General features: G+C 44.3%; 1 protein-coding gene across 1 annotated transcript; it reads right to left on the bottom strand.

The window, feature by feature from the left end:
* Window positions 1–23,264: 23,264 nt before the first annotated feature.
* Window positions 23,265–133,160, bottom strand: WNT10A (Wnt family member 10A). Its single transcript, XM_082260107.1, has 4 exons — window positions 132,750–133,160; window positions 76,434–76,696; window positions 45,805–46,178; window positions 23,265–24,211 (listed from the first exon to the last, which is right to left on the bottom strand). The coding sequence occupies exons 1-4, from the start codon at window positions 132,812–132,814 to the stop codon at window positions 23,735–23,737; spliced, it is 1,179 nt and encodes a 392-aa protein (XP_082116233.1). The 5' UTR covers window positions 132,815–133,160; the 3' UTR covers window positions 23,265–23,734.
* Between the last annotated feature and the right edge of the window lie 11,019 nt (window positions 133,161–144,179).

Genomic DNA, 144,179 nt, shown 5'->3' with positions numbered 1-144,179 from the left:
TTTGACACTTTAGAATTGCAGGGAATTGTGATGAGAATTTTAAACTTTAGGCAGAAGTAGTGCAGCTGAAGGGGAGAATTATTCCAACTCTGCTACTTCGGCCTCAAGTTTAAAATTCCCTTTTCAATGTCCTGCAATTCTCTCTTTATTGAGTAGACCCTATAATCTGATGATAAGTAGGTGGAGATTAATTATGTGGAGTGGGCGGAGCTTCAGGGATAGCTGTGCTGCAAAGTGTCCCTCGAAACTTTTTTCAAATGTTGGCAACTTAGTGAGGCAGTGACACCAGTGGATGGGAGTACCCCAGTGGTGTAAGGTCAAAAAAGTAACTATGTGTGACAAAAAAGCCAGAAACACACCTCCTGTATTAGAGTGCCCCCCACTCTGGATGAAGAAGCACAGGAGGCCCAAATGGCCTACATGTAAAAACCATAAAATTATTATTTTACAAAGCTGCACAGATTTTTTAATATCTACTGGGGACTCTTGGCCACATAGGCTAAAACACTTGCCAGCCCACCATGGCACGTAAATCTCTTTTTTATCGGTTAATTAGCAGCGTCCTGGCATCCAGAGACAGGTGTGCGGAACGTGGCCGATCCGAGAGACCTGCCGGACCAGCGGGAGCACCTTGTGAGCGGGACGCCAGGTGCTGGGCTGTAAATAGCGGCTGATTATCCCCTAGAAGAAAAGAAGAAGAGTCGGGAGGGGGTTAATCACCGGGTTCTTTGAAGGAGCTAATTACTGTTTGATGTTGGAGTTTTCTGTGAAATCACACCCATCCCGAATACAAGCCGCATACCTGGACACAGAACACACCAAACAACTATGGTAAGTACATCAAACTCTGTGAAGTCGCATGCCTGGGGCAGAAGACTGTGAGGATCATTCACTTCATACGGTCAGGAGATAAGGGCGACGCGCTGTGACCAATCAGAATACTACTGGAGCGAGAGCTGTACAGGCTGGATTCTGATTGGTTGTTATAAGAGGCTTAACCACTTGTCAACTGGAGCATTAGTTTAAAAAATTTTGCCCATGGTAAAATCTGCATTTTTCTTTTTGCCAGAAATAAGAGCAAGCCTTCTCAGGCACTTTTTGTTTACAAGTTTAAATCAGTATTTTTTGCTAGAAAATAACTTATAACCCTCAAACATTATATATATATATATATATATATATATATATATATATATATATATATATATATATATATATATATATATATATATATATATATATATATATATATATATATATATATATATATATATATATTTTTTTAAGCAGTGACCCTAGGGAAAAACATGGCAACCATTGCAATTTTTTATGTCACACTGTGTTTGCGCAGCAGTTTTCAAACACATTTTAAAAAAAAATACACTTTAACCGCATCCATACCAGGCAAATTCCAGTATTCCTCTCCTACATGCAAAAAGCATAATTTTTTTTTTTTTTTGCTAGAAAACTACTCAGAACCCCAAAACATTATATATATATATATATATATATATATATATATATATTTAGCAGAGACCTAGGGAATAAAATGGTGGTCATTGCAATTTTTTTTGTCACACATTATTTGCGCAGAAAATTTTCAAACGCGTTTTTTTTTTTTTTTAAACACTTTCATGAATTAAAAATGAAATTAAATTATTTTAATGAATTAAAAAAAAAAAAGAAAAAACAGTAAAGTTATCCCAGTTTTTTTGTATAATGTGAAAGATGATGTTACGCTGAGTAAATAGATACCTAACTTTAAAATTGTGCACGCTCGTGGAATGGCACCAGACTTCAGTACCTAAAAATCTTCTGTAGGCGACACTTTAAAAATTTTTAAAGGTTACCAGTTTGGAGCTACAGAGGAGGTCCTCTGCTAGAGTTATTGCTCTCACTCTAATGATCGCGTCAATACCCCACGTGTGGTTTGAACATCCTTTACATATGTGGGCGCAACTTGCGTATGCGTTCACTTATGTGCGCGAGCTCGGAGGGACAGGGCGCTTTAATTAATTTTTTTCTTATTTATTATACTTTTCATTTTTTATTTTTACACTGTCCCTTTTAACTTTTTTTTTTATCACTTCTATTCCTATTACAAGGAATGTAAACATCCCTTGTAATAGAAATAAGCATGACAGGCCCTCTTTATTGTGAGATCTGGGGTCAAAAAGACCTCAGATCTCAGATTTACATTTAAAATAAAAAAAAATAAAAAATGTAACTTTACATTTGCCTTTATAAAAAAAATGGGCCCTTTTAAGGCCATTAGACAGAAGTGATGTCTGACATCGCTCCGGTCCTCCAAGGGCATGGAGTCGAGAGGGAGCCATCTTGCCCTCACTCACCTGCTGCCCATAAAAGTGACAATTTGTCACCGGGATCACTTTTATCAAATTTCGGATTGCCTGCTGTATAAAAAAAATTTCAGCAGCTAACAAAAAAGTACCGACAAATATACACGGTGGGCGGCCTGGAAGTGTATTTTTTGCTAGAAAATGCCTTATAAACCCTAAAGATTATTTATATTTTGTTTTAACAGAGACCTTAGGGGAAAAAAAAGGCAATTTATGTCACATGGTATTTGCGCAGTGGTTTTTCAAACACTTTTTTTCAGGAACAAATAAACTTTAACCCCTCCCGGACCGCCCACGCTGATATACTGAGGCAGGGCGGCTCTCCTGCATGAAATTATGAATCTGAGGTGCGTGCGCGCGCCCAGCGACCTGCTCCCGCTGTGATTGGACATGGCAGGAGCCAATCAGTGGGTCCGGCAGGTCCGATGTTCGCTGAGACATGGCGACCGTTCTCAGGAGCGGCAGAAGGTTGGTCTGCCTATGTAAACAAAGGGAATGTCAATTGGAGGATATCACTGTAGTAGCATTGTCTACTATAGGAGATCACTGTGATAGCGCTATCTACTGTAAGAGGTCACTGTAGTAGTGGTGTCTACTGTAGGAGATCACTGTAGTAGCAGTGCCTATCATAGGAGATCACTGTAGTAGCAGTGCCTATCATAGGAGATCACTGTAGTAGCAGTGCCTATCATAGGAGATCACTGTAGTAGTGGTGCCTACTGTAAGAGATCACTGTAGTAGCGGTGCCTACTGTAAGAGATCACTGTAGTAGCGGTGCCAATCGTAGGAGATCACTGTAGTAGTGGTGCCTACTGTAAGAGATCACTGTAGTAGCGGTGCCAATCTTAGGAGATCACTGTAGTAGTGGTGCCTACTGTAGGAGATCACTGTAGTAGTGGTGCCTACTGTAGGAGATCACTGTAGTAGTGGTGCCTATTGTAGGAGATCACTGTAGTAGTGGTGCCCAATGTAGGAGATCACTGTAGTAGTGGTGCCTACTGTAGGAGATCACTGTATTAGCTGTGCCTATCCTAGGAGATCACTGTAGTAGTAGTGCCTATCGTAGGAGATCACTGTAGTAGCAGTGCCTATCGTAGGAGATCACTGTAGTACTGGTGCCTACTGTAGGAGATCACTGTATTAGCAGTGCCCATCGTAGGAGATCACTGTATTAACAATGCCTATTGTAGGAGATCACTGTAGTAGTGGTGCCTACTGTAGGAGATTACTGTAGTAGGAATGATCCAGCTTCCATGAGGATCCCACAGGTATTGCATTTGTATAATAAGGTTGGGACAAAGTAACTATATAAAAATATCCATACCTGCCATTCAGCTTTTATGTACTGGGGATAAGGAAATGCATGAGAAATGTTACTGTAACATTAATTTAGTCATTTCATGTTCTGTTCATGTATCATAGGTAAACAGAGAAAGAATGAGACCAAATGCAGAAAAATAGAAACAATCACAACTTTATTACAATATTATTTGAATAACTATTCACAACAAGAAAATAACATAATATACATATATGTAGCACCCTCCTAGGTAGGTGCTATGTAAAAGCATCATATGCTCCTTATGCTTATCAGGGGAGCCTGATCTGTTAGGTTGCCTGTTGCATGTTTCCAGGTGTGATTCACTTGGTCTGAGGGAGTGTCCCCACTGTATCCAATAAGGGAGCTTGTTGGACAGTGGAGGAAACCCAGCCAGTGACACGTTGGCTTTTGTGGGAGTCTCAGTTGGTGGGCACTCTTGCAGTGCATCCTGGGATTGCTCATGAAAGCCAGGGGGACATGTGACAGGGCTTCTTTGGCGGGAAGCAAAGTCCAAGGAGGAGGCTGACACCTGGTCTCTCCTCCTGCTGTATCAGGAAAGTGGTCTTAGGCAGTCGGCCTAGTGAACCAGGTGTGGAGCTGAGCTGCAGAGGATCCAGTGGAGCTGATAGTGGAGCTGCTGGCAGAGTCTTCCAGGAAAAACAGTGTCCATGAGTACCAGGGGACTTGGCAAAGGGTCCTCCCAGGAAGGGGGACCACTCCAGTGAAGTCAGAGGATCAAGGGGTCAGCTCACGCAGAGTGTTAGATTAAAGGGGGGTGCCGTATAGAACCCTGAAGAGTAGGGACAAAGGGGGTACCGAGTAGGACCCTGAAGGGTGATTCACAGTACAGTACAGTTCATCTAATTCTTCTTCACTTAGTGGCAAGGTGAAGCAGCGGCCTTGCCACACTCAGCTTTATTCAGAAGTCCCAGCAATTGTGCATAGTTTATTCAGTTGGAGTATCCCACTCATCCCTTCTCCCATCCCAGTTCTCCAATAAAACAACAAAAACCAAAACCCCTGGACTGTTTTCTGACTGAGCCAAGCAATTAGAATGTGCTATATTGTCAAGTTGTTGCTATGGGTAACCCAGGGGAATCCGTAACCAGCAGCTCCCATGGGAGTAGTGCTACATATAATATCTACATATGCAACTAAAATGATTGTAATGGTCGGTTTGATTTATTTTACAATGCATCAGGCCAAATCCATCCAGAGCATAAAACTGTCATTATCAGGTATGGGAGACTGTTTAGTGATATGTGTGCTAGTTCCCTGACCTCTGGCATTACAAGATTTTGCTGTTTGACTTTGGAATTCACCCCAGGCATGCATGTTTTTGGGGAAGTGATGTCTGCATGTGGAAGACAGCCCTAGAGCCTATACCTTTTAAATCAAGTAATCAATGCCTCCTCACTCTTTCACTTTTAAGATACCTTATAAGATAAGATAAAAAGGTCTCACCACCGGTCTTCTCTCTTCTAAAGACCTTCGGTGGCCAAAGAATTCTCTTCATCTGACACTTCCGGGCATATCAGATTCCTGACCCCCCCTGCGACATTGCTGTGGTTCCTTCCACCAGTCTCTATCTCACTGCAGGACACAGTAATGATGCAGGAACACCGAGGAAGGAACTACTGCTCTGGGCAAGGGGGATCAGGAATCCAACATATCCAGAAGTGTGTCAGATGATGAGGGAACCAGAAATCCAGTATGTCTAAAGCAATCCTCACTTTTAAAGCTGATTGGTTACAGCCCCCGTTCATCCGACAGCTGTCAGCCTGGCTCCTTTTCAATCAAAGAATTATAAGCAGGAGGGTGGTGACAGGATTACCCATGGAGCCCATTTCTTCAGGTCATAAGCAGGGCCGTCTTTAACACAGGGCAAAAGGGGCAGCTGCCCCGGGCCTAGCCATTGTAGTGGGGCCCAAAGCAGCAGCCCCTTGTGCCCGCACTGCCCACAAATAGTTGATAAGTGCATTTGGTAGGGCCCAAGAAAATATTTGCCCAGGGTCCAATCAATACTAACGACGGCCCTGGTCATAAGGAACTGCCCACAGGAGGTCTAGCACTAGAATTTTTGCTCTCACTCACTGCGTCGATACCTCACATTTGTGGGGCGAACACGGTTTACATATGCGTGGCGCAACTTACATATGCGTTTTGCGTAAGAACCAAGGGATGGGGGCATTTTACTTTTTTTTTTTTTATTTCTTATTTATTTATTTTTTACACTGTCCCTTTCATTTTTTTTTCTTAATCACTTTTAATTACAAGGAATGTAAACATCCCTTATAGTAAAATAAAAGGATGACAGGTCCTCTTTATGGAGAGAGTCAAAAAGACCCCATATCTGTCTTTTACCAAAAGATCAAAAAAAAATTTTTACTTCCAGGACCGGAAGTGACGTCATGATGTTGCTCTGGTTCTCCAAGGCCATAGACGCGATCAAAGGTGATCTGGTCTTTTATCGCCTCTGTGACCAGCCGGCCACATCGTTGAATTGTTTCTCGGGTGCACATGTACAAACGGCGAGGCCGAGAAACACTGGTAAACGCCGGGAGGGGACTTGGACCGCATTCATGAGAAAGCTAGCCACTGGCTGAAAAGAAATAAATAAAAAATACCAGGTTATGGCTGATATCTTCAGCCATAACCCCGGTAAACCAACCAGATAGAACAACTTTGGGATGAATTAGAGTTTGTCCAACATCAGTGCCTGACCTCACAAATGTGCTTCTAGAAAAATGGTCAAACATTCCCATAGACACACTCCTAAACCTTGTGGACAGCCTTCCCAGAAGAGTTGAAGCTGTTATAGCTGCAAAGGGTGGGCCAACTCAGTATTGAACCCTACGGACTAAGACTGGAATGCCATCAAAGTTCATGTGCGTGTAAAGCCAGGTGTCCCAATACTTTTGACAATATAGTTCATATGAATGGTTATCATTGGAATAATATAGTATATGTAAAAATTGTCATACCCAGAATTCATATTTATTAAAACACTGCTTATGGTTTTGAAAAAGTTACTTCTTTTCGAAGTCTCTCCCAAGCTGTCTAAAAAACTCCTAGGTAAGCGACAGCCCCTCGTTCCTAGATGGAAGGATGCTCAGTTATGCCCCCAGTTTCGCAGGAATGAGCACTCGGCCTCATTGAAGACCCATGTGTTCAATGCGCTTGCTCCCTATATTACAGCAGCGGCTGAGCTCAGCGATGTGTTACGGAAGGAGAGAGCACAATGTGGATTCCCAATGAGCAAGAGTGCTCGTTCCTGCAAAGTTGGGAATGCATGCCCAAGGTCCGACACCTCCTTCCATCTAGGCAGCACAAGTGGAGGGGGGGGGGGGGGAGTCGCCTACATAAGAGTTTTTTTTTTGACAGCTTTGGAGAGACTTCTCATGGTGAACAGGTATGACATTCAAATGAAGCTTAATAAAACATGAGTGGTGTTTTTTAATGTACTGGGGGCACTGGAATGCATGGGAAATGTTATTATAAAGGCAAAGTAAACCTTTATAGCCCAACCCTGGCCCATCATTGTTTGTTTTTCAATATTACATAGAATAGAGGACATTTATAATCTCCTCGGTGTGATGGTGATGTTCCCCGAATGGCGCCCATGCTGAGCAAGTGACCTCCTGTGTGCAATAAGCAGCCGGAAGCTAGTGCAGATCACCGTAGTAGCAGTGCCCACTGTAGATTACTGTAGTAGCAGTGCCCACTGTAGGAGATCACTGCAGTAGGACTGTCTGCTGTAGGAGATCACTGTAGTAGTGGTGTCTACTGTAGGCGATCACTGTAGTAGTGGTGCCACTGCCTACTGTAGGAGATCACTGTGGTAGCACTGCCTATTGGAGGATACCACTGTAGTAGGGGTGGCTACTATAGGAGATCACTGTGATAGTGCTATCTACTGTAGGAGGTCACTGTAGTACTAGTGGTGCCTACTGTAGGAGTTCACTGAAGTAGCAGTGTCTACTGTAGGACATCACTATAGTAGCATTGTCTATTGGAGGATATCACTGTAGTAGTGGTGTTTACTATAGGAGATCACTGTGGTAGCGTTATCTACTGTAGGAGGTCACTGTAGTACTGGTGCCTACTGTAGGAGATCACTGTAGTAGCAGTGCCTACTCTAGAAGATCACTGTAGTAGCTGTGTCTACTGTAGGAGATTACTATAGTGGAGGTGCACACTGTAGGAGACACTGGCGGCTGGTGCTCAAAATTTTTTTTTGGGGGGGGGCGCAAACAGAAAAATTTAATAGGCATTGCTTTGCGGCAAAAAACGCTTTAAAAAATTGCGTGACTTTGAGGTCACATATGTATGAAAGGGGCCTTCAGTAATCAAGGTATAGTGTGCCCCCTTTCAATGCACAGTGACCAGCGTGCCCCCCTTTCAATGCACAGTGACCAGCGTTGTCCAGGAGGAGAATCCGTGTGACAATAGCGAATTTTCATTCGCTATTGTCACACAATGGGTGGGCTCGGGCGCACTGCTCTGCGCCCCGGGTCCACCCTTTGCTGATGCTTATTAGAGCCTCTGGCTGTAATCAGGTGATAAAAAAAAAAGCCCCATTGAACTCCAGTGCCCCGCATGTAGTTTAGGGGGGCAGACGCATGGATATGGGGGGCGGCGCCCCTGCTCCCCCAACGCACCGGCAGCCACTGCTAGGAGATCACTGTAGTAGCAATGCCTATTGTAGGTGATCACTGTAGTAGTGGTGTCTATTGTAGGAGACCACTGTAGTAGCAGGGCCTACTGTAGGAGATAACTGTAGTAGTGGTGCCTATTGTAGGTGATCACTGTAGTGGTGCCTACCCTAGGAGATTACTGTAGTAGGAATGATCCAGCTTCCATGGGGACACCACAGGTAATGTATTTGTATAATAAGGTTGGGACAAAGTAATTATATAAAAATATCCATACCTGCCATTCAGCTTTTATGTATCAGGGATGATGAAATGCATGAGAAATGTTATTGTAACATTAATTTAGTCATTTTGTGTTCTGTGCATATATCATAGGTAATCGGAGAAAGAAGGAGACCAAACGCAGAAAAATGGAAACAATTACAACTTTATTACAATATTATTTAAATGACTATTCACAACAAGAAAATAACTTATATAATATACATATAATATCTACATATACAAATAACATGATTGTAATGATCGGTTTGATTTATTTTAAAATGCATCAACCCAAATTTTGCTGTTCGACTTCGGAATTCACCCCAGGCATGCATGTTTTTGGGGAAGTGAAGTTTGCATGTGGAAGACAGCCCTGGGGCCTTTACCTTTTAAATCAAGTAATGAATGCCTCCTCACTGTTTCACTTTTAAGATACCTTATAAAATAGAATAAAAAGGTCTCACAACCGGTCTTCACTCTTTAAAAGACCTTCGGTGGCCAAAGAATTCTCTTCATCTGACACTTCCGGGCATATCAGATTCCTGATTCCCCCCCCCCCCCCAAATGTTGTGGTTCCTTCCACCAGTCTCTATCTCACTGCAGAACACAATAATGCTGCAGGAAGACAAAGGAAGGAACTACAGCTCTGGGTGGGGGGATCAGGAATCCAACATGTCTAGAAGTGTGTCAGATGATGGGAGAACCAGGAATCCAATATGTCTAAAGCAATCCTCACTTTCACTTTTAAGTGACCTTGTCCAATTAAAACGGTCACCGCCAGTCTTCACTCTTTTAATGACCTTTGGTTGCCAAAGAATTCTCTTGAACTGACACTTCTGGGAGTCTAGGAGTCCTGATCCCCCGCCGAATGTTGTGGTTCCTTCCAACGGTCTCTATCTCACTGCAGGACACAGTAATGTAGCAGGAATGGTGGAAGGAACTACAATTCTTGGCGGGGGGGGGGGACCCAGTAATCCAACATGTCCAGAAGTGTATCAGATGATGGGGGGGGGGGGGGGACCAGGAATCCAACACATACAAATCAATGCCTCCTCACTCTTTCACTTTTAAGTGACCTTGTCATAAAACAAAACCACCGGTCTTCACTCCTTTAAAGGCCTTCAGTGGCCAAAGAATTCTCTTCAACTGATACTTCTGGGAGTGTCGGATTTTTAAAGTTGTAAAGTCCCAAGGTTTTTGACCTTAATGCATTCTATGCATTAAGGTGGAAAACCTTGGTTGCAGCTGTCCCCCAGACCCCCTGTTATTCTTTCCTGAACCCGAACGTTCCAGCGACGAGCACAAGCCCATCGGCTCCAGCCGCTGTCTCAGATCCAAATTGGATAGATTGATAGCAACAGGTGCCATTGGCTCCCGCTGCTGTCAATCAAATCCAGTGATATGGGAGCGGGGGGTCAAGTCCTGCTGACTGTGTCATTAAAAGTGAGAATGTTAGATCCATGTTTATTTATGGCTACCGCAAAGTGTAGCAATGCACAAAACATGATGATGAATGGCTCCCCTACACACCTTGGCAAGGGACGTGTGTTGTAGTACAGCATACTGCCAGAAATGGTACATATACCGTTTTTGGTGCTTTGGCAGCCCATTAATTTTAGGTGGGCTTCCATAATACAATGCACAGTGTAAATTAATGTATATGGGTCCTAAGACCATTTCTGCTAATGGAAGGTGACAGAGATGGCAGCAGGTGCCTCTGACAGTAAGAGCCCTCTCACTCGGTTGTGGTTACCGTATTGCGTGGCAACACATGTTACATGTGTTGGCGCAATGTGGCCCAATTCATTCTGAATGGCACCCCAAGGCACCTAGGCAACAGAGGTGTGTTGTAAAACGCAGCCAGGAACGGCACATACACTTTTGGTGTGGTTTGGTGACTTAGCAGCCCGTTCATTTTTATTTGGCTGCTTATATGTTACACGCATGCAACATAATGTGCATTAACTCACTGCAAAGACGTAAATGAGCCCTATAAGACGATTTCAGCTAATAGAAGGTGAAGAATGCAAGGGGCGGTGTTTTATAATAAAGCCGTATTAAACCCAAAACCAAAAATGTCATATATTGCAGTCTACCAGTTATTAGATGTGGCGGTTGCATTCATTTTCTTTTTTTTTAGGTGTTTTCTCCTTTTTTTTTTTTTACCTTATGATCTGGCCAGTAACACACCTCCTGTATTAGAGCGTCCCCACCAGGGGAGGACAGGGCAGGGGGCAGGTGGGCAATTTCCCCCTGGGCTGCTCTGATGTTCTGTAAAAAGGCTGCACTGCTTCTGCCACAGACATGCCTAAAGAATTCCTGGTGGAGAGAAGAAAAAAGTCCCCACTGCTGACCAACTGAGTGCTGGTTGAAGACAAGGACATAGCGCAGGCCTCCCTCCCCAGCATGGATGGTGTAAACTGTGTCTGAGCAGAGGCCAGTTCCATGCCCCACTGGAGACTCTCCTCCCCTGGCCAGCCCTAACTGAGCTGTCCCAGCTCCCCCCAACTGCCCCCTGCTGGCCAGGTTGGGAACTCAGATTCAGCAGGTGAGTAGAGAGTACCTGGAGCAGGGCTTCAGCCTGGAATGGGGGTCAGGAGGAGGACGGGAACATAGAGAGTGGGAGGGGGGGCGAGTCGCTGCACCATGGGCCTCTGGTTTATACTTGCCCCCTGGGCCGAAAGTTGCCAGTCTGCCCCTGGTCCCCACGCTGGTTGATGGAGCACTGGGGGGGGGGGGGGCACCTTTTGACAGCAGCATTGTCAGTCTGGGGGGAGGGGAGTGTTAGATGGACTAGCAGATTTAGATTCACTAACATACTGAAGCCAAACTACAGCATTTACACAAATTGTTTTTTTCTTTTGGGATAAAGGTTTTACATGAATAAATAAAGGCTTGACATTGCAAACACCCCTGCTAGTGTTAAACGGTTTGTCTCATCTTTGTAACTAATACATTCTGATGGAGAGCTTTTTCTTTTAGAAAAACAACAAACTTACTGGCTGGATCTACAGATAAAAAATAGATGAAAGAAAGCCTAAAAAAAGAAAAGGAATGCAGCCATCAGATCTAAGAATTGGTAAGCTGCAATTTAATCAATGTTTGCTTTTGGGTTTAATACTGCTTTGAGGTAAACCTAGGGTGTCCACCATTTTCCACTAGAGGCCCTAGACAGGCAGTATACCTATCTGTATGCTGTATTAAAGTGGTTGTGAACCCCCCCCCCTCTGTAAGTTGTACCTTTAGGTAAGCCTATAATATAAACCTGCACCGCTTAGGAGATATTTACTGTATAGTGCGCCGATGACGTGATTGGCGCATGCACTCTGAAGGAACAGTCGCTACCACGCGCATGCGCAGGAGTGACGTCATGTGGCTCCCAGCCAGTAGCATAGCCAGAGTCTGCAGACCAGGAAGGAAGATGGCTGAAAATGGATGCAGCCTCCAGCGGGGACAATGAGGGCTTCATTTGGAGGTAAGTGTCACATAATGAGCTAGTATGCAATGCATACTAGCACAGTATGTTTTTACTTTTTAGGGAAAAAAACACACACACTGGGTTTACTTCCTCTTTAACCTCCCTGGCGGTATTCCCGAGTGTGGCTCGGGTTTATTTTCAGTACCAAAAGCGGTAACCTCGAGCCACACTCGGGAGTACCCCAGAATCACACTCACCTTCCTTGCGATCCCCCGCCGTCCTCTCCGCCATCCTCCCTGCTGTCCTCACACTCTCTCCCCGCTCTGTGCTCGGCCAATGCCGACACTTGCCTTCCGGTTCCCTTTCCTGCGAGCGTTGCGACGCAGGGGGGTGGAACCGGCGGCAATTTCAAAAATGTAAATACACCAATTGAGATGATACAAAGCTGTGATCCTAACGGATTACACTGTATCATCCCATTTCACCACAGGATTTCACCTGGTGACTTTTCCAGTTCTTTGTGCCTGGAAAATAGAGAACGCCCATGGTGTCCAAAAAGCGTTCTTTTTGCGCAAAAGCGCTTTTAGACGAACTGGAAAATAGCGACAGCGCAACGGAGTTACTTGAAGAACTGAGCGATAGCGATTAGTTGGAAGATTTGTCATCAGGTACGGAAAGTGACGACAGCGACAATTCTGATGTCTCTTTCTGGCACATCGCTCCGTTGGAAATTCTGAGGAATCATTTGATATACTTCCCAAATTCCACAAGCGATGTCCCAGAAAGAGACATCAGAATCGTCGCTGCCGTCACTTTACCTGATGACGAATTTTCCCATGAATCGCTATCGCTCAGTTCTTCAATTAACTCCGTTGCGCTGTCGCTGTTTTCCAGTTAGTCTAAAAGCGCTTTTGCGCAAAAAGAGCGCTTTTCGGACGCCATGGTCGTTCTCTATTGTCCAGGCACAAAGCACTGGAAAAGCACAGGCAGGGCACTGGAAAAGTCACCAGGTGAAATCCTGTGGTGAAATGGCATGATACAGTGTAATCCGTTGAGATCACAGCTTTGTATCATGTCATTAAGTGCCGGCTCACACTAGTACGACTTGTCAGGCGACTTGGTCAGCCTGACAAGTCGCGCACCGTCACGGTCCATTGTGTGGTACAGGAACGGTTCTAATAGGAGCGACACAAGTCGCTCCGACTTAGAAAAAGGTTCCTGTACTACTTCGGGGCGACCTGGAGCGACTTGCATAGACATTCATTTTATGAAGTCCGTGCAAGTCGCGCCAAAGTCACGGTGCACGCGACTTCACAGGTCGCCCCCGAAGTCGTGCCGCTTCAGTGTGAACCGGCATTTAGTGTATTTACATTTTTGAAATTGCCGCCGGTTCCACCCCCCTGCGTCGCAACGCTCGCAGGGAAGGGAACCGGAAGACAGGTGCCGGCATTGGCCGAGCATAAAGCGGGAGGACGGCGTGGGATTGCAGGGGAAGGTGCGTTTTTTTAAAATAAAACAACAGATTTTCATGCAAAACCATAGGCGTGCGCACAGGGTGTGCCGGATGTGCCTGGGCACACCCTAATCACCTAGGGCACATTAGCATTATCGCTCTGTTTGCCATTGAGGAGATGAGAAAGATCTCCCTCGGACCTGCTCTGCCATAAGAGAAGTGCCACACACTTCTATTTGACTTTGCCAGCAGGGAGAGTAATGTACCGGGGCCATATACATGTAGGCAAACACATGCATGTGTATTTAAACTTTGGGGTGCACACCCTAATGCAATAGGCTGCGCACACCTATGTGCAAAACAATGTACAATGTATCAATCCTGACATAATCAGACTGCCAGGGAGGGGACAGTTATCCTTTAAAAATGTCACACAACATGCAGAAAAGGAAAAACACCTTAATGCACAATTATCAAAAAAAAATAAGATGAGAGATTCCAGAGAACCTGAGGGTGTCCTCGGACAACTCAGCCCGTTGGCAACCATCCACAATCGGAGTACTGGTTGAATAGCAATCCAACATCCACACTTTTCAGCTTCAATCTGGCACTTTACAGCTATGCCTTGTATTTCTATCAGGAGTTCAACGTGGTGCTGCCTGTCACATGACCTCCCTATCTGCACCGATCAGCGCCATAGGGCAGGCATGCCCGGACTATCCTCCTTGAACTACAGGTCCCAGCATGCCCTGTTAGCCTCTAGTTCAACAACAGCTGTGAAATCACATGTTATCCTGTAAGATAAATACAAGCAGCTCTCATACACGCATATCATCCCGCGGAACATCCTGGAAGTATTTCTGGTATGTAGCGCAGACGATGTGTCATTCAGCTTTTCAGGTACATGCAGAAATATGCATGGCCAACCTCAGGGCATTTCAGCAGGTGTGAACACCTTCATTTCCCCCCCACCCTTTCCTAACCCGAGGTTTACATGTAATGAGCTCAGAGGGCCTGAACTTCTTCTTTATCTCTATCATAATTCAACTGGATTTCACAATTCTATCCTAGAGAAAGGAACTCCGAACAACTAAATACAGAACTGAATTACATAGACTTTGTGGCCTTATGTTTGTAGACACCTGACCATCACACCTATATGAGCTTGTTGGACACCCCATTCCAAAACCATGGCCATGGAGCTAGCCTGTCCTTTGTGGCTATAACAGCCTCCACCTTTTAGGGCATACTTTCCACAAGATTTTGGAATGTGTCTGTGGGAATTCGGGTCCATTCAGCCAAAAGACCCATTTGTGATGTCATATGCAGTTGTTGGATAAGAAGACCTGGTTTAAAATAGTTGTTCCAATTCATCCCAAAGGTGTTCATTAGGGTTGAGGTCGGGGCTCCATGCAGGCCACTCCAGTTCCTGCACACCAAGCTCATCATATCATGTCTTTATGGTGGTGATGTTGAATAAGCAGGCCTGGCTTGTTCCAAATCTTCCCAAAGGTGTTCAGTACTGTTAAAGTCACCATATTCTTCACTGGACACATCTAAACTTGTGATATGAGCTTGTTGGCCATCCCATTCAAACCAGGGCCATGAAGCTGGCCCATCCTTTGTGGCTACAACAGCCTCCAACTTTTAGGGAATGCTTTCCACAAGATTTCGGAGTGCGTCTGTGGGAATTCAGGCCCATTCAACCAAAAGACCATTTGTGAGGTCAGGTGCTGATTTTGAATGAGAAGACCTGGTTTCAAATAGGTGTTCCAGTTCATCCCAAAGTTGTTCAGTAGGGTTGAGGTCAGGGCTCTGTGCAGACCAATCAAGTTCCTCCACACCAAATGCATCAAGCCATGTCTTTATTGAGACCTGATTTGATACTGGATCAGGGTGTAAAATTTTATCTACTCCCTGACCCAGGTAAACCTACAAAAAACCCCAAAACAAGCGTTGTTGGAAGATGCGGTGGAGGGTGGATAATGATCAATGAACGCCTCTCGGGCCATACTCAATGACAAAGTGAAGCTTTTTGAAAAGTTTTGGAGCCTGTGGATTGCATATCTGGAGGCAGACCCTCGAGCTGGAACATTGTAGGCAACATAGGTAGGCCTACTTTGAGCATGCTGGAACCGTCAGGTAACTAGCAGTATATACTCTACTTACATTTGACCTGAATTAATTTTACTCACTCTACAATCTGAAATTTCCTCACAATATTCCTTATCTTATCATTTCTTCTTGTTTCCTCTCTTTCTTACCTTCTTTAGGTTGGTCTTTCCCAACACAATTTCTTTGATGTTCCCTTTATGGCTTCAATTCGGTTTAAAAATTTAAAATGAAACAATGCCTTATAGTTGATGGGTTGGAGACAATAGGGGACTTGTTTGCATCGTCTACTAATGCTTATCTCAGACGAAGTCCACCCAACCCATGTATGTTCCTTCAGAGCTACTGACAATGTCTATTTATATGATTGGTTTTGTTTATTTGCCACATTGTCTGTATAATATTGCTCATCTGTTTTTCTATGTTGAAAATTCAATAAAAATATTGAAAGAGAAGAAGACCTGGTTTATTCCAATTCATCCCAAAGGTGTTTAGTAGGGCTGAAGTCAAGGCTCTATGCAGGACACTCGCATTCTTCCACACCAAACTCTTCAAATCATCTTTTCATGGCGGTGATGTTTGTTGAGAAGACCTGGCTTGTTCCAATTCATCCCAAAGGTGTTCAGTAGCATTGAGGTCAGAGCTCCATGCAGACCATTCGATTCCTCCACACCAAACTCTTGTCTTTATGTCTTTATGAAGATGTTGGTTAAGAAGACTTGATTCATTCCAATTCATCCCAAAGGTGTTCAATAGGGTTGAGGTCAGGGCTCTGTGCAGGAAACTCGAATTACTCCACACCAAACTCATCAAACCATGTCTTTATGGAGATGTTGGTTGAGAAGATCTTGTTTGTTCCAGTTCATCCCAAAGGTGTTCTGGAGGGTTGAGTTCAGGGCTCTGTGCGGACCACTTGAGTTCCTCCACACCAAACTCTTTAAATCATGTCTTTATGGTGGTGATGTTGGTTGAGAGGACCTGGCTTGTTCCAATTCATCCCAAAGGTGTTTAGTAGGGTTGAGGTCAGCAATAACAGTATTTTTCATTTTAAACATCTGAACCTTAACATTTGGAGAGGGGCCCACATACTTTTTGCCTTACAGAAGGTATAATAATTAGGTGCCCACATGATTTTGGCCATTTAGATAGTTTGACGGTCAAATATCTATATGCTTTTGGCCATATAGAAGGTATGATGGTTAGGTGTCCACATATGTTATGCCCATATAGGACATATGAAAAGTGTTCTACCTGGTGCAGCATCAGGGGCACTTGTTCAAAATATCTTATTAGTACTGCCTGGAGGAAGGGGAATGGAACGGATTGGGGTAAATGCCCAGTCTAGTGAGTCACACACGTACTACATTGCATACCCAGAAGGGTAACACCACTATTGCTCTTTGTAGCTCTAACATCTGTCAGTTCGTTGAACTATGAACAAACCTTTTGATGTTCTCATCCTCCTCTAACCTGTGTCTGAAACATACATACAAAGACTGGCAGTTTAGTGCAATATAACAGTCTGACTGGCTTATACTCCTATGCTGACCACATGTACTGTCATTTTTTTGGCAATTTCAACCATGATCAATTAGCTTTCAATTACAAAACACTCAAAGAGATCAATAAAACCTGCTACAAACATTTTATATATCCATGTCTATATCTATACGGTAGGGATGGTGGTAAGTTGCATCGATCCATTAATTGTTTTTTGTGCAACCAGAAATGGTTGAAATTGGCTGCAAATATTGCTGTATGCATGGCCAGGGCCGCCGACAGGAGGATACCGCGGACCTCCTGTACACAAGGGGACCCAGACAGCAGGGAATTGGCAAATACAGAACGATGCACTGTGTCTGTGTCTCTCCCTCCAAAAGCTGAAAGGGTGTTTCTCCCCCTCACCATGGCTTTCGGGTGATGGAGGGAAAGACACAGTGCATTGTTCTGTAATTGTCCTCCCATCCTGCCTTACTGATCACCTGTGCTGCTCACATCTGCTTCCCCCCTGTGTGCCCAGGCCCCCTCATTTCTGAATTGGACACAGTAAGTGATTGGTATCAATCACTCCTGTGTCCATTCATTACTGAGCATAGTAAAATGTGTTACTGTTTACTATCAGGGGCAGACTGGCAACTTTTGGCCCAGGGGGCAAATACAAACCAGAGGCCCATGGTGCAGTGACTTGGCCCCCCTCCCACTCTCCCAATCCTCCTACTGACTCCCATTCCAAGCTAAAGCCCTGCTCCAGGAACTCTATACTTACTGAAGGCTGAATCCGGGTTCCCGACCCGGCCAGCAGGGGGCTAGGACAGTGGGGCATGGAAATGGCCTCTGCTCAGACACAGTTTACACCAGTTTACTCCTGGCCCCTGCACTCTGTACTTTACACACTCCTGACCCCTGCACTCTGTACATTACACACTCCTGACCCCTGCACTCTGCACATTACACACTCCTGGCCCCTGCACATTACACACTCCTGACCCCTGCACTCTGTACATTACACACTCCTGACCCCTGCACTCTGCACATTACACACTCCTGACCCCTACACTCTGTACTTTACACACTCCTGACCCCTGCACTCTGTACTTTACACACTCCTGACCCCTGCACTCTGTACATCACACACTCCTGGCCCCTGCACTCTGCACATTACACACTCCTGACCCCTGCACTCTGTACATTACACACTCCTGACCCCTGCACTCTGCACATTACACACTACTGGCCCCTGCAACCTGTACATTACTGAGAGGGGGAGGCCTGTGCTTTGTCCTTGTCTTCAATCCGCACTCAGTAGGTCAGTGGCAGAGACTTTTTACTTCTCTTCACCAGGAATCCTTTCGGGCATATCTGTGGCAGAAATGATGCAGCCTTTTTGTGGGGCATCAGAGTGGCCCAGGGGGAAATTGCCCCCTCCCCCCTGGCCCAGTCCTCCCCTGTTTACTATGCTTCAATTTATGAATGACCAGGAGCCTCTGTGACCTGTTCACTCATCTTCAGTGCAGCTGAGGCTACAGAGAAAGGGACTGAGGAATCTGTGTCCTAAATTATTTTCTCTGTCTCAAAGGTAAGATGCCAGGGGTCTTTTTACACCACTAGAATTTCACCCCCTCCCTTCAACGGCATTGTAAAAAAAAAAAAGGGGGGGGGGGGAATTATTTAAAAAATGTAAAAAATAAATTGTAAAAATCATTTTTAAACATTAGAAAAATAATTTAAATAAATTTTAAATTCTGTATTTGGGGACAGCCCTGTGCATAACGATATATAGCATAAGGAATAGAATCCTGGCGCTTAGATTAGCAGGAATTTTAATAACACCTTGTGACTCTATTTTTTCAATCTGTTTCGATTTGCCTGGAGTTCTACTTTAATGTTTTCATCTTTTAGCGCTGTTCTGAGTTTATGATTTAAATGTGTGAAAGGTGAAAATTAAACAACCTCTGTCTGATGGAAACGTTTAGAAGAAACATAATCCACATTTTACATGAGAAAAAAACAACATAACGACGCACAGAACCCCTGTTGGTGTCACATTCTTCCTTGAACAAGAATCTTTCCCAGATTTTAGTAGGTTTGCTCAGGGGCATAACTACAAGGGTTGCAATTGCAACCAGGCCCCATGCTCCAGGGGGCCCGTGTGGCTCCCCTGTACACCTGGATAGGAAGGACGGTGGGGGCAGCATGTAGAGAAATCACTGTCCTCCTTTTTCCTGCTGTAGCTGCAGGAGGAAAATGGAGGAGATTGGTTCCTCTTTATGCTGCCCCCGCCACTTCTCCTATCCAGTTCACTTGTGTTCTGCTGTCTCTGGGCCCCTGTATGCTTCCCTGGTGCCCCCCCCCCCCCCCCCACTGTGCTGCCTTCCCTCTCCTGCCGGCTGCTGCAGGGGATGTGTCACAATAGAGTACCAGGAAGGGGTCGGTAAATATGTAATTTACCAGCTCCTCCCTTTTCTGAATGGACAGAGTCATAGTCAGTGACATTGTAAAAAAATAAAATAAAATGATAAAAAATAATACAATTAAAATACCAAAAAATAAAAACTACTGACACCAGTGGGTGAACTTCCAGGATTGCAAAGGTCACACTTGCAACCGGGCCCTGGCATTCCACCACCGTGGGGAGGCCCCAAGATGGCAGGAAGGGGTTCCACTGCAGAACTTGTGAAAGGGTCCCTCTGCGGGACCGTAATAAAGGGCCCCAGGATCAGTGGGAAGGGCCCTAGGCTTACAGGGAAGGGCCCCGTCCAGGGGTCTGGGGGGGAGGGGGACCCTTCATGGTTTCTTGCACCGGGGCCCTGAAGATTCTAGTTACTCCTCTGGGTTGGCTGATATGCTCCGCCCCTGCCTGGCAGCCACATGGAGTCTGTGCATTTGAGAAAAAAACAATTGGTGTTTTAAATAGACTTCAAATCACCAGGAAGGTAGAAAAAGCAGCAAAATGGTTCCATAGGCTGACATAGAATACAGCAGACCGCCCCAGACGCCTAATAAGGACGGTTCCAATTAAAATAGAATGCAAGTCTGCATAATAAGTGATCTGCTCCATCACTGCCTGACAGCTGCATGGAGTCTGCATATATGATTAAAAAACAAAACAATTGGTTTTCCAAAGAAATATCAAATCACCAGGAAAAAAAGCAGCAATAAGGTAACATAGTGTCACATACAGTGGGGTCCAGCAGATCACTCCAGGTGCCTGATAAGGATGGCTCTATTTAAAGCCAAACTCCAACTTTACATGACTATAAATAGTTCATTCTGGGCCAAGCTGGCCCAAACCAGGAATTTAAAGTGATAGCAAGGATGGCCTTAGACTTTAAAGTATAATACGGGTCTATACTGTATAAGTGCCGGTTCACATATATGCGATGACAGACATCGCATGTGATTCGGAGCGCACTGCTCTGCAAATCACATGCGATGTCTGTGCGATGCGAATTCAGCCATACAGATTGTATGGCTGATCTTGCATCGCATTCAGGCACAACTCACAGAGGACCCTTTTTTGGGATCAGATAACATGGGTGTTCACACCTATGCGATCCGATTCATGTCCGAACTGACAGTTCGCACTGCGAATATGCGAACTGATCTGGGAGTGTCGTTACCTTTGTATTGACACCCCCCAGCGGTTCACATATGGCAGTGTGAACTGCCTGGGAGTTGAATGCGATACGGGAACCCGCAGTGGATTCGCAGGGTTCCCGCATCGCATGTGTGTGAACCGGGACTAATAACTGATCTGTTTAATGTCAGTCGCCAAAAATTTTATTTTTTTTTTTTTTTTGCAGCAAGGCAAATCAGATCTCTAAGACTGGATTCACACATATGTGGCTGCAGTTTGCAGTCCGGTGCGTCTCTGTTCACCAGATTTTTGCCTGAATTCGCACCTGAACCGGACCCAAAAACGCACAGGACCCTTTTCAAAAGTGCACCACGGCCGCCCCGCACATGTGTGAACTGGCTCCATTGAAAGCCGGTCACATTCACACGTTATCCGGATTGGATGCGGTTAAAAATGCATTCAATTCGCATGTATGCAAACCCAGCCTAAAGCTCACCGCCCATCAAAGACATCCCGAACGAAGAGGTGGAATTGACTGCATGAACAGACTCAGTGGGATCTAAACAATCCATTCAATTAGTATGCAGTCAGATTGGCTCTCTTAGTGTGTTGGTAGATCCAATGCAGATTGTACAATTTGATTGCAAGGTATATGGCTAGATTTAGATTCCCCAATCTAGAGAAAAGACCTGTCTGATTGTATACAAAGTTAGTTAAGCTCTCACATAATATTGTTTCTGACACATCTAAATTGGCTTGTATTGAAATTGTAAAGTGTGTGTGAAGCTGGCCATCTACTATACATTCTGATTGTACAATCACCTTTATTCCTTCTGTGCAAGGACCTATCGGAATACAGAGAGGGTTTGAGTTACTAAAACTGGAGTGTGCAAAACCTGGTGCAGCTCTGCATAGAAACCAATCAGCTTCCAGTTTTATTCTACGCCAGGGATCCTCAAACTACGACCCTCCCGCTGTGGCGGAACTACACATCCCATGAGGCATTGTAAGACTCTGACATTCACAGACATGACCAGGCATGATGGGAATTGAAGTTCCTGAACAACTGGAGGGCCATAGTTTGAAGACCCCTGTTCTACGCTTAACCACTTTACGACCGCCCATCACAGTTATACTGCAGCAGGCAGCCGCTCCTGGGCAAACCGGCGTAGCTATACGTCAGTCGCACGCAGGCAGCGGGGAAGCCGATGCAGCGGGCAGGCGGCTCCGATTTCCGTCTGACACCCGCGATCGTTCCCCGCTGAGAGAGAAAGACGGTCAGCTGTTGTAAACACAGCTGACCGTTCTTCTCCCTGGAATGATCACAGAGACCATGTGATCCTTCTATATAGGAACACAGGTCTCTGTGATCATTTCACAAGCCATGCCCCCCCCCCCCCCCCCACAGTTAGAATCACTCCCCTAGGGTCACATTTAACCCCTTGATCACCCACAGTGTTAACCCCTTCCCTGTCAGTGTCATTATTACAGTAACAGTGCATATTTTTAGCACTGATTACTGTAGTAATGTCACTGGTTCCCCCAAAAGTGTCAAAAATGTCAGTCAGGGGTCTGATCTGACCGCCGCAATGTCGCAGTCCCGCTAAAAATCGCAGATCGCCGCCATTACTAGTAAAAAAACAAAAAAAAATTAGATAAATCTTTCCCCTAGTTAGTAGACGCGATAACTTTTGCGCAAACCAATCAAAACACGCTAATTGTGATTTTTTTTTACCAAAAATATGTAGCAGAAAACAAATTGGCCTAAAATGTTAAAAAATTTAGATTTTTTATTTTTTTTTTTTATTGGGAATGTTATATAGCAGAATGTGAAAAATATAGTTTTTTTTTTCAGAATTGTCGCTATTTTTTTGTTTATAGCGCAAAAAATAAAATCGCACAGGTGATCAAATACCACCAAAAGAAAGCTTTATTTGTGGGGAAAAAATGACATCAATTTTATTTGGGTACAGCGTCACACAACCGCGCAATTGTCCGTTAAAATAGCGCAGTGCCGAATCGCAAAATATGGCCTGGTCATTAAGGGGGACAATCCTTCCAGTCCAGAACTGGTTAATTGAACAAATTGAAGTTATAAGCTGATTGGCTACCATGCAAAGCTTTTGCACTCTCCAGTTTTAGTAAATCAGCCCTAATGTATTGATTGTCACGGTAGGCTCTCACATTGCATAGTTTATGGTAAATCTAAAGGTGACCATGCATTATACAATCTGATTGTATACCCTTTAGATCTATCATCAACTATGTAGTGCCGGATTTGATACACATTGAATGGGTTTTTCCTTGTATTACATAGTTTTGGTAAATATAAAGGAAAGTGCCTTGAGCCGGGATAAGCGCAGGAGGCTCTGTTTTGTAACTTTGCATACTGAATACTTACATAAAAAAGAAGTTTAAAAAAAATAAATAAATAAAGTAGATTGTACAATCAGATTGTGTAGTGCAAGGCCAGTTTAGGACTGATCTTTTCAACTATACACAGGGCCGGCCCTACCATGGGTCCCGCTGGGTCCATTGGACCCAGGCAGCGCTTGGAGAGCAGCAGCAAATATAGGTAATGAAAGCATGTACAGGACCTTTACATTTATTTATTACATTTATTAGGAGTTAAATTAATCTTATTTTGCTCTGAAAAGTCCATTTTTTTCTGTGTTTTTATAATTTGCAGTCCAGGCTTTGCTCCTTATTTTAAGTTCATTGTGTAAGGAGTTTATTGATTTGGTTTTGACCTTCAGACGGTTTTAGCAGCCACACTGAGTTGTCACCGTAGCCCTGACAAAAGAAACTGTTACTTTGCCTTAAATTATGGATCATCTTTAATTCCGATTGGGCAATCCAAATCCGGTATGTGAAGTAAACATAGGCAGTCAACGGTGCAGTTTTAGTCCCAGGAAAATCTATGAGGGAGATGGCAGACTGCATGGGTTGAGGGCTGTAAGTCCCTGAGCACCTCTGCCCTTTGAGTGATAATATTTTATTTTTCCCATAGAGAACCTCCTTGTTTTTTGCATATAAAATCTCGGAAGCCGGGTAGTCCTCGTAGCGTCTGCTCTTTATTTACACACGCTCACCCACTCCGTGATGCGGCACTCTTCGCACACCACATAGCAGCACCAGTGGAACTTGCAGTTGCAGCGCTCGCTGCGCGTCTGCCGCAGAATGTTGTGGCCCCGGCCGCAGCAGAGGCTCTCACAGTTGTCCATCCCCGGGCTGGTTTTATTGCATATCCGCCCTTGCGTCCCCGCTGAGTCCATATGCAGCTCCTGCTCGCAGAAGTCAGGCGACTTCTCGAAATACACCAAGTCATTAATGCTGGCCCGCCTCCGATACGGGGCCTGCGTCTGCTCCAACTGGCCCAGCTGTCCATTGTTTCTGTTGTGGGGCCTTATAAGGGTGGCCACCGTGAACCTGTCCTTCAGGACGGAGCCAATTGTTCGAAACTCAGGGGTGACCTGCCAACAGGTCTTGAGCTGGCAGCTTCCCGAAGTGCCATGGCATTTGCATTTCCGTTTCATGTTGTCCATCACAACCTAAAAAAAAAAAAGAAAATAGTTAAAGGATCACAAAATAATAAAAAAATATATATTTAAAGCCAGCCAGGGCGGATTTGATTTAAATCACAATTAAAATCATGATTTAGATCACTACTAAAAAGGCTTGATATAATTCATCATTTTTAAAGAGCAACTGTCATCTCTGTCCCGCAGTGACTCCTCCTCTGACCCGCAGTTGACTCACCGACAGTCCCATTTACTTTAATGGGATGGCCGGTGATGTGGCAGTGACACAACAAGGTGAGGGACGTGGCGGCAGCAGGTGAGTGGATGGCGCTGCCATGATGGATCTGAAATGACAGGGGCTCTTTAACCCTAAGGACTCATTCTTGCTGCTAGTTAGTGTGAAATTATGTGAATGCATCAATGCAGCGCATGTTATCTCAGCTTGCAGAGCTTGGATTTATTGAATGAGTTTACCTAAAATGTAAATATTGCAGAATATACATATATACAGAATATATATATATATATATATATATATATATATATATATGCTACATAACTAAGCTCCATTTCTTGCTAAATCAACCAAATTATTAATGTATCTTTAACAGTAGATTTTTACTCCAAAAGCATTTTATTAAAATAAATTTGATAAAAATCAAAAAATCTGATTTAAATAATAAAAAAAATCAGATTTTTTAATTTTTATTTTAAGTAATAATCATTGATTTTTATCCACCCTGCCGCCAGCACTTTTTTTCTTTTTATATTTTGGAGTTTGGAAAGGTTGGAACTTCTGTCAGGTGTTTTTTGCTGTCTGATCCCCAATGGGGATATTTCCCATCACTTCCTGTCCCAGAGACAAAGCAGGAAGTTAAAGGAAACCTCTCCAAAGTGAGAAAAATCCCCCCCCCCCCCCCCACCGAGGAGAGTCCCTGGTGGATTTCCCCTACCTGCAGTTCTAGTGACAATTGTAACATTTTGGATTTTCCATCACATTTTGTCCCTATGATAATGATCACCAGGACAAAAAGAGAGGGTTAATCAACCCAGCAGAGACATGGATGTCAATAGTAATCTTCCCCCTTTTTTTTTTTCCAAAAGGAAAAAAAAAATTTGGCTTTAGATATTCTTTAACATATAAGTACAATGGCAACGGCATATAGACGACATACATGTCCTACAGTCTTTTAATAATGAAGGTTTTATGTACTACAAACACCTACCCTTACTAGGCATAGCAGGTATGCTCCATTCATTAACTCACAATAACCGTTCCTGCCTGCTTCCCAGATCCATGCTACAACCCTGCCTATAGGCCAGCTACTTATGAATTTCAGGAGCACGTGAACCTGTCCTCCTCTAATCCTCTTCTGAAGCTGCAACCAATCACCAGGTTTGAGCACTTTCACATGGGGGCAAGAGGAAGGGGACATGTCAACCAGTATGCAAGTGTCAACTATAGAAAAGAGATTATAATTTCATAGGCTCCATGGGGTTGATTTACTAAAACTAGAGAGTGAAAAGTCTGGTGCAACTGTGCATGATAGCCAATCAGCTTCTAACTTCAGCTTGTTCAATTAAACTTTGACAAAGAAACTTGGAAGCTGATTGGTTTCTATGCAGAGCTGCATTCAATTTTGCACTTTCCGGTTTTAGTAAATCAACCCCTATGTGTGATCTGCTTCCCAGATACATGCTAGAGCCTGCTTTCAGACCAACTACCTATGAATTTTGGGAGCACATGAGCCTTTCCTCCTCCAATGCTTTTAACTACAGCCAATCACTAGCTTTGAACACTCATTTGGCACATGGGGCAAGAGTAAGGGGGCATGTGAAGCAGTATGCAAGTGTCAAACTGCTGATATTTGCACAGGGTCTATGTGGGTGTTGGGGGGGGGGGCACCTTTAAATGCTCTGCTGGTCCTGCATTGTATGTGAAGGCATTGGAGAGGGAGCAGTTGCATGGCAGGCATCTGATGGGGAAGAAGCCTCCAGGTCTGAAGAGTATGATAAGCAATGAACTCTTCTAGAGTCCCCCGAGACTTAAGCCTAGTACACACTACTGACAGCTCCTGTCAGAGCAACTGTACTAACAATCCGATGTTAGTACGGCGATTTCCCCCGCTGACCTGTTGTGTTCTGACAGAGGGGTGGCCTCCCCACCAGAACACTCCGATCAGCGCTCTCTGCAATTGGCTGAAACAGTTTACTAAACAGGTGCAAAGTTAGAATTATAAGCGTAAACAATGGCAAAAAGCATGCAAAAATTGCAAAATAATACAAACCAGATTATGAAAGCTGCACAAACATGAACTCCTCCCAGCAATGTCTCTGCGGTTCAAACGGTAACAAGTGGTTACATAGCACAGTCTCTAGAAGCCTCTAATGCAACAGAGTCTAGCTGAGAATCACTACTTCAGTAAAACTGATCAGAACACATACAGCTAGTTGCATTATATATCATCCCGCACAAGCAGTTCTGGTAACACAGGTACACAGCTGAAGGGATCCAAGGCCCAAGTACTCTGGTAGCATTTAGAGAGTGGTTTCCCACAGTTGCTGAGTGTTCCAGACAATAGCTGTTTGCTATTAGGCTCAGGCCACATGCCAGTTCTGACAGTTGAGAGCCTCTATTGTAAGTATGTATGTACCATACCTGTGGGATCCCTATGGAAGCCGGAAATCACTGTACAGCAGTAGGCATTGCTACAGTGATTACCACCAGCTTCCGGGTCCCATGCATGAGCACCATTCAGAGAATGCTTTGCATTTTCTCAAAGAAAGCAAAGTGTACACTGAATGGACAAGGTGGAGGTTGTAACATCACTTCCCCACCTCTCCACCTTGTCCAATGGCACCTGTGCCAAGGGAGTTACCTACTGCATTCACAATGCAGCAGAACAGCTGCTTGGCACAGGATCTGGAAGCTAGCGGCGATCAACATAGTACCAGGTATGGTCCAAGGTGGACCAATGCAACTATGTAAGAATTGTCCTATCTAAACTTCAGTTTTAAGCTGATATTTCCCCACTTATACCTGATATGAGATTCCTGGACAAGAATTCCACATTTTGTCTCCTCTTTAGCCACCTACAGATATAAGACGGCAGTGGAACATGCACAATCCAACCTTCAAAAGGCCTGTAGAACATCAGTTGGTAGAGATATGGGCTCCTTTAAAGTCTCGTCATCCACCTTTAGGGCCCTTTCACACAGGCAGGTCCGCCTGTCAGTTTTTTCAGGCGGACCTGATGGGACCTTGAAGTCTCCTCTATGGGGTGGCCGATGTCAGCAGTGACATGTCCACTGACATTCACCGCTATCCGATCCTGTCCGCAGAATCCAAGTGGATGGATCGGATGAAAACGTTACCACTAGATTTCCCCATAGAGGAGACCAGGACTGTGTCCTTGTCCGCTCTGCACAGTGGAGCAGACAGGACCTGTCATCCGCCTGCTCAGCAGTGATCAGCAGAGTCATCCCCCGCTGAGCAAGCAGAATCCATTCCACAGAGGCGCCTGTTTGAAAGGGGTCTTACAGCTCAATGACCCATCTTGCAACACTTTTACGACTGGTGAGTCTCAGGTCACAGAAACGTTTTTTATTGCCCATTTATTATAATAAAAAAGCTTACGTTCCAGAGCATGTATCCCAAAAATGAGGAAGATGCAAGAGTTGGGCCGAGCTTTAGATCAACACAGAAATCTCCAGGTATACAGTCTCGTTACCAATAATACGTTATTGATGCCGGAGATTAACTAGGATTTCTCTATTGAGCAGTCAAAGTGAACTTGAAAGTGTCTCGGATTTGTTTACACATCCATCCAGCTTATTTTTTTTGAGCTGTCTCTCCGAGACCGAAGGGTTAACAAAAATTTTTGCAACAACTGTCAATATGAGTCCAGGCAAATAAACGGGAGGCTTAAAGATTTATGGAAACAAGCCTGGAGCTAATTGGTATGAAAGCCAAAGCTCCTCTGACAAGTTGTTTTCTAACAAGACTTACGTGCCCCGCAGGTGAAGCGTGAGGTCGCAGGTAGGTCAAGGAGGAGAAGGGTGAAAGGTCAGAGCGGAGTTATGCACAGAGTCATATACCTTTAGAGATGGTTTTAACATTGGGAAGCTTTTCCCAGTCTTGAGCGTAACCAAAAAAATATTGTAAGAAATAACAAATTTTATAGCGGGCAATATCTACGATGGAGGAGTCATTTCAGGTTGCTGTGTTGCAGTTTCATCCACGAATAAAAATTCAGATTGTATGCATGCTGGAAAATTGTATAACTTGCTGGTCTCTTGTATTTCCTATGGACACCAACATAGCACCCAACAGTCCCTTTTTAGGGATGGACAATCCCTCTTGTGGAAGCAATCCCTCTGTCTCTTACCTCCTCACCTGACCTTATGCTTGGCCTGATAGATCTCCATATGTAATTGTACTATTTAAAATAGAACTATGTCTTGCTGAAGTAGCACCCTCCTAGATAGGAGCTGCTGTAGCAAATTGGATCATGCTTTGCTGGGGTTTATTTTAGCCTTCTGGATCAATAGCGGGTATAGGATTGTGTATATGGGATTGTATGGAAGTGTTTTCAATACGTTTTTTTTTTTTTTTTTTTATGGTTGAACCAGATGGACTTGTGTCTTTTTTCAACCTGACTAATAACTATGTAAGATTGGTGCTAGGAATTACATACCAAACAAAAAGTGGTCCAGGCGCTAATTCTTTAGATGAGTTCTTGTGGGGCCATAATGCCAAATGGCCATGATGTTAAAAGTAGAACCAATGAATGCTAGTACACCTAGGCTGCCAAATCCCTGACACAGGATGATGTGCAAGCTATGGAAATTGTTGGAAGGAGGGATGGCGCACTACGGTGTTAGAAATTAGCCATACCTCATAAATCCAGTGTGTAGCGGCCACACATACTCGCAAGGTCCCTTCCATCCGCACTGGCGTTCTTCTGCACCTCTGGGATTCCATACTTTCTCCCCCCCCCCTTTCACCATCTTTGGGTTCGGATCATCTTGCTCCACATGGTATGGGATTCCTACAGCACCCCAGAGAGACACCGGAGACTCCAGGACTGGTTTGGTTTTAATCTTCATTTATTAAACTTTCATGATACCTTTCCATCAATACTTTTTTGTCAGTATTTTGATTTATGAGGTATGGCTAATTTCTACACCATAGTGCGCCATCCCTCCTTCCAACAATTTCCATAGCTAGGAATTACATAAGTTAGAATTAGTTGTTTTTTGATAGGTAAATGTAGTTGCCACACTATTGTCAGTGTGGCTGTATTGATTTGGTAAGCAAAAGCATATTCTGCCCACTGTATTCGATGAAGCTGCAATTTGCTAGTCAGGTCTGCTCAGTGTGTTCAGCTGCTGTAAATCTGGACTATAGTTTCCTTGTATCCAGGGAAGTTGAGAAGTTTCTGGATGATGGGTGTGGAGCAATGCAGATGGCAGCATGCATATTGATACAGCCCTGGCCTATCCCAGAGAGGCAGGCTCTGATAGCATGCTGGGAGACTGTATATATTCTGTGAGCACACTGAGTCCAGGGTCTTTTCCCAGAATGGATTAGTCCAGCCTGGATGGGGGGGGGGGGGGCATGCTGTCCTCCCAGGCAGAAGCTGCTGTTGGTGATACCTCAGGTGGGTGACTTGAGGGGCCTTAATTGTTGAGACCCGGGAGCTAAAGAGAACTGACTGAGGGGGCTGTCTGCTGAAGATCTGGTCTGGTGTCATGGAAAGGTTTTGCTTGGAGTTTGGACAAAGGCTACCAGCAGTCCTTGGGCCTTGTGAGCAGTGGCGGCTGGTCATACGCCACCCCCCCCCATCCATGCGTCCAGCCCTCTAATCTACATGCGGGGCGCCAGACGCATGGAGCTTAATGGGGCTTTTTTTTTTTTTAGCCATGTGATTAGAGCCAGAGGCTCTCACAGGCTAAAAAAAAGGGTGGGCTCGGGGCGCAGAGCAGCCACCTGTCTGTCCGTTCTCTCTGTCCTCTCCTCTCCTGTCTCCCTGTGGTCCGGGGGGGGATGGTGTGCAGCCTGGTGTGGTCCGGGGGGGGGGGGGTATGGTGCAGTCGGTCTGCCGCCCAACCCCGCCCATGGAGCACCAGCCGCCACTGCTTGTGAGTACAGACACTTGAGAGATCTTGGGGACCTTTGTGCTTTTGCTACCCCTCTGGTACTATTTAGTCAGCCAAGGATCTATTTAAAGAGGACATGGGCTGGTTTCCTGAGGAGCTTTGTCCACCTAATCTCCTACTTCAAGGCAGTTTACTCTGGTGACTCTAACTACCACTACTAAGTTGAAGTCTACTGTTTGTTGACCAAAAAAACAGAAAAGTGACAATAGTACATAAAAAATAATAGTAGTACATAAAAAATGTATCAAATTATTATGTCCAAAAAATTGATATGACACATTGAGTGATATAGATATACATGCATTAATTAAGTCCTTGTAATGGAAAAAGTCCCAAAATAGTGATAGGAAAATAATGTGAATATAACGGATAAATAACGCGCTGTCCTCCACCTCAGTGCCCCAATCTCCACAACATGCGATTAGGCTTACTAGATGACAAACGGTATTGAGCCAATAAACAGCCACTAGATATGGATCAATGAATCGATTCCAGGGGGATATCCACCCAAAGGGAAACACCAAATGAGACAGACTGGATGCCACAGACCATACAGAGCAGCCGGCGACACTCAAGGCAGTAATCCACTCAAAGTCCTAAGAGTCCGAATGGCTCAAGGTTTCCACCATAAAGAAAAGGATAATGCTCCATAGTGTGAATCGTAAAAACAATGTATTTAAATAAAAGAGGAAAACTTAAATTCAAATAGAAGATAAGCGCTAAAACAACAAGCGAAGCCGGTTGGCTTCTAATTCAGCCCCTCCTTCCATCCTACCCGATTTTTATCCACCCTGGTTTTCGGTTGGTAAAAAAAAAAAAACGACTGAATTCTGGAACAAATTTTGAACAATATTCGAACGTACTGAGTATTTTTGCACAAATTTTAGTTCCAAATATTACTAGCGTACAGCAAGTTTAACCACATCCTGCCCATCGTAATGAAGGCAGCAGGGTGGCTTTCTCTTTCTGGGACGACGTGGGACGACGTCATATGACGTCGCCGCAGTCTCACCGCACATCGATGATCGGCAGCATGCCAATTGGCAGCACGCTGTGTCCTTGAGACACGGCGTAACCGCAAACTCAGGAAAGAGTTGATGATGAGGCTCTTTACCCATGTGTTCAGCTGTGTCCAATCAAAGCTGATCACATACAAACAAAGTAATGTTGGTTATCAGCTCTCCTTGCTCTCACACTGGCAGGGGGTAAGGAGAAGAGAGCCGCTCAGCAGCAACTCCTTACAGGGTAGACGTGTACAGATAATCAGGGAACTAATCATCACGGTCTTGATTATCAATGCAGCCCCAACAGTGACCATCAGTGATGCCAATCAGTGCCCATCAGTAATGTCAATCTGTGCCCATCAGAGATGCCAATCAGTGCTGCTTTTCAGTGCCCATCAGTGCCAGCTCATCAGTGCCACCCATCAGGGCTGCCTATCAGTGCCCATAAGTGCCACCTATCAGTGTCTATTAGTGCCTCCTACCAGTGCCCATTAGTGCCACCTATCAGTGCCCATCAGTGCCACCTATTAGTGCCGACTATCAGTTTTTAATTTCTGTCTTTTTTCATTTTTTTAGCAATAAATGAAAAACCCAGTGGTGATTAAATACCACCAAAAGAAAGCTCTATTTGTGTGAAAAGAATTATAAACGTGTCATAAGGGTACAGTGTTGTATGACCGCACAATTGTCATTCAAAGTGTGACAGCGCTGAAAGCTGAAAATTGGTCTGAGCAGGAAGGGGGTGAAAGTGCCCGGTAGTTGTTAAAGGTGTCTCTACTCCCATTTGGGAAGTTTGGTTATAGGAGATTATTCTTCCTGAGGATACATTGATACATTTATTACACGGGATTCCTATGAATGATCCTGTGTAAAATATTGTGATACTTTTCAACCTAACGAATGTTTCCAATCTGACCCAACAAAGGCCGGGATATCTCGGCATTGTCCTAGCATTGCACTATACGGCACAACCAATAAACAGAGCCGTATCCTTCTACACAAGAAGAGCAGTGCGCCCCGGGCTCTGGATCTCGCACACACAAACACCCTCTTCCTGCAGATACGCCCTCCGAACAATGGCACAACATTGTCCTCCATGGAGTTTACACAATCATGGGCACGCTTGTCATGTGATTGACACTGTTTAGCAGATCAAAGGCCATTATCTAATGTTTTCCAACTGTTTTTCTGGTCGTCAAGATGGACCATTGTCATGTTGTGGCATACCAGGAAGCCGTTTGTCAGTTGTTACATATGTGTCCATGTAGAGTTAATGGAAGGCAGAGGGAACGCGAGTGCATTATTATTTCTTCAATGGCAAATGCACAACAGCTGAATACACAGGCGATACACTCGGAGCGGATCTTGTGATCTGAGTAAAGTCATACATATCATCCACAAAGTAACAAAGTGACACTAAGCTCTGGAGTAAAAATAAATTATTATTTACACATATGTATTGATAAAGGGACACTTAGCTCCTGGTGCCCAACATGTGGCCCTCGGGCCCCCTGCAGACACTAATCTGTGTTTCCGTTTTGCCCTGTTATAGCAGTGATCTCTAGCAGTCTTGTGTAATATATCTCCAGTCTATGACTGACTCCAGAAGCATGTCCCCAGTCAACCACAACTCCCATAGCATGTTCACAGTTTCTGAAAGTGTCCTGCAGCGTGCCTGCAGTCTCTGACCATTTCCTGTATCATGTCTGCAGTCTCTGACCATCTCTTGTGTCATGTGTGCAGTCTCCAACCATCTCTTGCATCATGTGTGCAGTCTCTGACGATCTCTTATAACATATCGGCAGTCTCTGACCATCTCTTGTATCATGTCTGCAGTCTCTGACCATCTCTTGTATCATGTCTGCAGTCTCTGACCATCTCTTGTATCATGTCTAATGTCTCTGACCATCTCTTGTGTCATGTGTGCAGTCTCCAATCATCTCTTGCATCATGTGTGCAGTCTCTGACGATTTCTTATAACATATCGGCAGTCTCTGACCATCTCTTGTATCATGTCTGCAGTCTCTGACCATCTCTTGTATCATGTCTGCAGTCTCTGACCATCTCTTGTATCATGTCTAAAGTCTCTGACCATCTCTTGTGTCATGTGTGCAGTCTCCAATCATCTCTTGCATCATGTGTGCAGTCTCTGACGATCTCTTATAACATATCGGCAGTCTCTGACCATCTCTTGTATCATGTCCAGTCTCTAACCATCCCTTGTATCATGCTCGCAGTCTCTAACCATCCCTTGTATCATGCTTGCAGTCTCTGACCAACTCCTGTATTGTGTCTGCAGTCTCTTACCATCTCTTGTATCATATCCTTAGTCTCTGACCATCTTTTGTATCATATTTAAAGTCTTTGACCATCTCTTGTATCATGTCCGCAGTCTCTGACCATCTCTTTTATCATGTCCGCAGTCTCTGACCATCTCCTGTATTGTGTCTGCAGTCTTTGACCATCCCTTGTAATATTTCTACAGTCTCCGACCATCCCTTGTATTATTTCTGCAGTCTCTGACCATCCTTTGTGCTACGACTGCAGTCTCTGACCATCTCCTGTTTCATGTCTGCAGTCTCTGACCATCTCCTGTATCATGTCTGCAGTCTCTAACAATTTCCTGTTTCATGTCCGCAATCTCTGACCAACTCCTGTATCATGTCTGAAGTTTCTGACCATCTCCTGTATCATGTTTGCAGTCTCTGACCATCTCTTGTACCATGTCTGCAGTCTCTGACCATCTTCTGTATTATGTCCGCAGTCAGTCTCTGACCATCTTCTGTATTATGTCCGCAGTCTCTGACCATCTCCTGTTTCATGTCTGCAGTCTCTGACCATCTCCTGTATCATGTCTGCAGTCTCTGACCATCTCCTGTTTCATGTCCGCAATCTCTGACCATCTCCTGTATCATGTTTGCAGTCTCTGACCATCTCTTGTACCATGTCTGCAGTCTCCGACCATCTTCTGTATTATGTCCGCAGTCTCTGAGAATCTATTGTATTATGCCCATAGTCTTTGACTATATCCTGTTATGAGTCTGCTTTCTCAGACACAGAATATTCACTAAAATTAATGTGCGGGCATTGTATGATGTCAGGGGCTCAACCTATTCTCCAAAAATAATCCATATACATCCACTACTTAGTGGTCCTGGTATCTATTGTTCATGAAATCCTTTCTTAGTTGCTGCCCCCTTATAATATCTTCTGTGAGCTCCTGCACTTTTCTTTTCTTCTCTGACTTCCATTTGTCTGTGCAGTGCACGTTAGGTACGGTGTACTACTCTATGCACTCTATAAATCCCAAAGTCCACAGGAGGAGTCTCAGGAGTGAGCAAGAAAGGGTGGCTACGTTCCTCCATACAGTGGGACTACGGCAGGGTGACTACATTCCTACATACAGTGGGACTAAGGCAGGGTGGCTACATTCCTACATACAGTGGGACTAAGACAGGGTGGCTACATTCCTACATACAGTGGGACTATGGCAGGGTGCTAAATGCTAACGCTGCTAAACGTGCATTAACGCCAATACAAAACGCTTCTAAAAGCACGTTTTTACAGCTGCTTTTTCCTGGCGTCAGAACAGACTTTGCAGTTCGTTTTTTTTTCAAACGCCCCGTGTGCATGACTCAAAACACAAGGACATAGTTGTCAACATTTGAAAAAAAATTCCAAGGACACTTTGCAGCACAGCTATCAATTACTTACTTGAAAATGTACCACACCCACTTCCCTGAAGCTCCGCCCACTCAGCATAATTATTCTCCGCCTACTTATCATCAGATTATAGCATCTTCGCATTTGCCGAGACAGTACCGGCAGAGTAAATTACCAGGGACAGGCTCCTGTTTTCCGGGACTGTCCCAGAAAAAAGGGGACAGTTGGCAAGTATGCAAGGATAAAGACCTTTATTTTAGCCATGTGACAGCTCCGGTCCGCTCGCTCGGATTCTGAGTTACCAACAAGACAGACAGGAACCCCCCAGCGCCTAGTAGAAGAGTAATTTCAAATGCTGGCATCCCAATGCTTTTATCTTAGCATGCAGGAAGGTTGGCTGTTCCAGTGAAGGAGAGCTTTATATGCAAACAAGGACCTTTCAGTGGATTTCCAAGTCTACATAAATAAATTCCTGACATTTCACAATACACAGAAAATGTATCAGAACAAAACAGATGCAAAGACCTCATCGCCAGACCATTCATCTCAACACCAATCATCCCATTAGATTTTATGTGTATTCTATGGATTTTATTTCCCTGTACAATCTTCCACTGTGAAGATCAGGGGTAACCAACCTTTGAGAGGTGGAGCTCTACCTGAACAACATGAAGGAGATCAAAGATCATTGGGGTTCAGCGCCTTTATTTTTTAAGAAATTAGCTAGAAAGGCCTAACTAATTAGTCAGGAAAACTTATACTAAAATTTACTAAAACAAATGTCACTGTAAAAATATAAACTTACACTACCTAGTGTCAGTAGGGCAATGGACGGTATCAATAGGGCAGAGGATGGTGTCAGTAGAGCAGAGGATGTGGTCAGTAGGGCAGAGGATGGTGTCAGTAGAGCAGAGGACGGTGTCACTAGGGCAGTGGATGGTGTCAGTAGAGCAGAGGATGATGTCACTAGGGCAGAGGATAGTGTCAGTAGAACAGAGGACGGTGTCACTAGGGCAGAGGATGGTGTCAGTAGAGCAGAAGATGGTGTCACTAGGGCAGAGGATAGTGTTCGTAGAGGAGAAGTTGGTGTCACTAGGGCAGAGGATAGTGTCAGTAGAGCAGTGGACGGTGTCACTAGGGCAGAGGATGGTGTCAGTAGAGCAGAGGACGGTGTCACTTGGGCAGAGGATAGTGTCAGTAGAGCAGAGGACGGTGTCACTAGGGCAGAGGATGGTGTCAGTAGAGCAGAGGATAGTGTCAGTAGAGCAGAGGATGGTGTCAGTAGAGCAGTGGATGGTGTCACTAGGGCAAAGGATGGTGTCAGTATAGCAGTGGACGATGTCACTAGAGCAGAGGATGGTGTCAGTAGAGCAGAGGATGGTGTCACTAGGGCAGAGGATAGTGTCAGTAGAGCAGAGGACGGTGTCACTAGGGCAGAGGATAGTGTTTGGAGAGCAGAGGACGGTGTCACTAGGGCAGAGGATAGTGTCAGTAGGGCAGTGGACAGTGTCACTAGGGCAGAGGATGGTGTCAGTAGAGCAGAGGATGGTATCAGTAGAGCAGTGGACGGTGTCACTAGGGCAGAGGATTGTGTAAGTAGAGCAGTGGACGATGTCACTAGGGCAGAGGATAGTATCAGTAGAGCAGAGGATGGTGTCACTTGGGCATCGTATTGTGTCAGTAGAGCAGAGGATGGTGTCACTAGGGCAGAGGATAGTGTCAGTAGAACAGAGGACGGTGTCACTAGGGCAGAGGATAGTGTCACTAGGGCAGTGGACGGTGTCACTAGGGCAGAGGATGGTGTCAGTAGAGCAGAGGACGGTGTCACTAGGGCAGAGGAGTGTCATTAGAGCAGAGGACGGTGTCACTAGGGCAGAGGATAGTGTCAGTAGAGCAGAGGACAGTGTCACTAGAGCAGAGGAGTGTCAGTAGAGCAAAGGACGGTGTCACTAGGGCAGAGGATAGTGTCACTAGGGCAGTGGACGGTGTCACTAGGGCAGAGGATGGTGTCAGTAGAGGAGAGGACGGTGTCACTAGGGCAGAGGAGTGTCATTAGAGCAGAGGACGGTGTCACTAGGGCAGAGGATAGTGTCAGTAGAACAGAGGACGGTGTCACTAGGGCAGAGGATAGTGTCAGTAGGGCAGTTGACTGTGTCACTAGGGCAGAGGATGGTGTCAGTAGAGCAGATGACGGTGTCACTAGGGCAGAGGAGTGTCAGTAGAGCAGAGGACGGTGTCACTAGGGCAGAGGATAGTGTCACTAGGGCAGAGGATGGTGTCAGTAGAGCAGAGGACGGTGTCACTAGGGCAGAGGAGTGTCATTAGAGCAGAGGACGGTGTCACTAGGGCAGAGGATAGTGTCAATAGAACAGAGGACTGTGTCAGTAGGGCAGAGGTTGGTGTCAGTAGAGTAGAGGATGGTGTCAGTAGAGCAGTGGACAGTGTCAGTAGAGCAGTGGAGGTGTCAGTAGGACAGTGGATGGTGTCAGTCGGTAAAGCAATGGAAGGTGTCAGTAGAGCAGTGGGCGGTGTTTTTTTTTACTTTTCACAATAATGTTTTATTTTATTTTTACAATTTTTTAAAGAGGCCAGTTGGGGGCTTTGGTGAAATATCAGGGGTCTAAACAGACCCCTGATGTCACATTTTTAAGAAAGAAACTGAGAACAAAGATTCCCCAGTCCAGCTGCACTGGACAGTGAATGAATGGGAAGTGCTCTGTGCTGACAGGCTTACTGTTCATTCACAAACTGAATCATAGTAAACAGTTTACTATGCTTCACCTATGAATGAACACATTGAGTAATCGGTATTGATCACTCACTGTGTTCATTCAGAAAAGTAAGAGGGGATGTGCCATTTACCAGCCCCTTTTCCCCCCTCTCCATCCTGAAGATCCCCTGCAGCAGCTAGCGGGAGAGGAGGGAAGCCAGCAGCGCTGTAGGGGGAGGGAGGAGACCAGGGGAGCACACGGGGGCCAGAGCAGCGGAAAGAAGAGGAACAGGAGGGGTGGTGGTGCCAGCATTTATTGGAACCGATCTGTATTTGGTCAGGGTGTCCGATGTCAGTTCACCTATTTTCTGTAAAGGTGAAATAACACTTTAAGGAAGATTTCTGGTATAAATATGTTTACATAGATACATTGGTCCAGCTTGGAGCAACTCTGTATATACAATACTTGTGGGATCCCTCTAGAACAGTGGTCTCCAAACTGTGGCCCTTTGCTTGCCTTTATCCAGCCCTTCGGGCATTTTCCCGCCACTGTCAGCAACAGTGGGGAATAGTTCCTACCACTGAGATCGACAGTGGGCCACTATTTCTCCCACTGACACCAATGATGGGGCACTATTCCTCCCACTGACACCAATGACGGGGCACTATTCCTCCCACTGACACCAATGATGGGGCACCATTCCTCCCACTGACACCAATGATAGGCCACTATTCCTCCCACTGATACCAATGATGGGGCACTATTCCTCCCACTGACACCAATGATGGCGCACTATTCCTCCCACTGACACCAATGATGGGCACTATTCCTCCCACTGATACCAATGACGGGCCACTATTCCTCCCACTGATACCAATGACGGGGCACTATTCCTCCCACTACCAATGATAGGGCACTATTCCTCCCACTACCAATGATGGGGCACTATTCCTCCCACTACCAATGATGGGGCACTATTCCTCCCACTGATACCAATGATGGGGCACTGTTCCTTCCCCTAATACCAAAGACGGGGCATTGTTTACTCCCACTGACATCAGAATATTTTCTAGTCCCGTTGGCCACAGACCGCGCCCCCCCCCCCCCAAACAAAAATTTGTAGGACAGTAAACTGACCCTTTGTCCAGGACGTTTGCACACCCCTGAACTAGAAGCTGGTAATCCTTGTACTAGATACCACTACTCCAATGATCTCCACTTGCGTCCAGGTCCGGTTCTGAGCAGCTGCCCTGCTACATTGTGAACACAGGAGGTCACTTTGCATCCTCTCAATGATTGCAAACCTTTCTGATCAGGAGAGGTAGGGTGATGACATCACTCTCTTAACCTCATCCAATCAGAGAATGCTCTGCATTCTTTGGGAAAATGCAAAACAGTCTCTGATTGGTGGCTGTGGCGCACATCCTGTGTCCACAATGCAGCAGGGCAAATGCATGGCTATGGAAGCTAGTAGAGATCAGTGGAGTAGCGGTGCCCATTACAGCGATTTACTTTTTTTATTTGCACTAACATAACAATTTTAATACCTGTAATTTTTCTTTAAACCAGCTGAAGGTCGTCACAAATCAGAAGTGGGAGGGCCCTTTGTGGCCCAAACAGCACCCATGTGACATGCTCAGGGTCAGTTGGCACATGCTTTTTTCCATCTTTTATAATGTAATGTACTTATATACAAAAACAAATGCAAAGTGAATGGTAGCATAAAAAGTTTAGAGCAATGTAACACCCAAAGCCCAATTCCAGGAAAATGTTTTTATTTTTTTCCTCCAGGTGCTAAAAAATAAGGGCAGCTCTGGCTGCAATACTGACCTTCATTCCGAAGCTGTTCCCCACAGTTGCTATTATTCTTCCCAAGATGACCTCAAGCATAGTCTAGTGCGCAGCCTAATGCATTACAGTGTGCACCCCAAACCAACATGCATGTAAATATATATATATATATATATATATACTCACAGTAGGACAGTGGATGGTGTCAGCAGAGCAGTGGATGTGTCAGTAGAGCAGAGGTTGGTGTCAGCAGGACAATGGATGGTGTAAGTCAGTAGAGCAGTAGACAGTGTCAGTAGTTTTTTTTTTTATTTTATTTTTTTTTTGATAATTTTTTTACCTTTTTATTTTTTCAATTATTTTTTACATTTTTATTTTTTTTATTATTTTTCACATTTAAACTTTTTTATTTATTTTTTACATTTTTTTAAAAGGTTATTTTGTATTTTTTTTCACAGTTTTACTGGGGATTTTGTGACAGGGAAAGGGATTGAGGACAAAGATTCCCCAGTCCCTTTCTCTGCAGCCTCAGCTGCACTGGACAGTGAATGAATGGGAAGTGCTCTGTGCTGAGTGGCTTCCTGTTCCTTCACAAACTAAAGCATAGTAAGCACAGATTTCTATGCTTCATTGATGAATGAACACAGGAGCGAATGGTATTGACTACTCACTGTGTTCATTCAGAAAAGGAAGGGGTCAGTAAATTACATATTTACAGGCCCCCGCCCCTGCTCTCCTTCCTGTTTTGGGGGAAGGGGGGGCACGGGGGAACCTGGGCAGCAGGGGGGAATCTGTGATGAAGTTTATTGATGCAGTGAAGGTTTCTAAATTGGCGCCACTAAAAAAAATATTTTTGCCTGTAGTGTTTCTGTGCAAAATGTATACAGACAATGGGGTTGATTAACTTAAAGGCAAATAGACTGTGCACTTTGCATGTGCAGTTGCTCCAGAGCTTAGTAAATGAGGGGAAGCTCTGATGACTTCTGTCATCCAATCATCTGCAAGCAAAAATGCTGTTTTGTTTTTTTCCTTGCATGTGATTGGGTAATATTTGCAAAGGGAAGCTTTACCTTAATTACTAAGCTTTGGAGCCAATGGAATTGCAGAGTGCACAGTGGGGTTGATTTACTAAAGGCAAATAGACTGTGCCCTCTATGGGGAAACCCACATCCAATTTGCCCCAGTTTGAACCCAGCCTCAATGGGATTGATTTACTGAAGGCAGTGCCGGGACAAGGTCATCCAGTGCCCAGGGCAAGGATGCCAAGCTGTGCCCCCCCCCCCCCACCTTCCCTTAGGGTTAGGTTCAAGGCGCCCCCCCATCCTTGCAATAAACCATTGCGCCCAGGGCAACCTTCCCTCCTGCCCACCCCTTGTCCCGGCCCTGACTAAAGGCACATAGACTGTTTACTTTGCAAAGTGTAGTTGCACTTTCAGAGCTTAGTAAATGAGGTAAAGCTTCACTTTGCAAAGAATACCCAATCACGTGCAAGGAAAATTAAAAAAAACAGCATTTTTGCACATGGATGATGGAAATCAGCAGAGCGCCTGCTCATTTACTAAGCTCTGGAGCAACTTGGAATTATTTACTAAAGGTAGATATAAAAGGGGTTGATTTACTATAGGTAAATAGACTGTGCCCTCTGCAAGTGCAGTTGTTCCAGAGCTTAGTAAATGAGGAGGAGCTTCACTTTGCAAAGCGTACTCAATCACATGCATGGAAAAAAAAAACAAAAAAAAAACAGCATTTTGTTTGCACATGATTGGATGATGGAAATCAGCAGAGCTTCCCTTCATTTACCAAGATATAGAGCAACTGCACTTGCAAAGTGCACGGTCTATTTGTCTATGGTAAATCAACCCCTTTATATCTGCCTTTAGTAAATAATTCCAATAATTCTCCACTGGTCTGCTGGGCCATCATAACTATTCAGCTGTAAAATACATAGCCATGGAATTGTTTCATGGGGATTCCCTACAAAAATGGCAACAATACTTGTTTTAGGGGATGTATTATTGCTTGATATACTAAAGCCAAATAGACTGTGCCATTTGCATAGTACAGTTGCCCCAGAGCTTAGTAAACGAGCAGAAGCTCTGCTGACTTCCATCATCCATATGCAAGCAAAAATGCTGTTTTTTTTTTGTTTTTTGTTTTTTAAACTTTCCTTGCACGTGATTGGCTATTCTTTGCATAGTGAAGCTTTACCTAATTTACTAAGCTCTGGAAATTGCAACTACAATTTGCAAAGTAAACAGTCTATTTGCCTTTAGTAAATCAACCCCATTGAGGGTGGGTTCACACTGGTGGGAATTTCCAATGGTGGTTTCCCTGCATCCAGTATGCAAGTCAGCAGTTTGCAGGAAACTTGCGTGTTCTGGTCCATTTCAGGTCCGAAATCAGCCAAAAATTCCAACCAATTTCGGACCTGAAACGGTGAAGGGGACACACCAGCGGAGCTCCTGCTGTGAGTCGCTCCTCAATCCAGTGTGAACCCAGGCTGACTCTTTGGTTATAAGGATCTGCAAATGAACTGTGAACTCTGTACATTGGAAGTTTCATGACTTTTATAAGGCAGAGATTTTATAGAATGGGCAAAATAAAAAATAAATAAATAAACATGTACTGTACTGGGATAACTTTCTGGAACCGATTATTTTTTTCTTTTTCTCCATTGAAGCCCCCAGCAAGTGTCAACCCCTGCAGGTGAGTCCTGATCCATGATTTACAACGGTAGCTCGTACAGGTGGTTTAGATAATTACAGATGATCATCATTAACATCAAACACGGCACGAGAGAGCAACAAAGAATTTGCCGTACTTCTGAGAAGATCAGAGGCTTCGCAGGGAAACCTTCCCCACCCAACTCCAGAGCAGGACCGGGTGGAGAGATGAGAGGCAGAATGGAATAATCCAGCTGAGCCTTAGAAGGGTCAGGATCAGATAAAACACCAACATCATTTATCCACAGACTAAACAGGCTGGAGGTGCACTGCACACACATACACACACAGGTGGAGGCTCAGCCATGCATAAAGTCGTCCTTGTGTTTACTACAAAATAAAATTCTGTCCTGGAGACATGAAATCCTATACCTACTTCGCCATTAACCAATAGTGAACACTCTACACCAGCCTTATTCAACCTCTTAAACACTGATGAACCCATGAAATAACTTTCTGGTCTCAGGGAACCTTCTACAATCCATGATATAGTAGCATGATGGTCAGTGGGATGAGTGCTCCTTAAATTTGTGGTCAATTGGAAGAATCCCACTGACCACATGTATGTTAGTGGCTTCTTATGTCAGATTCATTTCTGGTCAAGGAACCCCAAGCAACATTTTGAGAAACCATATGGCTCCTTGGAACCCCCATCTGAGTGTGGCTGCTCTATACATATAAAATACACTATTTCCAGCATATTCTAACCAAAGCACATAATACAGTTTTCCCACACTCTACATCCAAAAACAAAAGACCACTTCATAGTCTGACCAATAGACATGATCATAATATAATTATATTATACCCTATCCATAGGACACTACACCCCCAACATGACCAACCAGTGGACATGATAATATTACAATTCTATTACACTCTATACATAAAACACTAAACCCCCAACATGGCCCATCACTGGACGTGATCCTAATACAGTTCTATTACACTCAACAGTCAGGTCCATAAATATTGGGACATCGACACAATTCTAATCTTTTTGGCTCTATACACCTCCACAATGGAAATGAAACAAACAAGATGTGCTTTAACTGCAGACTTTCAGCTTTAATTTGATGGTATTTACATCCCAATCAGGTGAACGGTGTAGGAATTACAATAGTTTGTATATGTGCCTCCCACTTTATAAGGGACCAAAAGTAATGGGACAGATTAACAATCATAAATCAAACTTTCACTTTTTAATACTTGGTTGCAAATCCTTTGCAGTCAATTACAGCCTGAAGTCTGGAACGCATAGACATCACCAGACGCTGGGTTTCATCCCTGGTGATGCTCTGCCAGGCCTTTACTGCAACTGTCTTCAGTTCCTGCTTGTTCTTGGGGCATTTTCCCTTCAGTTTTGTCTTCAGCAAGTGAAATGCATGCTCAATCGGTTTCAGGTCAGGTGATTGACTTGGCCATTGCATAACATTCCACTTCTTTCCCTTAAAAAACTCTTTGGTTGCTTTTGCAGTATGCTTCGGTCATTGTCCATCTGCACTGTGAAGCGCCGTCCAATGAGTTCTGAAGCATTTGGGCATATGAGCAGATAATATTGCCAGAAACACTTCAGAATTCATCCTGCTGCTTTTCTCAGCAGTCACATCATCAATAAATACAAGAGAACCAGTTCCATTGGCAGCCATACATGCCCACGCCATGACACTACCACCACCATGCTTCACTAATGAGGTGGTATGCTTTGGATCATGAGCAGTTCCTTTCCTTCTCCATACTCTTCTCTTCCCATCACTCTGGTACAAGTTGATCTTGGTCTCATCTGTTCATAGGATGTTGTTCCAGAACTGTGAAGGCTTTTTTAGATGTTGTTTGGCAAACTCTAATCTGGCCTTCCTGTTTTTGAGGTTTACCAATGGTTTACATCTTGTGGTGAACCCTCTGTATTCACTCTGATGAAGTCTTCTCTTGATTGTTGACTTTGACACACATACACCTACCTCCTGGAGAGTGTTCTGGATCTGGCCAACTGTTGTGAAGGGTGTTTTCTTCACCAGGGAAAGAATTCTTCAGTCATCCACCACAGTTGTTTTTCGTGGTCTTCCGGGTCTTTTGGTGATGCTGACCTCACCGGTGCGTTCTTTCTTTTTAATGATGTTCCAAACGGTTGATTTGGCCACACCTAATGTTTTTGCTATCTCTCTGATGGATTTGTTTTGTTTTTTCAGCCTAATGATGGCTTGCTTCACTGATGGTGAAGGCTCTTTGGATCTCATATTGAGAGTTGACAGCAACAGATTCCAAATGCAAATGGCACACTTGAAATTAACTCTGGATCTTTTATCTGCTCCTTGTAAATGGGATAATGAGGGAATAAAACACACCTGGCCATGGAACAGCTGAGCAGCCAATTGTCCCATTACTTCTGGTCCCTTAAAAAGTGGGAGGCACATATACAAACTGTTGTAATTCCTATACCTTTTACCTGATTTTGATGTAAATACCCTCAATTTAAAGCTGAAAGTCTGCAGTTAAAGCACATCTTGTTTGTTTAATTTATCCATTGTGGTGGTGTATAGAGCCAAAAAGATTAGAATTGTGTTGTTGTCCCAATATTTATGGACCTGACTGTACATAGAACACTACACCCCCAACATGACCCACCACTGGACATGACCATAATACAATTCTATTGCACTCTATATATAGAACACTACACCCCCAACATTAACAAGCAGTAGACAGAACAGAATTCTCTGGTACATGATACAGATATAGAAATTCAATAGAAAATGTCTATGAATATTTTTTTTTGCCAGTAATAACAGTTAACAGTTGTGTAGAATCAGTATCTTTGTACACAAAAACAACACAAATTATCAGTAAACTGATTTGACAGGGCTGAAAAGCTTCTGACCTTATTATTTTTACACATCCCTACACACATAGCACAATGTCAGATCGACAACCTAGGTAGATGTACATAGGATGTGTAGGTAAGAGGTAGCATGCGGGCTCTGGACTCTGGAAATTAGCCATTTATAAAGAAGTGATCCTCTTTGACCCAAGTTCCATTGGCTACAATTCCTGGTCTACAACCCCACTGCAAGCTATTTAGTGCACTGATCTAGGAACCTTCCCCTGTGGTCAATGAACAACTATGGCTGTACTTTACCTGATCTACAACAAGTCTTGAGGCACCTATTAGCATTCCCTCTTGTTCTGTAATTTATTTCACCCAGCAGTGAGATCTCCCTGCCATAAATTCCGACTTCGTTCCTGTCCACCCAGGAGTTTTAAGTGTTTCTGTGTACCATTGTGTGTTCCAGGTTCTCCGGTCAGATGCTCCATATTTTAAAATTAGTTAGGGACAGTGCAAACCCTTCATAATGAGCACATTAGGTGCACAGACCAAGAAACTCAATGCAGAGATCTCTCCAAAAGAGACCCCGAGAGTCAGGAAATGTCAGAGATGTTGGCTGACCACTCTTACCTCATGGGCACATGAGTTACATGTGGCCTTTTCGATTCTGTTAGGAGGACTTGTGCAAATTAGGTCATTGATAACTGTGCAACAAAAAAAATGTTTTAAAAATGTGCGTACTCACCTGCCTTCCCACTCTGTTGTTATGGAGCCTCATGCGGGCGTGTATGTCTCTGTAAAGTTCCCGGGAATCCAAGAAGTCTTTGGAAAACTTCTCCCCGTATTCCACATCGGGGCTGCAGCCTCCCCATTCCCAGGAGTCCTGTGGCCCTGGAACCTCAGCAGGCATGTGTTCCATTACACCATGGACCATCCCCTTCCCTCGATTCATTGCTTCCATCTGCAACCTGTGCAGCTTAGCTCTGAATGCATCTTCATCCCCTCTCCTCTTCTCATCACAACTGCATGACTTCAGCTTGCCCATGGCACAAGCATTGGACACCGCATGGACCACTCCAGCTGCCGCGATAGCATAGGCGTAGGCACTCTCCCGGAATCCTGCGGAGAATAAGGATGATAAATCTCAATTCTGACAATCATTTTGGTCTAAAAAACACAACATATTGCCTCTAGTTAATGAAGCTGAATTCTAACATGCAGAGGCGTAACTAGAACCTTCAGGGCCCCGGTGCAAGAAACCATGAAGGGCTCCCCGGACCCCTGGCCGGGGCCCTTCCCTTCAAGCCTGGGCTCTTCCCACTGATCCTGGTGCCCTTTACTCTTGTTGCAGGGCCCTTTATTATGGTCCTGCAGTGGGCCCCCTTCCTGCCATCTTGGGGCCTCCCCACAGTGGTGGAATGTTAGGGCCCGGTTGCAAGTGTGACCTTTGCGTCCATGGAAATTCACCCACTGGTGTCAGTAATTTTTATTTTTTGGTATTTTAATTGTATTATTTTTTATTATTTTATTTTATTTTTTTACAATGTCACTAACTATGACTCTGTCCATTCAGAAAAGGAAGGAGCTGGTAAATTACATATTTAACAACCCCTTCCTGGTTCTCTATTGTGACACATCCCCTGCAGCAGCCGGCAGGAGAGGGGAGGGAGCACAGTGGGGGGTGGGGGGGGGGGGCCAGGGGAGCACACAGGGGCCCAGAGACAGCAGAACACAAGTGAACTGGATAGGAGGAGTGGTGGGGGGGCAGCATACAGAGGAACCAGTCTCTTCCATTTTCCTCCTGCAGCTACAGGAGGAAAAAGGAGGACAGTGATTTCTCTACATGCTGCCCCCGCCGCCCCTCCTATCCAGGTGTACAGGGGAGCTGCACAGGCCTCCTGGAGCATGGGGCCCGGTTGCAATTGCAACCCCTGTAGTTACGCCCCTGCTAACATGCAAATTAGCATTTAGCCTAAACCCGACACTCAGACGAATTGTTGCCTGGACCCACCCTACTGCTGTAAGAACTCTATTTTACCACCCTCTCCCCCCCCCCCCCCCGTCCCACGGATATTCTACTAAATTCTAACCCTACAACCAGATGGGGATGTACACATGCCCTGGCCGTGGCAATTTTAACTTAGCTGGCAGAGTCTGACAGGCTGCACCGCCTGTTAAATTCGCCCATTGAGGTCAAAAGGAGAATGCAGCAATTGTGACCCAATGCTTGATTTGTGGTTGCAGTGCGGTATTTTAATACAAAATTCCAATTGGGATTTAAAAAAAAAATCAGCCTCTGCCCCTCCCCATCAGAGCAAACATTTCAGCACAGTACTTACAGCACTCTGTAGGGCCCTTTATAAAGGCTCACTTGTCTACTGCCTAACCTTGGGTCTGCCAACTGACACTATGTCTAGGATGCTGAAGAATAGTAAAACTGTCAGTTAAGAAATCCTTCAATTAATTTTTTTTTAATCCTGACAACACTTGCTATATGACATAGTTACTCAGGCAGCATATGGTGGTCATAAAGCTCATGACATTCAGCCTGACACCTCTGCTATGAAACTTCTACTCTGACAGGGAGAGAATACAAGTAAAATATTTTCAATAAATTCAAATAATTTCAAATAATTTTGGCAAGATAATTCTACACTTTATTACCAATTCACTTGAACTAATTCAGATAAATAAAAATGCCTGGTTCCATTTGATGAAAACATTTTTTTTCCATCTTTTTTTTCCAATTTTGCTCATTGACTATATTACCACTGCAGCTAACATCTTGTCTATGGAAATCCCAGTCTTTCCATTTTATTATGTTATCATAGTCAAATATTGTTTCCACAATGGTCAGAGAGAACTACTGTTCCCACAATAATTGGTTGTGGAGGGGAAGATCATGGCTTCAAAAAAATCTTGGATATAATGGCACCTTCCCCCAAATAGGAACATTTTGTAAAAAAAAGAAGGGGTTTCCAGACCTACCAAAAAAGGCAGGGCTGGAAACAGGGGGGATTTAAATGTGCCTCTAGGACAAATGTATAAAGAATCCAAAAAAGTAAAAAGTAGTAACAAAGTTTATTAAATATACATCAATAAAAAAAAACATACATCACATCATGGGATATGTTATGTTATCACTGATAAGCATGTCATAGACAAGACCAAAGGATCATTGAATTTTAGTAAGCCCAAAAGGGCATTATGTAGATTTATCCATGTATATTTAATAAACTTTGTTACTACTTTTTACTTTTTTGGATTCTTTATACATATACAAATCCCCTGTTTCCAGCCCTGCCTTTTTTGGTAGGTCTGGAACCCCCTTCTTTTTTTACAAAATTGTTCCCACAATAAGTAGAATGAAGGAATGATCCCATAATGGTCAAAACAAAGAAATGCCCTAACAATGGTTCTCGTGAGGATCAGAATAAAGAACTTTTTATTTTTTTTCCACTATATTTTTAATTGTTTTAATCAATCTTACAATACAATTAGTATATAAAAAAAAAAAAAGAAGAAGAGAAGATCTACCGGTAATTCCTTTACCATTCAATGTAACTTTTTTATTATATACCCCTAAGCTTGCTCCCTCCTCAATAGTAGGGATTGCTCCCTTAGTGGCATTAAGTGGATTTGGAACAATTGTATTTCTATGTTTCTTTAAAAGGCAGTCTACTCTGTGAAATAGACGTGTCCAAGGGTCGTCTATAACTTCTACTCCTGTAATCTGGTTGATGAAATGAAGTATCCTTAACCAGTATGTACGTATCTTAGGGCATTCCCACCAAATGTGTATCATTGTACCTTCCCCTCCAGCACAATTCTGACTTCTCTGGTTGACATCGGTGTGCAATAATTGGTGTTATATACCATCTCGCGAGACATTCATATTTCGTCTCGATTGTATTCACGTCTCTAACAGTTTAGTGGACGGCTCTCAGTACAGTTTTCTCTCCCTGAGCCTCTAAATTAACTCTAAATTCCCTTTCCCATTTTTCAATAAAAGGAGGGTCTCCTCAATCCGACCAGATCAGTGAGTATCTTATATACTTGGGACAACTCACATCTTACCATCATTTGTGGATCACATTGTTTTTCCATAAGGAATAGTTCCTTTCCTGATCTGATGGGTTGAGGCAGAGATCCTACAAAATGAATTGCCCATAACTCCAATCATTCAGTGTTAAATTTCTCTTTGTGTTAAATTCATCCAGTGGCATAATCCTACCCTTATATATGATGTCTTTGAATCCTAAATCTCTTTACCCTCCCCCAAATTGTTTCTCTAACCCAGGTGCAAAAAATGTTGCCCCCCTAGTGGAAGTAACGGAGAGTTGTATTTCCACATGGCCCGCTTATAAAAAGCATCTCATGTCTTACACACCACTCTCATCATTTTGCGTGTCTCCTCGTGTATTTCCCTATATTTCGGTGGAATCCAAACATTTCTATCTAATTGTGTTTGACTTAATGACGTTTCCAACCCTACCCATCTTTTTCTCTTTTTCCCAAATCTCTTTGTCCAATTTATCATTCGTGAGAGTACAGCTGCTGTATAATATCTTTTTTAATATCTGGTACCCCGAATCCCCCTTCTGATTTATCCCTGCTGAGAGTCGTCCACTGCACTCTAGATTTTTTTCCTTGTATATATACAATATATAACATAGCTTTTAGTGTGTTAAAATAGGCTGGTGGGATGGCAATAGCTAGCATTTGGAATTTATAAAGAGTTTTAGGTAAAATTATCATCTTAAAGCGTTCCACCTAAAAAAAAAAAAAAAAAAATGACATAAACATACCCCCGGGACAGTCAGGGCTAGTACATTCCACAATGGATAGCCTCTGAACTGTCCTGGGTTGCACTTACCTGCAAGAAGAAATACTTAACTTGAAAATGTCTTCTCCAGCGCTTCCATCTCAGGTGTGGGCAGGTGAAGCCAGCGCGATCCTCTTCTGCGTCCTCTTCTGTCCTCTTCGGTCCCACGATGCACTGCACCGGCCCCGCCGTCACTTCCGGGGCTGCAGCGTCATCCCTGCACAGCTTCTGGGCATGCCCAGAAGCTGTTTAGCAAGGTATGACGGCGCCTGCACCGGAACTGACGTCGGGGCCGGTGCAGGCGCATTGATTCCTGGGAGCGATGACGTTCAGCTCCCAGGAATCATTGCAAGCCAGGAAGTGACGACGCGGGCCGCGGCCGCCGAGGGGAGGAAGAGGAAGTAAGGTGAGTATATTTTCTTCTAATCCAAGGTAAGTAAAAAAAAAAAATAAATGTGATTATCCATTTCTTTTTAAGGTGACCTGGCACAAGAAGATGGACAGAAGTGTAATTTTAGGGTGGAACTCCACTTTAAGCATAATAATTCTACCCATCCAAGATATTGGGCGGTTCAATAATTTTCTAAAATTTGACTTATTCTCCTCCAACAGAGGTATATAGTTGGTCAAATATAGGTTTTCAAACAATGATGTTATATTTATCCCAGGTATTTTAATTTAGACTTCGCCCAAGTAAATGGAAATTCCCCTTTCAGGGCCTGTTCTTCTTTTTTATTCAGTCCGATGTTTAAGATTTCCGATTTAATTGGGTTCATTTTAAAGTTAGACAGTTCTCCAAATTTCCTCATCTGTTTAATGACATTTGGCAAACTAATTCTAGGGTTTCTCATATGAAATAAAACATCATCTGCATAGGCTGCGACTTTATGTTTGTCCTGTCCAATCTTCACCCCTTTTATATCTACGCTGTTCCTAATTTATGCCAAGAGAGGTTCCATTGACAGGACGAACAACAACAAAGGCTAAAGAGGACAGCCCTGACTATTCCCATTCCACATCTCAAAGCTAGCAGAAAGGATACCATTGACTTTTATTGAAGAAGTTGCACTTCTATATAAGGCTCCTATCCAGCTGTTCATCCTGGGGGCCTACCCCTAGGTGCTTTATTGTTTCAGTCATGAAGTCCCAGTCCACTCTGTCAAATGCTTTTTCAGCATCAATTGACAGCAAGAGGGCCGGGGTCTCAAGTTTTTTTGACCAATGTAATAACAAGAGCGCAGTGGCGGCTGGTGCTCCATCAGTCAGGGGGGGGGGGGCAAATAGACCTTCTCCCCCATATAACTCCAGCCTGCACCACCACATCTCTCACCTCAACCCCCCCCCCCCCCCCGGCCCGCCAGTTTTTAGTTGTATACCCATCTGGGCTGGGACTTTTTCCTTTTGATGTATTTTTTTAATTATACTTTTTTTAAAAGATAATTTATAGACAAATATAGAAAGATTGTTCCCATTTAAATGATGCTAGTGGATGATGATTCTCAACACATTTCAGAGATCATAGACCTGCTTCATCAGGAGATACCAAAGGGTAATCATTTACAAACATCTGTAAATGATTGATAGAAATAATTATAAAATAAGTACAAATATTTGTAAATGATTAATACGTGTTAAAAAATAAATAAATAAGTGTTACCTTTTATCAATAATGATATGATATTGTAGACACACTGTAGACTTCTGTATCTCCTGATGAAGCAGATTTATGATCTGAGAAACACGTTGCGAATTATCAGCATCCCACTGCCCCAATCTGCCTCAAGGGAATGGGAGCAATCATCCTATATTTGACTATAAAGGCTCTTTGATTGACTGGCCAAGTGGGTAGTTGAGGGTGTAACCAGAGGTAGAAATGCGATTTAGAACAGCCTTTCCCAACCTTTTCAACACAGAGGAACCCTTAAAATAACTTTCTGGTCTCAGGGAACGCCTGCTAAAAATTACAATCTACAACTCATGATACATTAGTGTGATGGTCAGTGGGAAGAATGCTCCTTATACTTGTGGTCATTGGGAAGAATTACCCCGTAACAGATCACTTAAAAGATCAATGGTATCAGTTGGAACTTAAATAAGAGGCAGAAATGTATCATTGCTCAAAGAACCCCATGCAACCTCTGGAGAAACCTTAGGGTTCCATGGTACATAGTTACATAGTAGGTGAGGTTGAATAAAGACAATAGTCCATCCAGTTCAACCTGTGTAGGTGTGTGTGGCCGTAATCATCTCACATACTCCTGAATGTTCTGATCCTTGAGATGTAAGTCTAATGGCACTTTTCCACTGCAAGTACCGGCTAGTACCGGCTCGGCTCTACTCGGCCCTGCTTGGCCCGGTTTGCTTTTCCACTGCGGTACCGCATGGTATAGTGTCGGAACGGTTCGGTACGGTACGGTATAGGTTTGCTTTTCCACTAAAGTAGTACTAAAGTTAAGTGGGTGGGATAACAACGGGGTGGGTGTGATTCTCTGACCAATCAGTGGCTAGTAGTGACTGCATGCAAAGGATTGTGGGATATGGTACCAGTTTGGTACCTGTTGGAACCACAATCGAGTAGGTACTGTTTTTTCAGAGCCGTACTGTACCGTACCGTTCGGTTCCATGCAGTGGAAAAGCAAACCTATACCGTACCGTACCGAACCGTTCCGACCCTATACCATGCGGTACCGCAGTGGAAAAGCACAAAAGCGTGCCGAACCGGTACGGTTCCATGCAGTGGAAAAGCGCCATAAGAGTCTTTTGAAAGCCACCATACTTCCCGCAGAAACCACCTCTTGTGGTAGAGAATTCCCCAATCTTGTAGCCCTAACAGTAAAGAACCCCCCACGTTGCCTGAGGTTAAAACGCTTCTCCTCTAATCGCATTGTATGCCCTCGAGTCCTCATGTAATGCCTTCGACTGAATAGCTGTTTTTCTATGCCGAGATCCCCATTGAGATATTTATAAATTGCTATCATGTCCCCCCTCAGGCGTCTCTTCTCCAGGGAGAATACATCAAGCGATTGCAGACGCTCTTCATAATTAAGGTACCCTTTTCGAGAACCCCTGTGTTAGAACAACTGACGTATGTGACAATATAAACACTTTTTTCCTTTTATGTGTCTTTAGGGCTCAATCATTCACACTTGTGGCAGTCCTTGCCGCCCCCCTGAAAAGCGATCCATGGTGAATCGCTTTTTAGAGGGCGGTTGGCAGATGGCTGAGAGGTGATATGTAGTCTTTTCACTGCTTTTTTAACCTCACAAAGCCTTTTGCTAGTAATTAGAGTCCACCCTCTTTGCCCCTGCACATATGCATTACGTGGGTGGCAAGAGGTAATTTACCATCCTATCATGATGAGTGAACAGATTCTCAAATGAAGCAAATGCCGGAATTGCAGATTTGTTTGCCATTTAGCTACCCTGCTGATTGAACAATCACTATACATCGAATGGTGGGGTTCAGTTTTTCTGGCCACCGCCTGAAGTTCCTTTCTGTTCGCAGCCACCACCTGTGCCCTATAGCTGCTTCCAAGTCAGTACATTTTAATCAGTTATTTTTCAAGTTTCAGCATATTCTTATGACCATCATTTTCTGCAGTATCTGTTTGCAACGGATTGGCAGAATGTTGAGCTGTTTCTATTTCGGGAGAGCTGAGCGTGGCTGGGGCTCCTCTCATTTCACCGTTGGATGGCAGGCAGAGCAGAATTTGTTGTTTTTTCAGATTCTGGCAGCTCTTTAGAATACATTCTTTACATTAATCCTCTTTATCGAGTCTGTTTACCAACCTTCCTGTGCAAAGTGATTGGAGGGAGAGCCAAGACCTTCACCGTTTTGCTTCCTCACAATTCCAGAGGGTGCTGGCCCAAACATGTCTCCCCTATCCATCACCTTCACCACCCCCACTCACCAGACTCCACCTCGGCTGAGAGTATACCTGCCTCGGCTGAACACCAGCCACGTATCCCAACTTGTTCCAGTCCTTCTATGCACCTTCTGTGTGCCGGAAAAAAAATATATACTTAAGTGTGATGGGTTTAAAGATGAACTCTGGGAAAAGAACTGGATAGATATGCAAAATACATGTATGGGAGCAGTTTTACCTGTAAAATTATTCGTAATTCAGTCTAGCCAGTCCTCAGATTTACACAGTCCTATTAGAGAGTAGGGCTGAGCTTGAGTTTAGTAAGAACTTGGGTTTGGACCGAACCATGGAGGAAGCTCTTACTCCTGCCCACTACCACCCAATCACCTGCAGCCAGGATATTCCCTGGTCTGCAGCTGCACAAAGGGGGTGGCCTAATATAGCCATAGGCCATTGACCTAATATGACCACCATCATGTGACTTAGTTTAACCATAAGCCATGGACTTAATATGGCCAATAGGCCATCTGACATAATTTAGCCATAGGTTATGGACCCAATATGGCCACACAGTCATGTGACTTAGTATAGCCATAAGCCTTTGAACGAATATGGCCACATGGCCTTCTGACTTAGTGTAGCCATAGGCCATTGACCTAATATGGCCACATGGCCATGTGACTTAACCGGTTGTTGACCGCCGCAAGTACATATACTGCGGCGGTCAGCCCCGGCCAGGCAAAGTGACGTACCGGTACGTCACTTGCCTGTCACTAGTTTGTGAGCCAATAGCGGGCGAGCGCGCGCCCACCAAGGCGCGCGCCCGCCCGGCTCGTTCCCTCGGAAGTCCGTGCGTGTTACCGGCGAACCCGATGTCCGCCGGTCACTCGGCGATCGTCGGTGGAGAGGGAGAAAGGCAGGCGGCTGATGTAAACAAAGCCGCCTGTCATTCTCCCCTGTGTAGGAATAGTGATCATACGGTTCTACTATGTAGGACCGTTGATCACTGTTCCTACACCACAGAGGCGTAACTAGAACCTTCAGAGCCCCGATGCAAGAAACCATGAAGGGCCCCCCAAACCCCTGGCCGGGGCCCTTCCCTTCAAGCCCAGGGCTTTTCCCACTAATCCTGGGGCTCTTTACTCTCGTTGCATGGCCTTTTATTATGGTCCTGCAGCAGAAACCTTTCACAAGTTCTGCAGTGGGCCCCCTTCCTGCAATCTTGGGGCCTCTCCACAGTGGTGCAATGCCAGGGCCCGGTTGCAAGTGTGACCTTTGAGATCCTGGAAGTTCACCCACTGGTTTGCTACCGGGCCCCCTGGAGCATGGGGCCCGGTAGCAATTGCAACCCCTGCAACCCCTGTAGTTACGCCCCTGCTACACCAATAGCCATGTCAAATCACAGTTAGAGGCACGCCCCTAGGGACACACTTAGCCCCTCCTTCCCCAATAAAGTTAACCCCTTCCCTGCCAGTGTCATTTTGCAGTAACAGTGCATATATATACCACTGATTACTGTAGTAATGTCACTGGTAACCCCAAAAGTGTCAAAAATGTCAGTCAAGGGTCCGATCTGTCCACCACAATGTCGTAGTACCGCAAAAAAAATTGCAGATCGCCGCCATTACGCGTTAAAAAAAAAAAACATCAAAAATGACAAAAATCTTTCCTTTTGTTAGTAAACGCGTTAACTTTTGCGCAAACCAATCAAAATACGCTTTTTGCAATTTTTTTTACCAAACATATGTAGCATAAAACAAATTGGCCTAAAATGTTAACACATTTTGATTTTTACATTTTTTTGGGGGGGAATTTCATATAAAAAAATTTGAAAAATATTGTTATTTTTGCAAAATTGACGCTCTTTTTTTGTTTATAGCGCAAAAAGTAAAAATCGCACAGGTGATCAAATACCACCAAAAGAAATCTCTGTTTGTGGGAAAAAAAGGACTTCAAATTCGTTTAGGTACAGTGCCGCCCGACCGCGCAATTATCCGTTAAAGTCACGCAGTGCCGAATCGCAAAAAAAAACCCTGGTCAGGAAGGGGGTAAAATCTTCCGGGGCTTAAGTGGTTAATATAGTCACAGGCCATTAACCTAATATGGCTATAGGCCATTAACCTAATAGAATTTCCCCTGTCTGCTTATGATTGCTGTTCACTTCCTACCTTGGCCTAGACTTCTGACCAAGGTTCTGTTTAATGACTTGGTACTTTTCTGCCTGCTAACCTCTGCTTGTACCTGACTTTGATTCTGTCTACAATTCGTTGCTTCGCTTTTTACCTGCTACCGACCCTGCTTTGTGTTCTGACTTTTCTTATATGTGAACTTGGTGTATCTTAGGTGCATTCCCAACTGTACTTCTGCACATCTGATACCCATACTCCCGAGTCACAGTCACCAATTTCGTCACCCAGGCACTCGCACCCTCCCATTTCCCTTGCAGGCCCAGGCTTAACTTCAAGGGGTGCTTGGACACCAATTGTACAAGAGGCCACCCTCGTCATCCTTGCTTTTCACTGGCTCCTGACCCCAGCTTGTTATCTGAATTCTGAACCTGGTATTTCCTCAATTCATTACCAGCTGTACACCTGAACATCTGATACCAGACCTCCCAAGTTCTATTTATCAGTTCCAGGACCCAGGCACTTGTGCCCCTTGACCGCCCTTGCAGGCCGTGTCCTAACTTCAAATAGTGCTCAGATGAGAATTGTGCATTAGGCCACCCTCGTCATCTTTGCTCTTCCCCTGTTAATGACCCCAGCATGTGACCTGACTCTGCTCCTATCCCAACCTATTGTACCCTCAGTGCATTGCCAGCTGTATCCATGCACATTTAAAACCAGCACCCCTAAATTCCAGTCACCAGTTCCAGCACCCAGGCACTTGTGCCCTTCCATTACCCTTGAAGGCTCTATCTTAACTTCTAGGGGTGCTCGGATGGGAACTGCAAGAGGCCACCTTCATCATCTTTGCTGTTCAACTGCTACTGACCCTGGCTTGTAAAAAGGCTTCTATGCTTTGTGTATTCTCAGTACATTAACAGCTACACACCTGCACATCTGATACCAGGGTCCCTAAGTTCCAGTTCCGGCACCCAGGTACTTGTGTCCTCCAATTGCCCTTGAGGACCCTGTCTTAACTTCATGGATTGCTTGGATGGGAATTGTGCAGAAGGCCGCCCACATCATCTTTAATGTTATTGTTACTGACCTTGGCTTGTGACCTGACTCCGCTCATATCTGTACTTGATGTATTCTCTCTGCATTACCAGTTTTATCTTTGCACATCTGATACTAGACTCCCCAACTTCCATTCACCAGTTCCGGCACACATGCACTTGTGCTCCGCCACTACCCTTGCAGACACCATCTTAAAAAAGGTCTAAACGCTGAAGCTCCCCCCAGGCCCTCCTTATACTTACCTGAGCCCTTATCTCGATCCAGCATTATGGACACACACTGCTAGGCTCAGGAGCAAGCATGCACCAGTGCCCCACAGCAAGCGGCTTGCTATGGGGGCACTCGGAGAAGAGGAGGAGACAGGAGCACTAACGGGGGACCCAAGAAAAGGAGGAAACCATTACATTGAGCAAATATGTATAATGTTTTTTTTTTCTGTTTAATGTACCTTTATATCACTTTAACTTCAAGTAGTGCTCGGGAAGGGGAATTGTGCAACAGTTCATCCTTGTCATTTCGGGCTCCATATACAGGTACGTGACAAGGACTGTGGGATGACACAATGACCAGAAATTAATTGTTTGCTGTATAAAGATTAAACATAACCAGAATCTGTGGATCAATGAATCAGCATACTTGTCCCAGCATGTGATGAGTCATCCCTCTGATCACAATGTTCAATGCCAGCTCCTGAGCCCTTCAACACACCTAGCTTACCCACCCCCTCTCCCAGTCTAAGCGCTGCTGTACAAAGCATACCTCCAAACTTGGGAGATGGGAACGTGGGGAAACATATTAACAAAAGTATGTAGGCATATGATACACCCCCCCCTGCCACACCCCCTTAAAGGAGAATTATACATATAAAAAAAATGATTAGTTGAACCCACAAGTGCTTTTTAACACTACTATTCCTTTATACTGGCTATTGAAATTTACAAATGCAGCAAATTAGAAATTGTATGAAAAAGTGTAGCACTGGGAAACACTTTTTGAAAGATAAAAAGTGCATTTTATATACAACTATATAGATCAGACCAAAATGAGGGACAAATGAGGAAAGAGGGACAGATGGACTTTATTCCAAGTCAGGAAAAGTGCCTCAAAATCAGGGACAGTCGGGAGCTATGACAGAGGACTACAGGAAGGTTATACCAATTCAAATCCACCTACTTACCCTGATTGCAATTCAAATACATTCCCTTTTTTTCCATCTGTCTTGATTTTAGCCTTAAAACCAACCTTCTCCTTCCTTCCCACTTTCTTCCACGTCTACCCTCCTCCACGTCTACCCTCCTCCTATCTAGTAATTCAAAACTTTTACTTTTAATTTTTATAAAGATATCATTTTTTTACACTTCTTGGATATTCACCTATGTAGGAATGATATATTTATTGCCTGCTGCATCCTGGAATACCCACATCATAAATCCCAGGAGGCCTTAGGGTACTTTATGGCCCATTTGCCGCATCACTGGGGGCTGTTTAGTGGGGTTTCTTGCAGCTGGCCCCCTGAGAGAGAGAGAGAGAGAGAGAGAGAGAGAGGGGAGGGGGTGAGAGAGAGAGAGAGAGGAAGGGTACAAGAGAGGGGAGATGGGGGGGGGGGGGTGAGAGAGAGGCATAAAGCGGGTGGGAGAGTGAGAGAGGAGGTGAGAGAGAAAGAGAGGGTAAGAGAGAGAGGAGGTGAGAGAGGTAAAGAGGGTGAGAGTAAGAGAGGGTGAGTGAGAGAGAGAGAGAGGGAGTGAGAGAGGAGGTGAGGTGAGAGAGGTAGGGAGGGTGAGAGAGAGAGGGAGGGAGGGGGTGAGAGAGATAAAGAGGGTGTGTGAGTGAGGGAGGGGGTGAGAGAGATAGAGAGGGTGAGAAAAGATAGAGAGGTGAGAGAGAGAGAGGGAGGGAGGAGGTGAGAGAGATAGAGAGGGTGAGAGAGAGAGGGGAGGGAGGGGGTGAGAGCGATAGAGAGGGTGAGAGAAAGAGGAGGTGAGAGATACAGAGGGTGAGAGAGAAAGAAAAAGAGAGAGAGAGAGGAGGGGTGAGAGAGATAGAGAGGAAGTGAGAGAGATATAGAGGATGAGAGAGAGAGGGAGGGAGGGGGTCAAAGAGAATGACAGAGGGAGGGGGTGAGAGAGAGAGAGAGAGAGAGAGAGAGGGTGAGAGAGAGAGAGAGACAGTGAGAGAGATAGAGAGGAGGTGAGAGAGATATAGAGGGGGGAGGGAGGGTGAGAGAGAGGGAGGGTGTGAGAGAGATAGAGAGGGAGGAGGTGAGAGAGATATAGAGGGTGAGAGAGAGAGGGGGGAGGGAGGGGTTGAGAGAGAGAGAGAGAGAGAGAGGGAGGGAGGGGGTGAGAGAGAGAGAGAGGGAGGGAGGGGGTGAGAGAGAGGCAGGGGGTGAGAGAGATAGAGAGGGTGAGAGAGGGGGGGGTGAGAGAGAGAGAGAGAGAGAGAAGGAGAGAGAGAGAGAGAGGAGAGAGAGAGAGAGAGAAAGAGAGAGAGAGGGGTGAGAGAGAGGGAGGGGTGAGAGAGAGAGAAGGTGAGAGCGAGAGAGAGTGAGAGAGGGAGGAGGTGAAAGAGATAGAGAGAGAGAGGGGAGGAGGTGAGAGAGATAGAGAGGGAGAGAGAGAGAGAGAGAGAGAGAGGGAGGGGGTGAGAGAGATAGAGAGGGTGAGAGAGAGAGAGAGAGAGAGAGAGGGAGGGGGTGAGAGAGATAGAGAGGGTGAGAGAGTGAGAGAGAGAGGGAGGGGGTGAGAGATAGAGAGGGAGAGAGAGAGAGAGGGAGGGGGTGAGAGAGATAGAGAGGGAGAGAGAGGTGAGAAGAGGTGATAGAGATAGAGAGGGAGGGATGAGAGAGGGAGGAGATGTGGGGCTGCCCTACACGCGATGCATGGAAAATGATGTGAATGGAGCCTTACACTTACCAACCATGTAACAGTAGTACTATGACAGACCCTTCCCCACCACTCTGCTAATCTCTGCTTCTTTATCCCTGCACCCAAACCCCCTTATCTCTAATTAACTACACATACCTCTGCTCATCTTTGAACCCCAGCCCCCCTGCACACCCCCCTTTTGGTAATGTTTGCCCTCCAAATTGTAATCCCTTCTCTGTTTACCTCTGGACCAGTGACGGCTGGTGCTCCATGGGCCGGGGGGGGGGGGGGGGAAGCTGCAGACGGGCCACACCATAACCTCCCCCCCCAGACCACACCAGGTCGCTCGCACACCATACCGTCTCAGGACCCGCTTCCTGATTGGCTGGGGGAAAGATCCGTGTGATATTAGCGAATATTATTTCACTATTGTCACACAACTGGGTGGGCTCAGGGCGCAGTGCTCTACACCCCGAGCCCACCCTTTTTTGAAGCCTATTAGAGCCTCTGGCTCTAATCACGTGCTTAAAAAAGAAAAACCTCATTGGAATCCATGCGTCCGGTGCCCTGCATGTAGATTAGGCTGCAGCTCCAATAGCCCCTATGTTATTCCAGCCCTGCCTATGGCATTGCCAAAGTCAAGCTTCTGGTAAAGACTTGATCTGCTGTAACCTATGAGGAAAAGTGGCCACACAAACATTATTATTATACAGGATTTATATAGCGCCAACAGTTTACGCAACACATGCAACTTTTTCCTTCCTTTTTGGCGGAGTGCTTCTTTAGCCTCCAGAAGCAGCCATTACACAATAGGCAGGCGGCATGTCCTCAGGTCCTAAGAAGACCCCAGCTGAGATCACAGGCGTGACGCGTCCATGTAAAGTGAAGGAATTACTTTCTTCCGTGTATATAAATATCCACGCTACAAATAATTCATCGGCGATCCACACGCACGGCTGGGCTGATGGCGAAGAAGTGGGAAAAGGGGATGAAATATTGAGAAGGCCTTGTCGCTTCTCATTAGGCTTGAAGACCCCATGAGCGCTCTTTGTACCGGGATAGCGGTGGGATAACGCGGGGAACGGCCATCCCCGGAGGCACTCCGAGCCATTAGCAAAGAAACACAAATATGTGTCTCTTCTAAGTGTTAGGAGGCTGTTAAAGCTAAACGGCGTCCTGTTTCACACCTCTGCGCCTCCCTTCCATGGACCTCCATCGGCTTTGTACACCAGGCCAGCGCGTCTTCCAAATCTCGGCCTAGGCCTGGCTTCAAGCAGAACTATTTATATATTACATAGTGCCTACAATTTACACAGCGCTTTACATACCGTACATTTACATTCCTCTCTGCTTCCAAGGAGCTTGCAATCTAATGCCCCTATTTCACATACTAGGACCACTAGTAATGGCGGCGATCTGCGATTTTTTGCGGGACTGCGACAAAGATACTGACATTTTTGGGGGTACCAGTGACATTATTACAGTAATCAGTGCTAAGAATATGCACTGTTACTGTAAAAATGACACTGGCAGGGAAGGGGTTAACAGTATGGGTGATCAAGGGGTTAAATGTGTCCCTAGGGTCGTGATTCTAACTGTGGGGGGGGGGGGCGTGGCTTGCAAAGTCATCACAGAGACATGCAATCCTATATAGCAGGATCACATGACATCTGTGATCACTTCAGGGAGAAGTACGGATGGCTGTGTTTACATCAGCCGTCCGTCCTTCTCTGTCAGCGGCGGGAGATCGCGAGTGGCCGGCGGCCAATCGGAGCCGCCTGCCACATGCACTAGCTTCCCCGCTGACGAGCAGGAGCGGGAGCTCCTCCCAGGCGAGCGCCGTACATGTACAGGACTTTGCCTGGGAGAGCCAGAGTGGCGCCGTACATATGCGGCCTGCGTTCGGCAAGTGGTTAACTACTTGACCAGCAGAAGATTTACCCCCCTTTCATGACCAGGCCATTTTTTGCGATACGGCACTACATCACTTTAACTGACAATTGCGCTGTCATGCAAAACTGTACCCAAAAAATTTGATTTGTTTTTTTTTCCCCTGCGTATTTTTATTTATTTATTATAAAAAAAAAAAAGTCAGACAATTGTGAAAATAAAAAATGTTTTAATTTCTGCTATAAAATATTTGTATTCTGCTACATATTTTTGGTGAAAAAAAAATCCCAATAAGCGTATATTGATTGGTTTGCACGAAAGTCATAGCATCTACAAACTATGGGATATTTCTATATTTTTACTGGTAATGGCGGTGATCAGTGACTTATAGCAAGACTGCGATATTGCGGCAGACATTCTGACACTGACACTTTGTGAGGAACAGTAACAGTAATACAGTGATCAGTGCTAAAAATATGCACTGTCACTGTCTCTAATATCACTAGCTGGGAAGGGGTTAACATCAGGGGCGATCAAAGGGTTAACTGTGAGCCTAGCCAGTGTTTTCCTTTACTGTGTGAGGGGCTTTTACTAGGGGAAGAAATGGAATTTACTCCCTCCTTTGCAGGAACACAAACGTCTTCCCTTTCCCCCTGTCTTGTTTGCATTGGCAGATCGCAGATCTGTCTCTGCCTAAAGATCGACGGGTGCCGGGGGACATCGGGTACCTGGCACCCGCCTATTGGCTTCCACTGTATGTAATCACCCAGAAGTGTTTATATATGTGGGTATAAATACTATAGGGCAGACATTAACCACTTGCCGACCACCGCAAGTACATATACTGCGGCGGTCAGCCCCCCCCCCCCCCTGGGCAAACTGACGTATGGGTACGTCACTCACCTGCGAGCCAACAGGGGGCGAGCGCGTGCCACCGGAGGCGCGCTCCCGCTCGTTCACTGCCATCCCAGCGCGAATGACCGGCGGCTCCCATGTCCGCCGGTCACCTGTGATCTCCTGCTGGAGAGGAAGAAAGGCAGGCGGCTGATGTAAACAAAGCCGTCTGTCATTCTCCCTGGTGTAACCGCAGAGATCATATGATCCTGCTATGTAGGATCGTATGTCTCTGTGGTTACATCAAAAGCCACGCCCCTTTACAGTTAGAAGCACGCCCCTAGGGACACACTTAACCCCTGGATGTCTAATAAAGTTAACCCCTTTCCTGCCAGTGTCATTTTTACAGTAACAGTGCATATGTATAGCACTGATTACTGTAGTAATGTCACTGGTACCCCCCAAAAGTGTCAAAAATGTCAGTCAAGGGTCCGATCTGTCCGCCGCAATGTCGCAGTCCCGCAAAAAAAAAAAAAATCGCAGATCACCGCCATTACTAGAAAAAAAAAAAAAAACAATAAAAATAACTTAAATCCTTCCCGTAGTTAGTAAACGCAATAACTTTTGCGCAAACCAATCAAAATACGCTTATTGCGATTTTTTTTTTACCACAAATATGTAGCAGAAAACAAATTGGCCTAAAATGTTAAAAAATTTTGATTTTTACATTTTTTTTTGCGGGGAATTTCATATAAAAGAATGTGAAAAATATAATTTTTTTTAAATTGTCGCGTTTTTTTGTTTATAGCGGAAAAAGTAAAAATCGCACAGGTGATCAAATACCACCAAAAGAAAGCTCTGTTTGTGGGGAAAAAAGGACGTCAATTTCATTTGGGTAAAGCGTCGCACGGCCGCGCAATTGTCCCTTAAATTCACGCAGTGCCGAATAGCAAAATAGGCCCTGGTCTTTGAGCAGCCAAATCCTCCGGGGCTTAAGTGGTTAAACAGGAGCCACTTATCCTACCAGCATGTCTTTGTGTTGGAGGAACCTGGAGTACCTGGAGGAAACCCTCGCAGGCACAGAGAGAACATGCAAACTCCATGCAGATAGAGCCCTGGCCAGAATTCGAACCGAAGACCCTGGTGCTAAAAGACAAAAGTGCTACCCACTGATCAGCTCTCAGCTGCCGCCTCTTACAACAAAGTTACACTGTTGCAGTCTGATGACTGAGGGAGAAGAGACTGAAGAATTGCTTCCTCCTGTCAACATTCATACAAACTCCACGCAGATAAGGGGGAATTTACTAAAAATGGAGCGTGAAAAATCTGGCCAGTTGACACCAGAGAAATGCAGTCCGGATGCGTTCCAGGTGCTTTTCTGCATGCACGTTTTTGATGCGTTTCAGTGCATTTTTGATGCAGTCTTATGCTTTTTTTCTCTTCTTTTTTCTTAACCTTAACCTCCCTGGCGGTATGATTGTTTCCGATTTTAGGTGCTGAAAGCAGTACCATTATTGTGCATGTAATTCTTGTGAATGAGCAGCCCAAACCAACTATTCACAAATATTTTTTTTTTTTACTGTGCGTTCTTCTTTATAACATCTCGGGTATGATAAAGTTTGAAACACAAAATCATAAATTATAATATAATAAATAACTATAAATAAGTTAAAGTATATATATATATAAAAAGTACAATAAAACTGCAGGCAAGGTCACTGGGGGGCAAACTAATGTCAATTTATTTTATTTAGTAATGTACTCCTTTTTTTTTTTTTTTTTTAAGTCCGTGGTGTGTGAAACACACTCAAAAGACTTACACCCGGTGCATAAAAAAGTGCACACACGCAAACCGTGAGACACACAAAAAGTGCACAAGGTGTACACATAGCCCTCCTCCGAAGAGGAAGGGCCTTTACCCTGATCCCCCAGGGCGCAAGGCTCCTGACAGGGACTGAGGTACTCACTATGGCCTGCCCAGCCGAAGCCAGGCAGACCCCGTTCTCCAGGGGGACTGCCGAAACAGCCCACACCAAGTACTTGGTGGGGCTCCCCCGAAGGGAGACGCCATGAGAGAGGGCAAACTCAGCCAGAAGGCCGTATCCACCCCCTCCCAAGACGTTCAGGGCAGGCCCGAGGACCTACGCCATACTTGTCGTGCAAAGTGATCAACCAAAAGGGACAAACGTGACACACAACAAAGAAAAAAGAGTGGGGAAAAGGGAAGTGGAGAAGTGCTGGGTAGTGTCAAAGTGCAAGATCTTGACAGGCCCCCCAGCCAGGAATAAAAAATTCCTCTGGTGCTGGCCAAAGGGCCGGTCTCAAGAGGCAGGTGCGGAAAAAGTGTGATATGGTGCAGTGACCAAGGTGCCAAAAACTCATAAGTGAACTGCGCCTCACCAATGAGAATTACAGCACCCCTGGGCTGCCACCCCAGGGGCACGCACACCACAGGCTTTTTCCAGTCCCGGCCCTTCAGCCAGACCAGTGCAGCCTATCCTTACCAGCCGACATCGGAACATGGACAGCTTGGGGAGAGCCTACCTTCCACTGGGGACAGGCCTTTTGCAAGGCCAGATCAAAACCCAGGAGAGAAAGCCCTCCCATCGCCATCCCGTTCCTCAGCCAATTACATCCAGGAGCAATAGCACCGGCCACCCAGTCAGACCGGCTTTCTTGCTCCCTTCAAACTGGTTAGAACAGTTCAACCCATTCAAATCAGAAGGTGGCGGTCCCCACATGCTTTCCCGGATTATCTACTCCCCATACCCCAAGAACGTCTGGGCGCTCCGGGTTTTGGTCATACCGGTACTAGCTGAGGTCCATACCAACTGATAAGAACAGATACTACACTTGATCTTAGCCAAAAGGCCAAGAAGCGATGTACCCCTTTTTTTTTTTAGCCCGTAGCGTGTGAATCACACTCAAAAAGACTTAACACCCGGTGCATAAAAAGTGCACACACGCAAACGTGAGAAACACAAAAACTGCACAGGGTGTGCGAATGGTCTGGCCTCCGAAGAGGTTGGACCTATACCTTGATCCCCCGGGGCGCAAGACTCCTGACAGGGACTGAGGTACTTCCTATGGTTTGCCTGGCCGAGACCTGGCAAACCCCGTTCTCCAGGGGGACTGCCGAAACAGTCCACCCCAAGTACTGGGTGGGGCTCCCCCGAAAGGAGACCCCATGAGAGAGGGCGAACTAAGCCAGAAGGCCATGTCCACCCCCTTCCAAGACTTTCAAGGTAGGCCCAGAGACCCACACCGTACTCATCGTGCAGGAAGAGAAGAGTGAAAGTGAAGTGACACACTACAAAGAAAAATACACACAAACAAAAAGGTGGGGAAGGGGAAGTGGAGAGGTGAATTAGTGCCTAAGTGTAAAATACAAAGGCAGGCCTTCCGGCCGGAATAAAACTTCCTCTGGTCGAAGCCAAAAGGCCTAGCCCAAGAGGCAGGTGCTGAAAAAGTGTGTAGGTGCAGTGACCATGGTGCCGAAAAACTCAAGGCGAGCTGCCCCTCACCAGTGAGAATTAAGGCACCCCTGGGCTGCCACCCCAGGGGCACATACACTACGGGCCTTTTCTATCTCGGCCCAAAGGCCAGACCGAGTGTATCCCTATCCCATCAGGAGGCATCAGAACTTTAGACAGCTTGGGGTGAGCCTGCCTTCAACTGGGGACAAGCCTTTTGCAAGGCCAGATTCAACCCAGGAGGAAAGGCTCCCCCACCGCCATCCGCTATTCCTTACCAATCACATCCAGGAGCAGTACTAACCAGTCGGACAAGTTGGTTTTCTCGCTCCCTTCAAACTGATAGGGGCAGACTCATTCAAATCAGAAGGCAATGGACCCATCCGGCTTTCTCTGGTGTGGCTTACTTCCCGGTCCTCCAGTTACGCCCAGAGCGCCCCGGTTCATTTCGGCCCCCACCGATACTAACCATCAGGTTCCATACCAACTGATAAGAACAGATACTACACTTGATCTTAGCCAAAGCAAGCCATGCGATGTACCCCTGGGCTAGATAATGCTGGACGTCCTCCATCCAGACAATGAGTCAGGGCTCTATGGGACTTGCTACAGCTTCTAATGCACATTGTGGGAAGCTCACAGTGTGCAGTGAAATTAGAAGAAGCCATTTCAGTACAGGAGAGGAGCCGGTACAGCTGTGCAAGACTGAAGGGAAGGCCGGAGTTATTGGCCGCTGCGTGTCAGAAAAGAACAGTGAAAGAGGAAAAATCCAGCGCAGTCTTCCCTTCACCGCAATAGAAGAGTTTATTGTAGCCACAGAACAGACCTGGCAGCGAAATGTGGATGTTTCTAATTTGCAAGAAAGCGTGTCAAAAAGTGCGGTCACGCCCGAGATCTGACACCTCTCAAGCACGGGGCTCCAATTCACGGAACATTTAACTAAACAATCTTGCATCATCTTCTTCATAATGGGAAGAGATTCCTTCCAGGGGCTGGGCGGTGAGGAGACAGGAAGAGCGTTGGATCTCATCTTCACAAGCCAGGAACAAGGGAGACTTCTGTGCTGTCAGCAGGGACCAATCAGATTCCAACTTAGCGGGGTAAGGGGGACCTAAATGGTAAACCTAGGTCTACTTTAACCACTTCAGGTCTGGAAAGTTTTACCTCCTTCATGACCAGGCCATTTTCTGCTGTTTAGCACTGAGCTACTTTAACTGGTGATTGTGCGGTCATGCAACACTGTACATAATTTTGTATCAGAGGCGTAACTAGAACCTTCAGGGCCCCGGTGCAAGAAACCATGACGGGCCCCCCAGACCCCTGGCCGGGGCCCTTTCCTTCAAACCTGGGGCTCTTCACATTGATCCTGGAACCCTTTACTCTTGTTGCGGGGCCCTTTATTACAGTGCCGCAGCCGAACCCTTTCACAAGTGCTGCAGTGGACCCCCTTCCTGCCATCTTGGGGCCTCCCCACGGTGGTGGAATGCCAGGGCCCGGTCGCAAGTGTGACCTTTGCAATCCTGGAAGTTCACCCACTGGTGTCAGTAGTTTTTATTTTTTGGTATCTAATTGCGTTATTTTTTATCATTTTATTATTTTGTTGAATGGAAATGTTCGCAACAAAGTTGCGGAAAGGGGATTCCGGGCTACAATTCCTCACCGCTTCCCAGTATCTTCTACAGACCTGTAGAGACACAAAAGTTATATAAAATATACCTTTCGTGAAGGTCTGTACGGACAGGGTCTCCGCCTTGCTGAACCCCTGCTCGAGGATCATTTTCTTGCCGAAGATTTCCGGGGTCATGTCGGGGATTCTTCCGTCCACCTCCTTCAGCTGCAGCACCACTGTCTGCCTCATCCAGGGTTCCAGGGTAGGAAGCCCGTCTGCGGACCTGGTTGGCCTTGCTGAGCCCGACTGGCTAACGGCCGCCGGGGTGGGGGTGGAGGTTGAAGCGACTTCTCCCGGAGTCTTGGCAGAAGTGGCGGGGACGTGCTTTCTCTTCCCGGTGCTCTTCCCCATGACGGATGAGTTCGTCGGTAGTCGCTTCAGGCAAACTTCGGCGGCTTCCTTCTTATTCCTCGGCGTCTTCACTCTTTCGCAGCCTTTAAAAAGGCCCTTGTGCGCCTACTGCCCGAAGGTAGTAGCGCAGAGTGGGGGGGGAGGAGGGAAGATCGCAGTCTCGTTCCTTGTGGGGGCTAAGCCTCAAGCCCAATAGCAGCAAGTAGGTGAAGCCGAATTTAATCGACGATCCTACAAGGCCGAGCAGAGGGTACCCCACAAGGACCAAATGGCTTGGATAGATACAAGTGTTTCTCAACGTCCTAGCCGTAAAGCAGAGACACCCCTAAGGGCTAAAGTCGATACTACACTTGATCTTAGCCAAAAGGCCGTGGTCCGCATTTGGAAAGGGTCCTCTGCATCTTTGGCTCTGAATCAGGTGTGGATTCAGACAGAAATTCGGACCCGATTCGCACCTAATCAGTGATCAGGCACCGGACCCCATGCTGTGAGCCACGGCCCAGCATATGTGAATTCAGATTTAATGTTGATAATTTCTGTACGTTCATGCCTTTGAGAGGTAAGTGGTTGAATTTGTCTGACCAGCTAGTCTATCTTTTTTAACCCTTTAAATGATGATTCCTATTCATGTTCTCCACCATCACAGCAGAATGCTTACCTATACCCAGGGATTTATTTCAGCTGGAACTTGGTGTAACTAAATTCCCCCACCTCTGTCTGGATCAGGCCCTCTGCTGCCTGCTCACCACTATCACTTGTAAACAGAGAAGTCCAGCTTCTCCCAGCTTGTCTCCCAACTGCTCCCACAGATCTGATCTCCTAAACAGACAAGGGAGATGCAGGTGCAGAGCAAATCCCGACTCCTCCACTTGATGATCTCCCTGCAAATGAGAGAGGCAGAGCCACCTACAGTGTGCAGGGAAGTACCAGAGCCGGCTGGGTGCTTCAGTTTAATATAGCAACACATGTAAGACATGTGGAAGATAGTGGAGCTTTTAAGGATGGAGGGAGGAAAAAGATTGGGCAGTGGAAGGGTGGTTGCATGCAGAGGTCAGAGTTGAAGAGGGGTGAAAGTGAGATGTGGATGGGGGATGCAGAGGTAAGCAGCTATGGAATAGGCCTGAACTCTGCACTCTGTATGCAGTGCACCCCTGAACTCTGCTGTTTGTTTGCAGTGCACCCCTGAACTCTGCTCTCTGTATGCAGTGCACCCCTGATCTCTGCTCTCTGTTTTCAGTGCACCCCTGAACTCTGCTCTCTGTATGCAGTGCACCCCTGAACTCTGCTCTCTGTTTGCAGCACACCCCGAACTCTGCACTGTGTACGTAGCACACCCCCGAACTCTGCACTGTGTACATAGCACACCTCCAAACTCTGCACGTAGAACACCCCGGAACTCTGCACTCTTTGTGTAACATCCTCCTCCCACCAAAGTCTTCACTCTTGTGTACGTAATGCCCTCTTGGTATTAACTTGTTTGGCTGCACTTCTCCTGTGGATCACAGGAGTGCAGGAGCTGCATTTCTGTGACCTGTTTTCAGCAGACAGCGGGCTGAAGCCCACTGTCAGGTGACATCATAGAGGCGGGCAATATTGTCAAGATCCGCCCACAACCCTGGACCGGCACCTGGCTCAGCCTCTCAGCGAGCCGTTCCCACCCCCTCAGCGCTCCAGTGAGGGGGGGGGGCAGAGCAGAGAGCCGGTGACTAAAAGTCACAGCTCTCAGCTCATGGAACTCTGAGAACCGAGCAACCAGTAGTCTTTGATCACTCGGTTCGGGTCTTAGAGCCAGCTGGGGACAGATGCAGCATCCACCTAGGTATCATTGTTGAAAAAAAAAATTGTCAACTTCTCTTTTAATATAAATTGCCAACCAGCACATTATTTGGTTGAAATCTGAAATATGCAGACATGGTCAAGAGATTCTGCTGATTCAACCGGGCTTTTATTTCAGTCTGTGACCCCATCAGGGAGATTTTCCCTTACTTCCTGTCTCTGCAACTGTACAAAAATTGTGGTCAGCAGCTGTCATGGGACAGAAAAGCACCAGAGTAGTATTGCCTATAAGTCAAAGCAGTCAGGAGCCCAGTGCCTGGTTGAAAGGACTGCCATGAGAGGGGGACAGCCAGTATGCATGCAGGGGGCCCGGGTGTGCCATGAGGAATTGGGGTCCCTGGGTGTGCCATGGGGGATTGGGGTCCCCAAGTGTGACACAGAGGAACATCAGGGTCCCCAGGTGCGACATGGAGGAACATCAGGGTCCCCAACTGTGACATGGAAAAACATCAGGGTCTGATATAGAGGAACATTGGGGTCACTGAGTATGACAGCATGACATGGAGGAACACGAGGGTCCCTAGGTGTGACATGGAGGAACATCAGGATCAGTGGGTACGACAGCATGACATAGAGGTATATTGGGGTCCAAGGATGTGACATGGAAAAACATCAAAGTCCCTGGGTAGGACACGGAGGAACATTAGGGTCCCCGGGTGTGACATGGAGGAATATGGGGGGTCACTGGGTATAAAAGCATAACATGGAGGAACCATCGGATCAGGGTCACTGGGTATGACATAGAGGAGTTTTTAACCCCTTCCCTTTTTTTTTGGGGGGGGGGGGGCGCAAGTAGCTGGTCTTGCCTAGGGTGTAAAATAGTCTAGCACCGGCCCTGCCTGAAGAATGGACAACTTTTACCCCTGATATGCGTTGGTTGTACTCTTTCTTACTATCACTATCAATAAAGTCTGGAATTTAATGTTTAACACGTACCACTTATAACTCAAGACGCTCCTCGCCGCACACACACCAAACCTTCAAGTCTGAGGAACCAGCAACCTGCATGGTACCTCCAGGATTCGAGGAGCCCAGGACGCTCATGAGATCCCAACCACAAGCAGTCAGATAGCTGGACATTTGATTCAGCACCAAAAACACACCCAGATTTCAGTCCAGCGTTGCCACAAATCCAAATACTTCCTTCACTTTGTGTGTTAAGTGACTGTACAATTGTGCGCTGATTGCGAGATTCACATAATTGGACAAAGAATGCTTTGAAGTGAGTGAAATCATTTGAAAACGTTGTAATTAGCCATCCATACATTCATAGAGATATACAGGGCCTGCTCATTCACGGGCTGAAGGGAAGATATTGCAGCCACTATGAGCTGGAGGGAACAAGCGTAGCCAGGTGCTTGACATTCATTTAGAAGATGTGCAATTATCAGACCTTTCATCATTTATCAGCCCAAGATCTGACCATTTACAGCATTATTGGAACTTGTAAAGAAAACTGCCCCGTCCCTCCTGACCTGAAACCTGCCCAGCAGCAGTTTTTCATGACGCATTTTACAGTCTGCCTTATGACATGGTGCTGGTTATTAGTAGGGGGTCAAGGTTAACCTGGGGGGGTTAAAGAGTAAATAAGGGAACGACCTGAGCGTCTGCCTTGGCTCTTATCTTCTCTCAGACATCTTTGCTTCTGTGTGCCATGATGTAAGAACCAGATACATCAGTGTCAGATCAGAGGGGTATAGAGAGAGAGGAGCTCTTCAAAGACTGTGGATGAAGATGAGCCATCAGACAGGAATGGGGAGCCGCAGGCCATTCGTCTGAGTCACATCATTGGCGGAGGAATTTCGACAAGATGGCTGTGCAGATGTCAACCCGACAAGGAGGCCCGGTCATGCTCGGGTATAAAACATTCCTTGGTATTAGAATTTTAAATTGGGAAATTGGGAACTATAAAAGACTGGGGAAACGGTAGGGTAATGCATTTTAATCCTTTCATGGGCAGGGGTCATTGGTGCATGCATGCCCAGAACAATTTTTTTAGTAGCTGTTTGGTAATCGGATGCTACCTATAAATACCTAAATGCAGGGCTTTTTTTCTCAGAGAATAGGTGAAGGAACTCTCCCCTTCTAAGCCCCTCCCCCCCTGTGTCTGCCCCCGTACCCACCTCTGAGCGCCATCCCTTGATTCCACCCTCTACCCTCCTCTCAGTACTGTCCCAGGTATCATTTTGTGGTGCTAAGTAATTTGTATGGATTTTTTTCTGGTCTAATATCAAGAAAAGCAGTAAAATAGATCCCCCCAGCAAAAAGTAGACCCCACTCCAGCAACAATAGATCCCTCACACAATAATAGACCCCCCCCCAACCACAATGGACCCCACCCCAGCAACAATAAACCAACAACAGCAACAATAGACCCTACCCCAGCAACAATAGTTCCCCCAAATAGCAACAATTGACCCCCCACAACAAACAACCAAGAAACAAAAGACCGACCCCAGCAACACTAGACCCTCCCAGCAGCAACAACAGATCTCCAAGCAGCTAGCATCAATAGACCCTGCAGCAGCAACAACAGATCTCCAAGCAGCTAGCGTCAATAGAACCTCCAGCAGTAACAACAGATCCCCTAGCACAGGGATTCCCAAACTACGGCCCTGCAGTTGTTCAGGAACTACAATTCCCATCATGCCTAGTCATGTATGTGAATGTCAGAGCTTTACAATGCCTCATGGGATGTGTAGTTCTGCAACAGCTGCAGGGCCGTAGTTTGGGAATCCCTGCCCTAGCAGAAACAACAGATTTCCAAGCAGCCAGTAACAATATACCTCTACCTCAACAGGAGATCCCTACTAGCAACATAAACCCCCCACCTCCCCAGCAATAATAGATCCACCACCAGCAAAATTAGACCCTCACACAAAAACAAGTCCCCACAAGTGACAACCGATCCCCCAGCAGCCAGCATTAATAGACCCTCCAGCACACCCCTCACCCCTCACCCCTCACCATTACATACATTCAGTGTTAGAGGTGCCGGAACTGCGTTCCCCCGCGTTCCTGCTAAAAAAAAGCCCTGCCTAAATTGCATTTAGGACTCTGTAAGGTCTCTGTAATTTGTCCACCTCCTGAGCGTTACTCAGGCTCGGAATTCTATTTAGAAATGGTTACCCCAAGCATCACTTTTACATAATAGCTTGACAGCAATACAAACATCAAGGACAAACCAGCCATGGGAAGAAGCAGTTGATGCGTTTCACGAACGAATTTCGCTTACTCATAACTGAATTATGAGTAACTCATAACTTATGAGTAAGCGAAATTTGTTCGTGAAACGCGTCAACTGCTTCTTCCCATGCCTGGTTTGTCCATGATGTTTGTATTGCTGTCAAGACATGGTTTTATACAATAAAGTATATTTTTCACCTTAAGGCTACATTCACATGTGGGCGTAGCGGATCACGGGCAGAATCACCATATCAGATATTCACCAATCCTCCCTTCATTCTGCCTTGGTGTTAACCTTGAGCGTTACTCAGGCTCAGGGTATTATGTAAAAGTGATACTGAAACAAGCAGGTAATGCTGCTCAGGTGAAAGCTGTCCCACCCTCAGCAGTTGGGTGCACGTCCAGTCCGCGGTCCGAGCAAAACATCCAAGCAAAGAGAAAGGTTTGACCTCACTCCAACACCGAGGCTACGTTCACATGTGGGCGTAGCGGATTACGGGCAGAATCACCGCGATTCTGCCTGCGATCCGGAATCATTGCAAATCGCGGGACGCCTGTGCGATGCCCGTGATTTGCAATGGCACCCCAAACGCTGTGCGATGTTGCCGCGATTTCCGCCTGCCGAATCGCGGTAACATCGTGCAAACAGAATCGCGGGACGCATGACGCATAAAAGCAGCTCCTGTACCTTTTTGGGAGTCATGCGTCCCGCGATTCTGTTTGTGCGATGTTACCGCGATTTGGCAGGCGGAAATCGCGGAAACATCGCACAGCATTTGGGGTGCCATTGCAAATCACGGGCAACGCACAGGCGTCCAGCGATTTGCAATGATTCCGGATTGTGGGCAGAATCGCGGTGATTCTGCCCGTGATCCGCTATGCCCACATGTGAACGTAGCCTCGGTGTTGGAGTGAGGTCAAACCTTTCACTTTGCTTGGATGTTTTGCCCGGACCGCGGATCGGACGTGCACCCAACTGCTGAGGGTGGGACAGCTTTCACCTGAGTGGCATTACCTGCTTGTTTCAGTATCACTTTTACATGATACCCTGAGCCTGAGTAACGCTCAAGGTTAACACCAAGGCAGAGTGCAGGGAGGATTGGTGAATATCTGATCCTTCCACCTTTTGTGAACCCAGAAGTGCTCTGCTATGAGCACCTCCAAGTTCGCAGCTATCAGATAATGCCTGCTGGTGGCCATGGCTAACTGATCCCTGATGTCTCTGTAAAGAGGGCCTGTCAGGTAAAATCTACTATCACATAGGGGTTTATGGTCTCCTCTAGGATAGTAATAAAGTAAAGACAAAAAAAATACATACAATAAAAAAAGATGGGGCAGGTTTGCTTACCAACAAACTTCATGTGATCACCATGTCATAGCTGTCATGATTTTCATAGCTGTATGTCAGACAGATCTGTAGGTTTCTCCCATGTGTGACTGTTTGTATACCAGGTAGCACAGTCAGCATCCTTTCTCAACAGTTGAAAAAAAGTCAGTTAACCCAACCATGAGATTACTTTGTGTTCCATGACTCATCATTGATCTGAACAAATCTGCCAATCCGCACCGAGAAGGAACAAAAACACACTACAGCAGTTTAGCATTACTAAGCAGGAAGGAGTCTACATAGGTGAGGACTAAAGCTTGGTACACACTATTTGTTTTTTTCTGTCAGCTCTAGTTGGAGCCGTTGTACTAACAATCCGACGTTAGTACAGCGATCTTCCCCGCTGAGTTATTGCATTCTGACAGGGAGACAGCCCCCCCCCCCCCCCCCGCCAGAACACTCTGACCAGTGCTCTCTGACATTGGTGGAGAGCGATGATCGGGAGCCAGTTGGCTGCTGGTTTTCCAGCATGCTTGTCTGATGGAACCCAACCAAATGGCCGTCTTCTTTTGGACCGAATGTCTTACAGACAGGCCAAATGTGGACCGGTTTTTATTAAACCGGCCGATGTTCTTCCAACATTTGGTCCGTATGTATGGGGCTTATAGGCCAGTGTTGATGGGTTTCAATATGCAAATGCAACATGCTTTTGACATCAGTTTGAGATGTTTCTGAAGGTAGTTCGTTGACCAGCATTTGACCTGCACCGAACCTACATTAGACCTGCAACAAACCTACATTTGACCTGTACCAAACCTACATTTGACCTGAACCAAACCTACATTTGACCTGAACCAAACCTACATTTGTCCTCTACCTAACTTACATTTGACCTGCACCAAACCTACATTTTACATTTGACCTGCTTCAGTTGTTTTTGCATTCCAACAGACTTGAATGGGGAGAAAGAAGTCCTAAGTAAGATTGACAAACTCTACATAAAAGCAGGGGTATTAAAACTTTAGCACATATTATCTGTGGCCTTTACCAGTGTTGCCAGTTTGCCAGTGCTGATGGGTTTCAATATGCAAATGCAACATGCTTTTGACATCAGTTTGAGATGTTTCTGAAGGTACAGTTCACCAGCATTTGACCTGCACCGAACCTACATTTGACCTGCACCAAACCCACATTTGACCTTCACCAAACCTACCTTTGACCTGCACCAAACCTACATTTGACCTTCACCAAACCTACCTTTGACCTGCACCAAACCTACATTTGACCTTCATCAAACCTACATTTGACCTGCACCAAACCTACATTTGACCTTCACCAAACCTACATTTGACCTGCACCAAATCTACATCTGTCCTCTACCTAACTTACATTTGACCTGCACCAAACCTACATTTTACATTTGACCTGCTTCAGTTGTTTTTGCATTCCAACAGACTTGAATGGGGAGACAGAAGTCCTAAGTAAGATTGACAAACTCTACATAAAAGCAGGGGTATTAAAACTTTAGCACATATTATCTGTGGCCTTTACCGGTGTTGCCAGTTTGCCAGTGTTGATTGGTTTCAATATGCAAATGCAACATGCTTTTGACATCAGTTTGAGATGTTTCTGAAGGTACAGTTCACCAGCATTTGACCTGCACCGAACCTACATTTGACCTGCACCAAACCTACCTTTGACCTGCACCAAACCTACATTTTACCTGCACCAAACCTACATTTGACCTTCATCAAACCTACATTTGACCTTCACCAAACCTACATTTGACCTGCACCTAACTTACATTTGACCTGCACCAAACCTACATTTTACATTTGACCTGCTTCAGTTGTTTTTGTATTCCCACAGACTTGTATGGGGAGACAGAAGTCCTAAGTATGATTGGTGAACTCTACATACAAGCAGGGGTATTAAAACTTTAGCACGTATTATCTGTGGCCTTTACTGTATCACACATCAATGAGTTCGTTTATGTTACACTTTCATAATCGCTATAATATATATCTTTTTTTAATTTGAAGGCCCTTTAGTAGGACCCCCACCATGCTCACCTCTGCTGAAAACCGCACTCTCATAAGGAATCTTGTTCTTGGTTTCCAGACTGGAACAGTTCCAACGGTGGTCCCTAAACTGGTGCTGGCACTCGTGGATGGCAATTTGGATCCCCTGAATGGCGGAGGCTGTGACATCGGGGTTCCGCATGCAGACTTCCATCTGGCGCCGGGTCAGTCCAGGTAATGTCAAGCACACGGTGTTGGCATTAAGTACCGGTTCTGGAGGTATCTTCAGTCCTAGAATTTCATTTGTCAGGGACCTGTATGGTGCAAAAAAGAAAAACACAATAAGGATTTATCATTCTTACCATCAAGCCAACATGTTCTATAGCAGTGATGGCAAACCTTGGTACCCCAGATGTTTTGGAACTACATTCCCCATGATGCTCCGCTACACTGCAGAGTGAATGAGCATTATGGGAAATGTAGTTCCAAAACATCTAGGGTACAAAGGTTCGCCATCACTGTTCTATAGCAATTCAGCCACGTCAGCTCTTGCACGCCCCCCCAATAAACCAGAGCAATTGCTACATTTCAGCTATAGAGGACTATCGTTTCTGCATTAACTTTGTTGTTACTTAACATAATAAATTAGTACATATATATATATATATATATATTTATTTATTTATTTATTTTTTTAGAACACGCAAGCTCTCCATTTGGTTAGATTGTCTTGCAAAAAGTATTTAGTTTTTTATGCACTTCACAAACAAACAAAAAAAAATATATATTTATTTTATCAAATTTTAAAATATATAGTTAGTGTAGATAAAATATACATTTTATTTTATAATTTTCCCTCTCTAAATCAACACTACAAGTATGATTCTGCTACAAAGCATTACATTTTTTTTACAAGTGAAATAACGTTTTTATCACAATTTTGTGGTGTTTTTATTGCATCACTAAAATGCTTAACAAAATAAATAAAAGAAATTTAACTTTTTTAAAAAAAAAAAAAAAAAGAAGCAGGAAATAACAATATTAGTTAAGGGAAGAAGAAGTTAATTAGGGCTGGTAGGGTAAACTAATGGTATGCAAGGGATTGAATATGAACAGATTTTATTTTAAAAAAAAATTAACTTGTCAGGTTGCTTTAACTGACAACAAATGCAAATCAAAGCTCATCCCTTTGATCTGCAGATGAATAGATGAATGATGCGAGTACAAAATGAACGTTTTCTTGTCTTCCTTGCAGAATCTTAAAAGTGTTTACAAACATGTTTGCATTTTTTTTTTTAAATAAAATAAAGTTTTTATTTAAATTTCGTGGTGTTTTTAATGCAACACTAAAATGCCTTAAGTGGGGTACACACTAGTAGAAAATCTGCCAAAAATTCCCGTCCGAGGTAAAATCGTACGATTTTCGCCTAGTGTGTACACAACTTTCAGCACCCGATGCCGACATTTTCAATGGAAAAAAAACAGAGGGACAAACACCAAAACTTTTATCGTCCGTCCCCAGCAAGACCAATTTCCATTTAATGTGTATGCAGTACGTCCGTGAAAAATCAGATACGAAAGACCGCGCATGATCTGAAATTGCTGACGACCCGGAAGTCTGGGAACAAACGTCCCAAAAAATAAAAAAATAAAATCGGACGAGAAATTTTGTGAACATTATGCACTGTCAACTAAAAACAGTTATGACCGCTGAGCAAGAGAGAGAAAAATCTGAGGATATTTTGTCCGATTCTTGTCAAGTGTGCCTTAAGGCTCCTTTAACCACTTAAGCCCCGGAAGATTTTACCCCCTTCCTGACCAGGGGGTATTTTGCAATTCGGCACTGCGTGAATTTAACGGACAATTGCGCGGTCGTGCGACGCTGTATCTAAACGAATTTGACGTCCTTTTTTTCCCACAAACAGAGCTTTCTTTTGGTGGTATTTGATCACCTGTGCGTTTTTTTGATCATGTGTTATAAAACCAAAAAAAGAGCATCAATTTTGCAAAAATAACAATATTTTTCACATTTTTTTTATATGAAATTCCCCCAAAAAAATGTAAAAATCAAAATTTTTTAACATCTTCGGCCGATTTGTTTTATGCTACATATGTTTGGTAAAAAAAATCGCAAAAAGCGTATTTTGATTGGTTTGCGCAAAAGTTATCGCGTTTACTAACAAAGGGAAAGATTTTTGTCATTTTTGGTGGGGTTTTTTTTAACGCGTAATGGCGGCGATCTGCGATTTTTTTTGCGGTACTGTGACATTGCGGCGGACAGATCGGACCCTTGACTGACATTTTTGACACTTTTGGGGTTACCAGTGACATTACTGCAGTAATCAGTGCTATACATATGCACTGTTACTGCAAAAATGACACTGGCAGGGAAGTACCCCTACGTCACTCTGCCTGGCCGGGGCTGACCGCTGCAGTATATAGTCGTGCGGCGGTCGGCAACCGGTTAACATTATTGCATCTCTAAGTTGCACGATTTCCAATGTGACTTTAGAGCTCGACCTTGGTGTGACTTTTGGTTCAACTGACTTTACATTCTCTGGACCAAAGTCGTATGAAAAGTTGGAACAAAGTAGTGCAGGAACCTTTTCTGAAGTCGCAGCTGACTACTGTAGTGTCAGTAGGAACGGCTCTCATAGAAATACATTAAATTGCACATTGTCCTGCAACTTGGTGTTTCATTAATCAGATACCAAGTCGCAGAAGTGTGAAAGCAGCCTAGTGAACAGAATTAATTAAAATATATATTAGAAAAAAAAAAAAACAGGAAATAATCATAGTTAAGTAAAAGAAGGAATTCATTAGGGCTGATAGGGCAAACTAGGGGGGCGGGGCAAAGCAGAGAGCCGGTGTCTGACAGCCATGGCTCTCTGCTCAGGAAGCCCTGAGAACCAAGCGATCAGTGGTGTTTGATCACTCGGTTCTCAGTCTTAGAGCCAGTGGGGGACAGATACAGCATGGGACTAATACTGCATCTAACTAGGTAAGTAGGATTCTTAAAAAGAAAAAGAAAATACTTCTCTTTTAACTTTGGTGAAAGGTGCACAGTTTGTTTTTATCTACATACACCCCTTAACTGCAAAGGTTGTTTTTTTTTTTTGTAAAGGTGGACTAACCCTTGAAGCGTCACTCTACATAACTCTCCTTCACTCTTCCCCCACCAGCTATCTAAAAACTTATGTAGAGGGGTGGTGGGACAGAGGAGCTGGGGCAGCACAGACAGGTGATTACACACTTCTAGAAGAGGAGAGGGCTACGACATGCAAAGAGGGAGGGGGCTGTGCTAGGAGCACCACTTGTCCTGAAGTAGTCACACTTTCAAAAACACGTTACAACTGAAAAAAAAAAAAAAAAAAAATCATTAATGGAAAGGAAAAGAAAGAAAAGAATTTCAAATACTTGATTTTTCTGTCTTTTTACCTAAAATTTTTTTAATTAGTTGCGGCGCATTGGTTCAGCTATTACGGGGTTAAAACACATAGTGAGGAGGTGTCACATTGCCTCCATGCTGCCTGTCAAATGCCTTCTGAAAACCTATCTGAGTGTAGATCTTTTTTCAGAGGCGTGGTGATTTAGACACAAGTCTGTATTTAACGTTACTCCATATGAAGCCCTTGATTGACAGGTGGCTCATACATGTCACCTGAGAGTATTATCTGGCATAAAGACTAGCACCTGGCTGCGGGAATTGAGGCATTGTATACCAGTCACTGTAACAAATGAGAGATGAATAGGGTGAGGTCACTGCCAACCGCCGTCCGCAGTCACCTGGGAGGTATTCCGTGTCATTCCTGCATTTCTACCTGTCCCTTCCTGACATTTTACAGACATCCTCACCTTTTATCTACAAGAGCCTTGAGCTACGAAGCTCTCCGGGTCTGCCTGGGCCCCATTATAATAATTATGCCTCTCTCTCTAGGCTGGAGGATGAGCGCTGCACGGCGGGATGAGATAGCGCAGGTGCCAGGAATTACAGCGCTAATATGCCCTCCGGACACCCACTCTAATGGTCTATTTCAAACACTTCCCGGCCTGTTTGTTGCAAACTATCCTGTAAAAAGCAAAAAACAAAAAAAACAAAAAAAAAAAAAAATGGTGTATAATTTCCAATAACCCCCAATAAATGGTGTATAATTTCCAATAACCCCCAATAAATGGTGTATAATTTTCAATAACCCCCAATAAATGATGTATCATTTCCAATAACCCCCCAATAAATAGTGTATCATTTCCAATAACCCCCCAATAAATAGTGTATCATTTCCAATAACCCCCAATAAATGATGTATCATTTCCAATAACCCCCCAATAAATGATGCATTATTTCCAATAACCCCCAATAAATAGTGTATTATTTCCAATAACCCCCCAATAAATAGTGTATCATTTCCAATAACCCCCAATAAATGGTGTATCATTTCCAATAACCCCCAATAAATGATGCATTATTTCCAATAACCTCCAATAAATGGTGTATTATTTCCAATAACCTCCAATAAATGATGCATTATTTCCAATAACCCCCCAATAAATGGTGTATCATTTCCAATAACCCCCCAATAAATAGTGTATAATTTCCAATAAACCCCAATAAATGGTGTATCATTTCCAATAACCTCTCAATAAATAGTGTATCATTTCCAATAACCCCCAATAAATGGTGTATCATTTCCAATAACCCCCCAATAAATGGTGTATCATTTTCAATAACCCCCAATAAATGGTGTATAGTTTCCAATAACCCCCAATAAATGGTGTATTATTTCCAATAACCCCCCAATAAATAGTGTATCATTTCCAATAACCCCCAATAAATAGTGTATAGTTTCCAATAACCCCCAAATAAATGGTTTATCATTTCCAATAACCCCCCAATAAATATTGTATCATTTCCAATAACCCCCAATAAATGGTGTATCATTTCCAATAACCCCCAATAAAAGATGCATTATTTCCAATAACCTCCAATAAATGGTGTATTATTTCCAATAACCCCCAAATAAATGGTGTATCATTTCCAATAACCCCCCAATAAATGGTGTATTATTTCCAATAACCCTCAATAAATGGTTTATTATTTCCAATAACCCCTTCCCCCAATAAATGGTGCATCATTTCCGAAAACTCCCCAATAAATGGTGTATCATTTCCAATAACCCCCAATAGATGATGCATTTCCAATAACCTCCAATAAATGGTGTATTATTTCAAATAACCTCCAATAAATGGTGTATTATTTCCAATAACCCCCCAATAAATGGTGTATCATTTCCAATAACCCCCAATAAATGGTATATTATTTCCAATAACCCCCCAATAAATAGTGTATCATTTCCAATAACCCCCAATAAATAGTGTATCATTTCCAATAACCCCCAAATAAATGGTGTATCAATTCCAATAACCCCCCAATAAATAGTGTATCATTTCCAATAACCCCAATAAATGGTGTATCATTTCCAATAACCCCCCAATAAAAGATGCATTATTTCCAATAACCCCAATAAATGGTGTATCATTTCCAATAACCCTCAATAAATGGTGTATTATTTTCAATAACCCCTTTCCCCAATAAATGGTGTATAACTTCCAATAACCCCCAATAAATGGTGTATTATTTCCAATAACCCCCAATAAATGGTGTATAATTTCCGAAAACTCCCCAATAAATGGTGTATTATTTCCAATAACCCCCAATAAATGGTGTATCATTTCCAATAACCCCCAATAGATGATGCATTATTTCCAATAATCTCCAATAAATAGTGTATCATTTCCAATAACCCCCCAATAAATAGTGTATCATTTCCAATAACCCCCAATAAATGGTATATTATTTCCAATAATCCCCCCAAAAATAGTGTACCATTTCCAATAACCCCCCAATAAATAATGTATCATTTCCAATAAACCCCAATAAATGGTGTATCATTTCCAATAACCCCCCAATAAAAGATGCATTATTTCCAATAACCCCCAATAAATGGTGTATTATTTCCAATAACCCCCAATAAATGGTGTATCATTTCCAATAACCCCCAATAGATGGTGTATCATTTCCAATAACCTCCAATAAATGGTGTATCATTTCCAATAACCCCCCAATAAATGATGCATTATTTCCAATAACCCCCCCAATAAATGGTGTATTACGTATTTCCAATAACCCCCCCTCAATAAATAATGTATTATTTCCAATAACCCCCCCCCCCAATAAATGGTGTATTACGTATTTCCAATAACCCCCCCCCCCCCCCCAATAAATGGTGTATCATTTCCAAAACAGCCCAGAAGCTGTTTAGCAGGGAATGCGGCGTCGCACTGGAAGTGACGAGCGGGGCCGGTGCCGTCTCATTGATTCCTGGGAGCGATGACGTTCAGCTCCCAGGAATCATTGCAAGCCCGGAAGTGACGGCGTGGGCCGCGGCCGCCGAGGGAGGAAGTGGAAGATAGGTGAGTATTTCTTTCTACAATTACAAGGTAAGTAAAAAAAAAAAAAAAAAATCCTAACTATCCATTTCTGTTTCAGGTGAGGAAAAGCAAGCGGAATGGCCACAAAATCGGTTATGTCGATTTTGTGGCCGGAACTCTGCTTTAAGTTGCAGATATACGATTGGTTATTATTGGAAAACATGGGGAATGACTTGTCATGCGACTTTGTCCAAAGATGCATGACAAGTCCCACAAGTGTGAATGCAGCCTGATTGGTTACCATGCACAGCTGCCCCAGATTTTCCACTCTTTAGCTTTAGTAAAGCAACCCCATTGTGACACCTAGGGTGATTCTGGGACAGGAAGTGAGGGAAAATGTCATAATGGGGACACAAATCACAGTAGAAGCCTCATTTTTTTTAAAATCATTTTTGCACTTTCCAAAACGTAGAAAACTTTCTCATAATGAATGTCCTCAAATAAATTGTATAAATAAATCATAGAAGGTTTGAGCACCTGCAATGGTGTAAGGAAAGGAGTGCCTGACCTGAAATTGTCTTTTCCTCGGCACCTGACCCCCCCATAGCTGTAACATGTGTCTCCTCACTTTTAAGGGTGCTTGGCACCTTTGTGCTCCCTCTTCCTGCCTCCCCCAGGCCACTTTATTGTATTCATGGACCTAAGATCAAAGCCTAGGCCATGTCCCAGCAGATGAAACGAGAATCCAGCCAGAAATAGCCGGTGATCCCTCCACGTCCTGCGTCCCCCTGATCAAAGCCGAGGCCTCTCATACATTTCCTGCCTGCAATTTATTCCCTGACATATTTTATTTACTCCCAGGCTTCCCCTCTGAAGAGGCTGCAAGTTCACATTTTGCAGAGCCAATTTCCATTCGCTGGAGCGGCGCATGGAGGAGAAGGGGGGGGGGGGGGCTGCGGTCTACAACACGGAGGATGAAAGTGGGGCGTGGTTTTGTGGTTGGCGGGCTCGCCTTTAAAGTGGGCAGAATTTTCACGGGTGACACCGCGTTCCTTCCTGACCTGATGCAAAAACCCCAACCTGTGCTTAACCCTTTCCTGTTGACTCCTGTCTACAGGACTATTCACACCTCTTTTGTTTCATTGCCATTTAACCCACTTTAGCTCCGGAAGATTTACCCTTCATCACCAGGTCATTTTTTTGCAATTCGGCACTACGTTACTTTAACTGACAATTGCGCGGTAGTGCGACTCAGTTGCCAAATAAAATTGATATTATTTTTTTCCCACAAATAGAGCTTTCTTTTGGTGGTATTTCATCACCTCTGCGGTTTTTATTTACTTTATTTATTTATTTATTTACGGTTTTTATTACATTATTTAATTTAACTGACAGTTGCGCAGCCGTGCAACGCTGTACTCAAAAAAAAAATGGATGTCCTTTTTTTCCCAGAAATAGAGCTTTCTTTTGGTGGTTTTTGATCACCTTTGCGTTTTTGTTTTTTTTTTGTTTTTGTTTTTTTGCGCTATAAACAAAAAAAAGCATCCATTTTGGAAAAAAAAAACAAAAAAAACAATATTTTTTACTTTCTGCTATAATAATAAAGAATAAATAATAAAAAGAATGTAAAAAATCGAATTTCTTCGTCAATTTAGGCCAATGGTGGTATTTGATCACCTCTGTGGTTTTTATTCACTTTATTTATTTATTTACGGAATTTTTAAATTTATTTACTTTAACTAACAGTTGCGCAGTCGTGCGACTCTGTTACCAAATATAATTGATGTCATTTTTTTCCCAGAAATAGAGCTCTCTTTTGGTGGTTTTTGACCACCTTTGCGGTTTTTTTTTTGTTTTTTTGCGCTATAAAAAAAAGCGTAAATTTTGGAAAAAAACAAAACAAAACAATATTTTTTACTTTCTGCTATAATAATAAAGAATAAATAATAAAAAGGATGTAAAAAAATCTAATTTCTTCATCAATTTAGGCCAATGGTGGTATTTGATCACCTCTGTGGTTTTTATTTACTTTATTTATTTACGGAATTTTTTACTTTATTTACAGTTGCGCAGTCGTGGGACTCTGTTACCAAATATAATTGATGTCCCTTTTTTCCCCCCACAAACATAGCTTTCTTTTGATGGTATTTGATCACCTCTGCGGTTTTTATTTACTTTATTTATTTACGGTTTTTATTACATTATTTATTTTAACTGACAATTGTGCAGTCGTGCAACGATGTACCCAAATCAAATTGCTGCCCTTTTTCCCCCACACATGAGCCCCCGTTCACACTGGGGCGACCTGTCAGGCGACCTGGTCGCCTGACAGGTCGCCGTAGGTCGCCTGCCATACAGAAGCTATGGACCCGTTCTAATAGGAGCGACACAAGTCGCTCTTACTTAGAAAAAGGGTCCGGAGCTTCTTTGGGGCGACCCGGAGCAACCTGCATAGACTTCAATGTTATGAAGTCCGTGTCGGCCGCTCAGAGGTCGCGGTGCGAGCAGTGAGCCGCGACCTGTGAGGTCGCCCGGCGAAGTAGCGTCGCCCCAGTGTGAACGGGGCCTAAAGCTTTCTATTGGTGGTATTTGATCACCTCTGCAATTTCTATTTAATTTATTTATTTATTTACAGTTTGTATTACTTTATTTACTTTAACTGACAGTTATGCAGTCGTGCGACTCTGGACCCAAATAAAATTGATGTCCTCTTTTTCCCACAAATAGAGCTTTCTTTTGGTGGTATTTGATCACCTCTTCGGTTTTTATTTACTTTATTTATGGTTTTTATTACTTTATATACTTTAACGGACAAAGGCGTGGTCGGGTGATGCTGTACCCAAATAAAAGTGATGCCTTTTTTTCCCCCACAAATAGAGCTTTCTTTTGGTGGTATTTGATCACCTGTGCGATTTGTATTTACTTTATTTATTTACGGTTTTTATTACTTTATTTACTTTAACTGACAATTGCGTCAGTGGTTGTTTTTGATCACCTCTGCATTTTTTATTTCTTTTTGCGCTATAAGAAGGACTCCGGTGGCAACCTGTGAAGCTCTGGTGAACTCCATGCCCAAGAGGGTTAAGGCAGTGCTGGAAAATAATGGTGGCCACAGAAAATATTGACACTTTGGGCCCAATTTGGATATTTTGACTTACTTTTGTTGCCAGCGGTTTAGACATTAATGGCTGTGTGTTGAGTTATTTTGAGGGGACAGAAAAGTTACACTGTTATACAAGCTGTACACTCACTACTTTACATTGTAGCAAAGTGTCATTTCTTCAGTGTTGTCACATGAAAAGATATAATAAAATATTTACATAAATGTGAGGGGTGTACTTACTTTTGTGAGATACTGTATATTTGCCTGCCATTGCATAATGGGCCATTTTTCCTTTAGCAAAAAATAAAAAAAACTGTGGTGATAAAATGCCATTAAAAGAAAGCTCTATTTGTGTGTCATACGGGTACAGTGTTGCATGACTGCACAATTGCCATTCAAAGTGTGAGAGCGCTGAAAGCTGAACATTGGCCTGGGCAGAAAGGGGGTGACAGTGCCCGGTATTGAAGGGGTTAAGTACTTGGGTCAGTTTTTAGAATATTCCAGTAAATAAAATTTGTTTGATGTCATCGTACATCATTATCGCTCTCACTTCCCTTTTATAGAGGACATATGATGTCACAATTGGGTATGACTAGACACACATTTCGGACATTTGTCTGTCCCGGCACACTTCCCGGCTGGTAGGGCTCTGATTGCGCCATTGTTATAGAAATTCCCAGCAGGTTACTCAGCTGGTTTGTTGTACAACTCCAGCTAAAACGTTTTTTTTTTTTTTTTTTTTCGCCATCTGTTCCCCCATTGGAGGATCTCGCTGCTCTGAGAACTGCCATCTCTAGGACAGGAAAAAAGCCTTTAGGGCCAGTTCACACCACATGCAGTCCAGTGCATTTTTTTCAGCATTAAAAAAAAGCATGGAAAGTAGCTTATGTGGTGTCAAATGGCATAGTTCACACCAGTGCTTGCAGTTACAGAGCGTTCCAGTTCCAGAAAAAAAAGTAGAGCATGCTATGAGTAAGGCTACGGCTAAAACGCGTTAGCATTTTTATCATGTTGTACACTGCTGTCATGCTGGAATAAATCGCATCAAAAGGAAGCATTCGTGTGCCGGCTTTTCTTGTTACTTGGAAGCAATTGCATGCATCTGGGCGCTGCAGCCCGAGCACTGACACTCAGTTCCATATTCATTTCACTATGCCGTAGAGCTAGGGTGAGTTTGCATCTCTCTATGCTGCATTGCTCCTGCACTGGACTGTCCTGGAATGCTGTAAAACGCATCAAAAACACACTGGAACGCACCAAAAATGCACTGAACGGCACATGTCCTTATTTAAGGTTAAGAACAAATGGTAAAAAAATGCACTGGACTGCATCAAAAACGTGTAAAAACCACGCATGCAGAAAAGCATTTCTATGGTGTGACCTGGCCCCTAAGGTTAAGAAAAAAGAGGGGGTGGGGGGGAAATGCACTGGACTGCATCAAAAACGCACCACAAACACACAGAAAACGCACTGGAACACATCAAAAACGCGCATGCAGAAAAACATCTGGAACGCATCCAGACTGCGTTTTAATGGTGTGAACCGGCCTCTAAGGTTAAGAAAAAAGAGGGGGTGGGGGAAATGCACTGGGCTGCCTCAAAAACGCACCCAAAACACACAGAAAACGCACTGGGACACATCAAAAACACGCATGCAGAAAAGCATCTGGAACGCATCCAGACTGTGTTTCAATGGTGTGAACCGGCCCCTAAGGTTAAGAAAAAAGAGGGGGTGGGGGAAATGCACTGGACTGCATCAAAAACGCACCACAAACACACAGAAACGCACTGGGACACATCAAAAACACGTTTATGGTGAGAACTGGCCCTTAAAGAGGAACTCTGGGCAACTTATATGAACACCATACAGATGTAGAAGCACCATTGCTAAAATTATTATGAAATTGTCCATCATTACCGTATCTGATCAAATGACGGTGCATTGGGTGCTTTATATTTTTTTAAAGAAATGTTGTACATGAAAATGAACGTATGGAGGCCAGAAAGTGGCCACACTTTACCTGCTGTATATACTGCAGCACCTGAAAAAGTTTAAGGTGAACCTCGGGCATAAAAACTTTTATATATATTCCTCAATAGCCACAAAGAATATAAATCCACTTTGTGTGAGCCAAATGCCTTTGCAAAACCTAGTTATTAATAGAAAAAATGTACTTAACGGCGCTTGTGACCAGAAAAACAGCAGCAATGTCCAGTGAGATAACACAAAAGGACAAGATAATAATACAAGTTGCGCAAAAAATAGTGATCAATAGTATATATTTATATACATACATATATATATATATATATGTATATATATATATATAAATATACACAAATAAAAGTGGACAAAGACATATGTGATGAAATGCGTTGGATTGCGACGTGCTGACGTCACCTGCGTGATCCCGGAAGGACGGGCAGAGCGGAGAGCTGGCTAGCTTTATTTTATCTAACGATAGTTTTCCTTTGCACAGTGTAAGTGCAATTTTATTGGTTAATAAAGCGTTTTTTCACTATGGAGCTTTTCTTTTCTTTGTGGATCCCCAATGGCGGGTACTGTTTCTTTGGGCGCGAGCTGAGTACTGCATGAGCAGATTGTGTCTATCATCTTCCTACTTGTGGCGGCTCGACTTTTTAAGGTTTCTCTCATCTCCTCCATCTGATGTGGGAGGTTTCCAGGATCGCAAGCTGACCTGATACATAGGATTGCTTCCATTATTTCCCTTCATATGGCAGTTTGATCTTTTGGTCTCTTGTATATGGTAAGCAGATCTTATTTACGGTGGTGGATTTATCACTGGCGGTGGAGGATACCACATCACGTGTGATTATTATTTGGAACGAATATTTCGCATCTACCATCAGCTGTGTTTACATGAAGATTTGTGATTCACATTTCCCCATTTTTGGGACATTTATTATTAATTTTTTATTTCTTATTTAGTCACATTATTTTATGTTTGATTAATACTGATTGGTTGTTCCAACATATTAGTATTCTCAATTGATTTATTCACTTTTATTTGTGTATATTTATATATATATATATATATATATATATATATATATATATATATATATATATATATATATGTATATACAGTATATATATATATATATATATATATATATATATATATATATATATATATATATATATATATACTATTGATCACTATTTTGATCACTATTTTTAGCGCAACTTGTATTAAAACCTAGTTATTACCTTGTAAAAATATCAGTGACATCATCACTGTGCTGTACATAGCCTGTGCAGAGAATGGAGCTGAGGTAGGGGCCCAGGAGTATAGTCCCAGGGGGTATACTCCCTCTCCCTGCTATAGGCACTCAGTTTTGTTACAAGCAGTGTCAGAAGAATTACAACTCCACAGAGGGGTGGGTGCTGTGTCCGTCAATGAACATCAGAGAAATGGATTTTACGGTAAGTCAAAAATCCAATTTTCTCTTTCCTTCATTGACGGACACAGCTCCTGATATTCTTAACCATTGGGACATCCCAAAGCAGTGTTAAACATGAGGGGTGGGAACAGCAAAAAAATCCCAAGGTTAAACAGTAGCCAACCAGGCAACAGGAGCTCAACCAAAACAACTGGAGCCCACCAGAAAAAAACAATACACCCTCAAAGAGGACCAGGTCCTCTAAGAGCCCATTCACATTGAGGCGACACGACTTCGGGGGGCGACCTTTGAAGTCACGTGCACCGCTGTGCACCGCGACTTCGGCGCGACTTGCTGAGACTTCACATAATGGAAGTCTATGCAAGTCACTCCGAGGTCGCCCCAAAGTAGTACAGGACCCTTTTTCTAAGTCGGAGTGACTTGTGTCGCTCCTATTAGAATGGGTCCTGTACTACTCAATGGACAGCGACATACCGCGACTTGTCAGGCTAACAAGTCGCCTGACAAGTCGCGCTAATGCGAATGGGCTCTAAACAGCACCCTGCAAAACCATGAGGCCAAGGGAAGCATCTGCAGATGCCAACACATCCACCTTATAGAACTTTGTGAAAATGTGCACCAATGACCAAGTGGCCATCTTGCAGACCTGCGTCACTGACGCCTGATGACGGAAAGCCCAGGAGGCACTAAGAATAGGGTGTGCGTGGACAGGGAAAGGAGGAATGATGAAGAGAGATAACCGCTCAGGCTAGTCAAAGTCCGCGATTCAAGGTAGGTGCTGAACCTCGGCTCGCCACCAGGAGAAGCATGAAAGAAGAAAATGGTCGCACACCACCACGGAATCCAATGAAGAAAAGTTCCTTTAATCACATAAGTGGTACAAGGTACAGCAGGGTAGGACATTAGAAGCGTTTCACACGACTGCTACGTGCTTGTTCACAAACTCAGGGAAAGGAGGAACCTGACCCCTGATGGAATAGCCCTGCACCACCGTCTCTCTGAGCCATCTAAAACTGGTCAAAGAAGAAGCGGACAACCCTTTGCGAGGTCCATCCATGAGCATAAATAGAGAGTCTGACTTCCTGAAAGACTCCATAGCTGCCAGGACCCCCCTAACTGCCCGGACCACATCCAAGGCATGCAAGGCAATTTCCTTCAGATGTTTAGGCCTGGGACACAGGGAAGGCAACACATTGTCTATATTCAAATGAAAATCAGAGGCCACCTTTGGAAGGAACGATGGACAGGGGCTAAGAACCACCTTATCCCTGTGAATCACCAGATAAGGTGAAAGACAGGATAACGCCGCCAGTTCCGACATCCTGCATGCAGAGGTGATAGCCACCAAAAAGGCCACCATCTGAGACGGCGTAAGCAGGGGAACCCCGAAGATTCTCAAAAGGAGACTTCTGGAAAACTGAAAGTACCAAATTTAGGTACTATTCCAGGAGGAAAACATTTTCCATCTAAAAAAAAATTTTGCTAGGACCAAAGATCCCAGCAAGGAACTAGGTCCTTACTGCTGACTAGGCTGAGTGGCTATAGCAGAGAGAGGGAGTATACCCCCTGTGACTGCCTATGGGTGTAAGCTATCATTTTTTTCCTCCTAGTGTCCTACTCCAGTAGGGGGCAGTATAACCCAATGGTTAAGAATATCAGAAGCTGTGTTCATCAATGAACAAATGAGAAATAACATTTTATAGCTACAAAAATAATATTATTATTATTATTATTATTACAATGTAATTACAATGTCATATTATGAAAATAAAAGATCATATAACAATTTATAATTACAATGTATGAATAAAAATATTATTATTATCATTATTTAATTACATTGTTATATTATGAAAACAATACAGCAGATGATATAACACGTATTAGGCCAAACAGAGTCTAAAAACTTTATATGTTTAAATCTAGACTAGTTGTGCCGGTGTTGTAAAATTTTGTCGGACCCGTGAAAAAATCGGACCTCGTCACTTCCGGTGATAGAGCATCACAAAACAGCTGATAGGAGTCGTCCGTGCGCATGCGCTGAAGACATTTTTTCGAGGTTTGGCAAAATTATAACAGAGAGCGGACAGCTGATTGAGAGGAGGCGGGGCTGAGGTGCGACGGAGGACACCGCCGCGCCATCTGCAGAGCTGAATAGAGGAGGCGGGACGGAGGTGCGGCCGTGTAATATATGCAGGACTTTAGCGACTCCTTGTTTTATTATCTTTAGCAATTATCGTATTATTTATCCCTAGGATTTCATTACATTTAGTATTTCTTATTTTGTATTATAGAAATACTAAATGTAATGAAATCCTAAGGATAAATAATACGATAATTGCTAAAGATAATAAAACAAGGAGTCGCTAAAGTCCTGCATATATTACACGGCCGCACCTCCGTCCCGCCTCCTCTATTCAGCTCTGCAGATGACGCGGCGGTGTCTTCCGTCCCACCTCAGCCCCGCCTCCTCTCATTCAGCTGCCCGCTATGTGTTATAAGTTTACCAAACCAAGATAACGTCTTATGCGCATGCGCACTTGAGACTCCCATCACCGGAAGTGACGAAGTCCGATTTTTTCACGGGTCCGAGAAAATTTTAGAACACCGGAATGGCAATCCACTATCATAGGCGTGCGCAGGGGGTGTGCCAGGTGTGCCTGGGCACACCCTAATCACTACGCTGCATGATGGAGAGTGGGGAAAGAGGCTAGTAAATATGTAATTTACAGGTGCCTTCCTTTTCCAAATGAAGATTGTGAACACAACTAGCTTTACTATGCTTCAGTTTGTGAATGAACAGGAAGATGCTCAGCACAGAGCACTTCCCATTCATTCACTGTCCAGTGCTGCTGAGGCTGCAGAGAAAGACGTGTCTTTGAGCTTTGGGGTGCACACCCTAATGCAATAGGCTGCGCACACCTATGTCCACTATTCCTGTAAACTAACTAAATAACGCTTATAAATTATATAGTTATAATATTATATCGTCTGTTGAACTGCATTCATAATATTTACATTTTAATAATAGTAATAATTTGTATTATTACAATGTAAATATGAACCCAATTCAACATATAACATTATAATGGGTGAAAAGAAATAATAACAACAATACTACCACTACACTGCTACTACTAATAAAAAAAGAGATGATCATTTGTATCATTATTATTACAATGTAATATTATGAGTGCAGTTTAACAGGTTAAAAACCAAAAATATCTTGCGCCAGAATTAACAACAGCCACAAATTTGTGACCAAATAAAAAAAAACACTTCATGTGTCTAGATCAGGTATTTTAAACTGGGTGCCGCAGCACCCTGTGGTGCCGCAAAGAGTCCCCAGGGGTGTCACAGCAAAATAACCCTTTATAGTCAGATCGTGAAAGGGTTAATGTCTATGTACAGAGAGGAGAGAGAGAGCTCACCCCTCCCCCCCTCTCCTTCTCCACACTGTTATCTGTACATCTGTACACTTGCTGGCAAAGCTGAATGTTGTACAAACTGCCTGCCCGCGTCCTGCCAACCAATGACGTCATTGGTTGCTAAGGACAGGTCAGGCGGCTTGCACAGCTTTCAGATTGGCTGTGCTGGAATGCAAATCCGCTGTTCCCGTAAAAATGAGATCACCTGACCAATGCCTCTAAAGTCAGTCACATGACTATCACCAGACCGAATTTCGCACTAGTTGTTCCTTAAAGGAAACCTCTGCTGGGAAAATATGAAGTCTGCTATTACCAACCTCTCCTGCTGGTTGCAAGTCTGTCATGGCGAACAATATATGATCAACGCAAATTCCAGTCTGCATTGGGTATCATAAGCCGTAGCTCTGACAGTCTTATATTTCAGGCATGGAGTTTGCATGAATGTTTTTAGCAGGAGCACAGTAGGTGTTGAGAATGCATAGAAAAATAATTGTAGGCTCAGAAAAGAGAGTCTCAGATATCAGGACTGCCTGCACCCAAAAAAGATAAAAGATTTCTAGGTTAGGACAAACGCCTGTTTCATGTTTTTAATGGAGTTCCTGACCAGCAAGATGCTGAATGACTTCAGGGAACAGATAATAAAAACTCGTTTTATTTGTAACATGCTGAAATGTGTCCCGTGCCCCGTTTTTTTTTATCCCGAGGTGATAAAAGGTGTCTGGCCCTCCCCCCTTCTCTACAGACACAAGTCATTACCAGAATCCCGGCCGCTTTTGTCTGCCTATTCACCGCAAAGACAAAATATTATGTTAACAAAAAAAAAAATCTTCCATTTCCAGAAAAAAAAATAAGTTTTTCAGAACTGCAAATGTTTACTTTCCTCTTAAAGAGACAGTTCCCTTCATGGACATTTTACTTTCACTCATTTTTTTTTTTCTTTTAACCGTACATTCCATGAAGTATAAAAAATACATTGGTATCTAAAGCCCCCCTGCGAGCATTGGGTGTTCCACCACCTTTGTTATACATTCCTACCAAGTGGGGACCTCCAGTGTCTCACAAAAGTGAGTACACCCCTCACATTTTTGTAAATATTTTATTATATCTTTTCATGTGACAACACTGAAGAAATGACACTTTGCTACAATGTAAAGTAGTGAGTATACAGCTTGTATAACAGTGTAAATTTGCGGTCCCCTCAAAATAACTCAACACACAGCCATTAATGTATAAACCGCTGGCAACAAAAGTGAGTACACCCCTAAGTGAAAATGTCCAAATTGGGCCCAATTACCCATTTTCCTTCCCTGGTGTCATGTGACTCATTAGTGTTACAAGGTCTCAGGTGTGAATGGGGAGCAGGTGTGTTAAATTTGGTGTTATCACTCTCACTCTCTCATACTGGTCACTGAAAGTTCAACATGGCACCTCATGGCAAAGAATTCTCTGAGGGTCTGAAAAAAAGAATTGTTGCTCTACATGAAGATGGCCTAGGCCAGTGATGGAGAACCTTGGCACCCCAGATATTTTGGAACTACATTTCCCATGATGCTCATGCACTCTGCAGGGTAGTTGAGCATTATGGAAAATGTAGTTATAAAACATCTGGGGCGCCAAGGTTCGCCATCACTGGCTGAGGCTATAAGAATATTGCCAAGACCCTGAAACTGAACTGCAACACAGTGGCCAAGACCATACAGCAGCTTAACAGGACAGGTTCCACTCAGAACAGGCCTCGCCATGGTCGACCAAAGAAGTTGAGTGCACGTGCTCAGCGTCATATCCAGAGGTTGTCTTTGGGAAATAGACGTATGAGTGCTGCAAGCATTGCTGCAGAGGGTGGGGGGGGGTCAGCCTGTCAGTGCTCAGACCATACGCCGCACACTGCACCAATCTGGTCTGCATGGCTGTCATCCCAGAAGGAAGCCTCTTCTAAAGATGATGCACAAGAAAGCCCGCAAACAGTTTGCTGAAGACAAGCAGACTAAGGACATGGATTATGTCCTGTGGTCTGATGAGACCATGATAAACCTATTTGGTTCAGATGGTGTCAAGTGTGTGTGGCGGCAACCAGGTGAGGAGTACAAAGACAAGTGTGTCTTGCCTACAGTCAAGCATGGTGGTGGGAGTGTCATGGTCTGGGGCTGCATGAGTGCTGCTGGCACTTGGGGAGCTACAGTTCAATGAGGGAACCATGAATGCCAACATGTACTGTGACATACTGAAGCAGAGCATGATCCCCTCCCTTCAGAGACTGGGCCGCAGGGCAGTATTCCAACATAACGACCCCAAACACACCTCCAAGACGACCACTGCCTTGCTAAAGAAGCTGAGGGTAAAGGTGATGGACTGGCCAAGCATGTCTCCAGACCTAAACCCTATTGAGCATCTGTTGGGCATCCTCAAACGGAAGGTGGAGGAGCGCAAGGTCTCTAACATCCACCAGCTCTGTGATGTCGTCATGGAGGAGTGGAAGAGGACTCCAGTGGCAACCTGTGAAGCTCTGGTGAGCTCCATGCCCAAGAGGGTTAAGGCAGTGCGTGAAAATAATGGTGGCCACACAAAATATTGACACTTTGGGCCCATTTTGGACATTTTCACTTAGGGGTGTACTCACTTTTGTTGCCAGCGGTTTAGACATTAATGGCTGTGTGTTGAGTTATTTTGAGGGGACAGTAAATTTACACTGTTATACAAGCTGTACACTCACTACTTTACATTGTAGCAAAGTGTCATTTCTTCAGTGTTGTCACATGAAAAGATAGAATAAAATATTTACAAAAATGTGAGGGGTGTACTCATTTTTGTGAGATACTGTACGTTCTTCAAGGCAAAGTAAAGCTGGCCATACATGGATACTTTATAGGGAAAAATTGGGCTAACTACTGTTTTATTATTTTAAAAAAGTGTATTTTTTTCCCACAAAATTGCTTTTGTAAGACAACTGCGCAAATACGGTGTGACAAAGTAGTGCGACAATCCCCATTTTATTCCCTAAGGTCTTTGCTAAAAAAAAATATAAGTAATTTTTTTAGCAATAATACTGATTTTAACTTGTAAACAACAAATGTCAGAAAAAAGGCCTGGTCCTTCAGTGAACAGAATTCTGACTGCTGCTATAAATAGCTGTACATCAGTAACTGCCATTTTTGCCATTTTAGCAGATACACCTGTTTGCGCTTCAGGAGGCAGCCTGTGGGAGGCAATAATGAGCCACCTGTTAATTTCAAGTTGCAAACTCTTCAGGTTTGCTACTTTTAAGACTCCATTCACACTTGCGGGACTCCAAAGTCGCACGATTTTCAGTGCAACTTTGAGTGAAACTTTAAAGCGGAGTTCCACCCAAAAGTGGAACTTCCGCTTTAGGGAGTCCTGACCCCCCGACATGCCACATTTGGCATGTCATTTTTTGGGGGGGGGAGCGGGTACCTAGTTTTGACAGGTACCCGCTCCCACTTCCGCTCGGAGCGCCGCGGCGCCCTGAGCGGAAGTTCTCCTCTCCCCCTCCCTCCCTGCAATCTTCTGGGACATGTCAGAGGTCCCAGAAGATTGCCGGCCAATCACGGCGCGCAGCGCGACTCGCGCATGCGCAGTGGGTACCCGGCTGTGAAGCCGCAAACTGTAACAGCCGGGTGCCCACAGCAGTGATGCCGGCGCCGAGGGAGAGGATCGAGGCTTCCGGCGGCCGCATCGCTGGACCGTTGGACAGGTGAGTAAATGGCTGGAACTCCGCTTTAATCCAACTTTACACTCCCTGGACCAACATTGCATCAAAGTAGTGCAGGCACCTTTTAAAAGTCAACTTCAAATCAATTTAAACGGGTGCCACTGAAAAGCATACGTGTGAATGGAGCCTTAAAGTCTTTTGGCAAACTTTGTTGGCAGTTTTTGCTAGAATTTGCAAAATTGCCAGAAACAGACAGGTCCAGCAGAAAAACAAGGGATGCACTACATGAGACCTGAAATGGACGGGTTTTAAAGGAGACCCAGTCTGCTGCACCCCCTAAACCCAGTATTGGTCAATGAAGCCACGCATTATAGTGATGGACCAATAGGGAGCAGCAGCAGGAACGGGATAAGATTTACGACCCCGAGAAGTGAAATTGATATTTGCATTTTAGCATTTAAATGTTGCTGGGACTGCAGACTGGATATGAACACATTAACCTGCTGAATATGCTTCATTACCTGTAAACGAGAGGAAGTCATAGGGAACAGGGTTTCTCCATGGTTTCCTGAGTCACTGGCATTGGCGTCCGCATGGGGGGGGCAAGGGGGACAAGTGCCCCCCCTGGAATCTCAACTTCCCCTTTAAAGTGGTTGATAAACCACTTTATACTATCCTGTCTGTTCTGTTTAATAATCCTGTGTGCCCCTATGTATGTGTTATAAAAACCAATAAGCCGTTCTTTACCAGTTTTCAGAGCGTCGATCGCGGCTCACGTGACCCGCCGCCACTCTCCTCTCCCCATCTGACAGCTGCCTGCAGCAGGCGGGGCCAAGAATTCCCCGCTGAGGTCAGTCGGGAGGGGAGGAGGACTGGCCGAGAGGAGAGAGGCGGTGGGTCACGTGAGCGGCGATCAGCGCTCTGAAAACTGGTAAAGAGCAGCTTATTTTTCAACTAAAAAAACATATTCGCGAGTCGAGCCTTGCGCGGTGACTGACATCAGCCCCAGGCCCTGGTGCTATCATTCCAGGAGAGGGGGAGCCAAGGGCAAGGAAATTGAGCAGAATTGTGGCCCGTGCACAGAGGCACGGAATGTGACGTCACAGCATGTACTGACGTCACATGCATGCATGCGCCGCCTGCATGAACCCAAAACAGAGAGGATCAGCTTTGCTTATGTATCAGGTTTCTCAAACCTTTGAATGCCTGTGCTTTATGTGATGACTAAGCCCCTCCCCTTCATGACATTGTTGAAAAGGGGCGGAGCATGGCTGACCTTAAAATTATGCCCCCCCCCCTGGAAAAAGTTCTGCGGATGCCCATGGTCACTGGGGAAGCGATCCAACTGGATGCTGGCCACCCATATGACTCTGGCGGCCATCTTGGGTGTGGCAGAGTCTGTTTAAGACCCTGGCCCCTGGGTTTGGCATGGTTTATGTGAGAGGGTAGTGTGGGAATAGGTAACCCACCTGTGAGGGACCCTACTAGCAATAGGTAAAGGTTCCTGACTCAAAAATACTTTCCTGACAGACTCGAGCTGGCCAGGCCGCATTCTATCCCTTCTCAACCGGCGCTGTCAGTTCGGCTGGAACCAGCTTCTTTATGCCACTGGAAACTTAGTTAGTGTGCCCGGCTGGGCTATTGTGAACTCTTGCTTCATTACTGTAATGCAAGTTCTGTATTGCACCCAACTGTGTGAATTATTGTCTCTGCACCACGCTGCAACCCATGTACATGCCCCCACAACCCCCCCCCCCCAGCGGCGGCTGCTGCTCCATGGGCAGGGGGGTGGCATACGGACCATACCATACCCCCCCTAGACCACACCAGCCTGCACACCATACTCCGCCCCCCCCCCCTCAGGTTGCCGGCTCACTCACCATATGGAGGGCAGGCAGGCAGCAGCGGCTTTCCCTCAGTCTCGGGCGTTTCCTCCCTCCTCCTCCTCCTTAATCAATGCCATGGCTTCTCCTTTCGGCCAATCGGGAATAAGGACCCGCTTCCTGATTGGCCAGGAGGAGGATACGTGTGACAATAATGAATATTCATTTGCTATTGTCACACAACTGGGTGGACTCAGGGCGCAGTGCTCTGTGCCCCGAGCCCACCCTTTTTTTAAGCCTATTAGAGCCTCTGGCTCTAATCACGTGCTTCAAAAAAAAAAAAAAAACCCATTGGAATCCATGCGTCCTTCGCCCTGCATGTAGATTAGGGGTCCGGACGCATTGAATGGGGGGGGGCGCCCCTGCACCCCCAATGGACGGACCGCCACTGCCCCAGCCGTTCACGTTTTTACCACCCCCCCTTCCAGCCATCCACGTTTTTACAGCCCCCGACCCCCCTCCTAAACTGTGCATTGCCAGCAAGAGGGCTTAGCACTTATTGCTGCAGCCATGATGCAAGTGAAATGGGCCACACTACAACCATGACCAAAACATTGGGTTTGCTCTTGCAGTGTCGTATTTCAATAGACAAATTCCGGTTCGGCAATTATTTTGGAAATGACCTGAGATTTTATGCAAAAGTCAAAAATGGTTAAAGCGGTATTAAACCCCAAACCAAAAACATAATATATTGCAGCTTACCAATCATTAGATGTGGTGGCTGCATTCGTTATCTTTTTTTTTTTTTTAGGCTTTTTTCCCTCAGTTTTCACCCAGGGATCTGGGCAGTAACACACCTCCTGTATTAGTGAGACACCACTCTGGAGGAATGAGCACAGAAGGCACAGCCGCATTGTTAGTCTGGGGGAAGGGGAGGGTTTTATGTATTAGCAGATTTAATTAGACTAACAAACTGAAGCCAAACTTTATAATCAGTTCCAGTAAACTGTTTTTTTTCCTTTTGGGATAAAGGTTTTACATAAATAAATAAAAGCTGAACATTGTAAGCATCCCTGTCAGTGGTAAATAGTTTGTCTCAACCCTTTAACTCAGGGGTCTCCAAACTGCGGCCCATGGGCCGGATGTGGCCCCTTGTTTCCCTTTATCTGGTCCTTGGGGCCCTATTCCTCCCACTGACACCAGTTATGGGGCACTGTGTTTTTGCGCCTAATACCCTTAGTAGTGTCAGTAAAAAAAAGTTGTGTTGTAAAGCGCAAACAAAGTCTAACATCTTCCTCCTTTTTGGGGCGTTTTTCAGGCATTTGGAAGCAGGTGTTGACATCTAACAAAAATGCCTGTAATCAGCCAAAAAAGAAGCTCATGTACTTTTTTGAGCTTCAGGCGATTTGCTTCAGGTGACAAAACGCTCATATGTGAACAGGGGCCATTGAAATAAATGGGATTTTTCTTGTTGGGCGTTTTGAGACTTCAAAGATGACCGTTTTACGAGCTGAAATGCACTCAGGTGTGACCAGGGCCTTAGTGTCCTTGGTAAATAGTAAGTGGGTCTTATATAAACATCGATATCATAAAATCAAACGCTCCTCTTGTGTCCTCCTCCTACTCATTTGTTCCACTGTATATCCAGATACTCTTTCTTTAGCGGGGTGTGTGGCTCTTGAGAAAGTTTTTTCCTCCATATAAATATTAACGAAAAAAAGTTTTACCCCTGATGAAGTCACATGACTGTGATGAAACGCGTAGGGTAAGTCAGGTGACACTGCTGCACACAGGAAGTGAGGAACTTTTGTATCCTGCTGTCCATCATTACAGGAGCTGTTTGTTTTAAACTTAAAGAGGAGTTCTGCCTCCCCCTCCACCCCCTCCAAAATAAAAAAGGGAACCCGGCAGTGAAGCCTTGCGGCTTCACGGGAAGGTGCCTACTGCGCATGCGCGAAGCGCGCTGCGCATTCCTATTGGCTCGGCGGTGGAGGAGGTGCCCGAATTTTCCAAGGGACGGCGCAGCGATGCCGTATCCTGGAAGTGGGGAGGGGTACATCTCAAAAACAGGTACCCGGTCCCCCCTCCCCCTGAAAGGTGCCAAATGTGGCACCGGAGGGGGGGAGGAAGCAAATTAGGGTGGAACTCCGCTTTAAATGTAAGTTACTACTTTTAAATAAATACCTACTTTGAAATTACTACACCATGAGGACCCCTTTTTTTTTTTTGCATAAATCTTTATATGGAGGGAAAAAAACTAGGTGATAGGGCACTATTCCTCCCACTGACACCAGTGATGGGGCACTATTCCTCCCACTGACACCATTGAATGGGCACTATTCCTTCCACAGACACCAATGATGGGACACTATTCCTTCCACTGATACCAATGATGGGGCACTATTCCTCCCACTGATACCAATGATGGGGCACTATTCTCCCACTGATACCAATGATGGGGCACTATTCCTCCCACTGATACCAATGATGGGGCACTATTCCTCCCACTGATACCAATGATGGGGCACTATTGATCTTTTATTGAAAAGAATCAAGCAACATATTTTATACAAAAGTAAAAAACAGAACTATAGTACAATATTCCAACAAAAAAAACAAAGGAATTCACATCCATGTGCAGAATATATACAATATATACATAATCCACTTCCAACATTCTTAGAAAACTATTTACATAAAGCAGCAGAGAGGGCCTAAGAGGCACAACCCATCACCTATGTATGCAGCCATTTATCAAAAACTGAGCATTAAGAAAAAATCTAGGGTGATAAGAGACAGAAAGCCACACCCGGGAAAGAGACTCCTGGCAGTCAGGGAGGCTTGAAACCCCTCCACGCCTTCAGCCAAGCCCTCTGACCCCACTTGTCTCTCTCAAGCGCCCGAATCTTCCCCACCTCATGCAGAATGTCACACACCACCACCTGAACAGGAAGGATTTTACGCCGAAGGGTGACCTGACACCGTGCGTTCCATGTGTAATAACGGACTACTAAACTAACTAAAAAAAGTGTATCCAAACAAAAGCCCCCACCAGTATTGAATGCTCCGTACACCCACTCAGCATAACCCAGCCTGGAGAGGAAAGGAACACCGAGGGCCCGCCCAACCTGTTTGTATACCTCTATGTTAAAAGGGCAACAAAGCAGAAAATGGTCCATAGTCTCCTCCTCACCTGCACATTCCTCCCGAGGACAACCACGATCCATCCCACTGCGGAATTTCAAATTGCCCCGAACATAGAGCCTCCCGTGGAAGCACAACCAGGCCAGATCCCTGAATTTAAGGGGGACTCTAGCCAAATTAATCAATCTTAACCCTTCCCTCAAAATTGGGCCTGGGCAATCCCTTAAGGCCAGTGGGTCATGAAAGACTTCACTCAAGACTCGGCTCATAAGGACTTTCCTCGGAGCGGATCTGAGATCTTCAGCCGACAGTCGCCACTGCCGCAGCAACTTCAGACACGGAGCGACATAGGCTGGGAGCTGACCACGATGACCCCTGAGATTCTTCACTTGGCCACCTTCTTCCCAAAGTCGCAGAAAAGGCCTAAACCAAGATCTAAACATGCCTGCCCATCCAGGAGGTTCCACTGCAAGCATACTACCAATGTTAAACTTGAGAAATAGCAGTGAAAAGAAAAGAACGGGGTTGACCATACCTAAGCCACCCTCCCTCCTGGATAGATAGGTGAAATTCCTCTTGATGGGGTTCAGTCTGTTCCCCCACAGCATCTGGAAGAACACACTATAGATCCTAGCATAGAGAGACACTGGCAAGATGCAGACAGGGCTGACATACAAGAAGATCGGTATCAGGTAAGTCTTAATCAGATCAACCCTTTCCCTCAGAGATAACTTCCATCTCTTCCAGCTGACCACCTTAGTATTGGCAACTTCCAGCCTGCCCTCCCAGTTTTTGAGGCCATAATCGCCAGGTCCAAATTCAATGCCTAATATCTTAATTTTTTCCTGGGGCACTGGAAAAGTGTCCGGGAGATCAAACCCCTCACCTTCCTTTCCCATCCAAAAAACTTCACTCTTTTCCTGATTGATCTTGGAGCCTGATGCTTCAGAGTACCGTGATGTCAGAGAGACCACCTCCTCCGCTTCATCTGTCCCAGTGACAATCACTGACACATCATCCGCATAGGCAACAACCCTCAAAGGCGGCTCACCCGGGATTCCCACTGGTACCCCACACAACATGCTGCTCTCTAGCCTCCTGATGAAGGGGTCGATTGCAAACACATAGAGCAGGGGACTCAGCGGACAACCCTGGCGCACCCCAGAACCAACCTCAAAGGACTGTCCAACCCAACCATTAACAAGAGGGAAGCTTTCTGCCCCCTTATACAAAACTTTTAACCAATTGACAAAACCACCCGGCAGACCGTACTTACTAAAGAGCAACCACAGGTACTCATGGTTGACACGATCGAAAGCCTTTGCCTGATCCAATGCCAGTAGATACTTTCCCCAGCCTGCAGCCCTGCACTGCTCCAAGGCCTCCCGGACAGCTAAAACCGCTGTGAAGGTGCTCCTACCCTGGATCGAACAGTGCTGATGGCGAGAAAGCAAAGACTCTGCTACTGCCGATAGGCGCCAGAAAAGTATCTTCGCCAGCACCTTTCTATCGACATTGAGAAGGCTGATGGGGCGCCAATTCTCAATCATCGAAGGATCTTTACCTTTTGAAAGAAGAATCACAGCTGAGTGTCTCATGGAAGGGGGAAGCACCCCCTCAGCAAGACAACTGTTAAAAATCTCTACCAAATGTGGGGCCAGAATAGACTTAAAGGCTTTGTAAAACTCAGCCGTCAGACCATCCGGTCCAGGTGACTTCTTGATGGCAAGCTGTTCAATTGCCCTCGTCACCTCTTCAACTGTGATCTCTTCTGTCAAATTCATCAAAGGGACATCTCCACCATTTAGACCTGGAATAGAGTCCAAAAAGCTTTCCATCTTGTCTCGGTCAAGCTCCTTCCTCCCAAGAAGTTCAGCATAAAAAGACCTCACGACCTCCAGGATCCCTGACCTGGACTTTGTCAAGGAACCTGTACTATCCTTAAGGCCAACGACCATCTTAACAGCTACACCCTGTTTGCAGTTCTGGTAAGGGTCAGGCGAGTGGTATTTCCCATAGTCCCGCTCCAGAACCAAAGAGGTATGCCGGTCATATTGACACTTCCTGAGGAGGATTTTCACTTCAGAGATTGCCCCAGGATCTCCTCCTCTCGAGACAAGAATATCCAGCTTCCTCCGCAAACGTTGGTAGGTCATGTATCTATTAAACTGTTTTTTATTGGCTAGGCCCCTGAAGAATCCAGCAATCCTCTTTTTGGTCAGCTCCCACCACTCAGCCTTGCTGCTACAAAAGTCCAGGATGGTCACCTGTGCCTGAAAGAATTCCTCAAAGGATTGTCTAACATGTTCTTCCTCAAGGAGAGTCGAATTCAATCTCCAGATGCCTTTGCCCCTCTGAGGGAAATCTGAAGCATTCAAGACCACAGATAGCATACAGTGATCAGAGAACTCCACCGCCTGCACCACTGGGGGTGAGAAAGCAGAGGCCTCCTTCAAAAAAAACCTATCTATCCTACTCTGACTATTACCTCGATGAAAGGTGAACCCTGTGTCATCCGGGAGGTGCTTAATGTGCACATCCACAAGACCAGCATCCCTGACCATACTATTTAAAAAAACGCTATCATATCCCAGCCGGTCATTGAAGTCCTTCCTGTCCTTGGGCCTAGTCACAGTATTAAAGTCACCTCCAAAAACCACTTGCCGGGATGTAAAAAGAAATGGCTTGATCCTTGTAAAAAGGCATTTCCTGTCCCACTTTGTGTGCGGCCCATAGATATTAATTAGGCGCAGGTCCTGCCCTCCCACAAGAACGTCTAAGACCATACATCTCCCAATCTCCACCTCAATAACCCGCCGGACAGTTACCATGCCGGTTTTAAACAACACCGCCACCCCGCCGTAAGGCTCGGCCGCAAGAGACCAGTAAGATGGACCATACCTCCACTCTCTCTTGGCCATATGAATATCTGCCAAGGAGGTGAGCCTAGTCTCCTGCAAAAATAAAATTTCAGCATCTAATTGGCTGAACAAAAATAAGGCCATAGAACGAGCTCTTACCGACTTAATGCTGGCGACATTTATTGTCACCACTTTTAACGGAGGGGGAACCGCCATTTGGGTTATTGGGTGGATTGCTTCTTAGCTCCCCTCTGCTGCTCATCACCAGAAGCCTCTCTCTTTCTTGAAGCCTCCTCCAACTCCATTTCAATTTCTGAATTCTGCTCAGAAGAATCCCCAGATGAGGAGATATCCCAAGCAGAAGCCCTAGAACGGTTGGAGACAGTCACTGAGGCATCCTGTCCCTGTTCCATCCTCACCGTCTGTCTCTTCCGCCTCACAACCTTCCTTCTCTCCTCCAGGTACTGAAGGTCAGATTCAGAGATGCTTTCATCTCTTGTTTTCTTCTTCTTCTTTGAAGTCTTCACAGAAGACTTCTTTACAGAGGAAGCCTCAGCAGCACCCTTTTTGGTACCCTCTACCACTCCTGGTGGGTGGGGGGCTTCTTTAAGGTCACACTTAGGAAGGGAAGACTGATCGGGAATAACTGACTCAGGGGGCACAGACTTGGCAGATTCTGACACAAGAGGAGCCGGTACAGTAGGCTGGGGGGACACAGGGACAGACACAGAAGGAAAACTTACAGATACAGGAGGGGTGGGCACAGGGACTAGGGAGGGATCCTGCACAAGACCAGGGGGGTCAGTCACCGCAGAGGAGGGTGGTACAACAGGGGCCTCATCCTCCATCCTGTCCAGCCTTAACAGATCATCTATCACCTCTCTATCCATATTATGCCAGGCTTCAGGACATCGGCTGTAGGGGTGGCCAAGGCGCAGGCACAGGTTGCACCTTATCGCCTGGGTGCAGTCCCTGGCCACATGACCCTGCCCCCGACACACTGAACAGATCAGAGCTGAACAAGAGGAGCTAAAATGCCCCTTTTCTCCACAGCGGTGACACAGTTTTGGCTGACCGGGATAAAAAATGGTCATCCTATCCCTCCCTATAAAGGCAGAGGAGGGCAGGTGACGGACAACATTCCCATCCCTAGCCAACCTGACCGTTACCGACCAACCCCCGGTCCAGATGCCACGCTCATCATGAATTTTATCCGGCCTGGTCAAAACATCCCCATAATTTCTCAACCAGACCTCTAAGTCCCGAGCAGGAACACTCTCATTTGTAAGGACAATAGTAATTTTCTTCACTGTTGACCTTTGGGAAACTGCCACTGGCACCAGACCTTCCCATTCGGGTCTTGACCTGCACCGAGCCATATATCGTTCCCAGAACAAGTCAAGACCCTCTGGTCTGGTGAAACTAACTGTGTATTCCCGGCTTCCAGCCACATGTATCAGGGCATATAGGTCATTAGCCCCAAAACCCATATCTAAGATCAGGTCCACCACCATACGCCTTGCTAGAGGGACTGCACCACCTTCCCATTTAAGGAGGACTACGTTCCGCCTTGGACCCCCAGCAGAAGCCATAGATCCAATACCAGATCCAATGGTGCTCATAGTGGCAGCCCGCGAGGGAAAACCCTGATTAGAAGCAGAGCTCCTCCTTGATTGTAACCCTGGCTTGGTGATATTGCCAGGAGCACAGCTTACCACCTGTGCAAATGTAGGCTTATTAGGGCCAAGACCCCACACTGATGTCACATTATCAGGTACACTACTATTATTATTTTTACCAGCTTGGCCTAAACAAGCAGCATTATCAGTTCCACATATAATGGTGGGATCCACCATGCCTGCAATGTTATTAGGGATAACTGTTTCTGATGCAGTACCAGATGTTTCCTGCTGCTGCGCTGTAGAGTCCTGTTCAACAGTGACTGAAATAGTTTTAAGCTCAGCAGAAGGGGGGTTAATCGGCTCTTCTGGGTTTTGTGGTTCTTCAGCAGAAATGTCATTTTTTAAACACAACTTTTCCTGTTTAGAGACATCAGCAGCAGGCACAACATTGCTGAGCATAGGGGAATCACCCGGAGTGTCATTAGGAAACCCATCATTAGGCAAGGTGCTAAAAGGCACAAAAACTGTTTTATCTGTAAGCTGGGGCTTTATATACTTTACTTTATCAGGCACACTCTCAGGTAAGTCCTCCACATCACCAAACACCAGCTGATCTTCCTGCATTGGAGACTCCATTACCTGTATAACTTTCAACATGCCTCCTGAGCCCTGAGATGGCAATGGGCTGCTTACCTCACCTTGAGGGGGAAGGGGGTCAGAACCGGGGGTCTCCTCCTCCACCTCCATCTTTGCAAACCTCCGTTCATTGCAAAACTTCTCCCTGAAGGGACCATCCCTGCCTTCCATCATGGCCACGATAGTTTCTTGATGATCCACACGGACTTTCGCTAATTGGACCTCTGAATCCATGGATCCACGGTTCTTGCTGAACAAGCCTTCACGCTGCTTTCTCAGGCGCTTTAAATCCGCTCTAAGCTTGTAGAGCTTGTCTCTCTCCTTATTGAGGACTTTGATCCCGGCCACCACTCGCTCCCGAATGGATCCAGCATCTTCATCCTCACCAGGTGCAGAGAGATCACCAACCACGGGCTGCACAGGAGCAGGGGTGCCATCCATCCGCCCAGGGGATGTCTGAGAGCCTCCAGCAGGAGAGGCCCTGCTGGCCTCCATGGCTTCCCCAGAAGGGGGCCAGGAGAGCTGGGAGGGATTTCACCTCACACCCTCTTACACAGATCACCTGCAGCAGCAACAGACACACAGCCAGAGAACCTTCCAGCAGCCACACCCGAAGCTGAATGATGGGAAACTACTCCTCCCACTGACAGCAATGATGGGGCATTATCCTCCCACTGATACCAATGATGGGGCACTATTCCTCCAACTGATACCAATGATGGAGCACTATTCCTCCCACTGAAACCATTGATGGGGCACTATTCCTTCCACAGACACCAATGATGGGACACTATTCCTCCCACTGATACCAATGATGGGGCATTATTCCTCCCACAGACACCAATGATGGTGCACTATTCCTTCCACTGATACCAATGATGGGGCACTATTCCTCCCACTGATACGAATGATGGGGCACTATTCCTTCCACAGACACCAATGATGGGACACTATTCCTCCCACTGATACCAATGATGGAGCACTATTCCTTCCACAGACACCAAAAAGCGTGAAAATGGATTTGCTTGAAAACCTTTATGATTGGCCAGAGCAGAGATGGATGGATGGAGGATGTTCAGGGTTCTGCATTGCTGTTCTGCAGAAGATTAAACGGAAGGAACGGGCAGCCATTGCACAATATCCCATGAGCGGGGCACACGGGCCCAGCATTGTCTCACATTATCAGATGTTAGTTCTCAGAATTTACCAGTGGAATCTCAGCCACAGTTTCACAATCAGCAGGAAAACATTCTCTACTCATTCATATCATTCAAACTACCAGAGAGATGGATTTTACGTGTGCAACAGATTAAAGAAACTAGGGGGTGTTAAAGTGACGGTTAGCCCCGTTCACACTGGCGCAATTTGTCATGCAATTTGACAGTTCCACATGGCATGACAAGTCGCACATCATTGCACCTCATTGCTGGCAATAAAACTGATGTGTGCGTGATTTCAAAGCCGCACCAGTGTGAATGGGGGGTAAATGAGAACCTTATTTAACAAAAATAATCCATACGCATCCACTATATATTGGCCCTGCGATCTATCTTTCATTAAAATTGTTTCTTGCTGTGGTTGGCTGCCTCTTTGTAATGCCCTCCATGAGCTCTTGATCCTCTCCTTTTCCCCCATACCCATTTGCTTGGGATGAGCAATGTATGTTAGTCACGGTCATGTACACTGCTCTATGTACTTTAAAAATCTCATGGTCCATTCTGGGATCAAGCAAGAGAGGGTGGTTACATTCCTACATACAGTGAGAATCAACATAGCCACCTTTCAACAGGCAGTCAGATTACAGCAGAATTTGGAGATTTGGGGGAGGCTAAGATCAAGAGAAAGGATTTTTTTTTAAGAATATATTTGAAGCAATATATATTTACAGTATCTCACAAAAGTGAGTACACCCCTCACATTTTTGTAAATATTTTATTCTATCTTTTCATGTGACAACACTGAAGAAATGACACTTTGCTACAATGTAAAGTAGTGAGTGTACAGCTTGTATAACAGTGTAAATTTGCTGTCCCCTCAAAATAATCCAACACACAGCCATTAATGTCTAAACCGCTGGCAACAAAAGTGAGTACACCCCTAAGTGACAATGTTCAAATTGGGCCAAAAGTGTCAATATTTTGTGTGGCCACCTTTATTTTCCAGCACTGCCTTAACCCTCTTGGGCATGGAGTTCACCAGAGCTTCACAGGTTGCCACTGGAGTCCTCTTCCACTCCTCCATGATGACATCACAGAGCTGGTGGATGTTAGAGACCTTGCGCTCCTCCACCTTTGAGGATGCCCCACAGATGCTCAATAGGGTTTAGGTCTGCAGACATGCTTGGCCAGTCCATAATCTTTACCCTCAGCTTCTTTAGCAAGGCAGTGGTCGTCTTGGAGGTGTGTTTGGGGTCGTTATGTTGGAATACTGCCCTGCGGCCCAGTCTCCGAAGAGAGGGGATCATGCTCTGTTTCAGTATGTCACAGTACATGTTGGCCTTTATGGTTCCCTCAATGAACTGTAGCTCCCCAGTGCCGGCAGCACTCATGCAGCCCCAGACCATGACACTCCCACCACCATGATTGACTGTAGGCAAGACACACTTGTCTTTGTACTCCTCACCTGGTTGCCGCTACAAACACTTGACACCATCTGAACCAAATAAGTTTATCTTGGTCTCATCAAACCATAGGGCATTGTTCCAGTAATCCATGTCCTTAGTCTGCTTGTCTTCAGAAAACTGTTTGCAGGCTTTCTTGTGCATCATCTTTAGAAGAGGCTTCCTTCTAGGATGACAGCCATGCAGACCAATTTGATGCAATATGCGGCGTATGGTCTGAGCACTGACAGGCTGACCCCCCACCCCTTCAACCCCTGCAGCAATGCTGGCAGCACTCATACGTCTATTTCCCAAAGACAACCTCTGGATATGACGCTGAGCACGTGCACTCAACTTCTTTGATTGACCATGGCAAGGCCTGTTCTGAGTGGAACCTGTCCTGTTAAACCGCTGTATGGTCTTGGCCACCGTGCTGCAGCTCAGTTTCAGGGTCTTGGCAATCTTCTTATAGCCTAGGCCATGTTTATGTAGAGCAACAATTCTTTTTTTCAGCTCCTCAGAGAGTTCTTTGCCATGAGGTGCCATGTTGAACTTCCAGTGACCAGTATGAGAGAGTGAGAGCGATAACACCAAATTTAACACACCTGCTCCCCATTCACACCTGAGACCTTGTAACACTAATGAGTCACATGACACGGAGAGGGAAAATGGCTAATTGGACCCAATTTGGACATTTTCACTTAGGGGTGTACTCACTTTTGTTGCCAGCAGTTTAGACATTAATGGCTGTGTGTTGAGTTATTTTGAGGGGACAGCAAATTTACACTGTTATACAAGCTGTACACTCACTACTTTACATTGTAGCAAAGTGTCATTTCTTCAGTGTTGTCACATGAAAAGATAGAATAAAATATTTACAAAAATGTGAGGGGTGTACTCAGTTTTGTGAGATACTGTGTAATACATATGTATATATATATATATATATATATATATATGAATATTTATTTTTTTATTTAACGCCATAATTTAATGTTATTTTCTACAAGTGCATTAGAGAGCTGCAGCTATGGCCCTCAAACGGATTCATGAGATAATGCCTCAGTTGACAAAGGGAGCTCCACAAGGCTCTTGATAGTCTAGAACAAGAGTATTAATCACAAGACATGTTTTGGGGGGTTCAGAAAACTCCCTTAATCATGGCTTAAAGCTGAACTCCAGGAATTATTTTTTTGCACTTACATTGGGCCAGCTTGTCTCCAATAAAGTATCCATATCTGATATCTGGAGGATTGTTGGGGATGCTGTAAACCTATATAAAGTGAAAGCCATGATTTTCTGTACCTAGGCACCGAACACTGGGTGCCACCATGGTAAACACAGCCCTAGGGGCCACAGAGGCCACGGCACAAACAGCAACACAACCTTCCTGTATTCACAGTCACATCTATCTACTCATCTAGTGGTGATCAACTTTTCTGATATAGGGGACCTCAACTGCACACCCTGACATCAACAGAAAGCCCCAGAGTAGAGAACATACTATAGGAGCGGGTCAAAGCCTGAGAACATACTATAGAAGACAGTAAGTGACTTAGAACATGTTATAGGAGACAGTCAGAGACTGAGAACATGTTATAGGAAACAGTCAGAGACTGAGAATGTTTTATAGGAGACAGTCAGAGACTTAGAACATTTTATAGGAGACAGTCAGAGACTTAGAACATGTTATAGGAGACAGTCAGAGACTGAAAACATGTTATAGGAGACAGTCAGAGACTGAAAACATGTTATAGGAGACAGTCAGAGACAGAGAACATGCTATAGGAGGTGATCAGAGACAGAGAACATTCTATAGAAGATGGTCTGGGAACAGGAACATACTATATGATGTGGTCAGAGACTGAGAACATGCTATAGTCGACAGTCAGAAACTTAGAACATGTTATAGGAGACAGTCAGAGACTGAAAACATGTTATAGGAGACAGTCAGAGACTGAAAACATGTTATAGGAGACAGTCAGAGACAGAGAACGTGCTATAGGAGGTGATCAGAGACAGAGAACATTCTATAGAAGATGGTCTGCGAACAGGAACATACTATATGATGTGGTCAGGTGGTCAGAGACCGAGAACATGCTATAGTCGACAGTCAGAAACTTAGAACATGTTATAGGAGACAGTCAGAGACTGAGAACATGTAATAGGAGACAGTCAGAGACTGAGACCATGTAATAGGAGACAGTCAGAGACTTAGAACTTGTTATAGGAGACAGTCAGAGACTTAGAACATGTTATAGGAGACAGTCAGAGACTTAGAACATGTTATAGGAGACAGTCAGAGACTGAGAACATGTAATAGGAGACAGTCAGAGACTGAGACCATGTAATAGGAGACAGTCAGAGACTGAGAACATTTTATAGGAGACAGTCAGAGACTGAGAACATGTTATAGGAGGTGATCAGAGACAGAGAACATTCTATAGAAGATGGTCTGGGAACAGGAACATACTATATGATGTGGTCAGAGACTGAGAACATGCTATAGTCGACAGTCAGAAACTTATAACATGTTATAGGAGACAGTCAGAGACTGAAAACATGTTATAGGAGACAGTCAGAGACTGAAAACATGTTATAGGAGACAGTCAGAGACAGAGAACGTGCTATAGGAGGTGATCAGAGACAGAGAACATTCTATAGAAGATGGTCTGGGAACAGGAACATACTATATGATGTGGTCAGAGACTGAGAACATGCTATAGTCGACAGTCAGAAACTTATAACATGTTATAGGAGACAGTCAGAGACTGAAAACATGTTATAGGAGACAGTCAGAGACTGAAAACATGTTATAGGAGACAGTCAGAGACAGAGAACGTGCTATAGGAGGTGATCAGAGACAGAGAACATTCTATAGAAGATGGTCTGGGAACAGGAACATACTATATGATGTGGTCAGAGACTGAGAACATGCTATAGTCGACAGTCAGAAACTTATAACATGTTATAGGAGACAGTCAGAGACTGAGAACATGTTATAGGAAACAGTCAGAGACTGAGAATGTTTTATAGGAGACAGTCAGAGACTTAGAACATTTTATAGGAGACAGTCAGAGACTTAGAACATGTTATAGGAGACAGTCAGAGACTGAGAACATGTTATAGGAGACAGTCAGAGACTGAGAACATTTTATAGGAGACAGTCAGAGACTGAGAACATGTTATAGGAGGTGATCAGAGACAGAGAACATTCTATAGAAGATGGTCTGGGAACAGGAACATACTATATGATGTGGTCAGAGACTGAGAACATGCTATAGTCGACAGTCAGAAACTTATAACATGTTATAGGAGACAGTCAGAGACTGAAAACATGTTATAGGAGACAGTCAGAGACTGAAAACATGTTATAGGAGACAGTCAGAGACAGAGAACGTGCTATAGGAGGTGATCAGAGACAGAGAACATTCTATAGAAGATGGTCTGGGAACAGGAACATACTATATGATGTGGTCAGAGACTGAGAACATGCTATAGTCGACAGTCAGAAACTTATAACATGTTATAGGAGACAGTCAGAGACTGAAAACATGTTATAGGAGACAGTCAGAGACTGAAAACATGTTATAGGAGACAGTCAGAGACAGAGAACGTGCTATAGGAGGTGATCAGAGACAGAGAACATTCTATAGAAGATGGTCTGGGAACAGGAACATACTATATGATGTGGTCAGAGACTGAGAACATGCTATAGTCGACAGTCAGAAACTTAGAACATGTTATAGGAGACAGTCAGAGACTGAAAACATGTTATAGGAGACAGTCAGAGACTGAAAACATGTTATAGGAGACAGTCAGAGACTGAAAACATGTTATAGGAGACAGTCAGAGACAGAGAACATGCTATAGGAGGTGATCAGAGACAGAGAACATTCTATAGAAGATGGTCTGCGAACAGGAACATACTATATGATGTGGTCAGGTGGTCAGAGACCGAGAACATGCTATAGTCGACAGTCAGAAACTTAGAACATATTATAGGAGACAGTCAGAGACTGAGAACATGTAATAGGAGACAGTCAGAGACTTAGAACATGTTATAGGAGACAGTCAGAGACTTAGAACATGTTATAGGAGACAGTCAGAGACTGAGAACATGTTATAGGAGACAGTCAGAGACTTAGAACATGTTATAGGAGACAGTCATAGACTGAAAACATGCTATAGTAGACTGTCTCCTATAACATGTTCTAAGTTTCTGACTGTCTACTATAGCATGTTTTCAGTCTCTGACTGTCTCCTATAACATGTTCTAAGTCTCTGACTGTCAGAGATTTAGAACATGGTATAGGAGATGTTGATGACTGGGGACATGCTTCAGATTACATCAAGGACTAGGAGCACGTTACACGAGACTGCTAGAAATAACTACTATTACAGGGCAATAGGGTGACATGGGCCAAACATATGTGCCAAAGGGCCACAGGTTGTGCACCAGGGATCGAAAGCATCAGCATTGTCAATGCATTGTGGCTTACATAGCAGAAACCGTTATTCATAAAAACTATCTATCTATCTATCTATCTATCTATCTATCTATCTATCTATCTATCTATCTATCTATCTATCTATCTATCTATCTATCTATCTATCTATCTATCTATCTATCTATCTACAGTGCCTTGCAAAAGTATTTGGCCCCCTTGAACTTTGCGACCCTTTGCCACATTTTAGGCTTCAAACATAAAGATATAAAACTGTAATTTTTTGTGAAGAATCAACAACAAGTGGGACACAATCATGAAGTGGAATGAATTATTGGATATTTCAAACTTTGTTAACAAATAAAAAACTGAAAAATTGGGCGTGCAAAATTATTCAGCCCCTTTACTTTCAGTGCAGCAAACTCTCTCCAGAAGTTTAGTGAGGATCTCTGAATGATCCAATGTTGACCTAAATGACTAATGATGATAAATAGAATCCACCTGTGTGTAATCAAGTCTCCGTATAAATGCACCTACACTGCGATAGTCTCAGAGGTCCGTTTAAAGCGCAGAGAGCATCATGAAGAACAAGGAACACACCAGGCAGGTCTGAGATACTGTTGTGGAGAAGTTTAAAGCCGGATTTGGATACAAAAAGATTTCCCAAGCTTTAAACATCCCAAGGAGCACCGTGCAAGCGATAATATTGAAATGGAAGGAGTATCAGACCACTGCAAATCTAGGAAGACCTGGCCGTCCCTCTAAACTTTCAGCTCATACAAGGAGAAGACTGATCAGAGATGCAGCCAAGAGGCCCATGATCACTCTGGATGAACTGCAGAGATCTACAGCTGAGGTGGGAGACTCTGTCCATAGGACAACAATCAGTCGTATACTGCAAAAATCTGGCCTTTATGGAAGAGAGGCAAGAAGAAAGCCATTTCTTAAAGATATCCATAAAAAGTGTCGTTTAAAGTTTGCCACAAGCCACCTGGGAGACACCAAACATGTGGAAGAAGGGGCTCTGCTCAGATGAAACCAAAATCAAACTTTTTGGCAACAATGCAAAACGTTATGTTTGGCATAAAAGCAACACAGCTCATCACCCTGAACACACCATCCCCACTGTCAAACATGGTGGTGGCAGCATCATGGTTTGGGCCTGCTTTTCTTCAGCAGGGACAGGGAAGATGGTTAAAATTGATGGGAAGATGGATGGAGCCAAATACAGGACCATTCTGGAAGAAAACCTGATGGAGTCTGCAAAAGACCTGAGACTAGGACGGAGATTTGTCTTCCAACAAGACAATGATCCAAAACATAAAGCAAAATCTACAATGGAATGGTTCACAAATAAACATATCCAGGTGTTAGAATGGCCAAGTCAAAGTCCAGACCTGAATCCAATCGAGAATCTGTGGAAAGAACTGAAAACTGCTATTCACAAAACGCTCTCCATCCAACCTCACTGAGCTCGAGCTGTTTTGCAAGGAGGAATGGGCAAAAATTTCAGTCTCTCGATGTGCAAAACTGATAGAGACATACCCCAAGCGACTTACAGCTGTATTAACTTAAGGGGGCTGAATAATTTTGCCAGCTGTATTAACTTAAGGGGGCTGAATAATTTTGCATGCCCAATTTTTCAGTTTTTTATTTGTTAAAAAAGTTTGAAATATCCAATAAATTTCGTTCCACTTCATGATTGTGTCCCACTTGTTGTTGATTCTTCACAAAAAAATTACAGTTTTATATCTTTATGTTTGAAGCCTGAAATGTGGCAAAAGGTCGCAAAGTTCAAGGGGGCCAAATACTTACGCAAGGCACTGTATCTATCTATCTATCTATCTATCTATCTATCTATCTATCTATCTATCTATCTATCTATCTATCTATCTATCTATCTATCTATCTATCTATCTATCTATCTATCCCTGACAAAACCCTCCAGCTCCCACATGTAAGATTGAAGTTTTGGGTGGGCTGAGGCGATCACTAGCGCACATCCAGCACACACATTGTGACCTCCAGGCCTCCCCGGGTTCTCACTGTATTGTGTTGCAATAATTAAAGCGAAATCGCTGTGAGTTCACTCCAGGCTGCTTGCACCGGATAATTAAACCTAAAGCCTTAATTTGTGACAGTAGCAACCAAAAATACCAATTTGCACAATCAGGGAGGAGAATGCGCTCTACTGAACTGCTGAGACACCACCCAGGCCACAGAGATCGGGATTACAATGGGATAGTACTATATTTTATTAATATTGCAAGTCTCACTGAAAATGTATCTTTTTATTCACACCCAAAATCCCCCGCACACCAAATCTCCAGTAGATGGAGAGTGTCGGTTCACATTGGTGCGATGCGGGAACCCTGCGAAGCCACTGCGGGTTCCCGCGTCGCACCCGACTTCGCAGGCAGTTCACACTGCCATATGCAAACTGCTAGGAGTGTTAATACAAAGTTAATGACACCCCCAGATCAGTTCCCATATCGCAGTGCGAACTGTCAATTTGGACAGGAATTGGATCGCATAGGTGTGAAAACCCATGTGATCTAATTCTGGTGCAGACCAAAAAAAGGGTCCTGCAGACTTTGGTCCGAATTCTTTCGGTTCCTTTTCACTTCCTTTGCCCTTCCTTTTCCCTTCTCTTTCCTTTCCTTTTCCTTCCCACTTCCACTGCCTTTCCTTTTTCTTTCCTTTTCCCTTCTCCTTTCCTTTTCACTTCCTTTGCCCTTCCTTTTCCCTTCTCTTTCCTTTCCTTTTCCTTCCCACTTCCACCGCCTTTCCTTTTTCTTTCCTTTTCCCTTCTCCTTTCCTTTTCACTTCCCTTTCCCTTCATTTTCCTTTCCCCTTCCCTTTTTCATTCTTTTTCCCCCTTCCATTCCTTTCTTTTTCACTTCCTTTCCTTTTCCCTTCCTTTTCCATTCCTTTTCCCTTCCACTTCTCTTCCTTTTCCTTTCTTTTCCCCCTCCTTTTCCTTTCCCTATCCCTCCTTTTACTTTTCTTTCCGTTCTTTTTCACTTCCTTTCCCCTTCCTTTTCCCTTCTTATTCCATTCCTTTTCCTAATCACTTCCCCTGCTCTTCTCTTTCCTTTCCCTTCTCACTTCCCCTGCCCTTCCTTTTTCTTTCCTTTTCCCTTTTCCTTTCCCTTTTTCTTAATTTTTTCCCTTCCGTTTACTTTCCCTTCCCTTTCTACTTCCCTTTCCCTTTCACTTCCTTTTCCTTTCCCCTTCCTTTTACTATCCCTTTTTCTCTTCTTTTTTTTCCTTCCCTTTCCTTTCCTATGGGATCTATATGCAGCCGGGTCCATTCTTTCCTATTACTGGCCTCTTCGGGTTCTATGCCTGTCTGGCAGGCAAGTATCACCTACAGAACACAAGCCGATGTATTCCTGCCCATCAGCCTGCCTATAGCTAGGACAGACCCAGTGGGGGAGATTTACTAATACTGGAGCACTCAGAATCTGATGCAGCTGTGCATGGTAGCCAATCAGCTTCTACCTTCAGCTTGTTCAATTAAAGCATTTGTTACCCCAACACTTCGTATTCCTGATATGTGTCTGCTGTACCATGTACTTGTATGGGAAAGTCTCCTGTTCTCTTTGTATTGCTTCCTTTATGTGAAATCCCTGGTTTTCCTGCCAGTCCCCTTGCTTTCCTAATAAAAACTGACCACACTAAGCAGGACAACACACTGTGGTCAGTTCTCTAGGTATGCTGGGAACTTAGCCTGCTCTTCTCTAATGATCAGACTTGTCCTGACATGCCCCCGCTGCACTGCCGTTAACTGGGAAGCTTAGTGCACTGCTGCTTCTCCTCCCCTCCCCCCCAGCTCCTATGCAGCTGAGAACAGAGGGAATGTGATCATTTATTAAAAAAAAAAAAGGGGGGGGGGAGGTATTTATGTCACTCGTGGACATGGCTGGATTGAGATGGGGCTCAAGTGAGTATTAGGGGGGGTGCTGCACACAGAAGGTTTTTTTTTTTTTTATCTTAATGCACAGAATGCATTAAAGTGATTGTAAAGTCTTGTTTTGTTGTTGTTATACTTCCCTCCTCTACAGTTGGTTTTGCACAGAGCAGCCCAGATCCTCCTCTTCTCGGGTCCCTCTTCGGTGCTCCTGGCCCCTCCCTCTTGTTTAGTGCCCCCCCACAGCAAGCAGCTTGCTATGGGGGCACCCGAGCTAAGCCACAGCTCCCTGTGACCATTCAGACACTAAGCCACCAAACAGACTCTCCTGATTGGCTGACTGATTTTGATTGACAGCAGTGGGAGCCAATCCCGCCATGCTGCTGTCTCAGCCAATGAGGAGGGGAGCCCTGGGCAGCTGAGACACTCCTGCAACATCGCTGAATGGAGATGATGCTCAGGTAAGTATTAGGGGGGCAGCTGAGCACAGGCTTTTTTTTATCTTAATGCATAGAATGCATTAATCACTTAAGCCCCGGAAGATTTTACCCCCATTCTGACCAGGGGGTATTTTGCGATTCGGCACTGCGTGACTTTAACGGACAATTGCACGGTCGTGCGACGCTGTACCTAAACGAATTTGGCGTCCTTTTTTTCCCACAAACAGAGCTTTCTTTTGGTGGTATTTGATCACCTGTGTGATTTTTTGATCACGCGCTATAAACAAAAAAAAAGCGTCAATTTTGCAAAAATAGCAATATTTTTCCCTTTTTTTATATGAAATTCCCCCCCAAAAAAATGTAAAAATCAAAATTTTTTAACATTTTCGGCCAATTTGTTTTATGCTACCTATGTTTGGTAAAAAAAATCGCAAAAAGCGTATTTTGATTGGTTTGCGCAAAAGTTATCGCGTTTACTAACAAAGGGAAAGATTTTTGTCATTTTTGTTGTTTTTTTTTTTAACGCGTAATGGCGGCGATCTGCGTTTTTTTTTGTGGTACTGCGACATTGTGGCGGACAGATCGGACCCTTGACTGACATTTTTGACACTTTTGGGGTTACCAGTGACATTTCTACAGTAATCAGTGCTATATATATATGCACTGTTACTGTAAAAATACACTGGCAGTGAAGGGGTTAACTTTATTTGGGAGGGAGGGGCTGTGTGTGTCCCTAGGGGCGTGGTTTCTACTGTGATTGGCTGTGGCTTGAGCTGTAAGGACACTGATCAACGGATCTACATAGTAGATCCATGTGATCAGTGTCTTTACAGCGAGGAGAATGACAGGTGGCTTGTTTACACAAGCTGCCTGACATTCTCCCTCTCCCCCCGCCGATCGCCGAGTGGCCGGCGGACATCGGGTCCGCTGGTCACACGCGCGGGGGGGTCCGTGACCATGCCGGAGCGGGAGCACGCCTCCGGCGGCGCGCGCTTGCTCCCTAGACCCTCACAAGCAAGCAACGTAGCCCGACGTTAGTTTGCCTGTGAGGGGTTGACCGCCGACGTAGATAGTCGTGCGGCGGTCGGCAAGTGGCTAAGGTAAAAAAAAAACAAAAACTTCTGCCTTTACAATCCCATTAAGATAAAAAAAAAAAAAACCTTCTGCCTTTAGAATCACTTTAAGCTTTGACAATAAAACCTGGAAGCTTGATTGGTTTCTATGCCACTCTCCAGTTTTAGTAAATAACCCCCAATCTGTTCTAAAAGTAGTTAGTGGCCAAAAAAAGATCAATGACCAATGCAAATTAAAGTGAAACCCCTGCCTATCCCCACCTTAATTATCATGAAACTGTTTTTTACGCTCCCCCTAATTGATGCCCCCTTAGGCAGAAGCCAACTTCCCTTCATGCTAAATATAGCCCTGGCAGGGTATTGTGCACCGCGTGTAATTACTAGACCTGTCTGCTGGAATCTGTGCTCTGCTATTGCACTATTATCATCCTACCTCAGCATTTCCTACTAAGAGAAGTCACAGAGGCGATGGGAGGACCCAGCAATGTGCGGCAGTTTCTGGTTATATATTACAGCCTGACAGCTTTACAACCTCCTACTCCTTCCATGGTACCCAGAGAGACCAGATCTTCCACATTGCCCGAGAAAGGTTCTCTCTGCTTTAATATTATAGGTCCTGTATGGCTCGGGGGCAAATTTGTGACTCGGGTAAACCTGTTATGTCCTTCGTTCATACGGGCGGTGACCCTTCGCAGAGTTTGAAACGTGTTTCCAAACCACCAGCCGCTGGGACTTGTGGTTCCATAATGGTTGGGTGGTGATAAGACAACCTGTATGTTTGGGATGCTTTTTATTTATCCAGGTCATGGCAGGGGCGTTACTACAGGGGTTGCAGGGGTTGCAACTGCAACCGGGCCCCATGCTTCAGGGGGCCTGAGCTGCTCCCCTGTACACCTGGATAGGAGGGGGGGCGGGGGCAGCGTGTAGAGAAATCACTGTCCTTCTTTTTCCTCCTGTAGCTGCAGGAGGAAAATGGAGGAGATTGGTTCCTCTGTATGCTGCCCCCGCCACTCCTCCTATCCAGTTCACTTGTGTTCTGCTGTCTCTGGGCCCCTGTGGGCTCCCCTGGTACCCAACCCCCCCCCCCCCCCCCCCACACACACACGCTCTGTGCTCCCTTCCCTCTCCTGCCGGCTGCTGCAGGGGATGTGTCACAATAGAGAACCAAGAAGGGGTCGGTAAATATGTAATTTACCAGCTCCTTCCTTTTATGAATGGACAGAGTCATAGTCAGTGACAGTGTAAAAAAAATAAAATAAAATAATAAAAAATAATTCAATTCAAATACCAAAAAATAAAAACTACTGACACCAGTGGGTGAACTTCCAGGATCGCAAAGGTCACACTTGTGACCGGGCCCTGGCATTCCACCACCCTGGGGAGTCCCCAAGATGGCAGGAAGGGGGCCCACTGCAGAACTTGTGAAAGGGTCCCACTGCTGGACCGTAATAAAGGGCCCCGCAACAAGAGTAAAGGGCCCCAGGATCAGAGGAAATAGCCCCAGGCTTGAAGGGAAGGGCCCCGGCCAGGGGTCCGGAGGGCCTTTCATGGTTTCTTGCACAGGGACCCTGAAGGTTCTAGTTACTCCTCTGGGTCACGGTAATATAAGATCTCTTACACCCGATACTCCTGTTTGAGCATCTACTTTTTCAGACTTTCTTTTTTATGTATTTGTGTGTATTTTTACACAAATGCGTTCGTGCACTTTCCCGCAAATGCGTGAAACCTTTTTCTCACGTTCTGCCGTTGTAATCATGGCAGACCGCTGTTCTGTCAGTCATGAACACAGGGATCCTGTGATCCTCCTATTTAGGAACACAGGTCTCTGTGTTCATTCCATAAGTCCATCCCCCACACAGTTAGAAAGCACCCCCTAGGGACACATTTAGCCCTTTGATCGCCCCTGGTGTTAACCCCTTCCCTGCCAGTGTTGTTAGTGCAGTAACAGTGCAAATTTTTAGCACTGATTACTGTATTAATGTCACTGGTCCTCCCAAAAGTGTCAAATATGTCAGTGAGGGGTCCGATCTTTCCGCCGCAATGTAACAGCCCCGCTAAACATCACTGATTGCCGCCAATGTGTTCATTCAGAAAGCCCACCCCCCCCCCCCCCACAGTTGGAAAGCACCCCCTAGGGCAGTGATGGCGAACCTTGCCATCCCAGATGATTTGGAACTACATTTCCCTTGATGCTCAGCTACACTGCAGAGAGCATGAGCATCATGAGAAATGTAGTTCTGAAACATCTGGGGTGCCAAGGTTCACCATCACTGCCCTAGGGACACATTTAACCTTTTGATCGCCCCTGGTGTTAACCCTTTCCATGCCAGTGTCATTATTACAGTAACAGTGCAAAGTTTTAGCACTGATTACTGTAGTAATGTCACTGGTACCCCCAAAAGTGTCAAAAATGTCAGTTAGGGGTCCGATCTGTCGTAGTCCTGCTATAAATCGCAGATTGTCACCATTACTAGTAAAAAAAATTAAAATTGCATAAATCTTTCATCTAGTTTGTAGATGCCATAACTTTTGCGCAAACCAATCAATATAAACTTATTGGGACTTTTTTTTACCAAAAATACAAATTGGCCTAAAATGATGAAAAAAATTGATTTTTAAATCATTTTTATTGGGAATGTTATATAGCAGAAAGTAAAAAAAATATATATATTTTTTTCAGAATTGTCGCTCTTTGTTTTCTTTATAGCGCAAAAAATTAACGCAGTGCCGAATTGCAAAATATGGCCTGGTCATTAAGGGGGCAAATCTTCCGGTCCAGAAGTGGTTAACATTGTGAAGGTACTGTCTTTTTTTTTTTGTGGAACGAATCCTCTCAGTTTCCATTATTTTATTATGGGGAAAATTTGCTTTGATATACAAGTGCTTCAGATTACAAGCATGTTTCCAGAACTAATTATGCAATCCAAGGTATTACTGTACATTTGCTACACAAGTCATAGTGTAATTAAAAATGACCTGTAATTTCTGTAAAATGCAATATGGCCGCCTGGAGGTGTTCTGTACACAGATCGTATACAGAGCGCCCCCCACAAACATAATTTCCTGCTTGTGTGATTGGCTTACTGATTTTCCCAGAAGTCTGCACTAAGGTACAAGTCCGATTTTGGCATCCCCTGCAACAAAAATTTCATTTTTGGTTAAATATGCCTAACGGGAAATCACTTCTAAAGGGATGCATACCCTGACACTTTCCTCATTAGTGTTATACAGGCGCAGCAGCTGATTGAGAATTCTAATATCACTCCCATGCAGATTCTCTGTGCACATAGCCAAACTAATCGTACTTTATTCAGAAGAAGAAAAGTAAGGAGTCTGCAACAAAGTTTGTTAAAATCCCTGCAATGTACAGAGATCACCCAGAGGGGAATATTTTTTTTTTCTTCTCAACAATAGAGCTAAGGCCCCTTTCACACGGGCGGTTGTTCTGCCATTGACAAAAGCATGTTTTGTTATTTTGAAATTCCAACACTCCTGGCGCAAAGATTACTCACATTTGTACATTGCGATTATGTGCGATTACGCGTGTTTACCATACAGCTGCGTTTAGCTGCGGTAGTAAATTCTTGCCTTTTGTTTAGCAACTGTTTACTCATTTTTTCTTTGTACTGCGATTACCTGCGTTTATATACAGATAGCTGCGGCACATCGATTCTGGACGCTGTCAACTTTATTTTTCCTAAATGCACAAAACCGCATGTTATGAAAACGTTGCTAAACGCAGTGTGTGAACAGGGCCATAGTGGTCAGGGTACCCCTTACATTGGTGGTCAGTGGGGAGGAATGTTCGTTACATTGGTGGTCAGTGGGGAGGGTACCCCCTTACATTGATGGTCAGTGGGAGGAATGTTCGTTACATTGGTGGTCAGTGGGGAGGATACCCCTTACATTGGTGGACAATAGGAACAACGTTCCTTATATAGGGGTCAGTGGGGAGGGTACCTCTTACATTGGTGGTCAGTGGGAGGAATGTTTGTTACAATGGTGGTCAATGGGGAGGATACCCCTAACTTGGTGGACAATAGGAAGAACGTTCCTTATATAGGGGTCAGAGGGGAGGGTACCCCTTACATTGATGGTCAGTGGGAGGAGTGTTCGTTACAATGGTGGTCAATGGGGAGGATACCCCTAACTTGGTGGACAATAGGAAGAACGTTCCTTATATAGGGGTCAGTGGGGAGGGTACCTCTTACATTGATGGTCAGTGGGAGGAATGTTCGTTAGAATGGTGGTCAATGGGGAGGATACCCCTAACATGGTGGACAATAGGAAGAACGTTCCTTATATAGTGGTCAGTGGGGAGGGTACCCCTTACATTGGTGGTCAGTGGGGAGGGTACCCCCTTACATTGATGGTCAGAGGGAGGAATGTTCGTTACAATGGTGGTCAATGGGGAGGATACCCCTTACTTGGTGGACAATAGGAAGAACGTTCCTTATATAGGGGTCAGTGGGGAGGATACCTCTTACAATGGTGGTCAGTGGGAGGAATGTTTGTTACAATGGTGGTCAATGGGGAAGATACCCCTTACTTGGTGGACAATAGGAAGAACGTTCCTTATATAGGGGTCAGTGGGCAGGATACCTCTTACATTGGTGGTCAGTGGGAGGAATGTTTGTTACAATGGTGGTCAATGGGGAGGATACCCCTAACTTGGGGGACAATAGGAAGAACGTTCCTTATATAGGGGTCAGTGGGGAGGGTACCCCTTACATTGGTGGTCAGTGGGGAGGGTACCCCCTTACATTGATGGTCAGAGGGAGGAATGTTCGTTACAATGGTGGTCAATGGGGAGGATACCCCTTACTTGGTGGACAATAGGAAGAACGTTCCTTATATAGGGGTCAGTGGGGAGGATACCTCTTACATTGGTGGTCAGTGGGAGGAATGTTTGTTACAATGGTGGTCAATGGGGAGGATACCCCTAACTTGGGGGACAATAGGAAAAACGTTCCTTATATAGGGGTCAGTGGGGAGGGTACCCCTTACATTAATGGTCAGTGGGAGGAGTGTTCGTTACAATGGTGGTCAATGGGGAGGATACCCCTAACTTGGTGGACAATAGGAAGAACGTTCCTTATATAGGGGTCAGTGGGGTGGGTACCCCTTACATTGATGGTCAGTGGGAGGAGTGTTCGTTACAATGGTGGTCAATGGGGAGGATACCCCTAACTTGGTGGACAATAGGAAGAACGTTCCTTATATAGGGGTCAGTGGGGAAGGTACCCCTTACATTGATGGTCAGTGGGAGGAATGTTCCTTAGAATGGTGGTCAATGTGGAGGATACCCCTAACTTGGTGGACAATAGGAAGAACGTTCAAATACCACCAAAAGAAAGCTCTATTTGTGGGAAAAAAATTACATAAATTTGGTTTAGGTAACGTGTTGCATGACCGCGCAATTGTCATTCAAATTGCAACAGCCCTAAAAGCTGAAAACTGGCCTGGGCAGGAAGGGGGTGAAAGCTGGAAGTGGTTAAAGCTTCTATGAGATCTTAGTGAATTCCAAAGCTTTCTGCGGCGGCATCTGAAGGGTTAAACAGTGGATGGCTGCAGAAAAAGGCGTTTAATTCCTCCCTCGCTCACCGCCTCTAATGTGATTTAATCACTCGACTTTCCTGTACTTTTTTTTTTTCGTGTGTGTAATGGATTTTTATTTACCACGAAGTGACGGATGTGCGCTCTGGTGTCTTCCGCCCTTGCAGTGCCATGACATTAGGGTTACAGTCCCATGAATGACAAAGGGGCGTGTGCCCCCCCTCCCCATCCCCCCATTCATCGTATCTCCAATAACATGACACAGATTAGCAGACAGGGACAGGCAGAGATCATGGAGAGGAGCGCGGGGAACGTTCACCGGCTCGGGGGGCACGTGGACAATTAGTGGTTTGGATTCAACAAAGTATCTGGAAGCCTTTGAAGTGGAAGTTCATGAAATTGCTTAAATCAGCAACCGGCCAAGAATTCAGAAGAAGAGTTATAATAGAGATTAGGATTAACCAGGAGGAATTGCGTCCTGTTTTATCTGTCGTTTTATTTTAGGATTAACCAGGAACAATCACGTCCTGTTTTTACCTTTAAAAAGTTTTGCAAATCTCTGCTGCACAGCTGTCAAAAAAACCCAAAACCTTGCAGATCCTACAAGTCGTACAATGGTTAGCACCGCGGTCTTGCAAATCCTACGATGGCCGATGGTTTTTTATACAGTCGTATTGTTAAATTATTTACTAATCAGGAGAAAAATAGGACCTAACAATACAATCTACAATACTTGTAACAATCATATTGTTCTTTCTACTTTCCTACAATTTGATTTTTCATCCATTCTTCGAATGGGGCAATAAACTAATGGTGTTCGTAATGCTATTTCCTGAGCTGGTCGAAAAAGAAGCTGAGGGTAAAGGTGATGGACTGGCCAAGCATGTCTTCAGACCTAAACCCTATTGAGCATCTGTGGGGCATCCTCAAATAGAAGGTGGAGGAGCGCAAGGTCTCCAACATCCATCAGCTCCGTGATGTCGTCATGGAGGAGTGGAAGAGGACTCCGGTGGCAACCTGTGAAGCTCTGGTGAACTCCATGCTGAAGAGGGTTAAGGCAGTAATAATGGTGGCCACACAAAATATTGACACGTTGGGCCCAATTTGGACATTTCCACAATGACACTTGGCTCCGCCCTACGTATTTCGTCACTCCACTCTGACGTCAGTGACGAAACGCATAGGGCGGAGCCTAGCGTCATCGCGCCACTTCTGGTTTGGGTCCATGGAGCGCATCACTTCCCGGACTTCCTGTTTTTTGATTTGAGCAGTTTGAATTTTACTAAATATTGCTGGGGATTGCAAGGAGGGGCCGCCAGAGAGTTGGTCATGGATACAGCATACAGCCAGGTGTAGCTGCTAAAGCTGGATACCGCTGTTGCAAGGGGGGAGACGTCTGGTGAGTGTACTATCAGAAGAAGGGCACGAGTGAAAACACCGGACACACTGCATGCTGTGGCACAACCCCCTGGTTGTAACATCATCAAGTAGCTTTCCTTTTATTGATGCTACCATAAGGACCAGCAAGGATAGCTGGAACGATGGACTAATTAAAAGGACACTGCACATTATCCATGGACTGTTCTCTAAGGACAGATCACTTTTGCATCAATATGGTTTATATGTTATTACATAGAGTGTTTATGATTTGAGTGTAATTGAAAGCTCACTCCACTATGGCATTATTAGTTTAACACTGGCACTTTAGTAATTTTTGCACATAATTTCTTGCATATGTTGCACTATAATTTATATCCTTTTTGATTTGTGGTTTTTAGAGATTGATATGTCTATGGGAATATTTGACCATTCTTCCAGAAGCACAGCTGTGAGGTCAGGCACTGATGTTGGACGAGAAGGCCTGGCGCGCAGACTCCGCTCTAATTTATCCCAAAGGTGTTCTGTTGGGTTGAGGTCAGGACTCTGTGCAGGCCAATCAAGTTTCTGCACACCAAACTCGCTCATCCATGTCTTTATGGACCTTGCTTTGTGCACAGGTCCAAATCATTTGGTGGAGGGGGGATTATGGTGTGGAGTTGTTTTTTAGGGGTTGGACTTGGCCCCTTAGTTCCAGTGAAGGGAACTCCTGAGGCGTCAGCATACCAAGACATTTTGGACAATTTCATGCTCCCAACTTTGTGGGAACAGTTTGGGGACGGCCCCTTCATGTTCTAACATGAGTGCGCACCAATGCACAAAGCAAGGTCCATAAAGACATAGATGAGCCAGTTTGGGGTGGAGGAACTTGACTGGCCTGCGCAGAGTCCTGAACACCTTTGAGATGAATTAGAGTGCAGACTGCGAGCCAGACCTTCTCGTCCAACATCAGTGCCTGACCTCACAAATGCGCTTCTGGAACAATAGTCAAACGCTCCCATAGACACACTCCTAAACCTTGTGGACAGCCTTCCCAGAAGAGTTGAAGCTGTTATAGCTGCAAAGGGTGGGCCAACTCAATATTGAACCCTACGGACTAAGACTGGGATGCCATTAAAGTTCATGTGTGTGTAAAGGCAGGCGTCCCAATACTTTTGGTAATATAGTGGATCTGTCTAAGGTTTCCAGGCTGGTTACGGTAACACACGTGTGGTAACGTGCTTTGTGTCACATGTTAACGTGTTGTGAAATGGCAGTCCAATCATTTAAAGTATTCTGCCGATAATCAGGAAAGGACCAGAAAATCGACGTGCAATTTTTATTTTTTTGGAAGCAGCGCACCTCAACGCACAGTAATGTGTCGCTGTATGTTGTGGTGCATTGGGACGCATGGTCACTGGCGCTGCATAGCCTCAGTGCATTGGGGGTGGCATTAAAAATGAATAGCACCACGAATGAACACAGAGAGCGTGCAGTGACATGTATTGTGGTAACTGATTACTGTATTATTTTCATACATATATATTATAATACACGATTATTACAGAATAATGAGACTGGACCTTTCAAAATACAATCCAATTGGAGGAGAGTTTAAAATGTGTGGCGTGATTCTACAACTCAGCATTTTGTGGTTTAAAGGTGGCCATACACTGTGCAATCTGATTGTACAATCTCCCCTACATCTACCATCAACTATGTAGTGTAAGGGCCTCCCTGATTGGATACAAGGGGAATGGATGTATGAGCATTATGTTTAAACAAGCCCCCCCCCCCCAAAAAAGGGCTAATTGGCAAGCTTACCCCCTAAGCATAAAATCCCCCCTCCCCTCCCAGCACAAATCTTTGCCCCCCCCCCCGATATCCCCCAGCACAAATGCCCCCCCCCCCCAAAAAAAAAAAAAAAAAAAAAACCAAAAACAAATCACCCCTCCTAGCACAAATCCTCTACTCCTCAAATTTCCCCTCAGAACACACATACTCCCCCCCCCCCCGCACTTCAAATCCTCCACCCCCCTCAAATTTTCCCTCCGAGCACACATCCTCTCCCCCCCCCCACCCCAAATCTCCTCCCCCCAGCACAAATCCTCTACCCCTCAAATTGTCTCTCCTCCAAGCACACATCCTCTCCCCCCACCCCAAATCCCCTCCCCACCCCCACCCCCCCCCCCCAGCACAAATCCTCTACCCCCCAAATTGTCTCTCCTCCGAGCACACATCCTCTCCCCCCACCCCCCCCCCCCCTCACCCCAGCACAGATCCTCTATCCCTCAAATTGTCTCTCCTCCAAGCACACATCCTCTCCCCCCACCCCAAATCCCCTCCCCACCCCCACCCCCCCAGCACAAATCCTCTACCCCTCAAATTGTCTCTCCTCCAAGCACACATCTTCTCCCCACACCCAAAATCCCCTCCCCACCCTCAACCCCCCAGCACAAATGCTCTACCCCCCAAATTGTCTCTCCTCCGAGCACACATCCTCTCCCCCCTACCCCAAATCCCCTCCCCCCTAGCACAAATTCTCTACCCCTCAAATTTTCCCTCCTATCACACATTCTATCCCCCCTTCTAACACAAATCCTCCACCCCTCAAATTTTCCCTCCAAACACACATCCTCCCCCCCACCCAAAAGCCCCCCCCCTACCACAAATCCTCTGCCTATTACATTTTCCTTCCAAGCACACATCCCCCCCCCCCCCAAATCCACCCTCCTAGCACAAATCCTCCGAGTACACATCCTCTCCCCCCCCCACCCCAAATCCCCCCTTCTAACACAAATCCTCTACCCCTCATATTTTCCCTCCGATCACACGTCCTCTCCCCCACCACCCCAAATCCCCCTTCTAGCACAAATCCTCTACCCCTCAAATTTTCGCTCCAAGCACACATCCTCTCCCCCACTCTAAACCCCGCCCCCCTTCTCCCCAATTCCCCCCTCCTAGCACAAATCCTTGCCCCCAATTTCCCCCTAGTAGCACAAAACTTCCCCCTTCCCAAAATTTCCCTTCCTAGCATAAATACCCCCCAATCATCCCTACTAGCACAAATTTCCCCCCAAAAAAAGATTTCCCCCCACCAAAAAAATAATTCCCCTCCTAGCACAAATACCCCCCAAATCATTCATACTAGCACAATCCCCCCCCCCCCAAGATATGTTTTTCTCCCTCCTAGCACAATTCCCCTCTTCTACAACAACCCCCCCCCCCCAATCTACCTCCTAGCACAAATCCCCTTCCCCCATCCTACCTCCCAACACAGACCCCCTTAAGTCATCACTCCTAGCATCCCCCCCCCCAAACACAAATTTCCCCTCCTAGAACAATTCCTACCACCCACATTCCACGTCCCAACACAAATGTCCCCCACCAATCTCTGTGCCCCCACACATGATACCACAGTGCCCCCCCCCCCCCCGTCCCAGGCCTACCTCATAGTACATGGTGTTGGTAAGTCTGAAGGGGAACCTCAGACTGAAAACAACTGTCACTTTTTTGAAAATATAAAAACTAATTTTGGGGTTTTGTTTTGTGAAGTTTATTGGGTGGAAATCTCTGACAGTTCACAATGTAACAATCCCGGATTGTGGGAGAAAACTAACGTAAAGCGTTCCTACTCAACCCGAATGTACGCAGTACGGCCCGAATGTACGCAGTGCGGCAGGGTTATCGCCAGAGGGACCGGGAGTTCCAGCAATCATCCCCCATTCCCTTCTCTCCACAGGAAAGGAACTTGGGTCCCAATCACATATTGCGTAGCGTTCCCGCTCGCCATTTTTGATGCGTGATTTTTACACGTTTCCGTGTGCTGCGCATAGGGCAGCCCATTCACTTCAATGCCCATTTGTCCCTGGAAAGAAGCTCCTGCTCCTTTTTGGTTGACAAGTTTTGTGCGATTTTTAAACGCGCATTTTGCCGCAATTCCAAATCGTGTATTGTGAATGAAGCCTTAAGGCTAAGTTTAGACGTAATTGGGGGCGTTAAATACATACAATTGAGACGCTCACATGCAGCAATCCCAATGCTACACTTTGCGACCGTGGCAAAACCTATCCAACATATGCATCAGAACCTGAACCATTCAAGGGAATGGGGAAGTGCAGCAAACACCTCAAAATCGCTTGCAATGAATGCAGTTGCAGCGCATTTATTCAGCAAAAATGGGTTTAAAAAGACGGGACATGTCTCCGCTGACATCCGATGCCCCATAGAGATGCATGGGGGGACCGTTCAGATCCGCCAAAAAAACTGACAGGCGGATCTGAACGGTCCCCCCATGCATCTCTATGAGGCATCGGATGTCAGCGGAGACATGTCCTCTGACATCCGATCCCTCAAATCTGGATGGATGGAAACCCTATTTTCCATCCGTCCAGCGGAACGGATCGGATGAGAACGGACCGACGGTCCGTTCCCTTCCCATTCCCCCATAGAGATGTATGGGGCTCTGACAGCTGGGTCTCCACACACAGCACGGAGAACAGCTGTCATTCTCCTGCTCAGCGGGGGATCGGCGGATCGATCCCCCACTGAGAAAAACGGTGTCCATCCGACGGACATCCTGTGTGAAAGGGCCCTAACAGTGCCTGGGACGCACTAAATCAGGAGGAAGATTGCAACTAATCGCAACAGTGTGCAATATTCGCAAATACAGCCTTATCTCCAATGGATATCTGCATGTGTATTGCCAACCTAATATTGGACATACAGTATGTCACATGGGACAGCCGCCTGCAGGATGGAGATGGTCACAGCAGATGGAGTTAGCATTCATGTATGGCGCTGGGCACTGCCTGCATGAAGTTTGTAGGTTCTCCTTGTGTTTATGTGGATGTCTTGCAGTTTCCTTCCTAAATCTAAAGACATAAGATACTTTGTATTGGCTTTAGATTGTAAGCTCCTTTGGGTGCAGGCAACAGCGTAAATGTATCTATGTACTCAAGCGATGTGAGGAGCATATAAAGGATATATATATATATATATATATATATATATATATATATATATATATATATATATATATATATATATATATATATATATATATATATATATTATAATTAATATAAATAAATAATATCAATAAAAAAAATTTGTTATATATAATAAAATTAATATAATAAGTAGATATCTATTTTTAACAGTATATAATTAATCTAATTAAATAGCAAAAAATAATATAAATATATATATGTATATATATTATAAAAATTTATATATATATATATATATATATATATATATATATATATATAATTTATATATAAAATAATTTTTTGTTATTTATTTATATTAATTATAATATACTGTGTAAAATATTATATATATTTTTTATATTAATTTTAATATAATATAACATAAACACAGTATGTATGTATATATATATATATAGTTTTATATATTTTTTTTTGTTATTTATTTATACTAATTATAATATACTGTATAGAATATATATATATATATATATATATATATATATATATTTTTTTTTTTTTTTTATTTTATTCACTTTAATATAATATAACATAAACACAGTATGTGCATATATATATTTATTTATTTTTTTTTTAAATTTAATTTATTTATATTAATTTTATATATATATATATATTTTTTTTTTTATTTATTTATACTAATTCTAATATATTGTATAATATATATATATATATATATATATATATATATTATACAATATATATATATATATATTTTTTTTTTTTATTTATTTATACTAATTCTAATATATTGTATAATATATATATATATATATATATATATATATATATATATATATATATATATATATGTATATATAATATTAATTTTAATATATTTAACATAGACACAGTATATATATATATATATATATATATATATAAAATATATACATAATATTATATAATATATAATAGTAATATAATATATAAATGAATACAATGTATCAATATTTAGCAAACAAGCGCTATGATGCATTAAAAAAAAAAAAATAGTGCATGCACGTGGAATTCTTTCAGCATGTTGGAAAATTTCTGAAGATAGGAGGGAGAAGCAAAACTAATTTTCAGGATCTTTCTAAGGATCTGCTGTTGCACAGCTGTTTTATGTTGGCATAGGCAATAGATTGCAAGCTCCTTTGCAAAAAAAAGAGTGTTGCCCTTCATGTTAAGTCAGGCTTGTGTAAAGACATAAACCCTCATTCACACATTTGAATTTTAGGGCTCATTCACACGGGCAAATGCATATTTTCTGCACAGAACGCAGATTCCTGCCGGCAGAGATAGCAGATCCTGCATAAAATAGGAGCCTAAAATCCGGCATATAAGTGTATAAACACGTACAATACTGCTTTTACTCCAATGAATGATTACATACGCGCATAAAATGTGCAGATTTGTGCGTTCCTGGGCGCAGCTGTGTCCTACTTCTTTTACCGCGCGGCGAAATGCAGCGCAGATTTTCACATTGCTGTGCGTATGTGCTCATTGGTTACCATAGTGCTGTATTTAGATGCGCATTTAAAATGCAGCGGTTTTTTTTTCTTCCCAAGTGAATGAGCCCTTAACAACTGCATTTTTGAAAATCGCAATATTTTTTGTCCGCTTTTGCATCCCTTCAAAAATCCATGGTATTGCTTTAAAAAAAAAAACGCATTCGCTTTCAGCCCCTGGTAAACTAAATTTTTTTTTTAAATTGGCCAACATAAAAACTGCACAACGCATGAAAACGCATGATAAATGTGCGTCAGCATGAATTGAAAAATTTGTTAAAAACACATGAAAGGTTTTGAAGCCAGCTGGCTGTATTATATATAGAAAATAAGAGTTACCTCTGCAGGGAGAGCAGGACCCCGAGTAGGACAGCGAGGAACCCAGAAAGGGGCAGCCGTGCCATGTTGCCTTCTTAGCGAGTCTTCCTCGGCTCCTGGGACCCTTTACCCCTCTCTTCCTTGCTGCCTACTTTCATGGATGTGCAGCTCGCTGTCACAAAGCTTCATCTTTCTCTGCCGGAGCCGAAGACACTTTTCCGGGTGGGTGAAGCTGCGATACTTTCTGCCTTGCACACTTCCAGGAGTTCATTGGTCGTAGTGAAGAGTCTTCATCATCACCCCCCCTCCCTTCCCCGACTTCTTCACCAAACCTCGTTGACTGGATGAGTCGAGGGTCTATCTCCTACCTGTGTCCACCTAGAAAGTCCACCTAGAAGGAGAATCTTCTGTCCTTTCTGGCTTCTTCTCTACAGAGTTTCCTCCCTCTCTGGTTTACTTGCCCTAAAAATTCCAGCAGATGGGACTTTGGCTGTCCCAGGATCTCTTGGTGGTTTGGATTTGCACCCTGACGAGGTCCTGGTGGCAGTCAGGTCGGCGTTGGGACGAACTGTCGGTGTGCTTTTCAAACAAGCTGTCACTATTGCGTCCTCTCAAGCTGTGAGATGTAGGCGATCCTCCCTCGTTACACTTCCCCTACAACTCTCCACCTCTTCAAATTACCCTCTCTGCCGTGACTGGCACACCCACCCTCGTCCTCCCTCCTCCGTGTGCTGCCGACAGGTAGAGGTGGCCAGTCACTGTGCAGGTCCACCTAGTGCCTGGCCGGAGTCCATATCACACGTAGGATCCTGATATTTCTAAACCCGAGCTGGATGACACTTTTGGGTTAATTTATTAAACGTAAATAGATTGCGCACTTTGCAAGCTTAGTAAATGAGAAGAAGCTTTACTTTGGAAAGAATACCCAATCAATAAAACATAATTAAAAAAAACACTTGCAAAAAAAAAAATCACTTGCAAAAAAGATCACTTGCAAATAAAAAAAAACAAAAAATCACTTGCGAAATAAAAAGATCACTTGCAAAAGAAAGAAAAATCACTTGCAAAAAAAAGAAAGAAAAATCACTTGCGAAATAAAAAGATCACTTGCAAAAGAAAGAAAAATCAGTTGCAAAAAGAAAAAAAAAAAAAAAGAAAGAAAGATCAGTTGCAAAAAAAAAAAGAGAGAAAGAAAAATCACTTGCGAAATAAAAAGATCACTTGCAAAACAAAGAAAAATCAGTTGCAAAAAGAAAAAAAAAATAAGAAAGAAAGAAAAATCAGTTGCAAAAAAATGAAATAAAATCGCTTGCGAAATAAAAAGATCCATTGCAAAAGAAAGAAAAATCACTTGCAAAAAAAAGAAAGAAAAATCAGTTGCAAAAAAAAAAAATCACTTGCGAAATAAAAAGATCACTTGCAAAAGAAAGAAATAAAAATAAAGAAAAATCAGTTGCAAAAAAGATCACTTGCAAATCAAAAAAAAAAAAAAAACACTTGCGAAATAAAAAGATCTCTTGGAAAAGAAAAAAAATCACTTGCAAAAAGAAAAAAAAAAAGAAAAATCAGTTGCAAAAACAAAAAAAAAAAATCACTTGCGAAATAAAAAGATCACTTGCAAAAGAAAAAAATCAGTTGCAAAAAGAAGAAAAAAAAAAAGAAAGAAAATCAGTTGCAAAAAAAAAAAAAAAAAAATCACTTGCGAAATAAAAAGATCACTTGCAAAAGAAAGAAATAAAATCACTTGCAAAAAGAAAGAAAAAAAGAAATCAGTTGCAAAGAAAAAAAAATCACTTGCAAATAAAAAGATCACTTGCAAAAGAAAGAAAAATCACTTGCAAAAAAAAGAAAGAAAAATCACTTGCGAAATAAAAAGATCACTTGCAAAAGAAAGAAAAATCAGTTGCAAAAAGAAAAAAAAAAAAATAATAAGAAAGAAAGAAAAATCAGTTGCAAAAAAATGAAATAAAATCGCTTGCGAAATAAAAAGATCCATTGCAAAAGAAAGAAAAATCACTTGCAAAAAAAAGAAAGAAAAATCAGTTGCAAAAAAAAAAAAAAAATCACTTGCGAAATAAAAAGATCACTTGCAAAAGAAAGAAATAAAAATAAAGAAAAATCAGTTGCAAAAAAGATCACTTGCAAATCAAAAAAAAAAAAAAAAAAACACTTGCAAAATAAAAACGTCTCTTGGAAAAGAAAAAAAATCACTTGCAAAAAGAAAAAAAAAAGAAAAATCAGTTGCAAAAACAAAAAAAAAAAAAAAATCACTTGCGAAATAAAAAGATCACTTGCAAAAGAAAAAAAAATCAGTTGCAAAAAGAAGAAAAAAAAAAAAGAAAGAAAATCAGTTGCAAAAAAAAAAAAAAAAAAAATCACTTGCGAAATAAAAAGATCACTTGCAAAAGAAAGAAATAAAATCACTTGCAAAAAGAAAGAAAAAAAGAAATCAGTTGCAAAAAAAAAAAAATCACTTGCAAATAAAAAGATCACTTGCAAAAGAAAAAATTAAAATCATTTACAAAAAGAAAAAAAAAAAAAAAAGAAAGAAAAATCAGTTGCAAAAAAAATAAAAAATCACTTGCAAAAAGATCACTTGCAAATAAAAAATAAAAAAAATCACTTGCAAATAAAAAGATCACTTGCAAAAGAAAAAAAAATCACTTGCAAATAAAAAGATCACTTGCAAAAAAAAACAAAAACCCCACAAACTTAATTTTTGCTTGGACATGATTGATTGATGGAAGTCAGCAGAGCTTCCCCTCATTTAGTAAGATCTGGAGCAACGGCACTTGCAAAGAACACAGTTTGTTTGCTTTAGTAAATCAACCCCTTTAGCCTCGATTGACAAAGATAAAACAACCGAATAAAGATACAAAATATTCATAAACGTGACTGTTATTTTCAGCTATGAGGTCAATTCACTAAAAGGCAAATAGACTGTGCACTTTGCAGGTACATTTGCTCCAGAGCTTAGTAAATGAGATGTAGCTTCACTTTGCAAAGAATACCCAAACATTTAAAAAAATAAAAAAATACTTGCAAAAAATTAAAAATAAAAAAAAATTCTTGCAAAAAAAGTCACTTCTAAAAGAAAAACAAAAAATAATATACAAAAACTGCATTTTTGCTTAAACATGATTGAATGATGGAAGCCAGCAGAGGTTCCCCTCATTTACTAAGATCTGGAGCAGAGGTCCGGAGACCTCAAGATTACACCAGCATTGCTTCAAGTCCAGTCATAATCGCAGCGAAATCACATCAAAATTGCGGCAAAATCGCACGACTTTTGGGTCACACAAGTGTGAAAGAGGCCTAAGCCCCCGTTCACACTTAGGCGACCTGGTCGCCTCACAGGTCGCCTCCCATAGAGAAGCTGTGGACCCGTTCTAATAGGAGCGACACAAGTCGCTCCGACTTAGAAAAAGGGTCCGGAGCTTCTTTGGGGCGACCAGGAGGCGACCGCCATAGACTTCAATGTTATGAAGTCCGTGGCGGCCGCTCTGAGGTCGCGGCGCGCTGCTCGCACCGCGACCTCGGAGGTCGCGGTGCGAAGTAGCGTCGCCCCTATGTGAACGGGGGTTAAAGGTGCTATATAAAACAAATAGAATAACAATGTTATTATTACTTAATTTTTTTATTGTTGTCGTTCTTATTATTTTTTATATTTTTTTATATTATTATTGTTATTATCATAATAATAAATTTAATTTAATATACCAGCAGTGTACCTGAATGTGGCCTGGTTTCAACCTCTTGTAGTCCCTGTACAGCAGGACTGGAGTGTGAGAGAAAGAAGCAGCACAAGGCGCCAATCAGTTCCTGTGTTGATAAGAAGCATGCTGATTGGAGAAGAGAGAAGAGTGATAGGGAATTGCGCTCATCACTGTGCAGCTTCTCCTTTCACTGTGAGGTCACAGTCTAGGGGGCATGTCCGGGATCAACTGGGCTTACTGGATGTGAGTTGAATGATGCTGGCCAAGAGGACATCTAGTGGTAGAAAGAAGTACTGCTAAACAATATGGGTTGAAGGTGACTTTTCCAGCCACCGCTGACATTTTTAATGGGCTGTTCATTTTAACCACTTGCCTACTGTGCACTTAAACACCCTTCCCATCCAGGCCAATTTTCAGCTTTCAGCGCTGTCACACTTTGAATGACAATTGCGCGGTCGTGCTACACTGTACCCATTTGAAATTTTTATCATTTTTTTCACACAAATAGAGCTTTCTTTTGGTGGTATTTAATCATCTCTGGGTTTTTTATTTTTTACAAAAAAAAAAAAATAAAGACAGAAAATTTTGAAAAAAAAAAAAAGTTTTTCTTATTTTCTGTGAGTAAATTTTGAAAATAAATTTTTCTCCTTCACTGAAGGGCGCTGATGAGGCGGCACTGATGGGCACTGATAGGCTGCACTGATGGGCACTGATGAGGTGGCACTTATGGGCACTGATGAGGTGGCACTTATGGGCACTGATGAGGTGGCACTTATGGGCACTGATGAGGTGGCACTTATGGGCACTGATGAGGAGGTACTAATATGCCGCAATGATGAGCACTGATAGGCGGCATTGATAGGTGGCACTGATAGGCGGCACTGATAGGTGGCACTGATATGCGGCACTGATAGGCGGCACTGCTGGGCACTGAGAGGTGGCACTGCTGGGCACTGAGGTGGCACTGCTGGGCACTGAGAGGCGGCACTGGCGGGCAGCACTGATGGGCACTGAGAGGCGGCACTGATGGGCACTGGCGGATGGCACTGATGGACACTGACGGGTGGCACTGATGAGCACTGATGGGCAGAACTGATGAGCACTGATGGGCAGCACCATCAGTGCCCACACTCAGTGCCCATAGTGCTGCCAGTCAGTGCTTATCAGTGCCTAGATGAGCAGGCACTGATGGGCACTGACTGGCAGCACTATGGGCACTGATTGTGGGCATTGATGGGGGACACTGATGGAGGGCACTGTGGGCACTGATGGGGGGGCACTGTGTATGTTTTTTACCTTTTAGTAATCAGGGCACTGGTAATCAGTGCCCTGATTACATGTCTCTTTGTCCCTGGCGCTGTGCAGCTCTCCCTCCTTCCTCACACTGCAGGCTCCGTGTGAGGAAGGAGCGCCGGCGATGAGAGATGATCTCATATGTTTACATATGAGATCATCTCTCATTGGATGATCCGATCACGTGGTGAATGGCCGCTGTGATTGGCCATTCACCACGATCTGTGATCGGCTGTGTCCAAGGGACACGGCCGACACAGATTCTCCCCGCTGCGCGCTCGCGGGAGCGCGCGGGGGGCGTGTCACTGGGAGGCCGTTTTTAAACGGCCTCCCGAAAATTCGAGTCCGCGCTGCAGCCGTATATAGGCTGTAGCGCGGATGGGAACTGGTTAATTTTGTTGTCTGGTTTAAGCTCTGCTTTAAATATTTTTTTTTAAAATTTTGTCGCCATTTTTTTCCCCCCATTTCAGAGATGCTAATCTCCTCCATCCTTTTATAGCCACTTCCTGTCAATGCAGCATTAGCTGCTCATCCCCAGGACCACACCTGCCCAATGCGTGTTGGCACGATCTCTTGTGGTCTTCATCAGGGGCACATGTGACAGGGTGATAAAACAGAGTACTGAAAATACCTGCTGATCCTGTTGAACATCCAGTGTGCTTGTAAATTGCAGTGCACTAAATCAATTATTCAACGTTGTCAGCTTTCCAAGCTATCTTCTATGGACTACAAAACACCTTGAGAGAGAAGAACGGTCAGCTGTTGTAAACACAGCCAATCGTTCTTCTCCCTGGAATGATCACAGAGCTCCTGTGATCCTTCTATATAGGAATAGCAGGTCTCTATGATCATTTCACAAACCACACCCTCATACAGTTAGAAACACTCCCCTAGGTACACATTTAACCCCTTGATCACCCACACTGTTAACCCCTTCCCTGCCAGTGTCATTATTACAGTAACAGTGCATATGTATAGCACTGATTACTGTAATGTCACTGGTACCCCCAAAAGTGTAAAAAATGTCAGTTAGGCCCGATTCACACTAATGCGACGCAATTTTACAGCAATTTTGCGGCGCGATTTTTGCCGCGATTTTGAAAGCAATGGCAAGGCTATATGCCTCAAAACGCATTAAAATCGTGGCAAAGTAGTGCAGGAATTACTTTGAAGTCGGTGCGGCTTCAAAACGCACTGATATGAATGGGGCTCATTGAAAATAATGGAAAACGACTTTTCGTGCGATTTTGCGGTCCAAAATCGCGGGACAAGTCGCACTAGTGTGAATGGGGCCTTAGGGGTCCGATCTGTGCACTGCAATGTCGCAGTCCCGCAAAAAAAAAATCGCAGATCGTCAACATTACTAGTAAAATAAATAAATAAATCTTTCCTGTAAACCAATCAAAATACACTTATTGCTTTTTTTTTAACCAAAAATATGTAGCAGAAAATTTTAAAGAATTTTGACTTTTAATTTTTTTTTTTTGGGAATGTTATATAGCAGAATGTGAAAAATATTGTTTTTTTTTTTTTCAGAATTGTCGCTTTTTTTTGTTTATAGCGCAAAAAACAAAAATCGCACAGGTGATCAAATACCACCAAAAGAAAGCTCTGTTTGTGGGAAAAAAGGACGTCAAATTTATTTGGGTACAGCGTCACACGACCGCGCAATTGTCCGTTAAAGTAAAGCAGTGCCGAATCGCAAAATATGGCCTGGTCATTAAGGGGGAAAATCTTCCGGTCCAGAAGTGGTTAAAGCAGGCCTGAACTAACTTTTATTGTGCCCTGCCCCTCCCCCCTCTAACTCTCACATTTGGACATTCATTTTTTATAGATTTTTTTTTTTTCACTTCTGCATTTCTCGGCTAGGTAAGAATGATGCTTACACCCCTCCCCCCTCTATCCCGAATTCTGTGCGTTCGCAGATCTTCTGGTCCCTGAGGAAACTGTGTGCATGCATGGCTCTCCCGCACAGCAGCACATGAGTGGCTCCCTCCATGCAAACAGTTGGCTGTTATGGGAGATCCAAACTTTGCACGTGTTTGCGCATGTGGGGGAAGTTTCTGGTTGCGAGGCAAAGCCCCTCTGCAAACACCCGAGCGTGCGCCATAATTAGGAAAATGGTGGCGCTGGAGGAGGGGGGGGGGGGCTGCGCCGCCAAATAAAAAGGACTGAGGTTCCAGTTTAGAGTGGGAGTAAAGTCCCATCATGAATTTTACCCATAGGCACTGTAAATATCTCCTAAAAATGCACCAGTTAGGAGATATTTAACGTAGGTGAAGCCGGTGGCGTCACTGTCACATGCGCTCTGTAGGAGCAGCCTACCTGTGCCGTTCCTTTAGAGTCCTGTGACTCCTATACTGCAAACAGCAGCTTCCGCACGCCTTGCACGGGAGTGACCTCATCGTGGCCCCGGCCACTCACGCAGCCGGAGTCCGCGGTCCTAAAAGGAAGAGCGGGTGAAGATGGAAGCGCCTTCAGCGACGACAGCGCGCTGATGGAGGGCTTCATTCTAAGGTAAATCTCTCATAATGTGCTAGTATGTGATGCGATTATGTCATTGCCTTGCAAGCTTAACCACTTTAGCCCCCCGGAGGATTTGGCTGCTCAATGACCAGGCCCTATTTTGCGATTCGGCACTGCGTGACTTTAACGGACAATTGCGCGGTCGTGCGACGCTGTACCCAAATTAAATTGACGTCCTTTTTTTCCCACAAACAGAGCTTTTTTTATTGGTGGTATTTGATCACCTCTGCGATTTTTATTTTTTGCGCTATAAACAAAGAAAGAGCGTCAATTTTAAAAAAATAACAATATTTTTCACATTTATTTATATGAAATTTAAAAAAAAAAATGTAAAAATCAAACTTTTTTAACGTTTTAGGCCAATTTGTTTTCTTTGCAAAAAAAAATATACAGAGTATTATTCCACGCGCCAATGGGAAAGGGTGTAGTATAAAGTGCAAACAATGTGTATACCCGAGAGTATATAAATAAATAAATAAATAGATAAGTGAAAAAAAGCAGCTGCTGTAGGAAAAATGAGGTCGTTTTATGTGAATGGTCTATTGGGACCAAATACAGCGCTTGCTGTGGTGTATATTAACCACTTGCCGACCGCCGCCCGACTATATACGGCAGCGGTCAGCCCCTCCCAGGCAAAGTGACGTACCGGTACGTCACTAGCCTGGGAGCGAATAGGGGGCGAGGGCGTGCCGCCGTAGGCGCGCTCCCGTCCCCGCTCGTACCCGAAGAAGCCGGCGCGTGTGACTCGCAATCGTCGGGTGGAGAGGGAGAAAGGCAGGCGGCTAATGTAAACAAAGCCGCCTGTCATTCTCCCATGTGTAAAAGCACTCATCTAACGGTCCTGCTATGTAGGACCGTTGATCTGTGCTGTTACACACAAAGCCACATCCAATCACAGTAAGAAACACGCCCCTAGGGACACACTTAAGCCCTCCCTCTCCAATAAAGTTAACCCCTTCCCTCCCAGTGTCATTTTTACAGTAACAGTGCATATGTATAGCACTGATTACTGTAGTAATGTCACTGGTAACCCCAAAAAGTGTCAAAAATGTCAGTCAAGGGTCCGATCTGTCCGCCGCAATGTCGCAGTAATGCAAAAAAAAATCGCAGATCGCCGCCATTACTCGTTTAAAAAAAAAAACAATAAAAAGGAAAAAAATCTTTCCCTTAGTTAGTAAACGCAATAACTTTTGCGCAAACCAATCAAAATACGCCTTTTGCGATTTTTTTTACCAAACATATGTAGCAGAAGACAAATTGGCCTAAAATCTTAAAAAATTTTGATTTTTACATTTTTTTTTGGGGAATTTCATATAAAAAAATGTGAAAAATATTGTTATTTTTGCAAAATTGTCGCTTTTTTTTTGTTTATAGCGCGTGATCAAAAAATCGCACAGGTGATCAAACACCACCAAAAGAAAGCTGTGGGGAAAAAAGGACGTCAATTTTGTTTGGGTACAGCATCGCACGACCACGCAATTGTCTGTTAAAGTAACGCAGTGCCGAATTGCAAAATAGTGCCTGGTCAGGAAGGGGGTAAAATCTTCCGGGGCTTAAAGCGGAGTTCCAGCCTAACCGCACACTCACCTGTCCCATTCACGGTCCAGCGATGCGCCGTCTTCTCCCTCTCTGCTCTGCGGCGCCGGCATCACTGATGTGGGCACCCGGCTGTGACAGTTTGCGGCTTCACAGCCGGGTACGCACTGCGCATGCGCGACTTGCGCTATGCGTCGTGATTGGCCGGCAATCTTCTGGGACCTCTGACATGTCCCAGAAGATTGCAGGGAGGGAGGGAGAGAGGAGAACTTCCGCTCAGGGCGCCGCGGTACTAGGTACCCGCCCCCCCCCCCCCCCCCGAAAAAATAACATGCCAAATGTGGCATGTCAGGGGGTTAGGACTATTTAAAGTGGAAGTTCCACTTTTGGGTGGAACTCTGCTTTAAGTGGTTAAAAATCTCCAAAGGTGATGGTTTTAAATGTCTTTACAGGTTATCTCTTTAGAGTTACAGAGGAGGTCTAGCGCTAGAATTATTGTTCTCGTTCTAACGTTCACGGCGATACCTCACATGTGTGTTGCGAACACCGTTTACATAAGTGAGCGCGACTTATGTATGTGTTCGCTTCTGTGCGTGAGCATGGAGGGATGGAGTACTTTAATTTTTTTTTATTATTTTAATTTTTATTTTCACATTGTCCCTTTTATTTTTTTTATCACTTTTATTCCTATAACAAGGAATGTAAACCTCCCTTGTAATAGAAAAAGGATGACCGGACCTCTTTATGGAGTGACCTGGGGTCAATAAGACCCCAAGTCTCTTCTTAACCTTTAGTGCCGATTCACACATATATGCGATGGGGGAACCCTGGGAATCCACTGCGGGTTCCCGCATCGCATTTAAATCGCAGGCTGTTCACACTGCCATATGCAAATCGCTGGGGGTGTCAATACAAAAGTTAACGACACCCCCAGATCAGTTCACATTTCGCAGTGCGAACTTTCAGTTCGAACCTGAATCAGATCGCATAGGTGTCAACCACCCTGCGATCCAATTCTGCTGCAGAGCCAAAAAAAGGGTCCTGTGCGAGTTATGTCCGAATGTGATGCAAATTCAGCCATACAATCTGTATGGCTGAAATCGCACCGCACAGACATCACATGCGGTTTCCAGAGCAGTGCTCTCCGAATCACATGCGATGTCTGTCATTGCACTAATGGCAACCAGGGCTTAGGTTCAGTTCACACCATAGAAACACAGTCCTGATGCGTTACAGATGCTTTTCTGCGTATGCATTTTTGACACGTTCCAGTGCATTCTTGGTGCATTCCAGATGCAGTCCAGTGCATTTTTCCCCCCTCTTTTTTCCTAACCCTAAATAAAGACATGTGTGTTCCAGTGTGTTTTTTGGTTCGCTTAGGTGCGTTCCAGAGTGTTTTTGATGCATTTTACAGCGTTGCAGTACAGTCCAGTGCAGGAAAAATGCAGCATGTTTTACTTTTTTTCTGGAACTGGAAAGCACTGGTGTGAACTTTGCCATTGGAAACCATATAACTTGCTTTTCATGTGTTTTTAATGCAGAAAAAAAACGCACTGGACTATATGTGGTGTGAACTGGCCCTTAAAAACTAAAAAAAAAAAAAAATCACTAAATAAATTTTTTTTTTATCTTTTGCTTAAAAAAAAAAAAAAAAAAAAAAGTATTTCCAGCTTGGACCGGAAGTGAGTTGATGAAGTCACTCTGGTCCTCCTAGGCCATAGAGGCAATCAAAGAGTATCCACTCTATGATCGCCTATGGGAGCAGCTGGCCGCACTGTTGAATCGTTTCTCGGGCGAACCGGTGGAAACGGTAAGCCAGATGAAACACCGGCAAGCGGCGGGAGGGGAGGCATCCTCTCCTGCTGCTTCAGAAAGTGATCCAGTGGCTGAAGAGAAAGCCAACCACTGAGCGCAAAACACAATACCGGGGTGATGGCTGATATCTTCATCCATCATCCTGGTAAACTACTTGCAGACCGCAATGTATGTATATACATATACATATATATATATATATATATATATATATATATATATATAATCTATATATGTATATATATATATATATATATATATATACACACACATATACATACACATATACATATATATACACAGAGCTGCTGTTAGAAATCACGGGGCCCCATACAGACTACCTGGCAGGGCCCCCCCCCCCCCAAGAAAATATTGAAGATATATTTAGCTAAAATTACAACAAAATCACTATTATCAGACACAAATATAACATAACTCGCATAATTCCTGCTAAATCTAAAAAAAACAAACAAAAAAAAAAAAACGATGTTAAATAAAAAAGAAGATGAGATGAGAAAAATATACAGGCTGGGCATTTGGAGCTCAGTGATCAGAGAGACAGAGA

Source organism: Pelophylax lessonae (assembly GCF_965119305.1).
Source record: "Pelophylax lessonae genome assembly, chromosome: 6".
NCBI lineage: Eukaryota > Metazoa > Chordata > Amphibia > Anura > Ranidae > Pelophylax > Pelophylax lessonae.
This window is presented reverse-complemented; position numbering and strand designations above follow the sequence as displayed.

Bases quoted from the DNA above. Each gene is read 5' to 3' on its own strand.
- WNT10A (XM_082260107.1), bottom strand. From the start codon at position 132,814: ATGGCACGGCTGCCCCTTTCTGGGTTCCTCGCTGTCCTACTCGGGGTC. The intron at 46,179-76,433 runs GTGAGCATGGTG...TATTCTCCGCAG, and splicing joins GAGTGCGGTTTTCAGCAGAG to GATTCCGGGAGAGTGCCTAC. The intron at 24,212-45,804 runs GTGAGTACGCAC...TTTTTTTTTTAG, and splicing joins ACAACAGAGTGGGAAGGCAG to GTTGTGATGGACAACATGAA.